Source organism: Zosterops lateralis (genome assembly GCF_965231275.1).
Source record: "Zosterops lateralis genome assembly, chromosome: 1".
NCBI classification, from domain to species: Eukaryota; Metazoa; Chordata; class Aves; order Passeriformes; family Zosteropidae; genus Zosterops; species Zosterops lateralis.
This window is the reverse complement of record NC_139762.1, coordinates 141,697,802-141,841,980: the sequence shown is the minus strand read 5'-3', so window position 1 is coordinate 141,841,980 and position 144,179 is coordinate 141,697,802.

Genomic DNA, 144,179 nt, shown 5'->3' with positions numbered 1-144,179 from the left:
ACTAGCATCTGCTGGCTTAAATGCAAACACAGGCAGATAGTGTTTTACCATCTGAAGACACAGGATGGTATAGGAGGCAGCGCTGTGAATTTTAGAGTTATACTTGATGTGAATGGGTTAGATATGATGTTTCCCTGGGAGAAGGGTGGGTTCTCTCAAATATGTTATTGTAAAATAAGACAGGAATGAAAGAAAACAAAAGGAAAACATCACACAGAAAAGATCTATTGGGGAATGGTTAACTGCAAAAACATCAGATCAAAGGAGGACGTTTTCTGTTAGGAATCAAATTATCCTCTTCCTTTCCAAGTCAAATGGACCTATTTGAGGAACAGATAGGCAAGATAAAGCCTCTCAGCCAGAGTGATTTTATCTCCCTCTCAAGTGTGTGTGCATGTGTGATTCTCAAATAAACAAGCAGCAGAACACAAAGAGTTGTGTGAGCATGACCAATTACTTGACTAGGTGTGTGTTTTCGCAAGAGAAATGAGAAAACAAAGCCAGGTGAGGCTCAAAGTTTCCAAATTAGCAAATAGGAATAAATACATTATTGTTGTAGCAACATTTCCTAGATATTGTCTTCATAAGCAAGACACAGACTAGATACTTAGCTGAGTGGAGTATTCAGCTATGTGAATATTTCAGGTTGGATGAAGCGGATCAGGTCACTTGAAAACCACTGGTCCTTTTAAAAGACTTCACAAGTAGATGCTCAATGAGTTGCCCAAAGAGCTGTCGTTTCACACTGGCAGGAGTGGCTGCATGCAGGGATATCTTATGCAGAGGCTCTGCTGCACAAGAATGAGTCAAGCCACCACAGCCCCCTCATACCCAGAGCCTACCCCTCTTTTCTGTAACTGTTCCTGACAGCTACGTCCCTTCCTGCTGCCAGAGCACGGCCTCATCTGGATCTTGGCAATAGGAAATCTGAGTCAAGTGTGCAGGAATGATCCTGAGACACACAGTGTGTTGCCACTATTTGCCTCCTGGCCTGGCTGTGCCACTTACGTCTTCAGTGATGCATGAAAAGTCTTTTTGCACCACAGTGGCTCTGCTGGTGTCACCTGTGGCACTGCCTGACGTACCAGAGGCGGGGACAGGAGTCAAGCACGCAGGTCTCATGTCTAGAATGTGAAGCCTGGCAGGGCTTTATGCAGTTCTGGTGACAACAGCAAGAGCTGGAAGCAAACCTGCAGCTGTACAATTAAATGAGTAAACACGGCCGGGCTTGTTCAGGAAACAACGCACTCCGACTCCCAAGGGAAGAGTGGCTTTGCCAAACACCTTGGCTTTGGCAAGCACCTCCACCTGCTGCTTCCATTCCAGGGTTAATGCCTTGTCTGAACCTAGAGGATCACAGCATACATGTGGCTCTGACAGCCCTGCCTGCATACATGGCAGGGGGCATGCTACTGCACTGCTCTGAGGTGGATGAAGCACAGGTTAGAGGTGCAGTCTTGGTTGGCTCCAAATGTTGCTTCAGAGGTTGGTAGCAGGCCAGTTCACAATTCTTCCTCCTGGTGTTAGGCAGGACTCTGGGGAACAACCATTTGGTTTGACTCGCACTGCAAAATCTTGGTGACATTATGACGTTTCTGTTTTTTCCAGAAAAAGGGATCAATAACATTCACTCACTTAAGCAAAGCACCTTGAGGTCAGTCCATGTGGGGGAGTGAGGAGTGCCACACATCGCTGGCAGCCCACTGCCTGTGCCATGAAACCTAAAATACCCAATGAAGCATTGCCGTTCTTCCTTCATGTATTGTTTAAAATTACTTTCTGTGCTTGGCCGAGCTTAGACAATGCTGATGTTATTGCAAGCAGGGCCCACAGTATGAACCCAAGCACCTAGAATGTGTTGATGTTTGGTAGGAGATCAGAGTACACCGCCACAGACCCTGATCCATGTACAATAAAGGGACATAAGTCAAAGTGTTAGGCAGATGGCTGACTGTAAGGGCCTGACTTTGATGTTGCAGCTTTTTCTCCCTCTTTATTGCATAGAAAGGCACAGTCTGGCAGTACTAAATGCTAAGCAATGAATCACCTACTTAATGACTGTAATAGGCAGCCATAACACAATCCACAGCCTTTTGGGGTCTGTCCAGCGTCTACTTGCCTGTCTGTAAGCATACATTTAGAAATAATAATTGACCCTTAATTCATAGGGTCAGTACTTTTACATACCTATGTTTTTATGATGAAAAGGAAAAAGTGTTTTCTTCATGGGGTTTAATTTACAAAGAGGAGAGGATTGGACAATTGCTGGTCTGGTATTATGGGAATAAGAAGATTGTAATTCAAAAAAATGAATAATCTTGAAAGGGTTTTGACCTTTCGTTTACTTTTAAATTTTTTTCTTTTTTAACCTTGCTGTTTTAGAGCTGCATAGTCACCTTAAGAAAGTGAATTTGTTGCCAGTGTGAGAGAAGTTTTCATCACTCCCCAAGGCCAGCTGCCACCCAGCTGAATACTGTAACAGAGCAAATAGTTTTTTATTTCCACCATGAATGGAGACTGCCCTGAGTACCCAAGTGCAGCATCTTTTGCAAACTCTCCTCAGTAATTAATAAAGTGCGGAGACCACTACTGTATGTGGTTTATTATCATTCAGGGTGGCTTGAGATCATGTCCACAGAAAACCCAGGATGTCTTTCCTTACCATGTATTAAATCATGGCATCTTCTCTTTGTCCTAATGTACCTGTTGAATTCCTAGATTGAAATCTGGCATCATGACTTTCTCAGAGTTTCTTAAAGTAGCTTTTACCATGATTATCTGAGCTGCACTCTGTGTTCCCTGCCTACAAAATGAAAAATTAGCAGTCACCAAGTCTTGCTCCTTTCTGCCACCTTCCACAGCCATCAGAGATATTACACAGGCTGATGCCTCTTCTTCATCTGTGTTCATGCACTCCTTGATGGGGCTGAAAATGAGTTGGGAGAATCTGTTTGCAACTCCCTTCTGGCCCTTGTGCCCAATTTGCCTTCCACTGATACCATGGAGTGGGGAATAGGGAAGGGAGCTGTATGACTTGGTTTGCTGTCTTCACTCCTGCCTCTTGATGGCCACACTCACTTGACAGTGCTGAACTGGGAGGGTGTTGTTGTGTCCTTTATGCATTCTGACTAATTCCTATCATTCATTACATGCTCTGTCTGTCACAGCCATGACTACTGGCTTTGTACATGCCCCTGGAAGCTAGAAGGCCTTGGGAAGATAACTAGATTTCTCTGGGGAGGGATGTTTTGTGAACTTGGGTTTGTTAGCTCTTGTTGAAAAAATGACTAATCCAAACTGCCCTTTGTGTTCACAAATCTGGTTGTAAAGATGTTGTAGCCTACTAGCCTCCAGAGAAAGTAAGGACTCCCCATTCTCACCCAGCAGCATTGCCACATTCTTTCTGCCTTTTTTTTTTTTTTTTTTTTTCTTTCTCTCTAAATTTTTACCACTTCCACAAAAAGCAATAATTTCACAAAGAACAAGAGGACTGCAGGAGTGTCAGTAAAGCTCCACTGGGCATTTTGAAGCCAATCTTGCCTGCATCAGCTTAAAAAAGATACCCATATCAGCATGAAATGGTATCTGTATCAGTTCAAAAGGATTTGAAACTCCACGTCTGATGTCCCACAGCTCTATCTGCAATGAAAATGGTTAACTGAGGAAGAAACTTGGATTAGTTCTGGAAAGTCTGTGAGGTGAAAGGTGGCCTTGGTCCCTCCACAGACACAAGTAATGGATTTTTTTTTCCTCATGGCTTCTTTGGAAGGTTATATTTTTTTCATTAAAATTATTCACAAACTTTTAAATACTGAGCTTTCATGAACGAGAAAGTTGGTGGCTTTTTTCCAGACGGTGGCATGCTAAGTTTTTCCACAAGAAACAAGTGATAAAAAGAGATGAAAACCCTGAGAAATTTTTGAGGGGAAATTTTACTCTATAAAAAAAAGAAATATTTCTCTTTTTTTACTGAAAAAAGGCCCACAAAAAGTAGAGAACAGCTGGGCTGCAGGCTCCTAGGAAACAAAAAATACCTTTATCCTGCCAAGGTCTTTTGGGGAATCCACCATTTTTCACCAGGCTGAGATTTATGAAGAGCATTAGAGTTAGTAACCAACAAAGAGCACACAGAGGGACTAGCTTTAATGTACCTGCAGAGGCAAGGATTGAACTTCGCTTTTATGATTAATCTAAAAGACTTCTGACTTCTCAGCACTTCTGAGCCCTTCTGACATGGTCTAGCCACATTTGTTTAGATCTGACTCAGATGTGTGACTATCTGCCACGAAATCACTAGCATAAATTTTGCAGCACAAACCTACAGCTTCTATTACTTTTTTTTTTTTTTTTTTTTTTTTTTTAATTGAGCCAGATCCAGACTCAGAGCAGTTTGGCTTCTGGAAAACTAACAGTGTTGGAGCTTAAATCAGTCTGGCTGGAGGGGAAGAAACCTGAGCAAATCTTCTCAAAGTCCAGTCTCTGAGGGAAAGAACCATGGGTACACACTAGATTCACAGTTCTGCCTCTTTGTGCAAAGTAAGCTTAGAATGAGCACAGGCTCAAGAAAAGGATATTTCTCAATGATATAGAAATAATTCCATATATAGACAAGTACTGAGTAAGGCTGTTTCTCTTTCCTCAATAAGACTGTTAATTACTGGTATTTTTCTGAGTCTGAGGTGTGTTAATAGCACGAAGGGGAAATCCCTAATATGTGACAGATTGAGACTGTGATATTCCAGGGGGCGAGTGAAGTTTTAGAGTGGGATGTTCACTCATGGAGATCCCAGCAGAGCTGGTTAATGTTTTTTCACTTATTTAAGTCACCACTGCAAAGGTTTTGCTGTGACAGGAGGACGTAACTCACTCTGATCTCATGTTAATATTTGACTACATCACAGCCTGAGTGACCTATTAATTGATCAGTTGCAAACTGCTGAAATGACAGGTTTGAATGTGTGAGTATAGAGAAAACAGGGAACCATATTCAGGTCAGGTCTTAAGGTTGTGCAAAGATCCACAGTGGTAGATTATCTGCAGACAATGTCTAGGGGAATTCTGTAACGTTGCATGCTGTGATAATTATCAGTCTTAGAAAAATGCCAGTTAATGTCTGAAATTCCTGGAGTCATGTAGTTTTCTGCTGTAATGTACAAAACAATGTGTTCTATTGCAGCTGTGCAATTTGGCCTTGCTAGAAAATGAATACACATTTCTAATGATCCTTATCTAGCTGGTTAAGTCTTAGTTCATTAGAAGACAAATTGGAATTGTGAGGGAGACAAACTAGTGAGACGTTTAACTGTGCTGATGCCATAGAATGAAACTTAATAAGGTGTAGTGTCTTGCAAACAAGCATTATAACAAATTGATTTGCATATGGAAAAATCAAACAAAATGATTATTTAAGCTAAATCGGTTGGATAATAGCCAAGGGAAAGACCTAGAAATAGACACTAAAATGATATGTTAAGGTGAAATATCCAAAAATGTTAAAACGTGGTAAGAAATTATTAACTAATTCACTTAGAAGTGAAAATAAATGAGAAATCTTTAACAGTGTTGAGACCTGGCAGGAGCATGATGCCAGATGAGAAGGTGAGATAGTAAGGGTCTGCCACCTTCAGGGTGACAGATGATGGGGTAAATCTGGGAAGAATTTTTCACCCAAGAATAATAATTTGTAGTTTAGTAGAGAAAACACAACCACATTTGGATATGCATTTGAACTAGTGCCCTCTCTGTATTTTTAGCCATGTACAGAGCAGCAATATCAGTGTACTGAGACTTGAGCAACACATTGCCAGCTTGGTCCTCCTGAAAGCAGCTCCATCTGTGGTGGAGATGATGGATAAATAACATGTCACTAAGGCAGGGCTGTTTTTTGGAAGGTCTCTTCAAGGCTAGTGAGCAGGAAAGATTTTCAGGCAGATCATAGAGGAAAGTCTAGGAAGAACTCCCAGTGGATTGGTAGAAGATACCTTAGAAGAATGAGCTTGCTCTTTAGAGATTGATACTGGCTATGCAGGGATTTGCTCTTGGATCCAACCAGGTCTCCTAAATCAGCAAGTTAAAACTATTTGAACACACAGGAGGAGAGAAGCAAGAACTTGACTGAGGCATTTCAAAGGGAAAGGAAGATCTGTGCCTTGACAAGGTTGTCCTTTCTTTCCTTCATGGGGCCTATTGATATACACTCCTCTCACTTACTATAATAAGTTGTTCTTTTGGAATAAAAGTCTCTTCCATGTAAGGTGTTAGTACAGCTGAGCAAACAAACACTCCATTTAAGAAAAGTGTGTGTGTGTGTGAATATCCTCCGATGTTGAGAATGACTGGATAAGACAACCTGTATACAGATAGAAAATACTTACCCAGGCCTAGTCCTGGTGCCACTGAGGTTGGTGGATTTTTGCTGACTTGGGAGGGCAGAACCAGGTTTTGTGATCATTCTCTGGGGATGGGACAGACAAAGCACAGTGGACTGAGCAGTGTCCTGGTAATGTGTTGCAATATTTTAATCAAGGGACTTGAATCATTCTAGGAAAGGAGATGCCTAGTGAAGGGTGGGGTGCCTCAGATAAATAAGCAACTGAAAGTTGGGATGTTCATCCAGCCCTTATCTGAGCTAGCCAGAGCTCTTTGTTGTGCAAAATGGGGCTGAAAAGCTTTAGAGGATAAGCTTCCTTCTGACATTTGATATTCTCTGCTGCTTCAGCTGCAGGCACGAAATCAGCTTCACAGGAGTGTCCATTTCTCTGCTCTTTGGTTTGGCCTTTTTCTTCACCTCACCTATTACCATGTGCCAACTCCTACAGTAAACAGTCAGCAGCTACAGCTGCTGGTGGAACCAAATCCCTTCATGTCCCAGCACCTTCTCTTATAATTCTGAGTGTGTTCAATGGCTTGTGAGTCAATAACAGAAAATTTAAACAATATTGCTTTTGTGGGTGCATCTAAACACAGAGAGTCTTTAAGACATTGAAGGAAGTAAAGCAGGATGAGTTCAGTTCTGTCCTGGAGCTGCTGCATCACTGTGATCACTGTGACACAACATTTCTGTGTACTTCAGATTTCTAGAAGCATTTTCTTTCTACTAAACTTAGATGTGGCATTACTAGTAGGCAAAGTATACAGTTTAGCATTAGCTAATACAAATTTTTTAGGCTAATTTCAGTTTCATTCTGTCAGTATCAGCTGCAGAACTGGTGTTCTGGGACTGATTTTCTCTTGGTGTGTGTTTCCAGGATATTTAAGAAACAGGTCTGGATCTGCAATCCTGTTCTGAAGTGTAAAAGTTAGGGTTTTCACATGTATAGATGGCTGATTTATGGGATTAAACAGTTCTTAGAGGATTAAATGACATGACCTAAAGCAAGAAATGGAAGTCCAGTTAAGACAGAAATAAAAATATGGCCCTGGAAAATGTCTGGATGAAATTTATTTGAAGAATAAATTTTCAGCATTTGCAGAAGGGTCACTAGTGTCACTTTTTTTGCTGAAAAATCAGCTGAAATATTTTGATCTTCAACAGCTGAAAACTGAGCTTTTTTAGCAAGTGTACTATTGACAAAATTCCTCTGTTAGGATGGAAATTTTTGGTCTGTTAGATTTTGCACTTTCTGATGAAGGGTCATGCTCTTCTGCAGAAGACTGATTCCTTTTATAAAAGTAGGCTGCTTACCTGAAAACGTATTTTTGTTTTAAAAAGGTTTGATGCACCCAAGGTCAAGGTCTGCTATGAGATTTCATCCTTCCTCATGTTTGACTCTTTGCAGCAGTGTGTGCTTCTGGGTTTCCAAAAGGAGCAAAAACTGCAGGGCCACTTTTTATGGGTGTTTGGAGAGGGGTTTACTTAGCTCTCTACACTATCAAATGACTCAAGGAATCACCATATGTCAGATTAGATCAGCTCAAAAATAACAGCCAGGGAACTGCTGATAGCTTTTTTGGAGTTCCATGAAAGTTTACATAATTGTCATTGCATGTCATTTGGTTTAGCAGCTGCAGGAAGATCCTGTTCTCCAATAAACAGAGATAATTGATTAATAAACTGTGTCTACAGCCACCACAGTTTATTCTGTGCACAGAGATCTGTGTACCCAGGTCTGGAGTCCTGCTCCTGAAGATACAATCTACTTTAAGGCCATGTCTTGTCTGAAATATTGTGGTAAATCATTTAAAGACCCAAAATTGATTAGGCCACATGTACATGTTCATAGGATTAACATTTCAGAGTGAGCTCAATTAAATCTGTGGCAAAATTCAGTTTGCCTTTTGGATGCTGTAGGTCTAGAGGGGGTGGGCAGGTCCCTGAGTGCAGTCCCTCTGCTCAAGTCACAAATTTCCACAAGTTACTAGGAAAAATCTCATGGCTCTTGTAATGTTGTCAAAAACTTGATGTTAGAGAACTCTTATTCTCCCTTAAGGGTATTCACAGGCAGCTTGCTTCTTTTATTGAGCCAACAATCATCCCATTGCTTGAGTAATTTTTCCGTGGAGTTTATCATTGTGGGATATTTAGATATGGCAAACACATTTTGGGTCAGCCTCTGTCCAGTGAAGCTAAACAAAACTTGTACATCTTGTCTCTGACTCTCGAGTCACTTCAGTATCTTCCTCTGCACCTATTTCCCTTATGAACTCAGTTTTCTTGCAAAGGCATGGCTACAATCACAGGGGAAAAGTTTTTCCAGGGCTGTGCACTTTCCCATTGCCCTCATCTGAACAAACTCCTTTAAGGACAGGTTGCTAATATGCCTTTTTCCAAGAACTAATTTTGGGGGTTGATGCATCCCAGAGGCAGGCTCTGAATTTTCTTTCTCAGGCAGGGCCTGGGATATTTCAGTGAATGTCTTCATTTTATGGCTTTTTAGAAGTGAGAGGCAGGATCTTGAAGGCCATGACCCTGGGGGGAAGGAGTGCCCTATCTCCTGCCCGTGACTGGCCCAGGGTGGTGGTGTTTGCAAAATCCAGATTTTATGGGGCTTTTGTGACATGATGGGAGACAGGCTGGACGGGTGGAGGGTGCAGGTACAGTCCTGGCTTGTTGTGGTCTCTGTGTACTCAGTGAGAAGTAGGACCCTGAAATAAATCACCTGGGCTCCAGCAAAATCAGTGTGGAAGTTTATACCACCCAATGGTCTGGCCTCTGGGCTTAAGGTTATTCTGCAGAAATAATGTATTTTCCTTTTTTCTCTGGAATTTTAGTGTATTTTGTGCACAAAGTTAGTGGAACTTCAAATGAATATTTCTAACATTTTTTCTTTTTTTCCCTCCTCCTTTCCCCTTGCCTCAGCTCTCTGTATTAGACAGAAATAAGGCAGTCACTGGGCTGTTTGGCTCTGTGCCTTGGTCTGCTGTGTCCAGGCTGGCCCAAGGGCTGGTGGTTGTACACCCACTACAGCCCACCAGTCCCAAATCTCCTTGCTGAAGCTGGTGTGTACTTTGCAGTCCTCCACTCCCAGATTTGGCTGACAATGTGTGAAGGTCACAAAAAAACACTCTCAGTTGAGCCAGGCAATGTAACATGTCTCAGGCTTCCGAATAAAACCTTTTAGGCAGCACAAAAAGAAAAAAAAAGAAAAAAAAAAAAAAAAAAAAAAAAAGAAAAAAAAGAAAAAAAAAAAAGATAAAAAAGAAAAAGAAGGCAAAAGAAAAAGAAAAAAAAAAGGCAAAAAAACCCCCTATGCAGTTAAACTTTCTGATATTCCCTTAATATCCCAACATCTTCTGAATTTTCCAGAGGTATCGATAATAATTAAAAAAAAAATCTTCAAAACTATCTGCTTACAGCAGATTCAGTTTATTTAAGACACGTAGTAAAACATTCATGAGGTGCATGGTTTAGATATATTCTATAAGCCTGTGGGAGTACATATTACATTGGTAATCAAAAGACAGTCTTCTTTCAAGTGCATTTTAAAGGAAACAAAATAATTATTTAAAATCTCATTAAAAATGGACCTGTAAGTGTGTATAATTAAAATTTATTTATATATATATTCCTCATGGGAAGGATTTTGCACTGGCACTGGAGGTAGTTGTTGTGAACTGTGCTCAGAAATCCCTTTTGATAAGATCCTGAATCACTGCAGAGTTAGACAACACATCCAGTTATTTCGTGTGTTTGGGTTGGGCCCATTCTTTTACTTCTATATACTGCTAAGATTTCCAGTTAGGAAAGATGGTCATTAATAAATGTCCATGAGCAATTTTCCTTAATGGAAACAGAAGAAAAATTGGTCAAAATAAAACAGTTTAACATCTTGAGTCAAATTTATGGAATCAAGCAGAATTTCCTTTAAATATTGCAACATATTTTTCTAGGAGTTATCTAGTGCGAACATTTTGACTTTTCAGTTGAATGTGGTATTTCAGTTTGGAAATTAACCCTGAAAAGAACTCTGAAGTGGGGAAGATAATGCTAAAGAAATTCAGTTGAAATAAAGTTTTTTGTGATTAATGCAAAGAAGTTCTTTTCAGAGTGGTTTGGATTTTTTTTCTTTTCCTTTTGTATTGATTAAAATGGGAAACATTGTAACCACTTCTCTGGAAAAGGTTTAAAATACCCAAGTTTGATGACTAATACTTCCTTGAGTAAAAAATCTGAAAGATGAAGCTTCAAAGTTTTCCTAAAGTTAATAGGCATAGTGTACTCTCATGTTACTCCCAAAGCAGTTTAACAGATGTACAAAAATATTTGAGCAGTTCATGTGAAAAATTCAAATTATGAGTGCAATAAGGCATAGATTTTTTATGTTTTACATGTACATTAGTCTATACCTTCACATTGTCGCTGGATATGTGTGGGATGGAGATTAATCTGTGGATGTATTTAATTATATTTTTGCATGGAGAAAAATTTGTGCCTTAGTTTGGACATAATTTCCCCAAATATTTGCAGGTGGAGGGATAGTTTATTTTATTTGATTGTTGCACAATTGTTTCTAATTTTTTATGTGCTCATGGAACAGTAGGCTTTCTTATTCCCTCAGGCTCCTCATGATGGGGTCCTATTCAAAATTCAGGTGGTTTCATCTTTCCTAGTTGTTTCTGCTGTCTGATGGCTTGATGAAATATGTGTAGAAGCCAACTGTTGCCTCAGTGTTTCCTGTCCCTGTGAACATGCTGTGGATAGACACCAAAACCCAGCTCTTCACACTTTGTGGAGGGGGTAACATAATAACGGGTGAGCTATAAAATAGCACCCACTGCCCTGGAAGTTTGTTGGCTTTGATTCCAGAGGGGCCCAGGTTCCTCACCCTGACTCCTTTCAGGGGAACGTGCCTGCACAGAGGTGTTGGTAACAGAGTCTGGTCTGTGTCTGAATGCACAGGGAACACAGGACTCAAAGGTCACTTATGTGTGCATGCAAGGCCCCGCTGTTCTTTCCTTGTCCTGATGTGAACCTCTGATTAGTGTGTCGCAGGCTTTGAAGCTGATTAACTTCTGCAGTCACCCCGTGCCCATGTCCATGCAGGTCTGTGTGTGCCTGCAGTCAGCCTGGCTCGTGCTCTCAGGGACACGTAGGTTTGTGTAACAGCATCTCAGGCTGGCATGGGGGGTGTTGTGTTGTCCCTGCTCACAGAACAGAGGTTGGAACTTGGTGGTCTTTAAAGTCCTTTTAACCCCAAACCATTCTATGATTCTATGGTTCTGTGATTCTATGATTCTATGATACTTAAAGAGCTACTGTAAGGAATCATCTTAGTTGATGGAGTGGAAGGAAAGACCTTCTTATAAGCACCCGAATATTCTTGCTTTGGGAGCTCTCTCATCTCCTAATTCCTCAGTGATAGGAGGAGAGGCAGGTCCTTCACCCAGGACACCTCACTGTCCCACTCCAGGTGGAAGCCAAGGTGGGGACAGGCATGTCCCACACCCAGCCCCTTCCCCTGCCACCAATAACTCCATCCCATTAGGGCTGCCTCAGTCTCCCTTGTAGATCTAAGGACAACCGGGCTTTAGCTTGCAGCCCTGTGAGAATATTGCCTCAGTGTGCAATCCCCAGAGCAAGACAAAGGCAGGCTGTGTCTCAGGAAAGCCTGGCTCCCTGCTGTGCTCCTGCTCTGCCTACATGGGAAAGCTTTAGCCTGATGTTAGCTAAATCTGCCTGCAAACTGCACAGGATGAGCTGTGCCAGCTGCTGCCCCAAAGGAGCCTCCCAAGCCTTCATTCCTCTTTCCACTCACCTTTCCTGTAAAACTTTTGCTTTTGAGATCAGAAACTCAGTGACCTTGGCAGGGAGGGAAGTGGAAAATGGGTTTAGTTGGAAGATATTACTCAAAAACACTGTTCAGGGCTCAGATATCTTCCCCTGGGGATTACAGAATGAGCAATGCTAAAATCAGTGTGTCAAGATGTCACCAAGCATGCACTAGAAGAAACTTTACACGCTGCAATGAGAGTGCTGTAGTCGGGGCTCCAAGCATAAGGAAATGTTCTGATTCAATCAGCGTCCCTTCTGTTATCCTGCTGCCTGCTCCCCCATTCAGCAGGAAGCCTATTTCATTCCTTTTACTGCTGCCATGCTCTTTACTGCTTCCCTCTCCATGAGCATCTATCACAGAGCCATTCCCATCCTCTGGCTCCAATAGCTAACAGGCACCTGTCACCAGACGGGTTCTGATGACACTCCATCGATCACGCAGAAGGAAATGGTTATTGAGTGGGTGGCAATCAACCTTTTACCTCTCCCTGGAGCCAGAGTGCATCAGTGCTTCCCAGCATTAGACAGAAGCCTCCTAGAAAGTATTTTTTGCACACACATTTCCTCACATGTAAGGCTATTGTGCTGGTGCTAAGTCACAGGGCTCAAAGGACGCAGCTGAAATTTCTTGCTAAGTTTCACTTTGAGCTAAGCACCAAAGGAAAGTAGAACAAAGATGGTGCTGGTGATCAACATCTTCTGGCATGTTCCACTTTCCAATTCAAACCTGCTACTGAGATCAGGGGAAAAAGTCACGCTGATGCTCAAGGTTTCTATCACCCCTCTCCACCTTTACAGACATCAAAACTGAGGTATACTGCAGAGACATGTCAGCCAGCATTACTGCCAGCATTATGGGAGGGAAGAAGCCCAAAAGCAGATGTTCAGTGGGAAATAAATAATTAGGATTAAATCTGAGTTCATAATATATATACTGGTATTACCCCAGCATTTGCTGGAAAATAATGAATTTTCAGTCTAGAAGAAAAGAAAGAGCATTTAGAGGAGACAAATCCTCTGGTTTTCTTACTGGAGTAGGGAGCAAACCACAGCCTGTATGTCCTGATTTTTAGTGGCATTTGGGTAGTTATTTCCTTTAATTCCTGTTAGTGTTAGCAGATAATTGCAGTAGAAGAGGTAAACTTCAGCCAAGAGGACTCAGAATGACTCAGGGGGCTGCAGGGCTGGCAAGCACAAGGCATCTGATTCGGATCTGCACACACAAAGCAATTCACATCTGCCCACACATTCATTTCTGAATGGTTTTGCAGACATTTTTTAATGACCTGCCCTGCCTTCATTTGATCCTGTGTGGCATATGGGATGATGCACATCTCACTCTTTAAGGCCACAGACCTGGATATACTGAAGTTTCTCTGAATCAAAGCACTGTGATTTCTAGCTAGTGCTGGCAAACCAGATGACCAGTGAGGCCACAGTGCTCAGCAGCACCATCTCCTTATGGCTGGTCTGCTGCATAGGAGAGGTCCTGAAACAAAGTGTGACATCTCATTTTAAATTGCCATGTTAGAAACTGGTGGTTACATGCTGATTGATAATCAGCTGCAATGTCCCAGCTGTCTGGGCAGTGAGAACAGCTGGCTGTGTCACTTCTGCTGCTGGACAGTGCGGAGCCATTCCCACTTGTCAGTTGGAGTTTGAAGTCCTGAAGCAGAGCAGGACTTGACAGTCAATCTCATCCTATGGCCTAACTTTAGAGAAATCCTCAGCTTCTATGTCTATCACCTTTGCTGTGTGTGACAGTTTATTTTGTCTCAGTTGTGTTTATTTGCACTTTTCCGACTTTGGCTTTGATTTGTGCTGTCTACTGGGCCAGCTGGGAAGTGTGTGGGTGCTGCTTTTGAATTTAATACTGCTACCAGCAAGAGCATAACTCAAATAACTCAAAATGAATGATTTGTTTGATGAAACTCCCCATTTTCTCTTCACAAATGGTTCATGAACATAGTGCAAAATTCCCTGATGTGGCCATTAGCAAATGTAATTTGCAAATTTCTTTTGGCAAGTAACTCTTGATCCACAGGGGATCATTCAAATTATCATTCATGTTAGTATTGCAGACGTGGTTTGTGCAGCAACGTGTGTAACTTACCAAAATACGTAACTAACTTAATGACTCAAAGCATTTGAATTTCAACCAAGTACTATAGCTGATCCCAGAAAAAGCTTTTGGATCTGTGTTGGTCATCTGAATGGTTGCTTGCTCTGAAGAAAGGGACTGTGGCAGAGAAATAATCCTTAAGTGATCCATAACTGGTGTCTTCTCCATCCCTGAGCAAGCACCTGGTGCCCTTGGACTGCTCCCCCTCGAAAAGTGGGGGTTTAGTAGCATTAGCAGCAAGAAGCAGCAGCTTTGTTTTTATACCACACATGGATGGAGATCAGCAGCAGGGTGGAAGGAAGCAGGGATTGGTTAGATGCCTGTGGTTCTTGTTGGAAGGGGAAATAATGTCCTGCTCCGTATTTCTGGAAGAAAAACTCTAATAGCTCACCCTAAACACAACACAGATAGAAATCCTTACTTGTATTCTTCCAGGAATCAGGTGAACAAAAGAATTTTTGTCTTTCAGTGAGAGGAGGGTAAGGTCTGTATCAGCCAAACTGGTGTTTGTGGCCAGGGGCCACGACAGTTTACCTGACTTATCAGACTAAAGTCCACATCACTTCTTCTGAAAATTTTCTCCCCTCTCCCTGAGTTCCTGTGGGAATGTTGCTGGAATTTATGGAGTGCTTTTGCATCCACCCACACCTATAGATAAGCATTCTTTAAATTACTCAAAAGAATTGTTGAAAGTGATAGCAAAATATCAGGATTCAGTATTTCCTCAACTTGCAAATTGTGGCAATTGTTTTTTCCTCTAACAAGGCATAAGTATGGTCACAAAGGTATTCTCTGTCAAAAGGCTTTTCACTCTGCCTTGGCTTTTAGACAGCTTCCGATCCAGATCTACTGTAGATATCTCCTTTTGGCTACTATGGGATGCTCCCTGCAGCGTGCAATAAACATTCACTTCATATCACACATCTCGCCCTGACAAGCAAATCCCTTGCATATCAATGTGGCCCTGTGAAGAGATTTTTGCTTTTTTACATTCCTTCCACTCCCAGCTGTTAATTTGCACTGACTAGATAGCAGGGGGTCCCACTCTGCCCCAGAGACATGCTTGCGACTTTCACCGGCTTTAATAGGATTTGCATGAACATACACGGAGTCAGTTCCTCAGCAGAATTCAGACGAGCTGGCTAGAAATTTCAAAGTCATCAAGGATTTTAAACAGCCACTTTTTCTTACCTTTAATGGGAGTGAAGTGTTCAAAGCTCAGGTGATCGTTAAAAACCATGGAGTTCATAATACGAACTAGGTTTAGTCTTACTGCCTGCATCAATAAAAAAAATAATTGGTCTTTCACTTTTAGAGATTTTATTTGAAGTGAATTGCAAAATGTTCATAGGTTTGGTTACTGCAAGTGTGAATTACTTCTACAAATATTTTGACAGATCTACAGAGGACTGAAAGCACCATTCCTTGCCACCATTGTTTGTAGAAAATGATTTATGTATGCTACTGATAACTCCTATTTCAGATTAAAACTGAACTGCTTTGGATTAAAAATGTAGGAGAATACTAAACTGTGCAGGAAACATGTAAGGATATTATGTATATGTATGGCATTCTGCCTCTGATTTCTTTTATCCACTTGAGGCATAATCAGCAGTTATTAAAGTTATTTTAATACACAGTGGAACTGACAAAGGCATCTAAACAGTTGGATATTCAATTCCCACAACTTTCAGAGAATATATGTGCTAAGAATACACTCAAGGAATGGGCTGGGATTTGAGAGTATTTTAGGCTCCAATTAATTCCAGAAAGAGGAAAGCACTAACATTTTTTTTAAAGTCCATTTTTTCAAAGATAGCATTTTGTATCTCTGGTGCCTCAATTCTGGTTTGTCTGGCCCTCTAGAACAGCATGGTGCTTCTGATGGAGCTGATACAGGCAGTGCAAAAGAACATGATTAACTGTTTGTTTTTTAAATATTAACCAAGTCTTCACTGTTCCAATTAAAATTTATCAAATTAAGCAAATTGCTTGAGGATTGGAAAGAAAAAAAAACCCTTTACTTAATTATTTAGACAATATTTACTGGGTATGAGTATATTATTAACACAGCAAAGGAGGCTATTAATTATTATTCACAGCATTTCTATTAAAAAAGATGGCATCTGCTATTTCTGTAAGAGAAATACTGTCACTAATAATCCATTCTTAGTTGTAAATGTGATATAATAAACTGTTTGTGTCATTTCTCTGTTCTGCACTGACATGTGCTATATGAGGGAGCTGAGCTTTTTTGGGGGCTGTGTCAAAAGGCTTTTTGTTGGTGACCTTTAATCAGCTACTATCCAATTATGCAGAAGTCTAATGGCATATTTGTGTATCTGCAATGTATTTTCCACCAGACAACTCTGCTTTGGTATCACCTTCCTTTTGCTCATATTACCATAAGAGAGGCAGTAAAACTAGAAATTAAAAAATCAACAGGGATGCTATTTGCTTTACTAAAGCAAAAAAATTTAATGTGCCATTTATTGTGTACTTTACATGTGCAATCTATTTATTGAGACAGGGGAAGTGAAAGAAAAGATATTCTCAGATAAATACTATTGAACTGGTGTTGTTAAGGTCAGCTTTCAATTTTCTGCTTGATTTTAGATGCCCCCTGTGAACTTTGGTTAATCATCCGTGACCTGTGTCCCTGAAATCTACAGCGTGTCATGAAGAGAAAAGATGGATAAAAGAAACATTCTGAAACCTTTTAGGCTATCTGTCTATTTGGTGTTAGGATCACCTCTACCTAAACACCTTCTGGCAAATGTCTGTCAAATTAATTTTTTTAATGTTGGATTTCTTGCTACAATTAAAATCCGTGTGCTTCATCCTGGCTTCAGCATATAAGAAGAGCTTATTCCTTTTTTCTTTCAAGCACTTCGTGAATGTTTTCATGCGTCCTCTTAGACTTGTTCTATCCCAAGGGAATCCCAGTTCTCTCCTCCTGGGTCACATTTTTCTCCGTATTGCATTCTTGCTGCCTGGTCAGTCTTTCCTGAAGCTGGATGCAGCCTTGCAGGGCCAAGTAGGCAGGAGGATCTTTCAGAGGACTTACAGGTGACATTTTTACTTGGTCACACCAGTGTCATATTTGTCTTTTCAAAGGCAACGTAACATTGTCTATTTATATTCAGTTTGTGATTCCCTAATCACTTTCTTTATGTCTACAACAGTTCTTTGTCCATGTCTTGGGTTATGTAACCAAAAAAAAAAATGTTTATTTTATTCCATCTGTTGAAACCAGTTGGGGAGGTGTCTTACCAAACCAAGACAGTCCTTTATTTGAACCAATTGTTTTCACCTATGTGAACACATTTCATTCATTCCTGTTTGATTTAACCTCATTTTTCTTTGCCACCTCTCTATTTGCCACAATTTTTCTGCTTCCTGTTCTATCATTCAGTGTGTTTGCAGACTGTCTGCCTGAGCTTGATTTTATCTGTAAATGCAATAAACACATTATTATCCCTTCTTCTTAATCATTCATAAAAATACCGAATTTTACCAGATGTAGGACAGAACTTTGTGATTTCCACCTGGTACAATCCTACCATTTTGACACCAAATCATTGATAAGTTACTCTTAAACTTCATATTTCCATCTATCTTAACATGCTTTTTCTCTGTAGTTTAATCTTGACCAGATTTTCTTAGCTTACTTGTGAGAATATTATGTGAAACGGTGTCAAAAGCCTCACTAAAGTCAAGATGCATGACATTTTATTTTCCTCCTCTACCCATAAGGCTTGTTACTCTGTTGTAGAGTGGAATTAGATGGGTTTGACATGATTTCTTCTTGACAAATACATGTTGGCTGCTACTTCTCTCCTTGTTATTACCTAGGTGCTTAGAAGTATTTGGATTATTTGTTCCAGTACTTTTCCAGGAATCAAGTTAGACTGTCAGTCTGGTAATTCCCTGTCTCCTCCTTTATTCCTTCATACTGATAGGTGGTCTGCTGGCTCCTCTTCACTTTTCTGACCCTACAGGTCTTGCATGAATTCTCTAAGAGATTCGCTAATGTCTGTGAGATTGTTTCTGCCTGTTCTTTAAGTTCTTAAGTTCTTTAAGCATCTTAGCATAAATGTCCTAATACCCCACTGAACTGGCAATTGGAACTCTAAGTATTCTTTAATCTGATCTTCCCCTGTTGCAACCTGGGTTGTTTTTTTTAAAAACCCTTGTTTTTATCAACTATCTAGTCATAGTTGACCTTTCCAGTGAGGGCTGACACAGAAAAGGTGCCAAACATTTAACTTTTCTGGGACTCATCTGGCAGGAATTTGTTCTCTCCTTTGAGCAGTAAACCACCGTTTTCCCCCAGAGTTCTTTTTACTGCAAATGTGCTTACAGAAAGCTTTTGCTTCCTTTGCAGATTTCCTCTCTTTTTGTACCTTTGCCTTTCTGAATTTTTCCCCACATATTTATGTCATTCATTCACATTTGTCTTTACTATTTCAATGTAGTTTCACTTCCTGTACATTTTATTTAGCTCCAGGTCATTGAAGAGCTCATGGTTTAGCCAAATTGTTTTCTGATTACACTTCCTATCCTTCGTTCATGTTGGCATGGCTTCTGATTGTGCTCTCACTGTCATTTCTTTAAAGAATTGCCAACTCTTCTGGACTCTTTTGTCACTTCAACTTGTTTCCGAGGAGATCTCACCCACCAATTTACAGCGTTTATTGAAGTCTGTCCTCTTGAAATACATTGCTTTTAGTTTTCTCTTTTCCCTCCTTCCTTTGCTAAAGATAGTGAATTAGTTTCACGCCAATTATAACTCAAGTTTCCTGATCCATAAATTTGGATACCATCTCTTTGTCTCTATAGATTATAAGCCCTTTAGGGAAGAAAAAAAATATTTTTTCTATTTTTTTAAACTTGTTTTTTTTCAAAATGCAACACAATGCAAGAGTATGCCAGTACCAGCTGATTCCTTTAACTTTGTCTCTGAGAGATAGCATTGATACTTCTCTGCTCTGTCATCCTGCTGTAGTATCTCAGCATCTCCTCTCTTGTCAGCTTCCTAATTGTCTGCTGTTAATCAGGCTGAGGAGCATAGGCAGTGGTTCTGGCAATTACATCCAAATAACAATACAAGTGCTGGTAGTGACAGAAGAAATAGCCATATTGAAATATTTTATATATGTAGTGGGTCTGATGCCCAATTAGAACGAGACACAAGTGCACAGAGATGTGTGTTTATTTCTCCTAAATTTGTGCTCTGGGTATGATGTGAATGAATGTGGCTTGCAGGTCAGAAAGCAGATGTGGTAAAGTCCAGTCAGCTCCTCAATGGGAACATCCAAAGGAAAATGTGGAGCCTACACACACTCCAGAGAGCAGACATAGCATGCTACTCTGCTGTTCAGGGAAGAGCTAATGTTCTATACAGGAACATAAAGCATTTCCAGATACAGATATCTGCTTGAAAACCTTCAATTAACTTCAATTGGAAAGAGCAATAAATGTAGGTCACTTGGTCATCTGCTCTGCATTCATCTATGGATTGTCTGGACGTGGAGAAGACTAAGAATTATCTACAGGATTGTTGTTTTACGATCTTCCTGTGCAAGGCTCTTCCTTTGCTCTACAATATGCTTCACAGGGATGGAAAAAGTAACAGGAGTGTTAGTAGTCAACTCTGGCCGCTTGTATCATGTCTGAGTAGCTGTGCAGTGAGAAAATGGGCTTATGATGGTCAGTCAGACCTGCAATCCTCTACTCATTTACTTGTTTGAGTGCTGTTGGCACCATATCATGAATGGCAGCTGCTGAATCCAGCCACATGTGACTCATTTGCCGCTAACTAGAGTTTACTCGATATTATCTGACAAATTAGGTTTCTACTGGGAAGTGTCTTAATTTCCATTTATTAGGGAAAGCCTCTCAGGTTCATGATAATATTTCAGGAGTTAAAGAAAGGCAAGAGGGAGATATGGACTGAAGGATGATCTTGCCATGAAAAATCATTAGTCCAGTACATGTTCTTTAGGAGTGTAGGTGGTTAGGACTCAGATTTCAAATCCTTGCTGCTCTGAATTTGGTCGTTCTGTCTTTTTACTTAAAATTGTTTCCCTTTATGTAAACCCCCTATTTATTAGATTAAGGATTTTGGCTAGGGTTTTCCTTATTCGTGGTTGTACTAGAGCCCCTGGATTATGGAGACAATCCACTACTAAGTCATGTTATTTCCTTTTCTCCTCTGTGCCAGCTGTTTGTATCCCCTCTGTGCTGGAGAATCCCACTGTTCCATGGGAGGAGATCAATGCAAAGCTAGAAACCTGATTTAATTATTGCAATTGCATTATTGCAATTATTAATTGAATGACTTCTTACACTTTCAACAGAGAAGACTGAACCAAGCTCATCCAGAAGTGTTTTATAATGAGTAAAAATGGTGTTAAAATTCTTGTTTGTGCTCATAGTCACGTTTGAGGGTGGTTCCTTAGTATTTATATATAGTATCCTTAAAAGGTGTTTATTTCATCTGAACTAAAAGTTTGGAGAGAGAAAAAGATAAGGAATTAAAATGACTAGTATTTTTGCAGAAAACTTATTTCCTCCATGATCTACAATAGATATCTTGAGAAATTCACAAAGAAATTTACACTTGTAAACAGAGAAAAATGAAAACCTAGTTTTATCATCTCAGATGCCAGGATTAGGAGATTGCTATTTCAGGAACTGCAGGAGCATTAGTCTGTCGATTATAGCTAAAATACTTGGTGGAATAGTGAGCCAGACACAACATGTATGAATAGCTTTTCACTGCCTTGCTCCGAAGTCTTGAGTATTACAAAAGCCACAATGTGACTCCAATACAAATGTTTCTATTTAGCAGCTGCTCTTGAGGGATCATAAGAAAAAACTCTGCTGTGCTCCCGGCGGTGTCTGATTGAAGTTTATGATGTCATTCATTTAAATGCAGTCTGAGGTATTTTGTGCAACCATTGCATGTCAGAAAGTGAAGTGATCACTTCTCTTGGAAGCATCAAAAAATGCATTTCCCCCCTGCAATTCCTATAAGCAATGGAGCAGCAACATGAGTGGAATTTGGCAACAATAATTCTTAAACATGTAAATTTTACTAATATCTCATACCTATTCTAGTTCTATCATCTGGATGGACTAAGTCATGTACATTCTGAAGCCACACAGCATTGAGGCTTCTGTTATTGTATAGATGTATCAGTGATGACTCTGATGATTTTCACCTTGTAGAGAATTTTTAAGTTTAGCAAACAGGCAAGGTAGCAGCAGTTGTCTTGCTCAACAGTGAAGATGAAAGTGTATGCCATTACCTTCTGCCAAGTGGAACAGATTCTTATATTTGAGTATTGGGAACTGAGATGAGAAAACGGCAGAAATATGTCTGAGATGGTGAGCTCTGGTCACCTTTTGATTTGGAGAACAGAATAAAATCAGCATTGTCTCCAGAAGTAACTCCTGTACAAATTCCAGCCGTATTGAGATGGGTTAAAAAAATAACAAATTAATTTCTTTAGATTTTGGCTTATTAAAAATGTATAATATCAACTATGATACTAAAAAGTATTATTTTCAAGTATCACAGAGCTTGTTTTATTAAAAACTTTTGCCTGTTCTGCAAACTAAACATCAAAAGTTGATGAGATTTCCTGCAGTATTTTATTCATCCTGGAACTAAATTATTTGGCGAAGGTGAAGCTTAAAGTTGATGTAGTGCCATAGGTATACATTCCTCTAACAGTCAAGATTTGTCTGCAACTTGATCTCTGAAGTTGCTGCCCGAATTTTTTTTTTGTTGTTTGTTTGTTTTTATATAGTCTTAGTAAGTTCTAGAATAAGTTTCCTAGTATTTTGCACCCTAAAGTGCATCAGTAAGAAGACAAAATCATTTAAACTACATGATTTTACCTTGGCCACTACACTCCTTTTTTAATGCAATCCTCTTCAGTAGCTGGAAGTTTATGTTGGTAGCATGTAAATGAAAACAAGCGGATATGTGGTAAACTATTTTTGTGAGGATTTAAAGCACTTCTGAAATGTGCTCTGTTGCTGCTCCCAATCGCTTTCTACATTTGCAATGAAAATGCTAAAGGTACTTACAAGCTTTTTATGACTCCTTTCATAACTTCAGTTTTTTGACCAAGTCTATTCTAACTTGACACTTTTGGTTTTGTACTGCTGGTTATTTATTTATTTTCAAAGCAGGTACAAATAAATTTTTAGTGCTCCTTTACTACATATTTTTTTTAAACATATTTTTTCCACTGAAAACTCAAAATCCTCTGAGGAGTGCCCTGATTATGGCAATGCATACATAACATTCCCTCTTTTCCCTCTTGTGAAGCTGATATCACCATAACCACCCTGAGGAGCTGAGGAAAACCTCTGCCTTGTTTAACTACAGCTGTCCCAACATGCAGGTGTATTATATCATTATATTATTAGCTCCACAGGAACCACTGAGAGCACGTAAATCTGCTGCATGAATATCAAATGAGCTTCAGCTGAAACTTATGTTTATGCAGAATAAATGACTTGTATTTACAGATGCGTCTCATGCAATTATGTGTGTATCAGGCTGGTGAAACGTGGCTGATGTTGGAAGTCTTGGTGACATAACCAAGATGAGGTCAGTAAAAATGCATGTGGTTTATATGCAACAAGAGGCCTCCTACACAAGTGCAAACAGGTGGGAGTTATTTTTATTATAGTTTTGATCAGCTTTGGATGGAGTAAACATGCTAGATTTTTAAATAACTTGTTGATCTTAGTGCTATGAGCTCGACTGTGATTATTGCTGGTCATTTCAGTGGAAGAGCTGCATAAATTAAATAAGTAAATACTGTGGGGCAGGATTTGTTGATGTGGGTATATATTTTGAGAAAACAAGCATCTTCAACTGAACAGCTCACCTCAGTCTCTCTTTGTAGCTAGAGGAGAGTCTGAGTCAGACAGTGGAGTACTGCATCTGTTTTAGCCAAAAGACGTAGTTTCCATTCAGTGTGAAGTATTTCTCCTCAAGACCACTGGCTCTGCTGGTTTGGTCTCCGCTGGCTACAGGAGGCACCCAGACAGCTGCCTCAGATACACTATGGGGACCTTGGGAACGATATCCCAGGCCTTGGATGGCTGAATCTAATTTTAGGCCAATTTTATTCGTTGTGTAGATCCTAAGCCAGCTTAAGTAGCTATGGATGAATTTGGCTACTCACTTTGGCTACTCGTGTAATGATTTGAAAACAAAGAAGTTTGAAGGGGTCAGAGGAACCAGGGGTAAGACAGAAAATTTTATTCAGTGAAGAGTGGCCATGGGGTCCATTTCATTGACACAAGCAGGGACAGGTTTTGGTGCTGATAGTTGTAGCATTGTGTAGCTACAGAGGCCAGGGAGGGAGCAGCTGCTGGCACCAAAATGGGTCTTTGTTTATTTAGCTCAAGAATCCATTTATTTACCCCCAGGGTCAGGGAGGGGGTGAAGACAAAGGAGCTCCCAAAGCTAGGGTTGTGGGGTTTTTATAGGGCATTGCAAGGGGTGGAGTTTTAGGGTTTGGGTCAAGGGAGGAGTTAACAACAAGGTGAGATCAAATTCCAGCCTCCTTACAATGAGAGGACTCCACAGATAATAGGCTGGAATGTCACATGGATGTGCCTGTATGGATTGATGACCCTCATTTTACTCTTTTGAAGAAAGTGACCTTCAATTCAACAGCTACAGACAACCAGGAATGACTACTGATACTACCTAATCTCTTGCTACTGTTGATGCCCACAAGGATTTTTTTTTTTTGTCAAAAATGGCAGTTATGATGGAAACTGCTTTTGTGGGTTCTGAGATGCTGAATTATTTCAATAGATACTTAGCTGGCTGTTGTGCTCAGTTGAAACCATGGCAGAGGGAGAGAATTCTATTTTAAGAGCAGAGTCGGCTCCAGATTCTCTTTTTGTTGACTAATCAGTGCCAAACCACAGAGCAGAGTGTGAGATTGAGACCATTCCTTGCCTAACTCACTTCCTAACCATGAGTGAAGGAAAAAAGCTGAATATATTCTTGGTGAGAAAGCTGTAGAAGATTTTGGTGGTTTTCCTATGGATCTGTAATGCAGATGTGATTTTGTGGTGTATATTAGTGAGTTAAGCAGCTCTTGTGAGAGGTGAGGAACCTACTTATTAAGTGCTTATTGTAAAAGGAATGTCAGAGAGGAAAGGAAAACTATGCATGAATAAATGTAATTTCAGCATTGGGTTCAGAGTGCTAAGCCCCTGGTTTATGGAGGCAGACTCATATCAGATTGACCAGGGAAGGTACTCTTGAATGTGACAGAACCAAGGCCTGACTGCTTGTCTTGGAGGCTGGTGAGATGGAAGGGTTGATGCCCATTATTTCTTACAAACTCTCAACCTTCTTCCTCTGGTGCATCATGGGTCAGCTGTATATCAAACTTTAGTTCAGCACTGAGTTCTCCTCTCTCTCTTTCAAAGCATGAGTATGTGTTTCCATCTGACTTCGCCCAGCTGCTTCCCTTGGGACTAAAATGCACAGAACATTCTGGACAGGAGATGTGTGCCTGATTCTGCCACCTCTGCCTGCCCTGCAAGGTGGTTGGGTCAGCCTGCCCAAGAGTTACATTACACTGGGCTTATCACATCACATCAGAGAGGCAGAGGGATTGTTAAGGGCTGCATCTCTTCTCTCTCATATGCTCCTGAGCAGATCTTATTGACATGTTATAGACTAACCCAGGATGAACTGTCAGTGTTGCCATATTTATTACCATAAGGTGGATACTACCTTCCTGTGGGGAAACATCTGTGCACCACTCCAGACTAAGCTGATATTGGTGCAGTTACCTGCTCTGAGCTCCTTTCACTGAAGGAGATTTTCCCTTAGCACAGATGAAGGTGTAATTGAGTCCCCATGACCTTCTCTACAGAAGCTGCCTGTGTTTTGAGCCTCAAGCTATCTCAAACTGCTGCCTAGGCTCTTTAACCCAAACAAGACCCAGATGGGCACTGTGTTCAGCAACCTGATGTGTATTTAAAACTGAAATCTGGGAGTGAAAGGCTTTGTCCCAGCAACATCCAGTGCTTCACTGTTGTTCACATTTACACCAAGGATGAGATGGTGGCTTATTCTTCTGAGAAACAAGCCTGGTGTTTCTCTTCACTCTTATGGATTTTTTTCCCCCTTGTTTTCATAGTTTCCTTGCTTGGAATAATGAACTGAAGTAGATTTCTCAGTGTATGGTTTATCTGGTTATTAATGATGTGAAGCAATTCAGGACCCTTAGGACTTCCATGTTGTTGCTTTAATAAACATATTTCAAGATGATGAGGCCACTGGCACACTTTCCATGCTTTTATGGTACAATGGTCCTAAAGTAGCATGGTGCATTTTATTTATTAGCCAGCCCATTAATCACACAGGTATCAGCTGGCTTCAGGGAAATTTTTAATTAGCGATATTTAAGGTTGAGAGAAAGTGCTTCTGTGACAGACAATGAGAGTAAGCAGAAGCAGGAGGCAGGCTATCTTTGTGACTCTGTGATTAATACAGGATTTAAATAAAATATTCATGAAAGGAAATTGAAGTTATAGCCAAATCCAAATGTTGAACCTCCTTTAAACCTCAAATATATAAATTCCTTGGAGATTCATTCTTTGTATTCATTAGTGGAGAGTGAATCTGATGAACATGAGAGAAAAGGGAATTTGTTCCCTAATGTAATAATTTTACAATATTTTAAAATGTTTTTATTAAATCTTCTTAAAACCACAATTTAATGACATTTTTAAAATCTATATCCTTATTTGAAATGGCTCGCAAGTCACTGAAACAGGTACAAAGGAGATATTAGGGGTGGAGTTTGGGCCATCCCTGATGTGTGTGAGGCAGAAAGGAAAGATTGTGTGGACAGCAACTACATCCTTCTGGCAGTGTTGGTTTAGTGGTTGCTAACACTTAAAGCCTGCATTGTCACATGAAAAATGAATGGTACTGGCTGTGCAAACATCTCCCTTGTTAGATAATTAATCAGGTGTACTTTGTTTTGATATAGCACCTCTCTGGTGTGCTCATAGCCATCTCTTGAAATCGCTCCGTAAAATGGATTGTTAAAGAAGGAAAATAAAAAAGAAGCCAAGCAAACCCTGTAGGAAATATTGCATGCGTCTCTGTCTGCACAATTGGCAAAATGGAACATTAAATTCTTCTGCTTGCACAAAGCAAATTTTTCAGTCTTGGCTGCCCACATTTAGCAATTTAAATGTGTAGGGAAATTAAATTTTCTAAGTTGTTGAGCTCCTTCAGCTCCATTTCTCTGTTGTCCTTACCCTTTTTCTATGCAGCATCTGTTTTCCCTAAACATAGAGCATAGGGAAGTCCTTGGCCTTCAGGTGCTACAAACTTCACAGGTCTTTTGGCCTTGAGCCCTACTCTGGAAAAGAAAGCTGAAAACTGATGCCTTATTAATTGAGCTTGTTGGAAAGGAAGGAACATGAGCAGTGCTGTCAATAACATGAGTCATGCTGCTCCTGACTAGAGGCAGAAAGAGATCAGGAGTCTCCAAGGCTGCCATGAGCAGGTGTGGGACAAGGGGAAGCAACAGCCAAGAAAGCACCATCAGGGTCCTGCCTACAATGGCTCTGGGACCAAGAAAAAGAGTTGGCTCACATCCCTTTTCTGCTGGGGAGCAGGAAAAGCTACTGGTGTTACATTTGTGATCTTGTTGGGAAACTGCAGTCTATATACTTGTCAGCTTTCTCAGATTTGAGAGAACCTGTATAAGATTTCTGTATGAGAAAAAAATCTGGGATTTTTCTATGTTCTCATCAGGAGACATCTAGGCAGGTGGAGGGAGCTCATAGAGGCTTATAAGTCACTTAAACCCCTTCAAATATGAGCCAAATATTTCACACACATGGAATCACACTAAGGCAGCTCAGGGCTCTGGGTAAGTCCACAGCTGGCTCCTTCTTGTTCAAGCTCAAATGTTTCTTATGCACTCTATTTGCCTTGTGTGAAAGTGGGTCTAATTGTCTTCCTTAAGCCAGAGACTTTTTTCCATTCTACTTTGGCTGCAGAGGTAAGGGCTTCCTTTAGTGATAAAATATTTCAGCCTTTACCTTCCCTTTACCTTCTTATGTGCACATATGTAGAAACACAAAGTGCTTTTGGATTTTTGTTGCTCACAAGATCAACAGGTTGCTGAATTAAAAGCAGATGTTTACACCTCCCAGGAGTATAATTTTAGATGCCTTCTGATCTTTGCAGGCATAATTTTTTCAATTACAGTTTCATTAATTTTCTTTGTGACTATAATAGCTACAAATAAATGATGGAGAGATTTTCATTAGGAAAAAAAAAAAAAAATAAAAGGCTGAGATTCTGAATTTATTGCTTGATACCAAGAGTCATGTTTGATGTGTTCTGGCTTTAGTCCAATTGTCTTTGAATAGGATGAGCATGGGGTGTACTGTTGTCCAAGAGCACAGACCTTCTGTATGACCAAAAAATACAGGTAATACTGCATTTCCCCAAAACCTTGTGCACTATTTCTAATTGTCTTAATTCTCTTGGAAAAATAAGACAGGTATGTGGATATTCTTTCAAATCTCTTTACCTATGCCATGGAATAAGCTGTTAAGTTTGGTAAGAAGCACATCTGAAATGTCATGTCTGTTACTGTAGAGTTGTAATTAACAGTAAGGTTTATTAGCTTAAGTTGCCTTAGAATTTGAATAAAGGCAAAGCTATTCATAGGGCTACATAAGGCAACCTATGCCTTGTGTTGCTTTAAAAATGAGTTTTCCAGCCAAACCAGAAGAAAAATCCATCACTCTTCCTGCATCTTTAGCTTTACCCATTCTTGTTATTAAATTATTGTTACCAAGAATTTAGGTTAGGGATTTTTCATCATTCACAGAGTAGGCATTTGGGAAGAAGATACCATTGGAAGAGAAGTAAGACCCAAGCCAGTATCCCAGGGATGAATTAGAGTGTTTGTAAATTGCTGGTAGCTCTTTTGTCCCCTTAAAGAGCAGTCCTTTTTCTGCACTGTCTCTGAAGTTCAGATTATGTGAAATCCAGAATTCACTTTCTCCTCCATTGTAACAAATGCATCACTGCTCTAATTTTTCTCAGGCCATTTGGCAATCCATCTTTCCAGGCCACGCTGTGCAGGTGTATGATTGTATTTGAAATTCCTGCACCCATTAATCACTGCTCTGTGACCTGCTTTACTCTGTTCTTACTAAGATCCCTTCCTCAGTTCTGGGCTGCCAGTGCTGTGTAAACTGTTTACTTTTCTGCTGCAGCATTTGCTCAGCATTTTGGCAAGCTCCAACAAAATGTTCCCAATTGTTCCCAGTTGACTTTTGGCCAACAAAAGCAATAGACTTTTCTTACATGGAATTTGATGCCCACATATGTTTTCTCTTGTTTGCTGTTTCAGGCAGCTCTTTTAATGCTGTTATCACCTGGTCTCACCTTGCCTCTGTTGTGACTGTAGAATGGAAACAACTGTCACACAGGCCTGAACATGGTTTCCAGCCCCTGCCTCTTTGTTGTTGTTTTTTTTTTTTTTTTTTTTTTTTTTTTTTTTTTTTTTTTTTTTTGTTTTGTTTTGGTTTTTTTTTTGGTTTGTTTGTTTGTTTCCTACCATATATCTTTTGGATATATCTTTTGGTTCTCAGGGGGCTCATTTAACTCTTGTGCTGTTTTCAGTCAGAAAGAAGACAAGGTTGCTCTCATGGAACAATGAGAAAAAAAAAAAAAAAAAAAAAAAAAAAAAAAAAAAAAAAGTGCAGATCAGAGATGCAAAACCAGCAAAAAATCCCCATTTTCCACTACTTATTTTTTATTTTTTAAACAATGAAATAGAACCAATGCTTTAAATATTTTCACTACAATAGGCACACAGCCTTGTGCAAGGTTGTGCTACAATACACTGAATAGGAATATCTGGAAATATCTAGATATCTAGAAATGCCTAAAGATCAGCCCATCTGTCTGTTTCATGTTCTGATCTATATTTAGCTCACTGTTGCCCTTTTGTATTTGTGTGTTGTATAATTTTGGCTCTTTTACTTTGAATCTTAGCCAAAATAAGCCTGGGGGAAAAAAAAATCAAAAAACCTTGAAACCGAAGCCCCATTGTGCAAATATTTTAAAGTGTTAAACGAGGCTTATTCCTATTCAGGAGAAAAGGACTTCAAGAGTTTTATTATGGATAGTGTGTTTATTATTGTTATTCTGTGCTGGTTGCTCATCTATCCTGCTGGAGCGTGAAACACACTTTGCACTCTGTGTGCTGGTAGATATCTCAATGCTTCATCTTCAGGCAGAAGAATATATTTGGGTCACTTGGGGACAGAGTGTGGGTGGTGCTTGACAGTTTTTATAAACAAATCAAAATACCTCTGCTCTCCCCAGTGCCTAGTTAGCTGTATGCTTTCCAAGTTCTCAGTGCTGAAAGTGTGGAAAGTTAGATCCTCTCCCAGCAAAAAAAGAGAGGTGAGTGTAAGTTTGATGTATTTCATCTGACTTCTGACTTCCTAATGGTCTAGCTCTTAAAATTCCCTCACCCCTACTCTATTACTGCACAGGGAAGTGCAAAATAAACATGACTTCTATCTTGAGAAGACAGCAGATAATTTGTGAGACCACAGATGACAGAGATGTTTCCAGCCTGCCTCTGCCTACACCCCTTTTTGAAGCCTTGATATTTAAATTGCACCCATTTATGCTGCCTTGTGCAGTGATGGAGTAGGTGTCAGCAGGCCTGCAGGAAATTGACTGGTGATACAAAGGTACAAAGCAGAAGAAGGGAATGTAATTTTCTCCACTTTCACACCAGTTGTGAATTTGACATCTGACAAGTTTGTCAGATGCTCTTGCTAGCTTGTCCCATTGAAAGCCACATAAGGCATCACTCGGAGAGAATTTCTGTCCAGCTGTGTCTGAATGGGAGGATTGCTGTCAACCACCATGTCTTGTATATTTTCTGTATCTCATGGACCTACCTGACTGGCAGATGCCAGTATAGTGGGCATTTACTTCTTTACTTCCTGTCTTTCTACTGTTAGGCAGGATTCTCCATATCTTCTAGTGATACATTTCACTACTGTGATATTTTTTAGTGGTTGCAACTTCTTAACTCACTCAACTACTTCAGCAGCAGTCTTGAAGATGTGTTCATTGCACATTTATAAAATCACATGCCAGCAACTGCAGATATACAATAAAAATTTATAGCTGGTCTCAGTGCTACTAATGAAGAACTTGCCTTATTTGATTGCCGAAGTATTTTAAGTACTTAGTTGAATAACATCTTGTTGCCTATAAAGTTGGATTTAATGATAGAAAATTAAGGCCAAAAGAGGTATTTAGGGAAAATTTTTGTAATTTTTTTTTTGGTGATTTGTAAAGAATGATTTTGAAGGACAAGAAAACAAGAATATTAACACTTAAATCCATTTTCTGTATGTAAGAGCCATCACCATTTTAAAAACTTGTTAGATGTGGCCTCAGGAGTAGTAGCAGGAGCTCCCATGATAATTCTTTTCCCAGAGGCACCATGAGCTTTAGAGTCCAATTTATTCACTGATGTAAGAAATGACCCATGATCATGAGTCAGTCAAGTGAGAGAGCTGTTAAAGCACCACTAGAATTTCCTCCACTTCAGAAACAGCACAGCTGCTCTCAAGCCTCCATTTCCCCCACATAAAAGTCCTACTTTCTTAAGTAAAATGGGAATTTCTTCATATTTTTGGACATTTTTTCTTCCCTGCCTGCCCTTCCTGTAATGAAACCATTTTTCCTCCAGTACAACCCAGTTCACCTTAACAAGTGCACCAGGCATCTGTGGGCTCCTGCAGCTGCAACTGCAGAAGAGTGTGACTGCAGCCATTAAACCAGACAGTTTTTAATCTCTCTGAAGATGAGGGAAATTTTGGTTTCTATTCATGGCAGGAATAGTAAGCTGTCGGAGAGAAGATATGCAAGTATCTGATATCCCTTCTTCCTAGGATGGTTCTTGTTGAGACTATATAGCTGAAGTAACTCAGGACAATTCCCCTAAGATCTTATTCATGTCAGAGAGAACTGCAAGTCCAAACTGCATTTGAGGAGGAGAAAAGTCCTGGGATCTCCCAGTGTCTTGGCAGTTCTCCTGCCTTGAGGAGTTCCTAAGAGCAAATTTACCTTTCTTGTCCTTCAGAGATTTTCCCTCTCAGGAAACTGACTGTGTGTACTGCACTAAAGGAGAGTAATACTCTCCTATTAAAAGCTTTGAAAGCAGAGAAGGAAAAATGTCACTGAGTCTAGGGTTACTGGGAGACAGTGGAGAAAGTTCAGTATTTTTATGTTTGCACAGAAGTTGGAGATAGAACCATTCCCCCCCCACCACTATCTTTTCATACAGACTTCAGTGGCAATTTTTTTTGTTCAAAGCCTTCAGGGTTTGAACCTTGTTTAACACCTCTCTGTTGAGAAATTCTGCTGCTCAACAGTCAATGCCTAGTCAACAAATTGTGCCTGTGATTTTGCAGTAGGATAACATTGTAGATAAGACACACCTACTGGGCACTTTCAAGTTATAATATTGTGTTAGTCATTGCTTTTATGTATGTTTATACACAATATCTGCCTGAAGGTACACATTGATTTCCAACCATCGAGAACACATTTAAAATTGGCTGAGTGCTTAACCTTTGTTCACTGAAAGTGTATTTTAAATTCTTTTTTACTATTAAGAATTATTAGCTCAGAAGAGTTTGATATGGCTATTATCATCATCATGATTATCGACTTAAACTAAAATTCCTTCTAGAGATTTTATTCCTTTTGTAAAGTTGAGTTATACTTGTAATTTGCCTTCTGTTTTTTTAATAGGTGTATTCTATTCACTTGTATTGATTTAAGTGGATTCAACAGTATTTCAGATAAAGATTTTCTGACAACTAAAACCAAAAATCTAATGTGGTGTTACTTTACTTGTAACCAGTAATTTTGTGAATTTTTATATTAAAAAAACCCCAAACCACAAAGGAGGTTACAGACTGAGATTCACATTGCAGGATTAAATGCTTAAATCCAGGAGAAAATTCTGACAGCCTTCTTTCCACTAGGAGCTAACCTCTGAAACACCTAAAATCAATCAATGTTTCCTTTTTTTTTTTTTTTTTTTTTTCCCTCTTAGTTCCCCAGCTGCCAAAACCTAAGTTCACTGGCAGCATCCTGGGCTGAACAGTGAAGTTTCCTATTTCTTCCTGAACTCAGCTGTCAATTCAGAGTTGTGAAGACTGAAACTCAGACTCCTTCCCAATCTCTGGAGATGAGGAACCCACCAGGGTCTCTTCTGACAGCTGTCACCCACCTGCAGCCACAGTGTGAAGCCCAGCTGCTGTTGTGCCCCTTGGAGAAAAGCAGAGGGAATGGAGGGGCAGAGATGCTGTTGTCCTCTGCCCTTTGCCTATTTTCCTCACAGGAAATCCATCCAGGTTGTGGCAGATGGTGTGGGCATGATCCCCTTGCCAGGGCTCAAACTGGTTGACTTGCCAGGGGAGTACCAGAATAAGGCCATTTTGTATCCCTCCTGTTGGAGATCTGCAAAAAAGGATGAGGCCACAGAAGGGGAACCTGTTGGTGGAGGAGTCCTGATCCCTCATTTTCCCAAGCTCATTAATTTGATAAGTAGCATTGGAATTATAGCCCAGGTCATATTACAGTGCCTAGTTGTAAGACTGCCTGAGATACAGGCTCAAATTTTAAATCCTTCCTCTGCTCAGTTTGAACTATCTGAAGTTTCCTGCACCTCTCCTAACCACCAGGATAAATGGACATTTCTTGTTCAGCTTTGGAAGAGAAAGATTCATCAATTTTTCATAAAATTGAGCAGATTCAGTGACTATGGTAGTGAGAAAAATAATCTCAGTAATTGTAGAAACATGAAAGGCAGCATCAAATTTGTATTACTTGACCCAAAAGGACCAATGCCTAGGAATAGTGAAAGCCATACTTCATGATGTTATACAACATCTTAAAGATCATCCAGTTCCATGCCCCCTGCCATGGGCAGGGACACCTTCCACTAGATCAGGTTGGTCAGGGCTCCATCCAACCTGGCCCTGAACACTTCCAGGGATGGGGCAACCACAGCTTCTGTGGCCAACCTGTTATGGGGCAGCACCGACTGCTGAGAGTGATGCCTTAGCTCTTGTCAGGGCAGTTTGTCTACAAATTCCAGGTCTTAGTCTCAAAGGTATTTTAGTTCTTGTTCATTCAGAAATTACCTACCATTTATTTACAACTGCCTATTTGAAGACAGGCCAGAGCCTATTTCACTTGGAATGATCCTATGGAGCTTAACTGGTTTGAATTTTACTGCTTTGGAAGAATATTTTTGTTCAGATAATTCTTGAGATTTATTTAGTAGACAAAAAGACCTCCCTTTAGACTTTTCAGACTACCAGCTGCCTTCAGTGGTGCTGAGATTGTCTTCACCTGAAAATCTCTGACATGCAGGTGGAGCAGACTGTTCCTGTTCTTGTCTCACTAAGCCAAGCTTGCTTTGCAGTCAGGCATGAAGTCACTGGTAGTGGTAAGAGAACGTGTCTTACCTGATTCCTGGTCCTGAGAGTTGTCTTTCCTTTTCCTCTTCATACTCTTATTCTCTACGCCTTTATAACTCTTAAATGCAGATTGTATCAACTTTATTGTGCCACCAGGTGAAAGAAATCTAGAGTATAAAAAGAATTTACAAGGTTTTACAACCGTGATAGAACAAGGCAATCAATTATGTCCTTCTTCAAAACAACTCTGCCTATGTTCAGATATGGATTGTTGATGTGTATCAGGAGCTGTGTGGCAGCATGAAGGAATGCTGTGGTTCATGCCCCATGCCTGCACCCGGGATTGATCCAAATGGCCATTATCATGTTTCAGAATGTGGTGGCAGTAAACACAGGGAGGATGTGCTGTGTCTAAGAGCCTCCCATGTCAAAATACACAACAACTTTGATTGAGATACACTGACTCATGGCCATACTGGAAACATGTGAGATTTGTCAACCAGGATTACAGCGGTAAAATTATTTACACTCCCAAAATGTTCAGAGTGGTAGAGTGTTTATGTGAAGTATCATGTTAATGGAACTACTAGAAAATCAATACCAGGGTTTGGAGCGGATGCTATTTAATTTTTTTTTTCTGGTTATACATCATAGTATATTTGGGTTTTTTTATCCTGCATACTCACACAAGTCCATTTTATGTCAAGTTCATTCCAATAATCACAATGATGCTTGTAACTACAGGCAGCATCATGCATTCACTTGCATTCTTTGTAGGCATATACCCTCATCTCTGATAATTCTGTTCATCTTCAGCATATTTTAATGTACCAGACCAAATTTTGCTAATCTCCTTTTTATAGAAATCAGAATTGGCAAGTAGTTGAGATAATGACTGAAGTGGGCTGAATTTCTTGTCCTACTTCAGAAACCTTTACTATTTGCTAAAAGAGCTAAATAATGATTTTTTTGTTGTGATCTGTCTGTTTCCATTGAAGCTTTTCATATCTCAACTGCTAAGCAGTCTTACACTCTTTTGTCTCTGGCAGCCCAAATCTTTGTGAGGCTGTGAGCTTTAAGATATTTATAAATAATGAACAGACAGCACAGGACTTGGTCCATGGTTAAAACACCATGTCAATCACTTGTGCAAATAAATTCCTGTACCATATCTTTTTATGTCTGAGGTAGGATAATTTGTCCACTAACCTCTATACTCACCAAGGCTGGAGTCCTTATATTTTCCTGGCAAATCTAATTGATTGTTAAGTTCCTACACAAAAGCAATAGTCCTCTATAAATCAGCCTGAATAATAATAACAATTATGGTAATGATTGATACATGAGCATTTATTTGTGTTCCTCTCAGTCACATTAATGGGATTTTGATGCATGAATTTCTTCTCATTGTAACAAGATAATATGGTTCAGAATGCAAAAATCCTTTTTTCATTTAATCTAAAGAAGAAAAGGTCTTCCTTACATGGAACTATGTAATGATATTGATCATGTTATACTAGAGATCTTATGGAAATGCTCAGCATTGATCTGATAAAAAAAATGCTTTGGGGATTATAGATAAATGCTATTATGCATACAAACATTTCCTTGGGAACTGCTGTGATACTGCCTACAAAACCAACATCATGTGTTCATGAAGAAGCTGCACGAGGTAAACAATGTGGGTTTCTTTTCTTCACACAGAGTAAAACACAGACAGCATATAATCAGGGAGAAAAGCTGGGAAAATTTTGCATGTTAATTTAAATGGCAGAAACTAGCAAATCAGCAATTTAACTACAGTCTGTGCTTAATGTATTTGTCACAGATGATATATTTTTGTTTTGTGTCTGCAGGGCAATATGACACCTCAGATGGCTGCTGCCTTTGTTTCTACCATAGTGGTGAAACATGGGTATGGTGTAAACCATAGTAGTGAAGGTGCTGATCCAGCAAACAGTTAATTCCCATGGTTGTCTACTGAATTCAAAGGTAGTAATCATGTAAGTATGCATGCAAACATGTTTGTGTTGGTAAGTTCTTGATTCAAGTGACTGCTGTTTCACTTTTCACTGGAAGCCAGGAAAAACAAACATAGATTTCCTGGTATTTAGTCCAGTGCTTCAGAGGTGAACTCTCTCATGCCAGGTTGATTTTGTCAATCTACCATTTTATATCTAGATCATTCATACCAGAGCCTTTTTCCTTTGGTTTCTAACAGTTCTACATTTTGATGCTGTTTTCAAGCAGCTAAAATATAAACAGAAGCATCAAATTTAAATGAAAGCTGTATTTGTACTGAAGCACACTTCAACTCCAGTAATATATATTGTACTATGAGACTATCATGAAACTCTTAGCAAAGAGCTAGTGATAAGATGTTAGACTGAGCAGAGGAGCTCTGAAGTCCACATAAGTTTCAAGTTGCAACAAGTTTGTGTTTGACCATAGGTGTATACAGACTCTTTCCAGATGATGTACATGGCTTTTGGAAGGAAAATATGAGGCTGCAATGGAGTGTTAACTTTCTATTCCACTCTTCACCCATTGGGACACTCAGTGCACTGCTCCTACTTGCCAAATTAACTCCCAACATATCTGTACTCTATATCCTGCTAAACAGTTACTCAGAAAGCTGCTCATGCATGCCCACACACACTTATTTGAGAAGTCTTAAACCTCACTCTAAGGGAAATCTTCAAAGCAATTGCTCTTGAAATCCTGACTGTTCCCAAAGCTAGGTTAAAGACATTAGGAATTTAATCACCTTTTTTAATTTCCATTTTCAATTAGTGACATGCTTTATGGTGTAAGGAACACAGAACACAAAAAAGGAGGCTTTTTTCACTGTATTGTTTTTCCTGAAGGATGTGTTACTACTAGAAAAAAAATCAGCTAAACTATGAAACAGTTTTTTTTGTATCCCCTATAAGTAAAAACATCACTTACCCTGGTCCTAATATTTTCTATAGTCAACAAATGGCTTTGTTGTGGGCAGGGATACATGGTACACAGCGAGCAGAGCTAAGCTAGTTTTGCCTGTGCTCTAAGTAGAACAACCCAAAAGCTGGATACACACAATTATCTCAGAGCTGGGCCTGAGCTGATTCGTCCTCCTGAAAAGTAGAGGCCCATTAAATAAGGCCCAGAGCCGGGATGACCAGGTTTGAATGGCTTCTGGTTGGCTCAGAGTGTGGGCATACCTTTTGTGTGTCTCTTGACTAATACACTATACAAACATATCCACATATGACATGTTGCATAATTTTTAATCATCAAGTACCATGAATCTGTAAAAATACTTCTAGGGAAGAAATGAAAATCAAATATTTCCTTCTGAACAATATTTTCAAACTCTCTTTCACTGTGACCTGGTTGCACACTATGTTCCTCTCTTGTAGTTAGAGGTTGACTCAGTAGGTTGAGAAGAAGGGAAAACGGACAATAAAAACTGCTTAGAAAAAGCTTCCTGCTTTCAAGTTTTTATTCTAAGATAGGCTGAAGTATTACTTTTTTCTTCCTGGATAAAAGCATTGCATGAAATTGTACTTGTCTGTACCTGTGTACAATGCACATATATGGCACATATACACCCTTAGTGAACTGGCCCTGATCACAGAAGTCATGAGTGCAAATCCAGGCAGTCTGAGCATCTCTGCAGTCTCTTGCTTACAAAACAGTCCTTTGTGCCTTTCCAGACTGCTCATTGCAAGAGGTATGAAAGAAGAATCCTGTCTGCAGAAGATTTATGGCTGGGAGAAATCGCACTCTGTCTCTTCCTGTCCACCCAAGCCTTTTGGGAAGTACCCACATAGAGTAAGTGGAGCTCTTTTCCAGTCATCTATTTAGATTGGAAGGCCTCATGGTTTTCTTGGAAGGCATTCACTTACGAGGTCCCCCTGCAGAATGTTGTTGAGACTTACGCTGTGGAAATTATTGATATAATCACATTCAACCAATTTGTAAAGGCCTAGTGGGGGAAGGCATAAAGAGCCTTAGTCTGACATTTAGAATTAATGCCAGGAAAGACATCTCTCCTCCAGAGATATATGAGAAGCCAGTGTTACACACTTGCAGTCATAGTAAATGTACAGGACCTGAACAGCTGAAAGAATTGTCTAATCAAAAGCTCATTGAATCAAAAGCTGTGGGAAACTTCCTACCAGCTTCAGAGTTGAAATATTGAATTTATTTCTCGTCTAAAACAATGGAAGGAATTAATGACTAGAGAGAAGAGTTTGTAGCCTCTGCACAGAAATGTAATGATGTCTGTCTCCCTGTGACAGTTCTGGTTTCTTTTTCTCTGCCAAGGTCAGGATGAATAACACACAGGAAACGTAGATTTCGAGTTTGGACTTGGATGTTTATTGCTTCTTACCTATTTACAGACTCACGAGGTGTGAGCTCTAACTAGCAAGTTAGAGAAAGGAGGTAAAATGGAGTACCTCTAACTCTTTCCAAGGTTATTCAAGGGATAATCTCCCAATAATGAAATGACACCTATAGTATTTATATTTCTGACCCAATAATGACCACCCAAGGCCTGCAATGTGGACCTTTCTCACCCAATTACAGAAAAACACCCAAACCCATGAAAAAGGTGGAGAAGAAGGACTTGGACAATTCCTTAAATACTCCATCTTGACTCACACACATTACTATATACTAAAATCTTAAATCTAAGTTTTTCACCCTGTGAGATCACACAATACTATCCAAACTATAAACTCCCGTGCCATCACTCAATCTCAGCAGTCTGTTCCAAGCCTCAAGTCAAATGTGGTGCTCACCTGAGGGTCAGCACCCCTCCGCTGAGAAAGCCTGAAATTTTCAGTCTCCAGGGTTCCAACACCTCCCCATCTCTTTTGTTACTCAATTTATACGTTTTTATTTGGGAGATCAATCCTCAGAATGTCTATCCAACTTGAACTTCATCAAGGGAATTCAAAAAAATGCATCTTTTTAAATAAATGTGCCACTTTACGACGGATGACTAAGTTGGACTATCACCAACTTCCATCCCAACCTGATTTCCCTTTCCTGTTCAGTATTGAACATGCACTGACAAACCCAGGAAGACCCAGAGAACTCCTGAAGCTTGGCATGGTTTACCCTCTGCCCATCTGCTTTATGTGGTCCATCCTGTCATGATTGGTAGCAGAATAAGAACTGCTGGCTACTGTTAAATAAGATAGGTCAAGTCAAGTTCTCTGGCCCTAAGGACAAGCAGAACAGAATCCACATGGCTAAACCCCTCTTCCCACCATCCCCAGGTAATGTAACAACTCTTAATCTGTATGAACCACACTGTGCCATGTTTAAGTCCATGGTCTGGATGTACTTGGGTCACTAACATAGCCAGAGCTGCAGAGAAGTGAAGGAACACCAGGGCTGCCATTTCCACTAGAAGTGGATTTGCAATGTGATCTTAGTCCATGAACATGCCCACCACAGGGAACTGACAGCACCATGACAGTGTGTTTGTTTAGAATTATCTTAATTGATGCTGAAGCTATATATTGCTTCCTGTTTATACAACCTCCAATAATGTTGAAAGATCAAATGCAAAAAACTAGTCTGGCAATTTTCAAAAGCTGTCAGAGAATATAACAGAAATTACTTAGATGAATGTGCTTTCAACTTCCATGAAAAATAAATGTATATGCAACACATCACTCCACCATCTATAGAAAGCTGTCCATGGAAGCTTTTAGTTCTATGGAAATGTGACTTCCTCCTAAATTGTCATGAACTCCGAGAGCCTCAAACAGTTACCAAAATATAAACAAAAATATTTGAGTTTATTTCTCTCTCCTGGATCTTTTATTCAAACTTTGAGTTTGGGATATCTTCTCTTAATGTCTGTGGTAGGGGTCTGAAAATTAATTGACCCATTTCAGTGTCATGAAAGGCGCTTAAGATATGTATGTCCCATAAAGTCTTATACAGTTAGTTAATACTGAATTTAATAGGATTAGTATAAATTAACAGAGGTTTTCCCCAGGATTATATTATAATTATTATGTGTTGATTTGTATTTTGGTAGTTATTGTTGACTTAGTGCCTGTGTACTGGATTGTGTGCATTGTGTGGTTTTTAATTTTGAGAACTGGCTTGGTTTTCCAGAGTGGATTAGTTTGGCCCATGGACTCAGCAAAAAACTTTTAGATACCTTTATAGGTGCTGTGGTTTAGGAATGGTGTTCTCCGATTTAGTGTAGCCTCTGAAACCACTCCAAACAGTGCACTGCTTTCTCACTGGTGGGATGGAGAACAGAATTTGATGCACAAAAGTTAAAGATTGCAGGCTGTGATAAGAACAATTTACTGGAAACAGCAATGAGATAAGAAAACAAGCAGTTTTCTCTTAGTAACAACATTAATCTGACAGCAACAATATTAATAACAAATGTGTGCAAGAGAGGTAAGGAATTCATATGCTCACCAATACCTGACTACTACCACTCTACCCTGGCCTGACCTGGAAGGGACCTCTTCCTCCACTCCTGGAAAATGAGGTGAGGTGGTGTAGAATAACCTCCAGGTCCTGGTCATGCTTTCCTGGCTACTGTAAAAAACAACATTTTCCTGAAACAAGATAACATGTAAATGGCAAGGTGTGTTAGTGCATGTTTGAAAGGGCAAGAAACTGCCTCTGCAGATGTAACTGCTGCCTCTACATCAGCTCTATAAACTTTAAAGAGCAGAAAATTGGTGGTGTTTAAATTCCAAAAAATTACTGCAACTTGTAACTGATTATTTTAACAACCATGCTTGGGAGAAAAGAGAAGGGTTTGGCCTTTCAATCAGACATCAATATACCTGCTCAGTATGGGTGAGGTGGGGACTCCAATCTGCTTGTGCTTTTCCCTCTACTTCATTGCAAAGTCATGGAGCTTCTCTAGCCCATGAGCAGTTGGTGTCCATTCATCTTCTAGCAATCAAATTATTTGTGACACGTAATAGTTTCGTTTGTCAACTGTGATAGTTTTCCAGCAAAGAATAATTTCATTCGCAGGTTTAGTGTTAGAATATGAGTGATTATAATCAACATATTGTATCATATTTCTGGCTGTAGACTCTTTCCACAAGGCTAAATGTTACTGTACTGGTGCTGAACCAAGATTCAAATCTCTCTTTTTCAGTGGTCCTGTCTTCTCCAGATAACTTTACTTTTCTCCTTTCATAGTCCCATGCTTTATGTTCTCTTCCTGGAAAATGATGATTCTAAGATTGTAACATGTTCTGAGATTTAAATATGAAAAGGACAGCAGTGACTTCTGCTGAAGAATTTAGATCTACTAGGAGTGATGGGTAGTTTTCTTACAAGCAAACAAAACATGTTAAAGTGGGGAGTGTGTACTGGGATTACTTACCTCTTCACATTACTATCCATCATTTTGCCTTCCATTTAGATTCACTCTAAATGGTCACAGGATAAAGAACAAGCTTTTCTGCCATCTGTGAGCATGATAAAAATTATCCTAAGAAAATATTCAAGCACATTAAAGAGAAAAAACATTTTGATCTCCATACACAAATACCTTTTGATTTTCAGGAGCTCTTGCCTAAATTGAGTGAATGCAAAGAGAACCACAAGAGGTGATGATCTTCATGGCCAAGCCAGGGTTCTGCAAAAACAAAAGTCAGCATGGCATCAATTTATTGTTGGAGACACTCTGCAGCTTTCTGTTTGCATATTGTAGATCTCTGACTTTTAGAAGAGATGATTATATTTAGATAACCTATGGATCATCAAATGAAACATTGTGTAGTCTTGGGGGAGAGGTTAAAAGCTTTCAAGCAATTTTGTGCTCAGACATTGTAAAATAGATTTGTACATGTGTATTTGTGATGATGTAGGTTATTTTCAGCTGCCTAATATATCCCCAATCTTATGTCTTGGGAGGAACTGAAATTTTATTTAGATTTCTGTGTCTCCAGTTGACTGCAAACTGTAATGCTGCCAAATATGTCTCAGATCTACCAGTGCCAGACACTTCCAAGCATGTTGATGTTTTTGGCTTAGAAAAAGGAAATGGGGAGTACCTTCAAGATGTAAAAGAATCAGAGCTTCATTCCAGAGGAGAGAAAACCTGAAGTGTTTATAGCATTCACACTGAAGCTAAGCTAACAAGGGCTGGGGAGAAATACTTGATGTTGTCTTCCTCAGCATCTGAGGCTGACTTATAACAATATACAGCCTTTCTCTCTCAATTAACCCTTTAAAAAACATACCAATACATAAAGGAAACACTTTTCATGTCATCTGTGTGAGGTAAGGTACCCAGGGAGAAAAAGTAATAAATGGGCCACACATAACCTGTTGTCATCCCTTTGCTGTACTGGATACTAAGACACCTTTGGAAAACTACAATTTTGAAAGCAAATGGAAGCTGACAAACTGCTCATGTTTACCTCCCTCCTTTCTCCTCTCCTCATGCATTCAGTGCTGCTACTTTTGATGAATGCCCAAGTTTCTAATTCTGTCCCTTCATTTCTTCCCCTTACAGGATTTCCTCTCTGTTTCTTCACATTCTTGTGTTAACTCCAAGATGCCCCTGATCTCTTTTCCTAATGCATCCCATTGATTTTACTTCTCATTTGCCTCTTTTCTGGCTTGGCCAAGCTCTTTCAAAAGTCAGCTGCTTTTTCCACACCCCAAAGTCTGAGCATGAGAGACTGACTTCAGGAAGCCTGACTGAAACCTTCAGTGGGCTCTAGGCACACGCAGTTGCAGCCCCTTTCAAAATGAGCATCAGGCTTTGAGTTGATGACAATCATTGCTTCTCCATTTTCTTGGGGAGACTGACACCAGTTTACACCATCTGAAGATCTGTTGTTACATCCTGCATTATTCACTGGAAAAAAAATCACCATAAACCCCTCAACATTTGAATGACTTAGAATACAGATTGACTCACTGAAGTGTCACCTTTGGAAATGCATGTGTTTTGCTGCTGTCTTTTACTTTCTGTGTGTGCCCTTCTCTTGTAATCTAGACTTTATGTTATTTAAACATCTGCTCCGGATTTCTTTCATTTTTTCTTCTCATCTGAATTATTTTGGCTACTGTTGCTGCTGGTTGACTTTAGACTATTTTTAGTAGTGACACTGAGGAGGGAGGACCTTGGATAGAGTTTTCAGACACCACTGCAGTACCATGGCTTACTAACATCTCCAGGAACACACATCTCCAGTAAGAAGGAAAAGGAGGAAACAATTTGACTTTAAATGAGAGAGGGAGAAAACTTGCACATTACCATACCTTGTAGGATGCTGGAGACCCAGGAGGAAGGAGGGTAGTAGAGGATGGAGAGGGTCAATGGCACCTTTACTCTTCTTTTCTGAACTATGTGTATGGATGAAACAATTATCTGGGTTGGTGATGAGTACAAGACTAGGTTATTACCTAGTTCTCATCCTCATATCCAGTAACAACACTGTTTCACTTAATAGGGTGAAAATTTGCATCACATCAAGGTGGAACACTTTGGGCTTCCCCCCCACTGACTGTTTCCTCACTGAAGGCATTTCTGCCTGTGTACAAACCACCACTCTATCTTTTAGTGTTAAATTCCTCTTGGGAAAGGGATGGGTCCAGGGTGGCTGGATTTCAAGTACTTGCTCTGGCTTATGTTTTGGGCCTTCCTGGACAACCACAGCATGTTGTTCTCAATGATACTAATTACAAATGAGGTAATAAGTGCTTTCATACAAAACAGCTGCTTCCATCTCTCTATCTGCACAGCAAATAAGCCTTCACTTTTAAATTTTAAATTGTCACTTCTGATGTTGACCTATGTTTAGACCAGCTGTATCCCTTTACATTAATAAAAATAGTGTTTCAATGGTTTGAAATTTCACAGGGTAAAAAAGTACAAAAGAACAGTTGAAGCTGTCATTTTGTGAGTACTAGTTCTGCAAGCAGGGCTTTCCCAAACTCTTAGAGGTCTTTCAGGCCTCTATAGGACTGTTATGAGCTCAGTGTACCACTGTTTTCCTGTCCAAAAAAAAGTTGTAGAGCTACACCTACACATGCATCTGGGCACAAGCATCTCTGAGAAACATCCCTCTTACTTTTAGGGAGAAGAGTCATTGATTAGTCAAGTTTTGAAAGGAAAAGTTTTAAAAATAAAAAATATATTTTTTATAAGAAATATATCTTTGAAATAAAAAATGAAAACATTTCATTCTGGAAATTTGACAGAAGTCTTTGACTATTTTCACTGGTTTTCCATTTTCTTTTTTGGCTGAAAACAATTCAACCTAATTTTGTAATTTTTTTTTACAGCAGCTGCAACTCTATTTTTTTGGATGGAATGAGGCTCTTAAGGAGATATTAAAATGTGGCTTCTGGAAGGAACAGAACTGTCTTAAGCATGTTTGTATCTGGCTTTCAAAGAAGAATTCTGCTTTTGCAGATGGAAGTTGTCATGTTGCAGTAGGGGCTGAGCCCTCCTTGGGGGCTGTGGTACCTGCAGGGGACTGGGGTCCCACAGCCAGGGTCACCCCAATGCCCCTGCCCAGGGAGTAGGGCAGGCAAGGGGGCAGCCCCAGACAAGCCCCAGGCATGGGGCATCTTCAAGGGATTGGAGACAGGCAGAGCTCACAGCAGAGCATTAGCCTGGTGCTGGGGTCAGAATCAGGCACATTGAGGGGAACCAGGCTCAGACACACAGACACACCCCAGGGTGACTGAGCAGGTCCATGGGGAGTGAATTAACAGGGGATCAAAAACCTGTGTTTCTACTGTGAAAAAAGGTCACCAATACTCCCTCTCATGAAACACTAATGTTGCTCTAGTCCTGGTCTAATGAATCATTGACATATTTGAATGTTCTTGGAAGACTCTGATCTAGTTGTTGACCTAAATGGGATTATAGCACTATGCAGCAAGCTTTAATTTCAGTATTGCCTATAGGCAGAAGGGAGTCCAGGAGATTTAAACAAAGGCTGACCACAATTAGAGGTAGTGTTCAACAGAAGAATGTACAAGCACAACTGTGGTTCAGAGGTAAAACTCAGGCAGATAAAATACTACATGACTCTGCTTCTAATTAGTATGAAAAAGATGTGTTCTCGGCAATTTCTCCTTTATGCTCATGTGAAAAAGAAGAGTTAATTTAACTACAGTTAATTTCATGCCCTCTATAATGTACCCAATTATATCGTCCTAATTATTTCAAGCCCTCATATGCCTTGGTTGAGTGCCTTTTTTGGAAGAGGATATTAAATAACGATTATCCTCCTCATTAATACAATGCACGATAAAGAGAAAACAAACAAGACATGGATGAAAGGCATAAATATAATTTATATTTTTTATTCACTTTCCCCCTGATCTTTCCACAACAGCAGTAACATTAGTCATGGAGATATGAGGAGGCTTAGAAATTTTTTTGTCTTGCCTTGTCATTTCACTTTTGTCTGCTTAATGTGTAAGAGTGAGGGTATTTTAGAAGCTTTAAGGGCTTTTCTGAGAGCTCAGCTATTATTAACCTATAGCACTAGGCTACAGCTGCAGAAGTTGAAACTTCAATTAGTTCTAATTCATCCTTGTTTTACTAATTTGGAAAATGAAGCATAAAAAGGTGTAAGTCATAGTAAAGAATAAGGTAGGAGTGTAATATCCATTTCTTCTGCATGAAGACTAATATGAGGCAAAATTACTGCCGTCTCATCCCTATGAGGGTATACAGTACTTGGAGACAGTGTATGAGGCAGACTTCCCACACTTTTCACCCAGTTAAGATGTCAACCTTCAACTATCATGATTAAGCCACATGCCAATGTCCTCCCCATTCAGTGTGAGGTGAGAGTGAGGATGACAAGCACTGCAATCAGAAGAGACACTTTAGTCTGGGCTCTGTTGCACCAATGGCAGAACAGTCCCCAGTGAGATCAGATAAAGGATTAATGTGAAGTATAGCAATCATAGAAACTAGGAATCTAAAAAAAAAAAAAAAAAATATTTGTGTTGGAAGAGATCTTTAAAGATCATCTGGTTCTAATCTCTTGCTATGGACAATGGCACCTTCTGCTATACTAAGTTGCTCAAAGCCCCTTCCAACCTTCCTGGGACAGGACATCCACTTCTTCCTTGGGCAATTTTTTCATGTGTCTAACCACCCTCATTGTAAAATATTTCTTCCTTATATAAAATCTGAATCTACCCTCTCTGTTTAAAACTGTTGCCCCTTGTCCTATCACTACAGGCCCCATCAAATAGTCTGCCACCATCTTTCTTATAAACTGCCTTTAGATACTTGGAGGTGCTCTGAGGTTTCCCCAGAGCCTTCACTTCTCCAGACTGAACCCAAAAATTCTCAGCCTGTCTTCATAGGAGAGATGCTCCAGCTCTTTGATCATCTTCATGGTTCTCCTCTGGACTCTCTCCAGCAGTCCATGTCCTTCTTTCTTCGGGGGACCCAGAGCTGGAAGTGACACTGCAGGTGGGGTTTCACTGCAGCAGAGCAGAGGGGCAGAATCACCTCCCTGGATCTGCTGCCCACACTGCTGAAGAAGCAGCCTGGGATAGAGTTGTCTTTCTGGGCTGCAGGTGCACATTGCTGGCTCATGTCCAATTTTGCATCCATCAATATCCCTGAGTTTCTTCTCCTCAGAGCTGAATTTATATAATGTATAGGTGTAGATAGGATAAAGTACACTGTCAGCTCATATTATTTTCAATTATGCAAATTTGTCAAGTGCAGGAGTATATATGCTGTACATGAAGCAATCACTGAGATGATTTCTTTATTTTGTTGTATCAAGAGAAGAAAATCGTAAAAAAGCTATCCACTGTCTATGTTTAATTCTCAAATGTCAAGCAACTGTATAACAATGTTCTGTTTGGAATATAAATATGTTGCTGGCCTTTAGTAGCCTCCTCATTCCCACCTGTTCTGTATATTCTTTAACTGGGAAGATGAATAATGATTCAGCTGTTTCATGCTCTGAGATTCTTACTCATCAGGGAGTGAAACTGCAAGTCTCATCAAGCATGGAGTTATAAAACTGTGCAGACAGAAATACCCTGAGTCTGTATAAGCTGAGGTTGCTTCTGCCATTTGGCTCATGTAAAGATTCTTCAAATCCTCTTACACTAAAGGGCTATAGGACTGATAAAAATGTGCCTGTCTGTTTTATAACAAGCAGCAAAGCAGCGTTGCTGAGTCACCTTCAGCGTGAGCTCACTCTTTTCATTCCTGAGAGCAGGTGTCACATGCCTTGTCTGATGCAACTGCTGGTAACTGCTCTGCTGTCACCCAATTGTGTCACTTGGCATCACGGGCAGAGTCAGCTGATGATGTGAAGGAGAGAGGGTCATCATCTGATACTAAAGTGCAAACAAAGTCAGATAAACATTACCTCATGGAGGAGAAAGGGGGGAGGGGGGATGGGCATAGCCCAAATAAAAAGGGGAGAGGATACAGAAAAACAAAGGAAGAAAGGAAAATTTCTGCTGCAGGAACATTACTCTGGGCAGAGTTTTCAGTAGGTTTTGCATCAGCCAAGCACATTCTGTACAGCTAAGCAAAGGCACAGACAAAAATAGAGTACCCTACCAGGTGTATATTTGTACAAGCCCTTCTTGGATGAAATGCACCTGAAAAGCATTCTGGGGCTGGGCTCACACCCAAATTAGGCTATGAGTCCATGTGCAGATATTCAGCATGATACACAGGCTCCAGCCACTTTTCAGCAGATCAATGCATTTCTCCTCTGCTGGCTCAGAATTCTGGCAATCAATATGGTCTGGATAAGCCTGGTAGATCAGTATCCACATAAATGCATCTATTCCAGCCTTTTCAGGTGTATGTTCATTCAAATAATTTGGAAAATATGCAGAATCCCCCCGTCTTTTATTTTGGTTAAATGTAATCTAGATGCTCATGGAGAGCATGTTCTTTTTTAGTTCATTGGCTTCAGTGGGAGAATTGCCCTGGTAATGAATAGTAAATGACTGACAAAGCACCAAAAAATTGGGCCAAAGTGATCACTATGTGATTTTATGAGTTTCTTCTTTCTGCAAAGTTGTTCAATCAGAGATCACATCTTTTATTAGGTCAGCATTTTGTGGGAATGCTCTCTTTTACCTAGAGGCATTTGCTGAAGAAGAATTAAAATAAAAAGGTTTTGTCTCATAAAAAGATGCATGTGTGTGTGTGTGTGTGTGTGTGTGTGTAGAGACCAGTGGTTCAAGAGCTGAACCTCTGTGGGACATAGCTCAATTTGCTTTGTCATCAGGCCCGAATTTCAGTAGCCTGGTAAGGTCCAGTGACCACCTTGACTGCCCAGGGTTGTACACAGGGCAAACCCTGCAGCTCAGGACACAGCTCACAGGGAGGTTATGTGCTTACAGTGGGGTTCAAAGCAGGTTGTAGGCTAAGCAGGGAACTGCAGTGTGTAGCTGAGAGAGAGACAGGAGACAGAGAACTGCAGGGCCTGGGTGGGCAGGGGCAAGAGGCATGTCTCGAGTCCTCACTTCCAAACTGAAGCTGAGGCACTACCCCAAATGTAAGTGCTTGCATTCGGTTTTTTGTGTCCCTGACAAGTCCTGTGTGTTTCCTCTGAAATGATGGAACTTTCTTTCTTTCCGCAGCCACACTTTGCATAATAGTCAGTGACTGAAACACTCATCCAGGATGTCAATGGTCCAGGTTCAAAGTCCCTCCTCTGACTGGGGAAATGCTCCTAATTATCTACAATTATCAAGCTGGATTTAGGCTATCCTCCAGAGTTCCTACTGAAGCTGTGCAGCTGTAGCACAGGATTCAAGAATTTCTGGGACAAAAGACAACACCAGCAAAACTGACTATACTCTCCTTGGAAGGGGGAGGTTTGGTTATTTGTCACTGTCAGTTTAATAGATTTTCCTTGACACAGGCACAGGATATAGCACACATACTCTGCTGATGGGGCCAGATAGTAGCTTAGGTAGAGTCTGAATTCTTTGGCTGTCCTTGGAGAAAAAACAAAGCAGACAGGGAACACTTGCTGGGCTACACATTTATTCATATGATTATTTGCATTACATTTTAACCTTAATTTTCTGTTGTGAAAATTAGCTTGCTAAGTCTGAAGAGGAAAAAACTCTTCAACCTCTTCTACAGGCTGTATCAAACCAGCAGTTCTTCACATAAATTGTTTTTGCACGTCTAATTTTCAAAGTACTTCATAACCATTTTTTTTTCTTAGATAAGAGATTTTGAAGGCTAAAAAGGGTTGTGGAATTCCTGTGCCTAACCTAGGCAAATAGATTCTCTGTCTTCTCCAGAAAATCAGGTGTTCCATCACTGCTAGATACCAGAATGTTTATAATCTAGCAGTTCTATGCTTCCCTATCCATTTTTTGCTTCTTCTCAAACTGGCTGTTTGCCTTGAAGGCAGCACACCAAGTCAGGCCAGAACCATAAGGCAGTGCAGATTGCCATGTTATGTGCTATCTACCCTTCATACAGCTCAAGGGATGTTTATCTCTTTCCTCTGCCTGTGTTCATCTTTGCAGGGGTACCAACTCCATCAATCTGCTCCTGAAAGATGGTTTAAAATGCCAGCAGTTTGCAAAAAGCATGAGAATAATATAAACGCTTTGTGACGATACGGCTGGTTTACTGTTGCCTAGAGAGATTCCCTGCCTGTATTACTGTACTTTGAGTTATTCTGAATATCACTGCAGAACTTCTCTTAGCAGCTCTCCTTTCCTGTTATTCTTGCTCACATCTGTTCACTGTAGTAATGGGTATTTTTTGGCTGTAAGCAGTTCTGCAGCATGACACTTGGCGAATGGATGTCTCTGTGTGCAATAGCTACTGGTTTTTGAAGACTCATTTGGCTCTTGTCCCCTCTGGGTGAAACAAACATATAAATATATTGCTATAAACTTCTTGCCAGCCTTTCATTGCAACTGCTACCTTTCTGACTGACACTGCTTATGCTTGAGCTCTCCTCTGAACTGAACTCTTTGGGGAAAATCTAAAGGATTTTATTTTAAGCTTCAAATTTATTGTGCGTATGTTTGCTCAGTGACAAGTTGTGCTTCTGCTACCCAGTCAATGGCATATCTGTTCTTTGTAAGAAACATGCTGTTTATATGTGATATAATTATTTCCACTAACCGTTCAGAACCCAACTGATCACTCTCACAGCCGTAAATGAATCTGTTTGACAACCTGTTCTCTACACAGTAGGTAGTCTTCCACCCGCCAGCTAATTTATCATTGCATCTGCCTGGCTCTGCCAAGGGATATGTTCTAGTGCATTTATTCTTGTCTCTAAAAGCTTGTGACTGGCCATTATCTTGGTAGGAGACATTAGTAGAACAAAAATTTTATGGTGTATATTTCTGCTTTGTGAAACTCTTGTTTGCGATGACTCAAAGAGATTTCCTCCTTTAGTTATTTTCATTCTCTTTTACAGTTGATACTTCCCAGTAATTGCAGAGACCCCCAGCAGCCTGGATGGTTGGCCCTGGCTGGATGAGAATGTTTCTCAGTGATGGTGAGAAGTGCTTAATTGATATTAACATGGATGGAGATGATCTGCTCAGCCATAGGACAGACGTCATTTGGTACTTTCCTTCCCTCTAATGCCATAGTGCTCATGCAACCTGAAAGGACCATCTGTAGATCTCTGAGATTAGTGCAGGCCTGTTTATTATTTGGCTTTTTTTGTTCAAGCTATTTGGCCCTATCTGTCTGGATCTGTTGAGCTAATTGCCTTGATATATGAATGTCCAGGTTGCCTAGGTATCCCAGCAAACAGCAGATTGTCTGAGCTCCCATTTATTCTTAATTCAAAGTAAGTCTAAGAACCTGCTAAACTGAGACATCACCAAAATGGGAGAACCTTTGTCAAGCCTAATCAAGCTTGAATCAAGCTCTTCTGCCACACTGCTAAACAGCATTTTCATCGTCTGAACTCTTCATTACAGTTTGCATTTCTTTCCTCAGGGTTCGGGTTCAATGCCTTCCCTGACATGTCTTCTTCTACCAGTTAAAGCCAAAGCTCTGCCTTTGAATTACACAAAGGCAGCAAAGTTCACAGATTTTGGAAAAAGGTCAAAATATTAGGTGTGACCTGCAAGTTGAAGCTATCTTTTTGATCCCCTATAAAATATGTGTCTTTATTCTTCAGTAGTAGAATCTCTTGTGTTTTAGCCTTGTCTTGTCACATGCAGAGGAGGATTAACACTACCAGAAGGAAAATTGAAGATGTCACTCAGAAGAATGGACAGGGCAGTAACTTATCAATGAGTATCATCCTTTCACCTAACTGACTCCAACACAGAGACATGTCTTGTTTCTATCAATATTTCATAGAACCAGCCGGTACTACTAGATCCAGCCAGTCCCAATGAACTTCATTTTAGCCTTTTTATTATCTTATAAATGTGATAGGTTTGATGGATGCCATTTAATGGAACACTTTCCACTCTGCTCCTCCCTCCCTTCCCACCCTGAAAAATCTGACATTCATAAATGGAGGAGGTCAGTAATTTGCATCCAGCTGAGTGTCTGTCTGGCCTTAATGAGATGATTTGTAATCATAAGCACTGCACTGCAGTGGTGTCTGGTACAGGGGAAGAGGAACACGTATGCATACTCCAGCTGAGATGAGGGAGAGGTGATGGGAGGGAGGGAAAGCACATGGATCAGAAAAAGGAAGCAAGGCTGGAATGACATAAGGAGCTCCATTAAATGTAATACAATAATGCTGGCCTGGTTAGCATAAGAAGAGCCAAAGGCTGGCTGATGCAAGCCAGTGAAACTCATGTTACTTAGGGCAGGCAGGCAGGCAGGCAGGCAGCTTGCAGTATTGCACTTACCCAGAGCTCTTTAGAGTAGCTGAAAATAACGGGTTTGTTTTTGCCAGCTGTAAGCCCTCAGTGCCCTTAATGCCAGCTCTGTCCTTCCTCTCCCACTCTTATATTAAAAAAAAAAAAAAAAAAAAAAAAAAAAAAAAAAAAAAAAAAAAAAAAATCGTCCAGACCAGAAAGAAAATTCAGAGGCTAAAGAGCTAATATGTTGTGGAGATGGCATGTTCCACATCAGATATATTTTCAGCATGTTTTCCTAAACAAGTGGCTCACATTCTGTCTTTGTGTGTATTCTTCCTCAATCTGATGCATTTTTAACCCACTTACTCTTTTCATTTCAGTCACACAAAGCAGTAGCAAATTCCTGCAAGTCTCAGGCAGGCAGGTAAGAGAGAAATGGAGACTATTAATCCATTCACTGGGGGAAAGACTCAGAAGAGAATCCTTCTGGGAGAGAGAGATTTTTAATTCCCTGGCTTTGATAAAAGCTTCGCTTGGCATCTGTTACAGATCAGCCAGCCACGAATCCACCACAGGCAAATCCATAGGAAGCCAGGCTGAGCTGGCTCTCCTGCACACACAACTACTTTCTCTGGCTGACTGTGAGAATTTTACACCTCTCAAAGACTATCTTTCCCTTGTCTCCAGGGTTTCTCTCCTCTGTAGTAGCAATTCTCTGGGATCGTCACACGATACTTTTTCATTAGGCGTCCCAGCTGTGGAAGACTAGTTCCTTTAACCATGTCTCCAGCTGTCTTGAGTTATTCTGCAGCAGGCCAGCTGGACCAGTGTAGTTTTTCTTACAGCTGCAATGGAATAGCTTGGATCAGCTTTAAGGTTGTTATTTTAAAATTCATTAACTACTTTATGCTATTAAAAAAAAAAAAAAAAAAAAAGGTAGCAATTGTGCAAATTGATCAGTTTGGCTACAGTCTGCATCCAAGGAGAAGACACTGACTTGAGGCAGGAGGGCTGCTGGTTTGGTCTTGCTCACAGTGTCTTCCAGTGCAGAATAATGTTGTTCATCGCACAGCCCTTTTAGAGGGGTGGAATCTCTAGGACAGCCTTCAGTCACATCATATCAGGAGACTTTCAGCCCTTATTCATCTCACCTTTCTCAGTCACGACCTTGCATCCCCTTCCTCATCTGCCCCTGGAGCGTGAAGATCTGTCCTTCCAGGAAACAAAGAGCTTTTCTTTCCCTCTTTCCTGAGATCCTTCTGTAAAACATACATGCTTCATGTGCTTCCTTCTCTGCAGATGTTTGTAACTCTGCAACCTAATCCTTCCCCCCTCTTCCCTGGGGAGACATGTTACCCCTATGTTAAGTACAGAGGTTTAAGTTACAGGGATGTGTGGGTGGCCTTCAGAAATCATGCCAGTAAGATGTTTCTCAACTAGATTTTCAGTTCTTATAGGAGAAGAAGAAGCTACACAACTCTACCCAGCATGCATAAAACAATAGTTGACCTTCCTTTGAGGCAGAAAGTGTCTTCAGTGCCCTCAGGGAAAAAACTTCCTCTAGGTACGATGGACCCCTATAGATGATTCTTTTTGAGAAGAGCCCTGTCCTGGAAGCAGGACCCCAACTTCTCTGCACTTTCCAGGCTATTTGATTCCATCAGCAAGTCTGTGAGCTGACTGTATCTCTCACAGTTTTTTCACAGGCACACCAACCGCTTTGCCAGGTCCTTACAAAGTACCAATCTACTGTGCTATGTAAGCAATGCATCATCTGTCAGAAAGGAATTAGTTGTATATAGTCTTAATGCTAAGAACATAAATATACTCTAGATTGAAAAAAAGGGGTCATGAGGAGGGAAATTCATTTTTACTGTCCCTCTAATGTACCATGTCTCCTCTTTGTCTAGGGAGTATCCCACAGATGATCACCCCTCAGCCAGCAGTGCACTTTAGTGCCATCCTTCAAGCTAAGAAAAAACCTTGAAACATTCATTGGGGCTGTTTTATTATTTTCCCAATCATGTTTCCTTGACTTGACTTGTCCTGTCCCTTTGATCAATAGGAGACGTCACCCAGCATGAGACATGTTTTGGATTGATTTAGAGTGCTTGTTAGTACCAACTTCTAAATCACTTTGCTGAGCTTCCTCTCTTTGATGTTGTTGGCAATGGATAAGGTCTTAGGCTGGGATTTTCAAAGGACACAACAACTAAAGAGTCCAGAACACTTAAAGCTCTCTGGCCCCTGTTGAAAATCACAGGCAAAGAGTGCAAGAAACTTACTTGCTTTCAATTATAAGATTTTCAAGCACTTTAAGGTGCACATAGGTGCTGTATGGGGTTTTCAGAGGTGCCTTTCAGAAGTTGTGTGCTTAGGTATATTTGGAAATCCTATTAGAAGCCATTCAGCATCTTTATATGCCTAAATTCCTTTAAAGCCTGACTCAGCATATTGTGATACTCTTCTGTGTCTGTGAGAGCAAGAGCATAAAGAGCAGGCTCTCAGTGAATGACTGATGCTGTATGAATGTGTGGAATACAAGCCAAATCCCAAATGCAGGGGCTCATATGTTACAGTCATATAACCCAGCCACTTGTCTCTTCAGCAGTTGTCACAGCAAAGCTGTCATTTCCTAGTTCAAGAGTGTTTATCACATCCTTATCCTTGATACACACTCCAGGAGGAGGAAGAATTCACGAAGCAAGTGGAAGTGTGATTCAGAAACTTCATCAAAATGAGCAATGAAAATGCTCCCAGCAGTGGCCTCTGTCTGTTTGGGTATGTGGAATGGATAGCTGGAGTTCCTTACATAATTTAGGTTACATTACCATTTTTCAAGAAAAGTCCACAGTCTGGATTCAGTTTGCATAAATAGGAGCTTCAAAACCAAAGCCTAAAACATCTCATTCCATTCTTACCAACTTCCAGCTGAAGGATATTTCTGATCATGAATTGTAATGGTGGAAAATATTGACTGATTCAGTGGGAGCAAGAGTGAGAGAGAGACAGACACATAGACCATTTCCGAGGAGATATATCCTGTTTCCTATGAGCTTTCTTATTAAAATTATCCCAGTATATACATTCTCTATTCAAGCATGAAGTGCTCATTACATGTCTCTACATGAATAATGTACACTTAAAATGATTCCCTGTGCCATAAATATTGACCTTGGTTAATAATTGACTGTGGTTTCTCTCTCTGGTCCTCTGAATCCTACAGATTGAGGATCTGGACTCTTCCTGAGCTGTTTCTTTCCTTTTGTTCCTGTTATTTTCCAAGAAGATATCATACTGATAATATAATGATGACAGAAGTTTGGACTGGAGAATACAGCAATTCCTCTACCCATCCCAGTTCTTGCTTAGTGTCCCATCTGATTTAATTGGAAAGTGTGGGGGGCAAAAAAAAAAAAGAAAAAAAAAAAAAAAAAGAAAAAAAGAAAAAGTGTTTCCTCTGTAATTTAATCCGTGATTTCTCTGTTGGTGTTTGCTGGAGTCCTTGTCCATTTTTGCTTTAACATGTTATTAACATTATTCCAGTATAAAACATCTATCAGTCACTTTGTGAGACTGGTTCATTGAAAGAGTTTTAAAGAGCAGTATATGGACCAAATTTGCTGCTCAACCTGCAGTGGATCCAAGACATTCCTGGTATTTGAAGCTTCCCAGCCTCATGCTTGATAAATCTGTACTGCCTGTACTTAGAATTTTGAAGATTCTACAGATTCATGGAGCAAGAAAAGCTGAGTGATCATAAAATGCTGCCTGGCAGAGTTCAGGTTTATATTGTTAGCTCCAGCCAAGACTGAAGAGCTGTGCATCTGCAGGCCCCCACTCTGCAGCTTTTAGGGTGGGCATGCAGGAAAAATTACTCTTACCTCATACACCAGCACAATTTATACATCTACCTAGAATAAGTTTTCCATAGAGCTTTGCCTGGGATTCATACATTAGATAAAAACTGCAAGCAAAGATGAAATGTGCTGAATATCCTGTCCATGGTATTCAGGTACCAGAGAGAAGTGAGGAAAGGTTTTGATAGCAACACTGTGAAAATATTTCATCAGAGTGATTTATCCTCTGACAGAATTTTCCTCTTTTGGACATTCTGCAAATATGTGTTACTAAAAATGCTGTGGTTGTTCCTATAGTTCCTAACTTTTCCCCTGGTGACAGAGTTATAGCCACTCCATGTGGGAGCTGAGAAAACTGTATCTTTTCTTTCACTCACCCTCTGCAATTCTTATCCCAATGGCTTCTTGCTTTGAGAGAGAGAGATATGGAGGATGCTGTCCAGCAAGCAATATCTATTTATGGAGACAGTGAATACACAATGAGTTGGGAGACGGTGACTAAAATGTGCAGCATTGTTTGTGGGTCCTTGAGGACCAATAAAAATAATAGAACTGCAACTGTAAATAGCTTATTACAAACATCCAATTTCTATGTTTGGAATTCAGGACTCTGTCCAGACCATAAAATTAATCCTCATTGCCTGCTGAACCTTGGAAGCCGGGTTCCTCTGCCAAAGGTCACTCAGTTCTCAGTGGTGGCATCAGTGCTGATTTGTTTCGGCTCTGTGCATAAACATTTGCCCTGCTTGGTTACAGACTGGAATTGCATGAAAGATCATTGGAAAACTGGGTGAAGTGCCACAGCCACTTCATAGCTAAGGATTTCACCTCAAGGAAAGGCACATGAAAGGACCTAGGTGCTAAAATTGATGGGTAATATAAGGAGAATGCCAAAAAGGTTTTGCCTTGGGCTAATACTTGAAATTATTGGTGAAGGAATGATGAGAATTCATAATCATAGCTAAAGTTAGATGTGGTAAAATATGCTTTATGTTCAATGCTGGTTTTAATTTTTATTATGCCAAGAATTATAATGTCTGCAATATATTTTCCAGTATTTAAGATTTTCAATTTTTATGTATTAATTGAGACTATTTAGAAATGCCTAAAGGGGCCAAACTGAATTGCAGGTTTTTTTTGCATAGATTTGCACTGATGTAACATGCACAAATAAAAACCTGCCGTAACTCAGTTTACATCATTTTAACTTTATTTTCAAGTGTGTTCCTTCCTCTGTAGAATGAGTCATACAGCCTATAAACAGCTTTAGTATCTCTGGTGGTGGTATCCTGACCCACAACAGAAATGAACCTGTAATCTCCTCTTACCTGTCTCTTATAGGTTATCATGAAATTGCATAATCAAACTTTTAATTTGAAGTTGTACTGAAAGCAGTGTTTAACAGTTTTCTGGACCTTTTCTGGACCTTTTACATTAGAATACAACATAGTCCTTAAGAAAATAGAAGGGATGTAGATACACCCTCCTGAGTTAAAGTCCTGTGTCACTACCACTGCAATCTATTGATAAGACATTTTGCTTGCCATCATGGTTTTGTCTTAGAAAGTAGGAAAAAAACCCCAAAAACAAAACAAACAAACAAAAAAAACCAAACAAAACAAAACACCAACCAACTGACCAAAAAAACCAACAAAGCAACAAACAAACAAAACCACCAACCAACCAGAACGCAGAATGTCAGGGTTGAGCTACAATGTTCTGCTGTTTCAGCAAAGATGATGATTCTTATCCTGTGTCCCCATCCCCTCCCTTAAAGCACAAAATCAGCCAATGACTCACTCAAAATTCAATGGTAGCCATGAGGTCTTCAGAGATGACACTGAAGGTATGAACATTCCTCCTGGCCAGTGAGTGGGATGCTCTAACACAAGTCCACTCACCAAATGGCACTTATCTCCAGGCTTCTGGGAGATTTCACCTCTGCCTGTGTCCACATTGACTGGTATTGGTACAATGGTCACTTGTCAAAAAAGATAGAAATCCACAGAGGTCTGTTGTGAAGCCTGAGTGTTACCAGCACAGAACATATGTGAAGTTTTCACGTTCCACTTAACCCACTCCATCAACAACGCCAAATGGGACATAGGTGAAAAACTCAAACGTGTTCTCATTAGTTAATTATATGAATTTAATTATATGATCTGTGATTTTACACCAGAAATCAGTGCCCCCTGTTGCTTGACAGGGACTTGGTAGATCATTTCCTGTTGTCCCAGTACAAGGGACCAAGTGCAGCCCATCCTGGTTGGTAAAATCCCAACCACACTGTGAGTGTGCACATCTGCTCATGTGAGTGGACAGACTTCTTCTGACCACTAAGCTCCAAGCCAGCAAAGAAGGCTGCCCATTAGGGCCTCCTTTTGTAACTAGAACCCAAACCATCAATCTGAGATGCAGTTGGTACTTGTGGGAAGTGCTTCCCACTCTGCAGGGCTGTGAGTGAGAAGGCAGAGCTGGGCTCTGCTCCTTCCAAGCTGGGCATGGAGACTAGTCCCTTTCCCTCATCCTCATCCTTTTCCCTCCCTTTCTCATGGTCAGTGAGAAGAGGAAAGCCTGTCTCATCCTGCTTGTATGTGCAGTGCCCTGAAAAATATGGTCCTGATTGCATCTGTGGTTTACAGGCTTTATTATAGGACATAGAAACAATGGGAGTTTTATTACCCTGAATGTATCATTTCTGTTTGAATACTCCCTCAGCGTGGTGTTCTGACTCCAGGCTTGCCCAAAGAGGCTCACACAGTAATTAAAAGATTGCTAATATTGCTAATGCTGTTCAGAGCATAATTCCACATCAAAACTCTGCTTTGATTTTGGGGCCTTTAAAACATCCAAGTTTTATCCCACTTCAATTCAGCTTCTGAGACTCCTCTCCACAGTGGATCAAACCAAGGGCCTGAATCCAACCATACTCTGAATGAAGCTCCAGATTGTATAGCTTCAAGTGATCTTCCTATGTATGCAATTGCATGCTGTACAGCTTTGTAGAACACAAGTCCTTGGTCAAGTGCTTTTGTGCTCTATTATGTGGAAATGCAATAAAACCAACTTTTCCAGTTGGTTTATAATCTATGTTTATTATAGCCCCAAAAATTCTTACTCTGGAGATAAAACTGGTAAGTCTCACTTCCCAACAGAAGTTTATCCCAAGTAGAGCAGAGAAAGACTTTCACACTATAACCCAAAAATATGGTTGTCACCAGAGAACTCCATTACAGTCTACAAATGAAGGTACAACTTTGCTTTTTTCCTTCTTTCAGGGATAGGAAATACAGCCTGTAGGCCTCAAAGTCAAGTTAAAATCATTCTGCCCACCTCTTGCAGTTAAAAAAGAAAACAACCCTGCTAATTACCACAGTGAGGAGCTGATTTTCATAAAAGCTCAGTTCCTATTTTGGCACAGAGCTAATTGGTTAGAAGTCCTAAGACCTGTGTACACTGATTAATGGTCTCTCAAAATATGTCACAGTGGGAGCTGCTAGTCTGTGAACACTTGTGAAAATCTCTCCTCACCTTAGCAATATTATCAAAAAAGTTTTACATCTGGTACTTAACTCTGGTAAGGGTCTGAACATGGTCATTTAATATTAGAAACAGAGGTTTCTCAATGGAAAACTGTGGTTGAACTCTATGGTTTGACTCAGGTGTAGTACAGCCTTTAGAGGTTGTAGTGGGTTGACCCTGTCTAGATGACAGGAACCCACCAAAGCCTCTCTATCACTCCCCTCTGCAACTGGACAGGGGAGAGAAAATATAAAAAAGGGTTCAGGGATTAAGATAAGGACCATGAGAGATCACTAAATACCATCACAGGCAAGCCAGGCTCGAATTGGAGATATTAATTGAATTTTTTAGTAACAAAATCAAAGCAGGATAATGAGAAGTAAAAGAAGGTCCTAACACCACTTTCCCCCATCTCTCTTTCCTTCCCACCCCAACCTCCTGCCCCAGCAGAACAGGGAGATTGGAAGGGGGTTTACAGTCCATCACAGATTGCTCCTGCTGGTGCTTAGGGAGAAGAGCCCTTCTCTTGCTTCAGTGTGGGGTTCCTCCCATGTGAGACAGTTCTCCAAAAACTTCTGCAATGTGGGTTACTCTTCCATGTGGTGCAGTCCTGCAGGAACAGGCTGTTCTACTGTGGGCCCCCACAAGGTCACAAATCCTACCAGGAAACCTGCTCCAGTATAGGCTCCTCTCACCATTTGTCTGCAGGTCCCTGCCATGGGCATCCCATGGAGTCCTCTCAGGCATTCATCTGCTCTGGTGTGGGTCTCCTCCCACATGCATCCCCATGGATCTCCATGGGCTGCAGGGCACAGATGCCTTATAATGATCTTCACCACAGGCTGCAGGAGAATCTCAGCTCTGGTGTCTGGAGCACCTCCTGCCCCTCCCTCTCCACTGACCTGGGTGTCTGCAGGGTTGTTCTCACATATTCTCTCCTCAGTCTTCTCTGGCTGCAATTACGTTCGCACAATACCTTCTTTTTCTTATGTGTGTTACGACTGAGGCGTTTTCATAATTTCTAACTGGCCCAGCCTTCACCAGTTGCATGTCTGTCTTGGAGCTGCCAGGGATTGGCTCTGCCAGACATGGGGGAAGCTTCTGGAAGCTTCTCACAAAAGCCACCCCTGTAGCCTCCCACTACCAAAACATGGCCACACAAACCCAATAACCCATTTTATATCACTACTCCAACAGTAGGATACTGTCTATGTCTTTCTTCTCTGCTCTCTCAACCCATTTTCTTTTTAACATAGGGAAATGTTTTCTTGGCACTCCATCTAATCTTGATCAGCCAAGAAGTGTTGAGTGTGTTGCACTTCCTATGCATTAAATCTGACAACCTAATATGAGGATAAACTCAAATTTACTGGTAAACACACCTAGGGCACACAGAAAGCAGCTCTACCAAGCTACAAACATGTAATTTCTAATGAGTCTTTTGACTATGCCTACTGTGTGTATGCTCTCCATCTCATAAACCAAGAATAAGAGCTGCCTTTTCCACAAGGAAGCTGGCATTGCATTTGTGGGAGCAAGAGTTTTTTTCCAAAGAGTATCATGAAAAGTAGTTTATCTGAGCTGTAGTCAATGTATCATCCTTCTCTCACTTTTTGAGCCATTTTTTTGAGAATGATGAATTGTAGTCATAACTGCATTCAATTAATTTTTCCTCAGCTGGTTCTTATAGTGTGTTTGTACTAAGTGTCCTCTAACAGCTGATAAATCATCCCTGAGTGCCTGCAGAGGCAGCAGCAGTGACATACAGTGGACTGACGACAGGAATGTACCACACCATGTCTCTCATCCCCTTTTTCCAGAAAGAATTTTGTGACCTTTGGTGGCATTTGCAAGAAGCCATTTTATACTGATGTTCCATGGCTCTATTGATCTCTGTGTAATATTAATCTTAAACAAACAGGCCATATAATTTATGTAAACTCCATAGGTAATTAAATTCCTTCCAGCAAAGGTCAGGGCAGAATATTTAAGATTTCATTTGAATAGAAATTACAGTTAGAAATGATGGGGGAAAAAAAAGAAGGGGGAAAGGAAGAAATTTGGAGCTTGTCATATCAATTATTACGGTGTAACTAAGAAGAATCAAGTTACTTCTCCAGGGCTCATCTGCACACATACTTTGGAAATGTTTGCCTAGAATGACTTACAAATAACTTAAATGTTCAAACAGTTCTGATGGGTAGTGAATGAAAACATCACCTTTTTTTTTCACAGAACTGAGACTCTCCTTAAATGAACAAAGCACTACTTTGTAGCTGACGATAACTGCAATATCCATTCTTCCTTCACCATGATCTCAAGGCCGTGGAGAGCATTATTTTTCTGTTACCTTCCAATTTTAAAAAAAAACCTTTGAATTTTAGTGTCCAAGATTTTCTTCTACCAGAATAATATGTGTTCATTGGCCAAATCCAGATGCTCATGCTGCATGCATAGCTTCTGAGAAGGGATGCTGAACAAAAACTGCTTCATGACAAAATTTCATGCTTTGAATATTGTTTTTATTTGCTTGATATGTCCCAAACTACCAGAATGTTGTGCCATGTTTGGGAAAGGCTTGCATAATTTCTACTACTCATCTGATGAAATAATCTCTCCCTGGACTCAAGAGAGGACTGTCACAAGGCTGAGAGGACCTAGGCTGAGCATGGAGACATTCAGCTGGTGAAAGCCTGGGAGCAGTCCAATCTATGGAGAAGGTTTCAGCAAGTGTCACTGTCACTTTCTCCTCCAGCTGAGAAGAGTCTACATTCACAGAGAAGTCTGGGGTATAAAATATTCTCAGTTACAAAATAGCATGAAAGGTACAGGTAGGATTTTTCAGAGTAACTCTGTATTGTCTTTTTTGCCCCACTGAGTGGCCTGTAAATGCTGTTGTGAAGTGGGGTAGTGGCTGATCATCACTGAGAAATGTAATCCTGGTCTCATCTTAGTGCCATACATCACCATGCCCAATAATTTGCAGAAATTATTGTGTAAGAGTAAAAACACTTGTCCCTATTCAGCAAGTGGTGACCACTAGGAATTCAGAAGCAAAGAGCACCCACAGCTGCATCCTAAACAGTGGCTGCCCACTGCTCTGAGGCAGCTGCAGCATCTGCTGAAGGTCCTGCTGCTGCAGGTCTTGCTACAGTCCTACTCCCATTGAAGTAGCATCTGTCTCACCAGCTTTACAGCAGCATCTTCCATCTTGCAGCTGGATGCCTTTGCTCAGTCAGAGGCCCATCTGCCTCCACACTGCCTGTCTCTGTTACTGATATGATTGAAATCACATCTGCTCCTCCACTGACTGCTGCTCTCATTATGGCTGCAATGTCATACACTTGTGCTTTCTGCTGCTGTTACTGCCATAATGTCACAGGCATCTGACTTGGGTTTTGACACAGTTACTTAAAACCTCTGCTCTTGTGCTGACTTGAGGTCGCAAGTGTAGCTGGGCTGATGTGAGCTAAAGATTCATCTAAAGCCATGTTTCTCTACCACTGGCCATCTCTACATGCTAAGGGAGAAGATGAAGACACTCTACAGTAAGTAGATGTGGGAAGATTGATGACGATCTTTCCTTGCTCCTGCAGTTGGTGCAGCAACTATAGAGCTAGTTGGGATTTGGGAGAACTAGGTTCAGATTCTGCTTCATAACCAATTTGTTCTAATACCTAGGCTATTGTGGAGTTTTACACTTTCTGTCACCATTGCCCATTTTCTGGTGGTTGGTTTTCACTATGAAAAGAAACCTAACTGTCTTTGTCCTGAAGTTCCCCATGCAATGGATGAGGAAAATTATAAGAACCTCAGGAATTTTCTCAAAAGTTGCAGCACTGAGAAAAGACTTCCCCACAAGAAATGGAAATGACATGGTCACCTTCTTTCATGCAGGTGAAACTGAACCCTGGAGGGATCTGCCTGTTTCTTTTCAAAATGAAAGAGGACTCAGTCTGTCTTTCTCAAACAACAGCTGACATGCAAGTGCTCACTTTCCCCTCTGGTTGCAAAGCCAGGACTAAAAAAAAGTAACAGACGATTTCAGTGAATTTTGGCTGTCAGTTTGAAACAATGCCTTCCCATCTCCCCTCCACCAGAAGACTGCCTCAAAATCAATGAAGAGGTGGGTGTATGTAGGGAACTTTCTCATCTATAAGCTCTGCATACAATAAAAATTCAACAGGTGACAGGGGAAGAGGATGGACTGCCCTTAGGCACTGAAGAAGAAATCTGAGATGGGATGTTTACCATCTGCTATGGCTCCCACAAGTAGTAATGGTGATAGTTGTGTAAAACAACAGCTTCAGGTTAAAAAACAAACAAACAAACAAACAAACAAACAAACAAACAAACAAAAGGAGAGAGAGAGAGGAAAAGAACTAGCATTGAAGCTCTTCACAGGTAAGAGCATTAGCTGGTGAAGTCTTATTGCTGGTTATTCAATGTGTTCACAGGTTTTCCCAGTAAATCTCTGCCAATGCAGTAAAACTCACCCGGTTACCCACAGAATTACAGAAACAAATTGAACTTTCCCATTTTCTTGTAAGTAATCATACTTCCAGGCCAAAAGTTTGGCTCCTCACACATGTCCCCCTCAGGCCTGTCTTCACTGATGTATGCTGGCACACCCAATATTCTTTATTGCATTTTATTCAACTCAAAAGTCACATAGTCATGTTGACATGCTCTGCTGGAGTAATATGTCACCCCAATTGAGCCAATAAGTCCTGAGAAGGGGCTGGGCTGCTCAGCTCAAACACAGCCCTTATAAATATATTGATTGATTTGTGTTCAGGCTCATGGATTTATGGCTCCTGATGTGTCATTCAGCTTATACAAATCTATACAAGTCTGTCCTGGAATATTTCTAAGACTCCTCTGACTCATTAGTAGAATACCTCAGCATATCATAGTAATGTCTCCTTCCCTCTCCTTCTCTCTCCTTCTGCTCTCCTCTCCTCTTTATAGTTCTAGTCCTTACTCTCTGTTCATGTTTTATTTTTGTGCACTTTTATTAAGGTGCATTCTGTCACACTCACTGCAGTGCATGCTGTGGGAAGCTTGTGGTGGTGCAGTCTGACAATGATGAGTCAGCCCCACATTTGTTGATCTCAGGACACTCCAGTATCCTCCTAGAAGGCAGCAGGCTCTGTCCAGGTGCTTACACTGCAATAATTGTGTAACATTTGCAGAATCAGGAGTCCAATCTGGCATTGAAGTAATCTGCACAAGCAGCTGCTCTCATGCCTGTCTAGTCAAACTAGACCAAAACTCTGGACCTTTTGAGGGTCACTCATCACTAATAATTAATATTTGACTTTGATAAAGCTGACATTTGGTTTATAAAGGCAGACTAATAAGCTGCAAGAAGGCTTAGAAATCCTATTGAGTAAAATGTTACATTACAAATCTTAAAAATTACTTTAAAAATTAACATAATCTACTTCTGGGCACGTTAATATATTAATGTGATTGGAAGCGTGACCTCTTTCTGCTAACTTTCCAAGTGACCCCAGTAAATCTGTGGCATTTCTACTTATGTTAGAGATAACTAGTTTTTCCAGACCTGTAAAAATATAAGATACAGAGAATGTAGATACAAGAAATACTGTATTTTCAGTGTTTTAAAATTTTCTGTAACAGGTTTTCTCTTACATGAAAGTGTTTTGTATTTAGTGAGTAGCCCAAAGTTTATGTGTTTTATGCAACTGGTTCTGTCTGGGCTTTTTTTCTTTGGCTTTTCATTTCTGAGGCAGATGTTATCTTTATGGTTAAAGAGGCTTGGGCCTCCCTCTGTGATATTTAAAGCGACTCAAAGCTTACTAATTTTAATTTCAGTGGCTGCAGCTAGCAAGTAGTGGGAGTTACTGACCTTGAGATGACATGCATGGGAGGACAAAGTGTAATGGGAACTTTGTCACATCTCTCTGTGTCTTTGTTGGACAGTAGCTGTAATGTGCATCCATGTCTTTTAGATGTGTCATTTCCCACCCCTGGGATGGAAATGTGGATGGACATCATCTGGAGGACATGAATGATGCAGTAGAGGATAACATGCTCAATCACTTACACAGGGGGAAGAAAAAGGAAATAAGATGAAATGAAAAGTAAGAAGCAATGTGTTTTCTGATATTTTCATGTTCCTTCACCCTGACTCAGGGTGAAAGGTTTGCTTGCAGTTCTTAATCTATTGGGAGCACAGAGCTAAAGCCAGATGCAGTATTAATGATAAACATTAGCCCTCACAAATTGCTAAAGCTTTTTCCAGCTTTTGATGTTCTCTCTTCAATACAGTGTTGTTTCTTCTTGCTCCTTATCTACTCCTTGCCTTCTGTGAGCATGGGAGCCCATCTTTCTTTGAATTATGGGTCTTCATCAGCATATAGTGATTGCTGTCTTCTTCACCAAATATGCTGGGTGTCTCGGTATGCCTTAAACAGATCAAAGCAAATTTTCTTCATTCTCCATCTTCTGAAATGGCTGTTGACTACTGTACAGTTTGTCCCAGCTCCTTCTGATCAGACAACAATTAACATACCAAGAAACATGGCATACAGACTCCAGAGAATATGTGTGAAATCTGAAAAAAATATGGACTAAGGGGTAGAGAAAGTAGAGGGAGTAATGAAGAATGATAAATTTGCAATAGAATGGAGTTACTAAGCTTCTTGTGAATATAAACTGAATTCATTAGATGATAGTGGGTCCAAATAATTGAAGAAAATTTTTAAAATGTTGACAGTCTCATCTTATGCGTACACACACACAAAACCATTTTGGCAGGAGAAAGTCTGTTCAGCATGAACTGCATTTTTCCCAATGCACTTTCCCCCCAGATGAGCTACTGAAGAGGAAAAAAGAGAAATTTCTTCCTGCAGGTCTAGGCTATTCGAGCTGCAGGGAGTTGAAGGTGTGCATCTCCTTTTTAACATCTTGGATATTCCCCAAATGTACTGGGCTGACTTAGTGGCCATCTGTCTGAATTGGCTGTGCTGTCCCAGGCTCAAATGACCACCCAGCCTGAACTCTGCAAGGGGGGCTGCCTGGCTGCGGTTGGTTTCTTCCCCAAATAGCTCTAAAGTGTGGCTTGGTGTGTGCTTTAAGTAAAATTATGCTACTGTTCAGTTTCTCCACTTGATTAAAATGTATCTTTCAGCATTTAAGGGTGGGCAGTGACTTCCTGGGATTAGAAAGGGAAGTGAGCTGGCTGGAAAGCAGCAGGGAAAGTTGTTTACGAGTAGTGTGAGGGCAGAGTAGCATGTGTTGCTGAAATCTGGGGCTTGGCTGCATTACTCAACTCCAGTTACAGAACTGCTAAATGTGTTCAGAGTCCCGTTTTCTTTCTTAATAGTACACACAAGGACGCTTTTACCAGAAGAGTGATTCATCTGCTGTGGTATTCCAGATAAATTTCTTGAGAGCAGGCTCCCTTGGGCTGACAGTGTATCATTTGCCTCAGGACAAATGCCCTCACAGCCTGTCAAGTTGGCTGAACACAGGCTTCTGAAGAATTGGACTTTTTCAACATGTAAGATTTCACTCAGCATAACAATTTTTCTTCCCATAATAACCGTTTTGAACGGCTTTGGAAATCCGCTCACGGCTGTGGCAGGAGAGGCACCACAATCCACAGGAAGTACAAGAATTGTAAACTCACAAGTGCCATCACTACTTCACAGGTCTGTGTGAAACACGAGTGAGCACATTGGTGTGCCCTTTCACTAATTTATAGAAATGGAAAACTTGGTTATTTTGAAGGCACAAACATTGTAGTGGCTGTCAACTTAATGAAAAAGAATTGTTCTCACTTCCATTTCTGTTTCAAAAAGAAATAAGTTGATAAAACAAACCTAGTGTAAATCTTTTAATGACCAATTTTTAAAACAGTCAAAACATTGGCTTCCTGAGAAAGCCAATAGCTGATTTAAAAAGTTGTTGTTGTTGATTTTTTTTTGTTTTGTTTTTAAGACATATGCATATACTTAGAACATGAAAAGAAAGTATTTTCAACCTCCAGCGTCATTGGAGTGGACTGTAACATTCTCTTACAAGTAGAGGCCAAGATTTTGGAGGTTTGGCCCAGGCTTGATACAGACTTGTTTTCTGCCAGTAGCAATTAATATCATTCCCTTTTCTCTGTCAGATGAGTTGGTTAACATTCTCAGATGCACTGGAATCTAATCAATTTTTCTAAAACATTTAAAGATCCTTGGATGGGAAACAGTATGTGATTCAGATACCAAATCTATAATTTCTGAGGTTTTGTGTCTGTACACCTTTCTGTCTCAATATATTTGCATCTTAGCAGAAATAAAAGCAAGAACACCCTGTCTGAAAAACAAAAACAACCCAAAAGAAAAGAAATTGAGTTTGAGCTTGAGCTAGTTTTCCTTTTGTGTTATTTGATCCTTACTAGTGTTGTGCCACAATTTTTGGATTTTTTTTTTTTTTTTTTTCTGTGAATATTAAGAAAATACCCAGCTTATATTAATGGTCATAAAATGAGAAAATGAAATATTACTTTTTTGGATGTAAATCAGTTGTTTTCTTATGCTGAAGGAGCAGCTTTTTTTTTTTATGGCAATGGCTTCTGTTGTATTTATGTTCTTCCACTGATCTCATCAGGGTGCCAGATGAGCCATCCTTACAGGGCCTGAACCAGCTGGGTCCAATATTAATGAGGAAAGGGACCTGTTAATTGTAGCAAGTGGTTCAGAGACCACTGCTTCAAAGCCAATTCAGCCAGACCAGACTGAGCCTCCCTGTGCATGGTTTTTCACACGATCTTTTATCATCTTTTGAACAAAAATTCTACACAGAGACACAGAATTTTCAATGAAGAAGTTATTTTTGCCATTAGCAACGAGCACTGTGACCTGCCATCTTCCTCTTATGAGTGGGAAAACTGAATGGTTAACCAGGGTTATCCTGTCAAAAGATGGTTTTCTTATTTTACAGCAATAAGGTGAATTGACTCTAGACAAGAGCATGGGAGATTTTCAATTATTTGCTGTGAGCCAGTTGCCTTCAGCTTGGACTTGGTGGTTTTTAATTCTCTAAGGGAAATATGTCTCCGCTAAAAGTCAATTTTGCTCTAAGTTCCAGAGCTTAAACTGACATTCTAGTGGATATTGCAGAGAACTTCTTGGTCTCTTAGGTTTGCTATTCGATACTTCTCATTTTGATTCTTTTATTCTGAGAAGAATATGATGCTCATAGGAACTTTTAGACTTTTGCTCAGGCACAGAGTAGAAACTCATGGTTTTCAGATGTACAAGCCATTTGTCCTCCATTATGGGCTCTGGTAGAGCACTCCCTAGCTGCTGGTTTTAAGGGAAAGATCTTTGGCACCAGTTAGGTCCTAGGAATGACTTTTGGCACAAAGTCTTTTTGAAAGTAATTCAAACCCTAGGAACAGTTGTCAGCAATGCTTGTAGCAGCCCAGCAAAGTGAGGTTTCTGTGAAGAAGGTCTCCCCCATCCTGGGACCCTCCTTTAGCAGTTCCAGCTATAAAGACAACAGGGTGCACATTGCTGATAGGCACAATGGGGGTATGAAAAAGGGAATATCTTCTGAGCAATTTCCAGTCTTTGTTCAAAAGTTAACCAAGGATTTTCTTCACAGACATTCCTTCACAGAGAAGGAAGTAATGGATCAAATATTTCTAAGAGTAGGATGCAAGTGCACTTAAAATCCTTTTGAATCTTTTTCAAATTAATCAGTAATTTGGTTTACTCTCTGGGGTTTATCAAAAATAAGATTGGAAAGGAAATCATAATTCCAAATGTGCTTATTTTGCATGTGTTTTATTTAAATATGTATGTAAATTTGGTCATCCTTTTCACAAATGAAAACAATGTGTGAAGGATATTGTGATCTCAGAAGAGTTTGTAAGATATCATTAGAAGTTATTTGGACAGTTACATTTTCTGAGGTTTTTTGAAATCCACAACTGTGATTATGCTGAGTAAGAGTCTTTTCCTTTCCATTGTAGTCGTGTTCACTATAGTGTTTTTACAGCCTAAGTTTACTGACTGAGTCAATTCACTGGCAGTTTTCTTTGATTTTCCTATATAATGCACACTAAATATTAGTTAAGAATAAAAAACTTCTTTAATGATTTTATAGGTCTTGTTAGGAACTTATGGTTGGAAGCTAATAATATCCTAGTTCACAACTGTAATTTCTATCTCTGTCATCACTTGCTCTGTGGAATTTATATCTGCGTTTTATAAGTCAGTGTTCAGGATCTTTATTTTTATGTAGCCTTTTGCCCATTCTACCCAGGATTATTTGTGTACAAATAAAGATTATTTCACATTTACCCACTTCCACTCATCTTTGGATAGGAGCACTTAGAATATTATCAATATTACATTTCACATCTAATCATCAGCTAGTTGAAACTGGCAGATGAAAATGTTTGTTTCCATTATGTCATTCCATTCTTGCTTCACTGATCAACATGTCATTTATAGCTCTGGTAAAATTAGTTCAAAGCATGAAGAACTTCAGCAACCCATGTTCCGTGGTTATCAAATATTGATAAAGGAATCAAAATGGACAAAGATTTCAGCTGAAAATCTGTCACATTATGGGAACTTGTATTGGTTTCTGAGGTTTTCAACTTTGTGATTCCTGTTGTAGGCAGGTGTTACTTCTGCATTTTTTGCTTTCAAGTGTTTGAGTTTTTGCAGCAGCTTCTCACGCTGCTTTATGTAAACAATATTGTATTTTTAAAATTTATCAGTATGTTTTGCATTCTTGTTCTCTGAAAGAGAACTTGACTGATGGTCATATTGACCAATGAAGTCAGGAGGTTGTAACCTCTTTGGGCCAATCTTGGCCCTCTGTATAAAATGTATACAAGCTTTTAGAGTCAGATAATAAAGAGCCTTCCATGTTTCACCAAGCTGCTGCCTGCCGTCCTCTGTGAAAGTCCACTCCCACGTCACAACGTGTTGCCCCTCTAAAAGCAGGAGTAACAGGCAGGAGCTTGGACTTGCCAAAGCATTTGTGGACAGAGCAACTGCATCAAGGATTCTGCAATCTCTGCATCAGGGCAGCATGCTTTTTCTTTCACATCTGTGATGAAATTTCCATCAGACACTGTGATTAATGACTAGAAATCTGAAAGAGATTCTGTATTACGCCAAACTCCAAGGTTTGGTGTAACTCAGATTCACGGACGAGGTGGCGTGAGAAAGGTGCAATTAAAATAAATGGAATCTTTCTTATGAAGTGGCTTCCCAGCTGTTCCATAGCTTTTGGGATCAACCACATTACACCTTGCGTAGCAGATTTGCATCTGTAAAAGAACGTTTTCTGTCAAGTAACTGTGCTCTTATACAAAGTGGACATTTCAACCTTGTTCCTTCAGTTTGTCTGCTCTGTGATCAATATAACAGTCTAGACCTGGATGACTGCAGAATCTGATTGCAGCTTAATTTCCCACAAGAGTAGCTAGACCTGCTGAAACAGCTTGAATATGCAGCACTGAATAAGCAGGCTGAGTGACAAATGTCCTCACACCATATTGGGAAGCCCAATTAGCAGAGTGCATCTTGCTGCGTTATTTTTCTCCCTATTGCATTTTGGAAGGATTAAGCTCTGGGACAGTCGTTGTTAAGTAAAGGAAAATTACATTGGCATCCATTACTGAATAAATAATACCAAGGAAGCTGTAAAAGTATATGTGTTTATTTTTAAATTCTCCAGTTTATATAAGTGTATATAAGGTTTACCTTAATTCTTGAGGATAAACTGACAGTATATTAAACTCTTAGCATCCACTAAGGACTTTTACCCAAATCTTTGCTAGGTTTAACTGGGGCACTGGAAAACATTACCTTCCCTACCAATCCTTTTCACAGCCACTGTCGGATGACACTGTCCCCACAGTGTGGCTGGAGGTTCATCAGATCTACAAAGTTTAGAGCCTGCAGGCAAAAATCTCTGATGGGAACAGCAAGCTCGTTATTAGGTTTGACTGCATGCACTGGCTAATGAGGATGGGTAACTTCATTTCAGGTGGCATCTGCTTGTCCTAATGCCAGCAGTGTCCCTGTCTGCTTTGCCTGTGAGCTGTCTCCTGCAAGGCTTCACTTTGAGGCTCTTAGGTCAAGCCTCAATCAACACCAGTTGACATTAAAATGCTGGGCTATGATTTGCAGTGCTTTAAAGGTGTTTCATTATTATGTCTGTCCTTGCTGCATAAGTGCTGACTCTGGTTGAGAATCAGAAGGGAAAACTTGGGGCCAGTGATTGCATCTGCTGTCAGAATTTAAGACACTGGTATATGTGAGTCATTGAGAGAGCTCTTGGTCTGGTCTGCCAGATGAAGTGATCTTGTCCCTGCAGAGAGGTTTTGTTGGATGAAGGGGAAGTATCAGAAGCTTCTTTTCCCTGAACAGGCAGCCAGGAAGGGAAGATGAGGAGAGAAGTTTGCCAGGGAATGTTCAAATGATTCACCTTTGTTAGGTAATGCCTTAGCTCCCTTCAGCAGCAAATACAAGCCAAAGTAACATCAGGGTAAGTTTATGCAGAAATTGGGCTGCCACTACGGGCACTCTTGGCTGAACTCATTTCTAGGACTCAGCTTTCAGTTCTTGTGCCAGCTATCACTGTTGAAGATAACAAAGAACCCTCATATTACTTTACTTTTTTGCTGAGACCTAACTAATTCAGCTGTGGAGGTGTCAGTGAAAACAAGAGCAAATAAAAAAAAATGTATGTGGGGAAGGAAGGGAGGTATCAAAGACAAAGGGCTTAGGTACCTCCCAACTGGGGATCAGTCATACAATGGGCCATTAAAATTTAGCTGAGTCGAGTATATTGTTTTTAATTTGTATTCCCATAACATACTCTGTTAAGGAGGGTGTATGCAGCAAATGCATATTAATGATGCTACACATTTGCATATTATAGATCCATACTACCAAGGGTGTAGTAAAAATCTTTATTAAAAGTGGTGACTATGCAGCAGTCAATTTTCTCTGTATCTCAACCATTTTAATGCTTTTCTTTGCATACACACACACACACACACACACACACCCTACAATGGACAGCTATACTACATTAAGAGACTAATGACCTGCAGAATTCCATTTGTAAAAGATGAAGAAATGTTAGATTTATATAGGGAATCATCAAATTATCTCTTCTGGAAGATTTCCAGTTCTTTGTTCCTTTGTTCTAAAATTTTTATACCAATAACCTGACAAATGCAATGTTGTTAAAAAGATATATTTAATCCACTTCAGATTTAGTGCCAGGAAAAGATTATCCTGAATTTAGTTTTCAGGATCGTTTGGATGGCTGAGATACATATTTTTGCAACTCAATGTTTTAACATGAAAAGTAGCCCCATCTGGGCTAGCTGTGGATTTAGTTAGCAGTCCTTAACTAAGGAAAGCTTTAGTGGTTACTTCAGCATGTCTGAGCAGAGGTTTCCCTTTCTAGATTATGCTTTGAACAAAATATGGCAAGTTTGCCTCCCATTGCTACTGTCCATGGATGTTGCTACTGATTCAAGAGAATTTAGAAACCTGGTAAAAAAGGGAGTGTCCTGATCAGTTATACTACAATATGATCAAAAGTCCTGGTTGCCACAGTCTCAGTCTTGGTGAGGGAAGGTTTTTATGTAAGAGATGGAATTGTGGCCCAGATTCATAGAACCACAGAACAGCTTGGGTTGGAAGGGACCTTAAAGATCACTTAGTTCCAAACCCCTGCCATGGGCTGGCTGGGATGCCTTTCACTAGACCAGGTTTCTCAGAGCTTCACTAAAAACCTTTGAAATTCTCTGTAAAGGCTAAAGGCCAGGGACAGGCAAATATTTCCACTCCCTTTTGAATGGGTTTTTGTGCTCTGAGGAATCACTTGTAGCTGTTTCTTGCTAGAACAGAACTACGGCAAAAATGGGGGAAAATGGATTCCAAGCTCAGGGTGCAAGAGGTGGATTTTGTGAGGTCTGGCTCACTGCAAGAGGCTTCTTTCTCAGAGGGCCCCACACATATTCCCATCAGGTTTTTATATGGACATGGGATGAGAATTAAATTATGTCTGGAACAATATTAGACCTGGACATGAAACGTTTAACTCACTCCATCCCATCTTCTCTTTCCTAAAGAAGGTGCCACCTCTGACAGAGCAGAAGGAGCAGGAGATGTGTGATTCCATGATGCCAGTTGATCCTTGTCTCACTGTAGCTCCCTGCCCTTATCTCTTCCACAGTGCAGTAGGTACCTCACAGGTCCACTGCCTTCTGTGCTTTGCTGCAAAGAGAGTAAAAGCCCAAGCTGTCTTCCACTGCTGTTCACAGGTCTTGCCATTAACTAGTGTGTGCTGGAGGAAATGCTAAATCATAGAAACTAAATGATCTTTTGCAAACTTAAAAAGGCTGAAGTAATGTGCTGCTCAATGCCTTTATATATTCAGTGATACTTATCTTTAAGAATGACAAATCAGAAGTTTGAGAAAGTAATTTTTTCATTCTTCAGATATTGTCTGACTTTAGGAGTAAGATTTAAGTTTTCAGTTTATGCACAAATCATCATCCCTTGCTTATTAAAGGATAACAAAAGGGGAACACTGTAGGCTAAAATCAGGTAAGGGTCTAAATTTTAAGTAAATAAATCTTCCCTACTTTGAATTTATTTTTTAAATATCTACAGAAGTGTTACTGTAAATCTTTCAGATTTAATTTTAACATGAAGAACAAAGAAAACAAAGAAAAACAAAGAAAGTTACATTGTCCTTGGTGAGGAAAGATATATCCCCTCTGTCCTGTGTGCCTACTGCAGTTGTCCATGACTTTCCATTCCTTGGGATACGTGCAGGTACAGTCAATGTACTATTGAGATGTCAGAGCAGAATTGTGTCAGTGAATTATGTACATCCATCTGCCCTGCATAAGGTTTATGTGAGGGTTAAGGTTTAAATGTCATGGCACTGACAAAAAAGTCATCCCAGATACATGAAGACTTATAGTTGTGTGATGTGAGGAATGAAATAACAAAATCCACCTTGGTTTAAATTTTATTTTCACCCCAAAAATTCTTCCATTTCTGTAATCCAGATGATTTTTTTGTGAGTGAAAATAATTGGGGCAGAATAGACTTAAATATTATGAGTGGCTAGAAAAGAAATGGGGAAAAGGGATATAGTTTTTCAGAGAAAATAAGAGGATGCTGTAAGTCAGCCTTCCTGACAGTCCGGTTGAGGCACATACTTTACATCCTGACATAGTTTCATTCAGTCCCACAGGGATTCTTTGTGAACAAGAAGTGGAAGCAAAAAGAGAGGAGTCAAGACCTCACTATTTTTTCCTTAGTCACTTGAAGGGCCAGTTGCGCCATCCTCGTCCCTTTAGAGCGAAAGGGAGTTTCACCAGTGACGTTAACGGGAACAGGATCTGGCCGAGTAGCTGGATATTCTGGAATTGCTTCTGTCACCCTCACTGCATTGTTGCCGAGAGTACAGAACATCCTTGCCTTCTGTTGTTCACTCCTTACTATTTCCTTAGAATACTTAGGCAGAGAGTGGCTGTAAATGCTTAACCTTTGTCAATGGCAGGCATTCAACAGAGTTTGGCTGCCTCCCTTTATTTCCTTGTGGACACTGATTTAAGAGTCCATCCAAAACATTTGTTCAGAAGGATATGACTAACATGAGAATCTGTCACTGTGCAAACAGAGTGACCAAAAACTATTTGGCAGAGTTTTGGATCTGCTGGTTAATAACTGGGTATTTACATTTAATTTAACAGCACCAGTTGTGATGATCTAATGTTGCTTAGTTGTGGTTTTTTTTTTTTTTTTTTTTTTTTTTTTTTTTTTTTTTTTTTTTTTTTTGTGGATAGCTCATCAGTTGTTTTTTTTTCATTTTAAAATGATTCAGCATAATAATATGAGAGATAAAGAACATACAGAGAAAAGTACATATTTCAGTAAGTAATATAAAATTTCTGTTAGGACTACATTAGGAATGATGTGCTGAGCTCACACCAGAAGAGCAACGCCTGCATTTACTGGAAATATTGCAGAAAGAGTGAGTGAAGTCATTGAAAACAAATTGCCATTCCCTTCCTAAATAGGCTTGAGCTGGAAAATGGTCCTCTGGGTTGTGACCAGATTTAGCCTTAACAGCCAGTTTCTCCTACAAAAACTGAGTAAATTCCCTTGGGAATCCAATCTGAAAAATATGGATGAGAATTTTTGAAAAGAGGAGTAATACATGAATATAACTCAGTCAAAAATATATCAAAAGTCATAAACAATTTTCCATTGTTAGGGCAGTTTCAGAAGAGGACATTCATCTATTAATGCTTTTATCACTTCAGTAGGTATAACGTTACACTGATCCAACTGTGTCAAAAGTTATGTGAACAACACCTATATCAGTCCCTAACTGAAATACACTATCAGGAAAACTATAAAGACTGTGAAGCCTTAATGATACAGATCCAAGTACATATTGATAAGCTTGAAGGGCATATGATTTGTGTTAACTTTTGTACCTTCTACTAACATTGTTTCCAGAGTGTTGTAAAAGAGTAGGAAAATATTGTGCAATAGTTGGTATGAACAGATTTGCTTTTTTTCTCCTACTACTAAAAAACTCCCCCTACTAAAGAGGTTATGAACACATTTGAGGACAAGATCTTTTCCTATCCACTTAAGCAGTACCCAGTTATTTGTTTGCAAAAAGAAGAAAAATTCTCATTTCCCCCACACACACATACCTCAGGTCACCCCAACAGATCTGAGGAGATAGGGAAAGTCAAATAATGTGGTTTGAGAACCACAGGAATGACAGACTTTTCCATGAGCTTTCCAAATCTAATAATGGCAAAGATAATTCTGTGCACAGAACCATCACCATGGATAGCCCTCCTGGTGTTCAGTACCTTCACTTTTTCACATTTTTAATCCTTGATTTTGTTTGATAGCTGATGAAAAAAGACTTCTGTGAAATACACTTTCAGCTTAGGTTAGATCTCACCCTGGAACTTTCACTTCTGTGCAGTACATTTCTTCTTCTAAATCTTTTGTTTCACACTGACATGCACTTTAGCTAGAAAGCTGTGAGATGCTATGATAGAATCATAAAAATTAGGAGTCATCAAATCCATCCTTGTGCCTTAGGGGAGGAGAAAGCAAAGAGATGACAGAAGACCAGAAGATAGCAATACTATGCTATACAAATATTTATCTTTACCAGCTAAGTAACTGCAGCTGGGAGCAGTATATATGTTTTGTTTGTTGGTTGGTGTGGGTTTTTTTTTTGAGTTTTTTTTGTGGGGTTTTTTGTTTGTTTCTGACAATTCATTCTAAAAATTAAAATCTCTTATATATGTATATATAAATTTTTTTGCTATGATTTATTTAAAAAATATTTTCCTTCAGTCTATAATCCTTGCTTCCTGCCTGGATCACCAAGAGCACAACTGTATCTTCTGGGCTCAGTTGCCACTTAAAATATGTAGACACTTCCATATTCAAGAAATAATGACAGGCCTCTGTGTTGGAGACTTAAATATTTCTAAAATTAACAGGAATGGAGTTTGAGATCTGTGGGGAAATTTGGTAGGGAGAAAGTGAGGAGAGGAATACAACAGACTCATACCCTAATGTGAAGTATATTTTTATTTGAAATCTCTTTCTCTCTTTCTTTCCTTGGTGGAGCTGGTCAAATCATTTAGTGACAATGGGTCGTCTTTGCCAATGCTACCTTTTCATTATTTCTCCACTCTCTGTGATGGCAATAAAAGACTGCTTCAGAGAGAAAAATATTCTCAAGATCTTGCCCTGCAGTGCTCTGGAGATGTGATTAACTTTCCATAGATACAGACAGCTCCAAACTCATTCAAAGCAAGAACCTTGAGACTAGTTGGTAGATTTTGGATGTTTTCCAAGGCAAAAATGAAACAGAAGGATCTGGATATCCTGCATGCACGCTGCAGTGGCAGTGGGCTGCCATTCCCAGAGGCTGGACATACCTTTCATCCTGTCTCCAATAGCCCTTCCCAAAGAGGTGACTTTATCTCTCCCACCTCATCCCTCTTCCCAACCCGAGCAGTTCTTACCCTCCCATCTGGAGGCCTTGCAAACAAACAGGCACAGCACTTCCACTGTGGTAGTTAACCTGGTTAGAGCAAGCTGGGGACTGCCTGTGTGAGTTTCTCCACCAATAAATCAGATGGATAGTAAAGATTTCCAGTTTGGATGCCATGATGAACAGCTGTGGGGAGTAAATGTCTCAGCTGGAACAGCTGGAGCTGAAAGAGGATGCGTGACTACGTCCTGAGACAGCCAGTCAGTCTCAGACAGCTACGTAACAGGAGCAACTGAGCTGTGCTTATACAATTTCCAGGCACTTAAACAAAAGTATTACCCTAAAACCTGCCTCAGTCACCATTAAAATGCTAGAGCATCTTGCCATCTGTTCCCCAATTAGAAAACAAACATGTCTAATTAACATCTTGCTATTTTCTGGTCCCAGATACTCACAAAAAGACTAAAAGAAATATTAGAAGCTGATTGTAGAGAGGAGCTTTAAATATACTCTTGCAAATACAAAATAACTCCCTTAAAAATATATATATAAAGCTTAAAATTTCGCAAGACCTAGTCACAATGCCAAGAAGAACAGCTCTAGTAAATCCTAATGGGCAAGACTAAATCCAGATGAGTTTTTTTTCAGAAAAACCCAAGAAACAAAATCATCAAGAGCCCCATGTATGCAAAAAACTACATTTGTAGAGGCTGAAAGATCCTTATTATACTCTGCTACCAATTTATCTCAAGCTTCAGATGAAAATATCTTGAACAAGGGCAACATCTGATAAACATTTACCTCATTTAATTTATTAATATTTGTGAGTGATTTTTTTTTTTTTTTTTTTTAGATTGCAGGCCATGTGTATGATTTTCAAAAAAAAAGGAATAGGTTACTATGCTTCCAGTTCTATATCGAAGGCTTTCTGAAGTCCAAAAGATTTCTTGAACTCCCTCAATTGCTATAGACAGAGGCTGTAAGCCAGCTGGTAACATCAGTCTGATACATCCCATTAGAGGCCTGCTTTCCAGCTGCCAATAATTTTCTTATCTTTAATAAACTGGTGTTTAAAACTCTGCATTATGTGCCTTTTTCAAATCTTTATTTCTGTGTTTGTTTTTTCCTAAAGAGGAATTAGTTTCATGAATGGATTTGGGGAAAAGAAACAAACCAAACCAAACAAACCAGAGTGGTTTGGTTTGTTTTTGTTGAAGTTAAAGAAGAAGAAAGAAAGAAAAAAGGTAGAGAAGTTGTGTCTTGAAATTCATGGTTCAGAGTAAGGTTTTGACTTTTGGAAACATTTAATGCTTGTTTTGTGGCCAGGCTTTGGCAGTGCCCACAAGAGCAGCCTACATTTTCATTCAATGTATTTTTTTATGTGTCAGTCTGTTATAAAGCAAATCTCTGAAAAATCCTGTGAAAAAGCTTTTGGTTCTCCTTCAGAGCTCTTCATAGAAAGGATGACAATCAGCTACCACTATCAGTTTCTGCTTTAAGCCTAGTGGCAGAGGCAGATCTCAATTTTCCAAACCCCCAATGATTTGTGTGGGTGTCAGCATTTCTTTGTGCAACAGAAAGTCTACAAAGTCAATCTTTTTTCCTCATTTGATAATTTAAAAACTTGGAAAATTGCCTTCTTAGGAGATATGCAAAGGGAATATGGATGCAATTTCAATGCATGTAATAAAAATTCAGATTTAAGGCTGTCTTAGTGATCTTAATTCAACCCTATTACGCATATTGATACAATAATTAAAATAGTAGTTACATCTCATTTTTTTTCATGCCAAAAATCGTGTCATGTTCATTATATAAAATGTGTATGCTCAGGACTATATAGCAAAAAAAGAATCCCTAGAAGAGACACAGGCCAAAGGACTGGGACATGGAATAAGGAGGAGACATACAAAACATGAGCCACCTGATAGGGATAGATGTTTCAAGAAATGGAAAGATATAAATAGAAGGAAAATAAAAATCATGTGCTAAGACACACACCACTGTGCACAGACATATCTCTTTGCTCCTCTTCTTGATTCTCCCTACATGGGAGGTGATTATACAGCAGATGTAATTGCTGTTTCCTGGTGACTCAGGCATTGGCTCTCCCACATCACGTTTGCAGACACCAGCCCTTCAATTCAGCATTCACTTTCTGTTTCTGAAGGCAGTTCAAATGAAGATTTACATTCAGAAGTGTGATGAAACAAATAGGGACAGTTTTCTTTAGCATTATTTGTGTAAAATATTGCCACAGGGACAGCAAAATTACCTTGATCATGAAATAATGTCTGAGATGGATTATATCATGCAGTTCTCTCCCTTTGGCAATGTTTTACTGATGCTCCCTTGAAAACCAGTCAGAATTTACATCCTCTATATGTATTCATATACACATATTATATTCAATTGTCTGTCCTTAACACAAGATATATTTTTTAAACCTGTAAAATTATGGATATAATTTTGCATCTGCACTTAGCTGGTGTAATTTAAGTCCCTGGAACAGGTAGCAAGACTGCACCCTAAATTACTGAGATATAAGATTCATTAGGTGAAAAAATGTTTCACTGATGTCATAGCATGTATTTCTTGTATTATGGAAAGCAGAACTTACTGTCCTGTATCGTTTGATACCAAGGAGAAAAAAAAATACTCTTGGTAATAAAATTTCAGTGATGCAACATTCTCTGTGTCCCAGCCCTACAATGTTACAAAATTGGTACCTCTTGCCTCTTAGGGTTCCTACTAAAAATTAAATCTCTTTATGATGTAAAGCAGGAACTTCCACAATTGTGCTTTGTGTTCCTCTAATGGAAAGGAGATATCAGGAGCAAAAGAAACTTAATTGAAGCACTCTGCTTTCTTGATTGTTCTTGGGCACCAGAGTAGCCCTTTGTGTGTGTGGATAACCAGGCAGAACACTCCTGAGGCTGCTGAAATTTATTCAAGGTGTTGGACTGATATTTGGCTGTCTCCAGACTCCAGGGGAAAATATAAGTGGCTTAAAGCCAGTTTTGCCTGTTCTAGTGATGAGAGCAGCTCCAAAAAATCAGAAAATCTGTCACTTAAGTATACAAATTATAATAATAATATTTTGGGGTAGAGGAATAAATGGATGCCAGGCTGAGGAAATGTGGCTCAGTAGTGATGCACAAACAGAACCCCATCTGCTGGACACTTTGCAAGCATTTAAGGCTTGTACTTTTAGGTTCACAGATTTTAACAAAATACATAGATCATCAGGGCAAGATTAGGGACTGATAACTCAACTGTGACTTGCATTTTGATTTCTTTTTAAAGTCTGGCACTTCCAAATGCTAACAGTAAGGTTTCTGTTTTCCTTCACAAATCTGCTTTACTTTACTGTTTGGATTATAAAATAGGGATGAAAAGGTACTGGTGGGATAGCCCTGTACTCCTCCCTCTATCTTTCTGTGTGCTGACATTTCAGGATAAACTGTCTTTCCAGAAAACTGCAACAAGAAACGTTGCAGTTAGAATATGCTGATTTTTGATGTTCATTAAATGCACAGAAGGTATGTTGTATGGAATTCCTTCCATCTCAAAACCTCTCTTTTTTGGCCATTGACACATGCCACTAACATAACTCACACATATTTTGTGGTTTTGCTCTATGAAGGAAGTATTAAACTTTGAGACACTGTAATAAATTTGTTTGGTTATGATAGAGATTGGCTGCCTGAATGCCACCATTTTTATCAGCTATAAATTGCTCCACAAGCTGTGGGACGAACGACCTTTCGTAGTCAATTTTGACTTTAACCACATAAATCATTTGCAATGATTCCTTCAAGAGATGTCAGTTCTTTCTCTTGTGTAAATTTGTCTGAAAATGCATTTTCTAATGAATTTCATCATTCTCACTCTAGAGAGTGTTCCTGCAAGTGCTTGAAATTTTAGGCAGACTGGTTACCAATTTACGCCTGTGCTGTTTTTTCTGGTCGCTATAGGATGGCCAGATGTAGCAGTAAAAAGCAAGTCTATGTTTTAAATGCAATATTACTGCTACTTTCAGAGCTTTTTGGACCAGCCCATGGATTCTGGTTATCCTGGTTTGTGCTAACAAACCACTCATGAATAGAGACAACACAGTGACAACACTTTGTGATTTCATCTTGGGGCTCATCTACCGTTTTTGGAGACAGAGGGAGCAACACTGGGCTCCTGCCTTCTGGAAATTATGCAGTCACTGAGAAGGCAATGTGAACTCTATTTTTCTGAAAAGGACCCAAACTGCACAATGATTGAGTGGTCAAGACTACAACAAGGTCATGATAAGGGCTGGACTTAATCCTAAATTCTAATCCAGTATTGGAAAACCGTACCCTCCTTTAATTTAAACAAAGGTTATTGGAAACATCCTTTCAATTAATACTGGTGAGACTGAGCCAGCTTTTGCTACCATTCAGTTTTATGCTTCCTAATCTTTCTATTTTCTTCTTTCTGTAGTGTCTGTCATAGACTTTTCCTATCCTGGGGTGAAAATAATTGAGCAGTTAGCAGAAGTATCAATATCAGAGTTAACCTCTTTTCTGTGGTAAAACAGCATTGTGTTAATCTCCCTAAAAGAGAGTCGCCTCTCTCAGAGTGTCTGAGGATGGTGTTTAGTTAGACATATTCTCAGTGACCGTCTGTGGACCTTTGAGGCACACCAGCCATATCACTTAGAGGTGAAACAGAGAAATGTTTTCAGACAGAAAAAAGAGGGAATTTCCCTTATTTAATTCTCTTAATTATTTCTGAAACTGAATGGAGACTAGAAGTATTCCCTGAAATTAAATTCTGAAAAAAATCCATGTTCTAGCCCAGACACTGGTAGTTACCAGGCACCAGCCTGAGAAATACCATTGGTGAGTGGTACCTGCCCTACTGGCAGCTAATCCCAGAGAGCAGTTTTCCTCAGTGTGGAAGAGGCACAGATAAGTCTCTTAAGGTAGATAAAGTAGATAAAATACTTAAATCCAATCTTCCACCTCTCCGTTGTGCTACTGGTAGGTTTAATCTCAATCTCCTGACTCCTGGATCAGTAAAGTTCACCTTTTTGTCTACGGTGAAAGACTCTTCTGATAGACTTCTGGAACTCTGCTGTCCTCACAATTTGTGGAGATGATAAAGACAGATTTTGACAATTCTGCTCTGCCCTGCCCTTCTGCACGTTAGAGTGGCACACATAGTTACTGATCCTGGCCTGCTTCCACAGAACTGACACTGTTGGATTTGGGATTGGGTTTTTTGTGTGACATTAGAATAGAAGCCCCTTGCATTTGCTCTGCTGAGGGGTATAAAAACATCATCATCATTCTTAGAACAAATACTTTTATTTTTCCCTGAGCCTGCTTGGATAACCTTGTACTGAGTAGTTTACTGCAGCTTTTCACACAGATGTCACTCTCACAAAACAAGGGTCGAATAGGAAAACAATTATTTACACACCTATTTACATCAATCTCCCCCCATGAGAAGACAGGACTTTTCCTGCCCAGTATCTCAGTCAGTTCTCAGAAGACTGGCATTATGCTTGCCATTGTTGAGGGGTTAACCTGACCATGAGATTCATCCTTCATGTCACACAGCACTGCTAAATATGTCTGTTATTTGAGCTCATTAGTTTTGCCAAATGTCTAGATGTTTCCTTGACTCCTAGCTCTACAACATGCCTTTGTCCAGATGACTCATTGATTCATGAAGTCTTTTCAGCTACTTCAGTGTTTTTCATTATTTACTGACCATCAGGCTTTTCTCTTTTTTAAATTTTACTCCCTTCCTCCCCCTGCATCATTGTCCTAGAGAAAAAATCCAGTTTTACCCAAAACCAAAAGTACAAAGAGACAAATAAAATAACACAACAGTGACTGGTTGCAGAGTTTTTAAGAAGCAGGGTGCTTTACAGACCCACACAATGGCAGTGTCATAAAGAAAAGCCAAGTGGGTTCCTTTGTGGGTGGTGGGGGTGACTTTTCTACAGAATAAGAAAAACAGCTGTGAGGTTTTTCAAAGTCACTGTCAGAACTATGTTTTCACAAAGAGGAAAGAGAGAGGAAAAGAGACTAACAGAGAAAACATGCAAAGACACCACTTAAAGAACAGGTGTTTCATGACAGGTCAGAACAGAGTAACCCAGCAGAAAAAGAACTGTGACAAGGCATAATAAAATCAGCATAGAAAGTGTTCAGTATTTTTCCAATCACAATCATTCTTCTGCTTAACTGATGCTGGCAAACAACCCTGCTGGAACCTTTTAGGTACAGAGGATCAATGAACAATTAATGGTGCCACTGGATACACTGTGATGCACAAAATAACTTTTATTATATTCCCAGAATGGCTGTAACTCCTGCTTCCCTTAGTGCTGGAATCAGGAGTTCTCTATTCTGCTTATCTCTGTAAAGTAGAATAAAAACTTGGATCAAATCTGGATGTCAGCATTTGAGGTCATTGTGAACTGAAAGAACCAAGGGCACACCCAGTGTTAAAAGAAACATATTGATTTGGTCTCTGAATATTTTTTTTGTCCAGCATGATGCACATGCAAAGCAAATCAGGAATGACTAATGGGGTTAAATGTGATCATCACCATATCAAATATCGGCTCAGTGTCGCCCTTTCTGCACTAATCAGATTTCACAGTATTAGGGGTAGAATTTGTTTTCATTTTGTCTTTATCCCTTGAGATATGTACCTGAGTTAGACATGACAGCTGGAGCCATGAGGTTGAATCCTGTGTCTCACAATCAAAATTTGGTGCTTTAGCCACAGTCTAAGACTAATATGAGGTAGCTGTAAGTACCAGCCACTTACTGTCTATGAATCTATCATTATATCCAGAGAAATGAGAGGCTAAATACTTGCTAATTTCTTGTTGACAAGATTGATCAGTTAAAAAGTAAGTAGCTGCACTGAGCAACATACAGCCAAGAGAGAAACCGACCTGAGCTATAAACCACTTCACAGCTCTGGAATTTGGGCTGACCCAGGAATAGAGTAAAAATTTAAGAAGACAAGCATGCCATAAGAATTACCATTTTCCAGGTATGTGCTATTAGTAGCCCACAGTCAGCAACAGCCTAATGTCTCCCTGCTGGTCTGTACTTAACAGGTTTCCCCATTTCCATCCCAGTCAGCACATATGAGGAGCATAGGATAAGGAAATAGGAGTCAATTCAGGGGACAAGGGTCTATACAAGTATATGCCAGATCTCTAAAGATGCAGGCCATGATGTGTGCTAAGCACGCATTTTCATCCCTGCCTCTCCCTGATCCCAACTGCTGATGCTATTAAGTTGTTCCTTAATGCTGAAAACTAGCTCAGACTCACTGCTGTCTTGACCATGCAGTTTTGAGCACACCTCAGCCCTAACAGCACTCTCCTCTCTGACAAAGAGAGAAGAATACTGTGCTGCTGCAAGTTTGGGAGGGCAATAGTTAATCCTATGGTCACAATTTCTCTAAAATCAGTTGACTTTTGCTATGTCTGAAATGCTATTTTAGTGTTTTAAACTCCAGGCGAACTTCCAGCACAGACACTCCTATATCCCAGAAGGCTGATTTAAGTGCATATATGTTTAAAGCCTGGAGAAATGGCATTTAGTTCACTGTGCCCTGGATCTATTGCATAAAGGATTAGGAATTTTATCCTCAAAACTGCTACTGCTCTTCACCCATAAGCAAACTTTTTTTGACATTGGTGGGTTTATCTTGGTCCAGCAAATTTATTACTTTCTGGAGAAATGACTAAACTGTACAATATTTAGCACAGACTACAGATGTATGAAGTAATACTCAGTCTTCTCTCAGCCCATTCTCAGGATCTCATCCAATTAAAAAAATAACTAGAGTATCTTCAAAAAAGTCTAAGTGACCTTGAGACCTAAATTAAATTAACTCCTAAAAGCCATCTAGGTTCATGGCTGGCTCAGACTTCCGCTGTGATGTAAATTCTTAAATATTTTAATTAAAACTGAGAAGCGGGATCCTAAGTCACTTAGTTTCTTCCGAAAATTTTATCTGGGAACTGATGAACAACATCACAGTTTAATCTAAATTGTCAGTCTGAACACACATCCTTAAGTGGACAGTGTTTCACACTTAAACTACTTTGCTTTCAACAAAAACGAAAAGAATTGACAGATGGATTCAACAAGGGACAAAAAACAACTGCATCTCTTCTGGGTGGTGAATAAAAAACTGGCACCAAGGATCCCTAAGGATTTCCAAATCTGCTGGCATGATACAGAAGGATGAAGTAGCTGGTGCCACAGTCTCTGGAATCCAGCTGCCTTCTGGCAAGATTGGTTTAAAACTCTGGCAAGATTAGTTATTGGGAAATTTTTCTTTGTGATGAATATCTCTTTACTGCTCACTTCCAACCTGGCACTTCAAGCTTAGCTTGATAATACTTGAGGAACTTCTTGTTGTGCATGGGGTAATTCTGTGTTGTGCCTTTATGAGAATGACACAGCACTTGGGTGAATGAAGTTTCTCCCCAGTGTCAGAATCATCAGTCTCTGGGAAAAAGCAGCATGGGGCTGTCAGCTCTCCTGAAAAATATTTTATCATTGGCCAAACTTGATAGCAGAAACAAAAGTACTTTATTCCTTTTAATCTTGATTACAGTATAACATGCATTTCATATCTCTCCCTCTCTGTAGGACTCTTTTACCACAAATCAGCATAAGACTGCTGAAGATAAAGGGATGCAGCTTCCCACTACTCCATATTAATCTCACAGAATAATAAACTAACACATTGGTGTACTACAGTGTTTTTAGAGGTGGAATTCCTATCTACAGGAGCTTGGAAACAAGGTACCTTCTGACAGCTGGGATATAGGAGAAACTTCTGAATTTCTCATTCATTGCATGTTTGTGTTGGGTTGTAATTAACCAAAAGCACTTATGTCATATTTAGAAGGGTTTATGCATCTGTCTCTATAATGTACACTAAAGATGGTTCTTTCCATGATACTCTGGTTTTAAATGCAAATGAAGAAATAGCAGAGCTACGAAAAGACAATGTACAATTTATATTCTAAAGGATCTATGGTGCTTGACATATGGGTAATAAGAGATATTTTCTTATCCTGAAGAGCTATAGGGCCTAACTGGAAAGGGAAACAATTTTCTACATGGTGAAGTGACATACAGAAAATGTGGCTCTTCCAGTATCATCAGCAAAAAATCTGGGATAGAGACAGGCACAGCAACAATCTCAAGGAGAGTCCTTCTCCTTGTGAATTTCTTTGTTCAACCAGTTTTCAGGAGAGATATTTTTGTCTCTGTCACCTCCTTTTTCATCATACATTTCTGGCAAAACTCCATCTTGCTGCCTATTTCTTTAACAAGAGCATAAGGATGGCCACACTGGGACAAGGCTGAGGCTTATCCACAGGGAAGGCTGGTAGAGGGGTGGCTCTTAAACAGTATCAGATGCACTATGCTCTTTTATGAAATATGATGGAGTTCAATGAAGAACCGTTCTGTGCATAGGACACTAACTCTAATCTGCTTAATTTTGGGGAGCTAGATGGAAGAAAGGTAGTGCCTGGATGATCTATGCAGAAATAAATGTCAGCATGGCTAAAAAGAGGAGGGAAGTGAGGAAAGAAGGGAAAAAAAAAAAGTTTGCATTTTTTGAAAGGAGCTATTTTGGGAACTGTTTTGGCACATTTCCCAGTTTCTTGTCCTGGGTCCGTGGCAGTCAGCTTAATTAGTTTTTCTCTGTACAACTTCTGAAACACTGAAATTGTGATTTGTGCCTGGTAGGTCATTAATTTTCTTCCTGCCCATTTTAATGCACAGCCTCCTCAGAGCTAGCAAAAACAAGCTCTGGCACATGATTCATATTGATTGATGGTCGTCTTTCATCTGACGTAACAGGTAAGAAAAAAAAGGACATGGACACAGGAAATGCTGTAGGAATTTCTGAGTGAAAGTCAATTAAAATTATAGTGAAAAGATTATCCTTCAATACTGCATTAACCACCAGCAAAGCCTCATTGTGATGGATGTTCAAAACTACCATATTTTGTCTCAAAAAGAACTTAGCTTCTATCATCATCAGAATTTGGATACCATTTCCACTAAAACCAATTTTCAAAGATCACATCAGTAGGTGTGATGTGTCCTAATGTCTTTGAGAATTTGGGTGATACAGTCTAAAAGATCAAGGCAGGCAAAGGGCTTGCTGGGCATATCTAGGAAGTGAACAGGTTTGTTCCTCGTAGAGGTAAATCGTGGGCTAGAGCAAGAAGCTTTTCAAGTCCTACTACAAAATTACATCTTTTTTTAATTTTTCCTTTGGAGAGAAGGAAATAGATTTACCTTTACTGGACTGTCAGGCCATCCCTGTGGTAAAATTACCTCTCTAAAGTTCCCACCTGATCTGCCTGGCTTGACCTTGCACCAAGACTAAAGGTTCACGCACTGCTAGGACACAAAGTGACAAGCACCAGCACTGTAAAAGGGCACCTCACAAGTTCATGAGACACACCTTTCTTCCTAAATGTCTTAGAAATGAGACATAGTGGTGAAGCTTAAACTCTGACTCAAGATAATAGTTACCATTTCCTACCAGATGAGTCCATCTCTTTTACCAGTTCATCCTTCCTTGGGTCTGAGCAGATGGGGACTTATCAATACCAAGGGGACTATTGCAGGCTGTTATTGCCAATACAATGTCAGCTCTTTCTCAAGTTGCCCTTATTTTCCCTTCTTTCAGCTCATTCCTGTGAGATCTTGCTTATCTAGAGTCATTTACTGCAGGCAGCTATGAGGCATCTAAGTCCTGCTAATGGCAGGCAAAAAGTTGCATTTCTTGGTCATATAAAACCAATGAAAAATGTAAAATAATTAAATTTATCCCTAGATACCAACATATTTATCCTTCTAGCTGAGGCCTGCTTTATCAGAACAGCATGGAAACAAATTCTCATTATGCTGATGGAAGGCAGATTCTGTTTCCCATGTAAACCATGTGGAGCAGCCCCTTGCTTTTGATGCCATATGTTTTCATGATCACAGTGATTTGCTCTGGTTTGCTTTCATTTACCTCCTAGAAATATGAGAGTCAAGGGAAATGGTAGGTGCTGTATTTGCTTCTGCTTTGTTGATAGCTCTGTATATTATTCAAATCCATGTATTTATTCCCAGAGGAGAAATATCATTAAGGTATTGTTAATGTTGACAATATATCACTCCTTTGAGTTAGGTAATTTATTTATTTATTATTATAATATAAGTAGCCAGTCCTTTGGAATAATATGTGCTTGGGAAACTCTTAGTTACCTGTTTAAAATCAAATTTGTCAGTAGGTTAATATAGTTGTGCACGTTTTATCTCTGAAACAGAGACTCCTTTAGCTTTCCCATACAGTTGTCTGCCAAGGACATGGATCACACCAGGATATTCAGTCTTATTGGGATGGTGAAGAGGGAGAAAATCTGACTATTTTCAAGGACAAAAAACCAAAACTTAGCTGGATGGACCATAATTTCTTCCAGGTATAAACTGATATGTATCAGTTCCTCAAACAGAGCTCTTTGTGACTTATTTGAAACAAAATTATAATTGTATACCAATGGGATATAATTATTTAATAACCTAAGCCTGGGCAATAAAAATATCTCAAGTCCATCTCAGCTCATTACTTTAGCGTCTGAGTAATGGGCATTTTGATACCTTTACAACACCCTTGGAGAAAGGAAAAGACTCATTGCACTTTTTACAGGTGAAAAGCTGAGGCAGAAAAAACAACAGGGATCATGTTCATGGTCGCCAACAGGAAAAGATACAGCAGAACACAGAGTGGAAGCCAAATCTGAACTCCACAGCAAGGGTGCTGCCTTACCCATCTGAGAAGCTGACCTTTGGAATATCCTTCAGATGAGAAGTTGCCCATGCTCAGCTGCAAGTCGGTGCCCTGGGTTTCAAGCCAATCTCCAGAACTAAAATTTCCTTGTGCCCAGGTTTTTACTTGAGTTTGCCCATTCCCTGTCCAAACCCTGTCAGTTTCAAGAGAAACCTCTCCACCTAAACTGTTCTCTCCTTGACTTTAAGTGAACACTTTGCCTGCCAGACATTGATCTTTGATCGGTATTTCCTTGCCAGCCCTTCAAAACCGTTGCTGTCACCGTGGCATCTTATTTCCATATTGTGTCTGAGAGCGACAGCAATTATTTCCCACTGGAACTGGCTTCAATGTCACTACAGTGATTAATCAGCAAAGGTTACTATGAGGGAAAGTATCGGTCTTCTTTTTTCCATTGGAGCAGGAAAATGCCAGATCTTTGCAGCGCAGCGCCTTGGGGATGGCTGCATTAGTTTTCCGATGAACGGCTCTGCGCAAGTCAAGCCTCCCATCCCCCATGCTTCCTTCCCACTCCTCTCTTCCTAAAACACACACTGAGGTTTAGTATAAAGTTAATTCTATAACCCAGGGTGCTTTTTTTTTTTTTTTTTTTTTTTTTTTTTTTTTTTTTTTAATGCTACTGACCTTCTATTTCCTTGTCAGTCGACACCAAGCAATTCCCCAGATGGAGAGAAAGATTTCCACTTTGAATATCCCTGAAACACATTTAGAGCCAAAGGCTTTATCATGGGAATAAAAGCACTGAGGTTCTCACAGCTGGGAAGATTTATACAGCTGAGCCTTACCAGCTTAAATGCCTACAGACAGAAACAGCTGAGCTATGTATTATTTCTTTTCCTCCAACTTGCAAGGGAGATGAAAAGCACAGAGGCAGCCGGCAGATAGCTGCGACTGACAAGGGAGGGGCAGAGCTGTCTGCCCAGAGTTGCTGCACTGGCATTTTTATCAAATAATTTCAGCTCCGGAGTTGAGGGGGCTGGGGCTGACACGACTGCCCCAGCCAAGAGGAGCTGCCCTTTCAGTTAGGGCACTCCAGACTGTGCCAGGGAGTCTTAAGCATCAGTCAGGGAGGAAGGGAGCTGATGCCTGCCAATGAGCCCCAGGGGAAAGGTGTTCAGAGAAAGATGCACTGAGCTGAGAGCTCTGCACAGCAGATTTGCTGTTTGCAGTCTGTGTAAAAACAGAAGCCAAGCTGTCTCTGCTCTTCTCACCATAACAGCAGCAGTATTTTGTTCTTCAAAAGTGAGGGCAGACCTTAAAGAGATTAGTCTGACTCCCATGAAACAGTCATTCAAAGGCCATGCTTCCCCCGGAGAACAACAGGAAGGGAGATTCCCAGAGGCTCAGATGGCTGTCCAACCACACATGCTTACCTGACTGCGGTGACCTGCAGACTCCTGTGGCCAGAGGTGGGCAGAGCAGCCCTGAGCTCAGCAGCCACGACAACATGAGCAGGTCTGTGCTCCTGAGCATCCATCCCCTGCCTCTAACATGACCCTGTTGCCCTGCATCTGCCCTGCCTCTGCTGTCAGTTGTCCTTCACGTCACCTAAACCCTGGAGATGTGGGCTCCACTCTGTGGTGTGCATGGCTCCATCACATCTCTCACAGCCCTCAGCCGTGACTCTAATTAAACCACACCCAGGTGCCTCCCTTCCTGCCAGAGAGGGGGAAGAGGCATAAGAACAGGTAGAGCTCAGTCTATATGAGATCCCATGTCCACCCCACAGGGAAGATAAAGCACCTTCCAAGTCCATGTACCCATACTGTGCTCCTCTTTGCTCCTGATTTTCCCAGCTGGACAGCCTGTGGTCCAGCAGTGCATTATGTCCCTCTGAGTTCCCAGGGAGGCTTGACAGCCAGCATCCCTTCAAGAAAATGTTAGTTGTGAGCCTGGGGCCATCTTTTCCTTATTATAAAAATGGAAACTAAATTACTTAGATTTTGTGAGCTGCTTTCAAAATGGTGAGAATGATCCCTATGCTTTTAAATTATTGGAAGAAGAGAGCTGCATTTTCTAAACGCTGCCAGTAAATCAGCATGGGAGGGGGAAAAGAATTCAACAAACCTGGATATTGATTAGAAATGTCTTTTAGCAATAGGGAAGAAAACGGAATATCCTAAAATTAAGGGGTCTGTAAAACAATTTAAAAGATTGTATTGTCAGTAATAATGTATCTAGTGAGTGAAGTGCTCAGAAATAATCAGTGTCTGTGCTTGTCCAGCCTGAGGGACCTGATAGGGGGTCTAATTTACAATACCAGTGAAAAATCTACCCTTTGAACACCAGGTTACTGTGAATACTCAAAAATCACTCATTCTGCAAAACTTATGTCATCACGCCTGCCTGTCAATATCCAATTGTTGTCTTACTCTTAAGTGTAATTTTTCTTGGGATATGGGCTACGAACAAATGTCTAACAGCTGTTACTCATGTTACTTAACACAAGAGCCACCCCTCAGGGTCAAAACAAAAGTCCATTTACCTTAATAATCCATTGCTCACAATGACTGTAAATAAGAAAAGAATGGGGTCATCCGGACTAGACACTAGATTTAAAGGCTTTTCATCAATTCATATATTGTGAATTTATATAGAGCATAGAGATGCTTTATGGTTGCCTGTACCCTTCTGTTACCTCTCTGCTTAAATTTTGACTGCCCTTGAGCACTGGAGGGATGTTTTATTGGGCATTGCACTCAGCATTTTCTAGATCTTTACCATGACTGAGTAAAGCTTAAGTACAATCCTTGGTTGTGCAAACAGGATTTCTATCTATACTGTTTGGCATATGTACTGAATCTGCCATTTTTTCCTTCTCATTCAGTCTTATGAGACTTTCCTAGAACTTCCCAGTTGTTTCTAGGTTTCATTACATTACTTAATCTGCAGTTTTTGTCACATAGCTCTTCACCCTCTTTTTCTACTGCTTTTTATGTGCTTTAAGTGTATGGATCTCTGTGGATAAATTTAACATTTATCTCTAACTTTTCCTTTCCATCTTTTAAGTTGATTCAGGTTGTGATGATGAATTGTTCCTTTGTCTTTTGAAAATTTACTTTTTTTCTAAAACTGCACCAAAGGGCCTCATGAAAAGCTTTTCTAAAATAAACTTCATTATTTTAGCTGAAGCATCTTTTGCACTATAAGCTTGGTGGCTCTCTCCTACCCACACCTACTAATTCAACTCTTCTTCTTGTTTCTACTGAGTTGACTCTTAATCATGACAAAAATTATTCCTGAATCCTTTTTAAAGGTGACTGTAACATTTCCCATCTTTCCTAACTTTAATAACAAAGCTTATTTATGCAAAATGAAACATACTGCAGGTCAGCAATTTCACAACTGAATTCCTGAAAACTCATGAATGAATGAATGAGTGAATGAATGCTGTCAAGACCCAGGTCTCGTCTCTTCTATTTTATTCAATTGTCCTAAAAATTCTTCCAGCAAAGCTTCAATATCAGACTGTCCCTCAGCTTTACATTCAGCAAAATATCTCGTATATGAAAGAACCTTTTCTATGCAGGGCACACAATTATCTGCAATGGACATAGCTTCAAGTGAGCTATTGGTAGCATCCAGATGTTTTTGAGGACAACAGGAATTAAAGTTAGTAAAAAACACAGAATAATCCACATTAACTTTTTGTTGTCATGTGTGTATGATGGCCTAGAGAAGAGTCTTGTTCCTTCCTTTTTCCCCTCAGTCATGACATCTGACTAATGTTTTCATCCACAAACTCTTCTCAGGGCCCTCAGGCTCCGGTGACCTCCATCTTCACTGCAAGGACAAGCCCTATCCTTGACCTTTCCTGCACTCACCAGGAGGCAGATTTTACACCAAGGAGGCACAGCCAGAGTGCAGATAATAGCTGGTTATCCATCAATCCCAGTTTTGGAAACTGGCACACTTCAAATTGTGACAGTCAGGAAAATGAGAGCAACTGTCCTTTCCCTCCAATGTTTTAATATGTTCTAATAGAATCAAGGTACATCCGAGGAGGACCACAGGAGAGAATGTTTAGGGATGGGGAAGAAGCACAGTCCTCTCTCAGTGCAGCGACCTGGGCAGGGCAAAGTGATGACTCACTTTAGGCTTGAGACTGGAAAGAGCCATCAGTGCATTGGAAGAGGGAAGGAAGGGAAAGGGAAAGCTACAGACCTATAATCCCTCCTTTAGGTGAAGAATTGGAAAATTCAACTGTGCTGTATGTTGTTCTGCATTTTTTTATGTGTTGGGAGTGACTGAACCTCCCAGTGCAACACATGTGGCCTCACTCCTGAAGGTGTTTCCCTCTGTCTTCAGAAATTCCAGCCCCAGACACACAAGATATATTCCCGTGAAGAAAACCATCATGTAGGTGCCAGGTGTATTTTTGTACTCTCTTTGGAGAGTTTTGCTGCCTTGCAAGCTCCAGCTGCATATCCTTGGCTAGTCAAGCTTTGCTGACTTGCACTGGCCCAGAGTCTAGCCTGAGACTCAAAAATACTCTGTGCTGATCCTGTGTGACCTCCAGTGGTGTCTTTGGCTTTGTGGATGTCTTCCCCTGCCTCTGCAGACACTAAATAAAAAGGCAGAAAAATGGCAAAACTAAACTAAGAAGTTTGACTGAAAAGCCTATGCCTGTGAAAAAAATAAAATTCAGAAACGTGCTGTCTCAGCTCTAGACTTCAAAGGATAATGACATTTTTAGTGATCATAAAACCTGATTACTATTAAGCATTTGAAAAGTTGTAAAAATGACTGAATTAAGTTCTAGAAGCACTGAAAATTATAAGGCATCTCAGTTAATATTCACAGTATTTGGGAAATGTAGTTTTGTTTATGAATAACGAACAATATCTATCATTATGTGGTGTTCATAAATGATGCAGGTGCAAGGGAAAAACTTTAAGGTCCTGAGTCTTAGCCCCTGAATAAAATTAACTTAACTTAAAAGATCCTTTCCTTATAGTTGAGAATTTGCTCAGGAAAAATGCACAGCTCTAGAACACTCTGGCACTTTGTGTCTATGGATCCAGCAGTAACTATATATACACACTCTATTGTTGTTTCTGTGTGATACTTCATCTATGGGTTTGCTTTAATTGTAGATATAATAGGGATCCTCATTCAGGCTTTCTGCCTGCCTCCTATTTCTCAAAGAGAGAATTCTCTTCAGAGTTAAAACTCTTAGGGAGTTGAGGATGGGTGGGTGGAAGAAGGAAGTAATGACTTCAGGATACCTGTAACTCCAAGAGTGTTACTCCTTCACTTTGCAGTAAGGATACAGTAATCAAAAGTCCTCAAAAGTAATCAAATGGGTCTTTCATTACCTTGACAAAGGTTCAGCAGGGTCAGAAGCCAAACTTTGGGTCCATTAGCAGAGTCCACTGCCATAGAGAACTAGCAGGGCCAGAATGGAGGTCAGCAGTAGTGACTGCTCTTTTGGGAGGGCACTGCAGGGTGACCACTCAGCTCCAAAGCTGGGTGCACTGGCTCTACCATAAGGGTGCATTATGTACCATATTCTGCCCATTCTGACTATGGGCAGGCCTCATGGACATCCAGAGATCAGCTGAGATTGATCAGATTTATTGCCTGTACTGGTGATGTTAGTATGAGAACCTTAAGCGTCACTCCTTAACATCACAGAGCTAATGCAGATCACCCTGTGGAAGCTGAAAATTTCAGCAATAATAAGATTGCAGATAGAACAAGGAGTGGGAAAACATGCAGAAATGTTTTCTCAGACTGGGAATATAGGAAATAAGTGCTTGTGAATTTTTTTAATCTGGAGTTGTTGGCAGCTGCACATTTTGATTTTACTTAGTGCTGCAAAGAGATTTCATCTGAATCCCTTCTAGGTCTGAAGCTTAATGTTAAAGTATCTTGACTCTAGGACATAAGACAAAGAATGTCATTGTTTATTCTTTGATGTTCTAAAGCATCTTATTCTTCAGGGATCTCAACATGCTCTACACACATTAATTAAAGTCCATAGTACTCCTAAATCAGTTGCTATTATTCCCAGTTGATTGATGGAGAAGCTGAGATGAAGAGAGATTATACAGTGCATTTTCTAATGTGGGAGTATGTGAAATTAGACCCATGAAATTCATGGTTCAGTAATTAAAGGGAAGCAATATGATATTTTTCACATATACTGAAAAACCTCTATGTTCCACTGAAACAACACTAAAACTTTGGTTTTCGAGACCTTGGTGTTACAATGCTTAGAAAAACTGCAAGGACTTTTTGAGGTGCTGGAAAGCTCATCTGTGTGGCCATCTTCAGCAGGAGTGCCTGTGGTATCAAGTTCGGCTCTAAATGCAAATATGCCCCCGATTCATAGTTACTTAGATTCATTTTTTTTCAGTTGAAGATATTTAAGAAGAAAAGCAAAACCCAAAGCAATAAAGACAAAGCTGAACCTGTGAAGCCAGCAGGTACTATCAGGCAAAGCAGGAATCCAAAACAGCTGCTACAAGAAGAACCAAAAATTACACTGGTGAGCATGGTAAACTGAGTTGCAAATCTTCATATTTTATAGTGAAAGAAATTAACAGGATAAGTTTTGGTCTCACTCCATCTGTAATACCTAAGAAGTATTTTTAAAATCTTCATGAAGATTGATGACCAGTTTTTGTCCATTTATTTTTACACAGGGTCAATTTTCTTAAATAGGTAAGACACAACCTTCTCAAAGGCAGATTTAATCCTATTCTCTGCAGAACTCCAGGCTTTAGGAACTCCATCTTCCTCTCCATCAGATGTATTCACAGATGCAACTTCCTCCTTTTTCTCTGGTTCCCTTCTCAAATGAGAGACATACCTGGCTGATGGATCACAGTGTAACTCAGACCATCTTAAATCAAAGTAAAGTTTGAAATCAACTATATTTGAGCTAATTGCTATTTTGTATTTTGCTTTCTTATTGGCCTCTAGCATTCCTGCCTTGCAGCATCCCAGACTTGGGCCACTCAGAATGCTCCTGGAGCCCTGGCTCAATCTAGGGCTTTGCAAGGGAGTTGGATCAACACAGACTGGAGCTGCTCTAACTCCCAGTCCAAAGTTTCACAGATTTTCCCAAATAGTTTGGGAAGATGCAACAGCCCCATCTCCCAAAGCAAGCTTATGCTACAGACCATGGAGCCAATGGATCTCTACATTCAACCAGGGAATTTTGATGTCTCAGAGGCATGGAATGGGAATTCTTACTAGCTGCTTTCTGATAGTAAAAACAGAGCTCCCACTATAAGTGGGAATATTTAGAATAAGCTGATAATTTAGAATAAGCTGGCACAGAGAAAAAGGATCTGAAAAGAAACCTGACTCATATTTACAATTGCTATTGCAGTCAGCTGAACAAATAAAAAAATCTGTTTAAGCTTAATAAACAGGATGTAACTTGTTAAGCCTTATAAAAATACCTAAGCAAGCCAGTTTTTTGAATTCTATTTCTGTCTTAGCTACTGTCTTGCTCTGTGACCTTGGCATGCAATTTCCCTCCCTTGTCTCTCTGTTCTGCCTCCCACCACTCTTCTGTCTTGCCTATTTATGTTTTTTTTTTTTTTGCTCTCAATATTCAAGTTTATTTGTTCTGTCAATTGAATCCATTCTATTATTCAGGGAAGAGTGTACTGTAAAGCATTTTGTCATCCAAAACATTCCCTAGAATATCAAAATTGAAAGTAATGGAAAGTAAATAAACATTCACAAGCCATTATTTCCACATGGAGCTAGAACCTTATTATACCTGGCTGCCTGACAAGTCTGTCAGTCAGTAACACTTATTTCTCCTCACGGTTGGCTGTGCCACAATGCTCCTCTGAGTTCATTTTTCCAAAGCCTAAACGGATGTATATCCTCTGCAGTGCCTTGTACTCACATTAAAGTTTCACCTTTAAAATGACCAGAAGGTCCTCAGATGGTCCCAGTCTGCATCCTTTGTGCAGCAATCTGGGATATTTGTGTTTGTAAATCCAGAAATCCCAGCACAGGGCAGGGGGGAACCTAAATTAGTTGTTCCTATAGGACACATTTGAGAGGAGAGTCTGAAATGTTACCTCTGCAGCTCAAACTTTCCACCTCTAATATTTTATGATTCACAGTCCAAAGCTGTTTCCTAAACATGCAGTATTAAGTGATCAGGCTGAGTACCAAGGAAATGAATCACTTTTCCCTTTCGAAAAGCAGCTGCCCTGTGAGGGGAAGAAGAGGTCATGGCTGTCTTCTACATTGTTCAGTGCTCAGACACAGGAGATCTGCATTCAGATCACTCCAGCCTGACATTTTTTGGGTCAGGTCCTGAGCACCAGGATATTCCTACTCACCATCCTTGTGAGAGTAGTGCTGTGCAGAAAAAAAGGGCAAGATTCAAAGGGCCAGAAGCAAAGAGAGGATGACAGAGGAGCCCTGTGACTTAGAGCTGAGTGGTTTTGTTGGGCAAAAAGGGTGCATTCTGGTCTGTGTTGCTAAAACATCTCAAGTGCTGTTTAGAAAGAGATATTAGATACAACTGATAAACTTACCTGAATTTTCTCCCTTTCCTTAAAGGGTTTTTAACTGCTAAAGCCTAAAATATACTTTCTAGGGTGTTCTTTGTTTGGTTTTTTGTTTGTTTTTGTTTTTGTTTTTGTTTGTTTGTTTTTGTTTTTGTTTTGTTTTGTTTTGGTTTTGGTTTGGTTTTTTTTGTTTGGTTTTTTTGTTTTTTTTTTTTGTTTTTTTTTTTTTTTTTTTTTTTTTTTTTTTTTTTTGTTTTTTGTTTTTTGTTTGTTTTTTGTTTTGTTTTGTTTTGTTTTTGTGGGGTCGGAGGCTGTTTTAGGTTTTTTTAAACAAGTAGTTCCAAAATCAAAGCTCATATTTTGGTCTCAATAGCAGGTTCTCGATATGTGTGAGCAGCCCTGCCTCATCAGTGACCTTTAGCTCTGAGTTCCTGAATACAAGCAAAACTTACACTTGCAAGAGAGCACCCAGCCAGAGCAAGACAGAAGAATCTGAGGGTGTATTAAGCGTTTCACTGACAAAAACATGCTTCCATGATGCCTCGGGAAAAGAAGTGATCAGCCAGGGGTTTATGGTGTCAGCACCATCATTCTATTTAAAATGTACTTTAGGTTCCTTATTCTTTTTTTCAGTGTCTGATAATCTAGTACATTCAGCTTTGCTTCTGCAAGTGGCCATGGCAGATCAGGATAGTGAGTTCTGGCAAGACACAGAATGCAGTCAATCAGGCACATGAGATGAAAGGCTGTAGATAGGCCCAAAAATTCTCATTCCAATGGGAATTCTTTGGAATTCAAGGATTTTAGATCCCTGATGAGGTATGGTCAGCATGAGAGGACGCAGACCAGCTTTCTTATGCTCTGATATCAGACTTGGCTTGTTTCAAGCTAACCTAGATGCAAAGCACACCAAGTAGCCTGGTTGCAATTCAATTTAGAATAAAGTAAATAAATTAGCTATAGCTTATCTCTGATTTAAGACTGATCCTTTTTTTTTTTTTTTTTTTTTTTTTTTTTTTTTTTTTTTTTTAAAGGTTTAAAAGTTAAGGCTTTTACTGTTGGGAGTTTGTGATACAGGGAGAGGCAGAGCTACCACTGATGGATGAAAAATATCCATCAGCTTGGGAAGGATACTGGGAAAAATATTCAGAGTACAGTGCTCCTGCAGTCAGGTTCCCCAAACCACTCTCTGCTTTCGTGAAATTTCCTGACGCTTTTCCATTAAGCTGAGATGGGTTTCTGTCAAGTGGACAGAGCAAAAATGAAGGACTTTTATTTCAGGGAGATTTCTTTGAGATTTCTACTCCAGAGGTTTTCAAGTTGTTGTGGACTGGACCTCTATGATAGAAGGAATATCCACAAGTACCTATGAAAGTAGATATTTGTATCCACAAGTACCAATGAAAAATTCATCCACCAAAAATGAATTAATTATTTAGTTACTCTAGTTTTGCCCATAGCTCCATCAGAAGATCTGGTAATCAAGCTCACTACCCTTGTCTGTTAACACAGAGGGACAGCAGAAATCCATGCATCTAGTGTAAGCTGCTACTCTACTATCTTAGCTTATTTTATCAAATATTTTCCCATGCAAAGGAATGAAGTCTGCAATATTTTGTACAATGGAGCAGTTCTTTACAAGAAGGATTTAGGTTTGACAGATAGGACACCTCTAGCTCTGTGACATGATCTGCATTAATCCGTCATGACACAGGTGTAAATCTTCAGAGTTACAATGCTAATAGTGAGGACTAAATCCTCTGCAACAAAACTGGAGAGAAGTAGAGAATCAATATCAAGAACAGAGTCTGAAAAAAAGGCTTGGGGGACACCATATTGCTTTCTCCAACTACCTGAAGGAGATAGCCAGGAGATAGCCAGGTGGGGGTTCATCTTTTTCCCCAAGGAAGGAGTGATAGGACAAAAGGAAATGGCCTCAAGTTGCCCCAGGAGTGGTTTATATCAGAGAAAATTTCCTCATGGAAAGGGTTTTTAAGAATTGGAACAGGCTGCCCAGGGATGTGGTGGAGACACCATCCCTGCAGGTGTATAAAAGATGTGTAAATGTGGCACTCGGGGATCGGTTTAGTGTTGGTTTAATGGTTTGCCTCAATGACATTAAGAGTCTTTCCCAGCCTAAATGATTCTGTAGTTCTGTGATTCTGTGATTTTAGCCATGTCAAATTATGCCAGCTGTGGATGCATCTCTGTATTACTTTCTTGTACCTTGTAATCTGCATTCCTGAAAATCCTTGCCCATGTACTGGTTGGGCTGGTGGGATGGATGTGGCTGATAACTGTTAACTCCTGCATATGGATCACAACTTGAGGTTCTACAACTTCCTAATGACCTGTCGTAGCAACAGTCTGCCTGAAAAGATGAAGAAATGGGATCTCCCTGTATTTCCCTGCTAAGCTTTGTGTTGGCAAACACTTATTAACATATGTCACCAGCTTTGAAAAGACATGGTTTATTTATATGTTAATTACTGCAACACTTTGGGGAAAAATATTTGTTGATACAAGAGCTGTGTAAATAGTTAAGTGATGAGAGGCATTGCCATTCAAAACCTAATGATTTATAGCCAATAAGAATCAAGAAAAGTCTACAATATGAAGGACCTCTCCTTGCTTATGGCTCAGTCCAGGCTCACAGAGATCTCCAGTGATTTCACAGAATCACAGAATTGATAGTGTTGGAAGGGACCTCTGGGGATCAGCCAGTGCAATCCCTCTGCCCAGACAGGGTCACCTAGAGCAGGTGACACAGGAATGCATCCAGACAGAATTTGAATGTATCCAGAGAGGGACACTCCATGTCCTCTGGGAGCAGCCTGTCCCGGGGCTCTGCTACCCTCAATGTAAAGAAGATTTTTCTCATATTGGGATGGATCTTCTTCCGTTTTATGGTTATTGCTTCTCATCCTGTCTGTGAGCACAACTAAAAAAAGTGCCACCACCCTCTTGGCACCTGCCTTTGAGATATTTATGTGTATTAAGGAGACTCCCTCTCAGTCTTCAGACTAAACAGTACCAGCTCCTGCTCCCAGTCCCAGCTCTCTCCTTGTAAGAGAGAAGCTCCAGTACTTTAATCATCTTTGTGGCCTCCACTGGACCCTCTCCAGTAGGTTCTTGTCTTTCTTGTGCTGAAGAACCCCCAGTTGGACACAGCACTCCAGATGTGCCTCGCTAGGGCTGAGTAGAGGGGCAGGATCTCCTCCCTTGACCTGCTGGTCACACTCTTCCCAATGCACCCCAGGACAGCATTGGCCCTGCAGGCTGCAAGGGCACACTGCTGGCTTGACACACACCGAGGCTCTCGTGCCTTTCTTTGCAGAGCTGCTCTCTATTGAGTCAGCCTCCAGCCTGCACTGGTACTTGGGGTTATTCCTCCCTGGGTGCAGGACCCAGCATAGATCCTTGGAGAATGCCACTGGCCACCAACTGGATCCTACTCTGAGCTCTGCCATTCAGCCAGATCTTCATCCACCTCACTGTCCATTCATCATCTAACCCACATTTCCTGATCTTCTCTACAAGGATGTTGTTGGAGACAGTGCCAAAAGCTGTGCCAAAGTCGAGGTAGACAACACTGCTGACAATGTTTCAAGAGAATTTCTGTGAGTTGTGAGTCAGCCTTTAACTGTTTATCATGCAAACTTCCACAGAATCACACACTGGTGCCCTGCTTTGAGACACTGCACTACATTTGAACTCAGGAGACAGAAGTCACTTCTGGGTGACAGCAGGCAGTGGAGGGTGTGCAAGTGTTGCTGGAAGCAATGTCAGTAGTAAAGCACATCTCATCCTTCTTCAGATCCAGGGCCTCATCTGGACATGGAGAGGGGCTGGTTTGAAGGTGTCATGCCTTCTGTGAAACAGGAGCCTGAGGCCTTCACAGCTATGATCATTTATAGTACCTCAACACTGTTTGCAAGAAAAGTCTGGCATTTCTGCTGTCTGAAAAAGGTCTCTGGGCAACTTGTGAAACTTGCTGCTCTGAATTCTCCTTATTAGCTGTCGATAGAAACTTTTCCCTTCAGACCAGCCACATCCCACACTCCTTGTAGAAACCTGGGTAATGACATATCAGACTCTCCACAGCCAAATTTCTAGGTCGTAAAGTACTTCACAGGGAAAATTGTTCTGTCAATGTATTGAATTTTTGTAGCATTGCCATTAGCAATACTATTTACCTTGAGGGCAAACAACAAAAGAAACAATTCTCTGGGATCCACTTGGCTGTAACAAACACCAGGTTGTTTGTAAAGTAGTTTACAGAACTCTGGTTTTGTGTGTGAGTAGTATTACAGAGTTGTGATGATCAAAAATGACACATGCATTTTTTTCTGCATTGATGGCCCAGAAGCTGCTGAGCACCACACCCTTTCTGTGGGCAGAAGGTTGCTTCTTATGCAATCAACTTTGTTATTCAGTTCTTCAAAACTACAAAATATTGAGACCTGAGATTCCCAGCTACCAAAAATACACATTTTGCTATGTGTCCTATTCACTCTAGGGATTAGAGTAAAATGTGGGCAAGATAAGAAATAACAATACCATCTTTAGTAAGTATCTCCTGTGCACATGAAGAAATGGAGATTATTAACTAACATGAATGGGAAAAATATCACAGGATACCATCTGATAAATGTTTCAGGTATAAATTATGCTCATTTTATCTTCTAGAGAATATATAGAAGGAGGTGGGTGACATGAAGGGCCAAAGGATAAATTTTCACAACCCTTTTAGCCACTTGTCTCTCCGTTCTCAAAAAAGCAATATAAAGGTTGCTATTGAGTATTCCTTTCAGGTCAGAGACACAATGGCTCAGATGTTCTAGAAGAGATGTCATTGCTTCTCTGAGCTCAAATTAAGGGCAGAAAAGTAGACAGTTCAAGGCTGATGTGTTTGGCTTCATTCCCTGCTGTAGAGTATCAAAAGCTCAGTGGCTTGTGTTTTTATGGCAGTGATTGCTGCACAACGGTCAAATAATTTTAAACCAAAACCACTATTAAACTAAAATAATAAACTTTGTCATTCAGAGACTGGTCCTTCCTGGTAACAATGGACGATCCTGTGAATATAAATATTGTCATGGATTTTCATTTACATTACTATTACAGTCTTGTTAGAGATTTTGCAGTGCCTGAATTGTGGGAAGGAGGAGGAAGATTATGTTTAATACACAATTCACAGTGAAAAGTTTTGAAGCCCTAACTGTATAAGAAAAGGTGGCTAGATTTGGGAATATATCCAACCCTCAGATCAGCACCACTGTCAAGAAAAATAAGCTGCTCATTTCTAGAAAGAGCAGCAGGAGAAGGACTCTGCCTTGATGTAATTTAACCCCGATTGTTATCTGTGCAGTTTAAACCGGGGACAATCCTATGCTCATAAACAAAACTATCCTATGACTTGTACACTCTTCTCTGTAGTCACAGAAAAGCAAAATCTTCAGGAAACCACACAAGTTTAATAGACAAGTCACTTAAGTGTTAATATTCTTAGCTCCACCCAAAAAATAAGCTTTTTCTGGTGATATTTGTAGCTTACCCCACATCCTGTTTTAAGACAGAACACCTGTGCAAAATAGGTAGTTTTATTTTTAAACCAGCTAGCTCTGATTAACCTATTAATGCTATTATTTCTGCCACCTGCAGTGCTTTGGTTGTTGCTTAAAAAAGCATCTAGAAATGAGCAAAGCCTCAGGTGTCTGTGTGTCAGGTGCTTCAAATGTGTTGGGTTTCTGGGTTTGGTACTGCCCTTGGTGCTGCACAAACAGCTGTTGCTTGATGTGCTCCTGTGTTCAGGAGCAGCCCTTTCTGTGTCCCCTGTTCAGCAATGGACATCCACAGGCATTAAGTCCCAGTACAGTGACAAATTTTCCTTCTAGGAGAGTTGAGGGAAATAAAAGTTTAGTAGTTCTAGGTGCAACTTCATAATATGCCACCTTCCTTATAGCAGCTGTTGATGATTGAAAGCTGAGGAGACACTGTAGAAGATGAAAACTACAACTGCTGGATACATTTTCCATACACATTCTATTGCCCCAAGAAAAAAATGGGGTTTTTTTTTGACTGGTCACAAAACTCTCAGGGGTCCCACAGTCAAAAAATGCCTAGAAGTTTTCATTGGACAATTCAATTCAAATTTTCAACAGATTAAATGGCCAGGCTCTACAGGGTCCCACATACCAAATTCATTTGTCAAGAGTTGGCTTTATCAATTCCACGTGAGGGATTTCTTGTCTTTTCTTTACATTAGCAAGCAAGTAACATCTTCCTCCAATCTGCCTCTCCTGTTCTTGAGTTGAGACTGACAAAACAAAGCTTTGCACCAGCAATACATGATATTTTCTCTCTTTCTTTTACCTGTTGATATTGTTTCCAACAATCCTTGAGAAGAAATAACTGGGGGGGAAAAAAAAATCATACTTCAGCCTTCTTACATTCCAGGAAGACTTTGGTAAATCATCACCATCACGGACTCCATCAAGATTTGTGTATCTGGAGCTGAACTTCTTCTTTTGACATATTCAAAGCAAATGGGTTGAGAAGAAGTTGAGAAGTTGAAGAAAGGTCAGCATAGCATCTGTGGGAGTGCTGGCATCCCCTGTGCTGTGGTGATTGGACTGGATAAAAAAGCTCAAGGAGCAAGGACAGAGGATGCTGCAGCCTTTTATTTTCTTACCCACTGTATTAATACTTTTTCCTGGCTTGCTTTACAAGGCTCTTTACAAGGCTCCCTCAAAATTCCCAGAGAGCATGTACTTCATGTTTGCCCACATTTGGTGTTTCAGGAGTAATGAGAAGGCAACACCTGCTGCCATAGTTGGCACACATGCAGAAACAGATTTTTTGCAGCATTTGGTTCACAAGGAAGGTGGGCTTGGTCATCAAATGGATCAGTTTGAACAACACCAAAGTGATACTGATGGTCAATTATGAAAATGCAACAGAGAGTGAGAGAAGAGCAACGGGATGTGAAAAACTGAACTTCACTTATGGTAACTTGAGATTTTTCAGCTGATTGGGATGTTAAACCAAGTTACTTCCTCAGTCAAAATGAGGACACACCCAGGCTGAGAAGAAAACAAACTTGTTTTGATTACTGCTCTCTTCCTTTCACTTTTCAGACACTCCAGCCTGCCCTCATTGTCCTAGTTAGGTTTATATCCTTGCCTTGCCACGACTTTTTTTTGGCAGTTGTTTCTACTCTCTGGCTGGCTTCATAAAGGAGCAAAGATGCTATCAGTGAACTGCAATAAGATCTCTGCATCAGTTCCCTCATGTTATAAGGTGGCAGTGTACAGAGTTCTTCTCAGTTTTCTTTTTTTAATTGGCAGACCTATTACTCATATGAAACCAACTTTTTTAAGCTTGCTCAGTGCAAGGCACAGGAACAAATACCAGACGATGCCCTATGATGACCTTTCTAGTTGCTATTGTATAACTATGTCCTGAAAATATTTCTCTGGAAAATGTCTTTGTCTCTCTTCAGATAATTTAGAAGCAGATTGTGCTCACACACATGTTGGAGAAAATATTTTTCAAGCAGCTTTTCCTCCTTCATGACCTTGGGCACAGTCTGGAATAATCTCACACCTGAAGACAGGTGAATTACCTAGAGAATGTGAATTCTCAAATCTAGCTCATGTGTTAGATACTTTTGAAAATGTCACCAGAATCTGCACTGCCTGAGCCATGGTTCCCATCATGACATGCAAGGTGCCCTGCAGACATTGTAGTGCACACCTGGGAGAAAATAATTTTAAAGTCCAATGACGCCATAGAGCAGGGATGAATGAATGAAGGCCTCCCTCTGTGTCTGACCCTTACAAATATTTCTGTGGAATATTCTGGAAGATTTTGGAACATTTTGAAAATCTATTATGTCGATATTCTACATATGTATATTAACAGTTCTGTCTATATATATATATATACATACATATTAAAAAGGGATAATACTTTAAAATGTCCAACTTCTAGAATTGACTTGATCAGCATTCTGTATGAAGTCTGAAGGCCCTCCAGATAGATGCCATCCATTCTGACTTTCAGAAGCTGGCAAAGCTTGGCAAAATTTCTACCATCATCTTCTAGAACACGGAAGATTGATTCTCTGTTTACACTCAGAAAAAAAAAGAAGAGGCAGCTTGGATAATTTAAACAAAGTATATCAGGTATTCTGTAGGCCTAGTTGGGTTTTTCCTTTGACTTGAATTATTCTCCCCACTGTGTGGACTGGGAGCATAAGATTTGTGCAGAACCTGTGATTTGTGTATACATTCTTATTGCCTTGAGTTTTCTGTTGCTGCTTCCCCTTACTCTCTTAACACAATGATTTTTAAAGAGTTTCACTGTAGGAGTACAACTGAAACCAGTGTTAGAAGGATGAACTAAACCAAGTTCTTTGTGGCACATTGAAGAATTATTCCCTAATGGAAAGCAGATGAGTTTCTTTTTTTCCCAACAATAAAAAATTCCCACTTTTCTCCCTGTGGGATACAAGCTACTGGCTTTTAATAGCATTACTCATCTGTCTAGTGTAAGTGCTTGAAGAACAAGATGCCTATAGGATTGCACTCCTAATTAAATTCTTACCACTCTCTCAAATTGTCTTTTCTCTTGTGAACCTTGCATGCAGGCAGGACACAAGGCTTTGAATTGCTGCAGGTTTTCTTGAGACCTGTGTGGTTTCTACTGGCACTTACAAATGGCAAAGTCCTGAGGGACATCTCATGCCTTGTTCTTGCATTCAACACTTGTGAATCCTAAGCTTAATCCAAATTGAAAATCGTATAGGCTGGATTCCTGGCTGTATAATATTGATATGTCTTTATTGACTCCTGCAGAGAAGTGCTGATTTCCATCAGCTGAGGCTGTGTGGAGGTTGGAGGGTGCCCATCTGTTCAGCAGCCAGCACGGGCTGTTCTCATCAGCCATCCCTGCCTACAGTGTTTGAATCCTGACCCATCCATCAGTGTCCCCAGGGTGATAAGTCTGACAGGGGATAGAACCAGTGGCTGCAGACTGTTTGTTTTAATATAGTTTTGTTTTCTTTGCTTGGCTCTTTTTGAGACAATTAGAGTTTAAATTACCTCTCATCTTCCCGGTCAGCCATGAGCGATAGAAGTATTCCAGTAAAGCAAAGGGGACAAGATTACATGCTGGCTTCCTTCTCCAGGCTTGTATGGGGAAGAAATTTAAGGTTTTAATTTCCAGACCTGCTTACAGGATGCTCATAATTTTTGCAAACCACAAGTTTTGACTATCTTTCTAGTTTCCCCTTCTACCCAGAAAAAAAGATGAACATTAAAGCAAAACTGAAGAATGTAATCAAAATGGGATTTATGTCCTGAGATGTCTTTAAACGTCTGTGTAGTATTTAAATAAAGTTGAAATTATCTTCGTTATTTGTGCCAAGCTGTATCATTTCTTTGGCATATCCTGTCCTATGAAATGGGAAGTGGTTTTACAGACTTCCTTATATAGGGCCTCTCTTTAAAATAGTTTGGGGTATTTTTTTCTCCTTTAGCTGTGATAAGAGAATCTAGACTCTGTTTACATTCTTCAGCTCTCTGCCTTTTTATCTTCAAGTGAAGCTCTGTTTTTCTTTGAGAGGTAAAAATGTCATCCTTAGATGAGAATAGCATTGTGCTAAAACATCTGATCAGACAATATTTTACTGCCAGTAAATCAAGCAAAAGTAGGAACTCTGCATTTGGCAAAAAAGGATTCATAGCTCATATGCTGCAGCTGAAGAAAAACTTACCATGGCACAGAAGGATCAATTAAAACACAAACAAAGATTCTGATTGAAGATCAGGATGCTGCACAATAAGCAGTGGATCCTGTATCTCAGGACTAGATGCAAAGCAAAATGGTCAAAGCAGGAGAGGTGTGAGGAAGTGGGGTAAGCACCTTCAGGGAAGGAGAAGTAGGACATGGTATTTCCTTGTGTGCAGCATAAAGCATTTTTATCAGCATAGCCTAATTATTTCTGATTTGGGAAATGAACAGGAATAGAATAATTATAAGAGCAGATTCTCACCTGGAGCTGCTACTTTAGGAGGTAAAACTGCCAATTGATTGCAAGACCCACATGGAGAATCTCCTCACTGGAGGAGTTTTATAAAGCTAGCAGAGTTGTGACATCAACAGCAAACTAGCTAACCTGCTTCCAGTCCTCAGCAGGAATAACTTCCTTACAGCAAGTAGGCTATAGCAGCTGCCTAAGCCACATCTGGAGCTTTGGATTCTATAAGCAAAGCCACCATTGACTCTCCTGCATCTCAGGGATGAGCTTGGCCTGAAGGCCTCAGCAGGAAGAGTGAACAGTGGCTCATCCAGCTACAAGAATAGGAGTTGCTCAGGCAGGGACAACTCCTACTTACTTATCTTATTAAGAAACACGTAGGCTGAAATGAAAGCACCTCATTCCTATCACATTGTTACCTCCAGAAAATGTTTGAGATGAGGAGAAAGAAACAGAAGAGTAACCATGATGAAAAATTTGCACAGACAAAGATTAGCGGAAATAATGCAGAGGACAGGCTGTGGAGAAGTATGAAGAAATGCTTAGCTATGGATCAGAGGCAGCACTGTGAGCAAGTCTGCATGTGTGTGTGGTAATTAACTGAAACGAGAGTATCAATCTTCTGCACAAGGACCCCTGCAGAAAGGAATGACAAGTGAAGAATGTAAGGGAAATAAGAATGGCAAAGTATCCAAGGAAGAAAAACTGAAAGGCCTAAGCCCTCATAGCAATGGGAATTGGAAATGTAAGAAGAATGGAAAAAGTGACTTGGAAAAAGAAAAGTACTAAATAAATAAGACAGAGGTGTATGACCAACAGATTATGGCTTCATTCATGCACATTATTTCTCAGCACATGGTTCCTTGCTATCAGCTGTCCCATATCACAGAGAATTTTAGATCACCAATGTGGGGAAAATATATGGAAGATGATGACACAAAGGTAAAGCAGATCAGATTTGAGTGAAGCTGCCTAAGTCACTGTTGCCACTTCATAAAAGCACTGAAAAAAACTAAACATGTAGAGAAGGTAACCAAGTCAGCAACACTTGAAATATTTGTAAAATTCAGCATGGTATCACATTTTTCAAGCTTGTATGTCACAAACTCAAGATAATTCTGATACTAGGATTAATTTTAAGCCCCAAAGCAGTGAACAATTGAATGGAAAAGTGTGTAGGAAAAAGAGTGGAAGATATGTTATGTTACTTTCAGGATTAATATTTCTATGTTCTTTGGGCACGAGGGAGAAAAGAAAACTGCAGCAGGCTCACAGTGAGGGAAATAGAAGGTTTTACTCTCTTTTTCTATTCTTTCAGAAGCATAATGGCTGCTAGAAAATCCCAAGATGAGCTGTTCCTCTGAAGAATGAGATGGAAGATAAAAGCAATTTCTCTTTTTCTTCCGTTCAGCTGGGTCCATGCTTTTTGGACCCAGCTGAAGGGATTTCACATCTGGAAACATGAAGGAGAGCCATGAAGTCTCTGGTGCTGAGACACACTTTGCCTTATACTAAGCACTTTTGCTGCACACCAACATAATTTTACTCCAAATTCAACACTGAGGCATCAAATAAGTTTCATCAGTCATCCACATTTGACCTGGGTTCAAGGTGCAGGGAAAAATTCAGGTACTATGATATAACTTGGACCCTATGCATCTTGAACTAAAAGCACCAGTTTGATTCCTCTGTGACTACTTTATCTCAATTAAAAGGAGATAATATCAATAATCAAAATATTAAAATATAAAAAAATTCCTCTGTATTTAGTAGCAAAGATAAGGTTGCAATTAGTTATTTGCACCTACCTGATGCAGTGGATTTTTGAGAAAGAGTTCCAACTTGCTTAATTCCCTTTCCAGTTTGACCCTGAACCAGCAGATTGTCAGATTTGCCATGCAGAGGTCCTGAGGAAGTTTATGAGTATATAAAAAGCAGGATATTTATTAACTTCTGACTCATAAACAAACAAAGCTTAGTCTGAAACTGTAAAAGTGTAAATATGGAAGTGGTAGTGCATTATCTTTTTTTTTTTTTTTTTTTTTTTTAACAGATGAATAAGAAAAAAGAGGCAGTTTTTCTGCTTACAGAGGTTCTGGACAAAATGCTTTGTAAGAGTTGATGACTTGAGATGCATCCTGTGGGAAAAAGTCAGAGTCATGAAGTGGTGTGGATTAGTCTCCTACTGCAGATATTTTCACTGTGGAGGTGAAATCCAACTTTTACCTGGTTTTAGGGCAGCAAAACACAGAGGTGGAACACTTTTATTATTTCTATGTAACCTGGCAGATGGGTCTGCTGAAATACTAACTAGAAATTGCAAATTCCAGGTCAGGTATTTCTTTGGTTTCATGACATATATTAAAATATATTAAAAGAAGGATTTTTTTTTTCCTCCTCACTAGAATTGAGTTCAATTGTAGACAAACTAAACTGTGAGTTCAGTAATTTCTTTTCATTGGCCTCGTATCTGTGTCAAAACCATCTCTCTTCTGGTTTACTGTCAGGCATATGTTGAATGCCAGCTTGCGGGCATTTTTTTTCCTGTATAAATGTGTGGTTCTGTGTTATAATCAGTTTTCACCAAAAATCCCAACAGAAACAAAACCAGAAAATATTTCTGGAGCAGAGGAAGAGGCAGGCCCTGAACTAAAACACGGCATTTCAAAATCATCTTCATGAACTGCAAGAGAAACAGCAGATAAGGCAGCAGCAAAACTGGTGAAGCACACGAGGCTGACTTTAACTAGCCCAGTGCTGTGACTCTTTTGTTGATCACTGGAGAATATTTTAGGAAAGGATGTAAGGAATTTGGTTACTAGGCAAGGTGACCCTTCCCTGACAGTCAGCATCTTGGGATCTGTCTCCCAATAATCATCTTTAATGACCCACACTGGGCCTCCCTTTCATGTATCTGCCAAATCCCTTTTCAACCCATTCAGTGCATTGTTACATTTGCTGCCTGATCAACTTAAGAGGTGCCATCTAGTTATGAAAAGGTATTTCTTCCATTAGAAAAAACACAATTACAGTGCTCCATTTCAGCTAGATAAGAAGCTACAATGCAGGCTGGCATGGTTTCAGAGGTGTGCATTACTTGGTAGTTCACTGATGTGAATGCCAAAGACACGGATTCACTATAAATTATTATCCATTTGCTTCTTACACTCATTTACCTTTCTGAGAGGAATCAGTTGTTTCCTTGCAGTAGTTTCAATCCCTGAAAGAAGCTGTCAGACCATAGACTGAAAAATACAAACCCTTTTGAGTTATATGTGATGGACTTTTTTCTTACTTTGTTTTTCCTCTTACAGTTAAAATATAGTAACTTTATCTATTCTCCTTCTAGATATATTTATTTTATCTGTAATAGGAGGTTAAGCAAAACTTGGTTTGTCAAGACTACGACTGCTTTGAAGACTCAATGGCAGCAGAACAGAAAATCCTTATCTTGTTTGCCTTTGCCAGTAAAGGGTTTGTTTAGTCATGCTAGCTAGGGCTTTTATGCAAGTCTTGGGACCATTTACAGAGCAGTCAGAAAACACATCTCTTTCCAAACAGTTTCTCAATGCAGTGATGTATCCTAGCCATTATTTGTGTTCCTGTCAGGATTCTTTTAGGTTAGACCAGATGCTACACTTGCTTTCAGTAATCCAGTGCTTATGATCAGAGTAATCATCCCTTAACCTGTCCTATCTTGTATCCTGTTTGTCTTCCTGTTGCCCTTTCTGTAAAATTATCTTCAGGCATGGCTAAGACTAATCATACCTGTAGTACCAGTGCCATGCTTAATACATCCTGGCACCTGACCTTAGCTGTGCACAAATACATACCTCTTACCATCTGCCCATCAAAAGACCATCACCATAAGATGGAGTTTCATGACCCAAACATGTGTTTACACATGTTATTTGGTGCTTTAGACCTGATCTCTAAACTACAACATAGAGAATTACAGAATGGCTGGAGCTGGATGGGATCTCTGGAGATCATCTGGTCTACCTCCCCTGCTAAAGCAGGTTCACCTGAGCAAGTTCAGTAGGATCTCACTCAGGTATTTTTTGAATATCCTTGGAGAAGGAGACTGTAACCTCTCTGGGCAGTGTGTTCCAGTGCTCCGTTCCCTTCATAGTAAGGTTTTTTCCTCATAATCAGATTGAGTTTCCTGTGTTTCAGTTAAACCTGTTTCCCTGCCACTGGGCATCACTGAAGAGAGTCTGGCCCCATCCTCCTGACACCTAGCCCTAAGATATTTGTATACATGGATGAGGTTTCCTTTCAGTTATCCCTCTACCAGCTAAACAGTCCCAGCTCTCTCAGCCTTTCTTTCTCATGACACAGATGCCCCACTCCAGTAATTGTGCTGCAGTTCTCTACTTGTCTTTGTAGTCCTCCACTGAACTCCCTTCAGTAGTTCCTTGTCTTATCTTGGACTGTGGAGTCCAGAACTGGACACAGCATTTGAGGCCTCACCAAGGCTGAGCAGAGGGACAGGATCACCTCCCTGACCTGCTGGCAATGCTCCTCCTAACACACGCCAGGATCCCACAAGGACACTGCTGGCTCATTGACAGCTTGTTGTCCACCAGGACCCCCAGGTCCTTCTCCACAGAGCTGCTTCTGGTGCCTGGGGTTATCTGTCCCCAGGTGCAGGATCCTGCACTTGCCTTGTTGGCCTTCCCCATGCTCCTCTCTGCCCAGCTATTCTTCTATTGTCAGCAAAGCAGATTTTCTGACAGTCCACTTTTCCCTTTGCCCAGCCACAGATGAGATGAATGAGATTGGACTCAGTTCTGACCCCTGGAGACACCTCCATCTAGAGGCTTCCAACTAGACTCTGCACCACTGATCCCAACCCTCTGAGCTCTGCCATTCTGCCAGTTCTCCACCTAGATCACTGTCCACTCCCCCAAGACACACTTGCCAGGCTTACCTATGACACTTTCTTTGAAAGTAAGTAAAATAACTTACGACCCTTCATCACCATATAGCAGCCTGATGTATACAATTGCTTTCATCTTTAAGGAAAAACGGGATGCAAGAATTTGAGTTTTAGTCTCTGAATTGGTGGAAACAATACCATAAGTATAAGCAGGCTACAGTCTTGGAAAGGAATTTAGAATATATAGAAAGGCAAGTGCCATTTAAGCAGTTTCTATTCTTAAAAACACAAAACATAACCATCGCGTTGGCCATGAAATAAAACAAAGCCCACTATTAACCTGGCTGTGAGGTGATCTGATAGTCGGTGTTCTTCAAAGTGTGAAAGAAAAAGTTTTCTTTGAACTAAAAATCAATGGAGATAACATTTCTCCTTTCCCCTGCTACAGCCTGGACCTCTGATCCCAGGACTGGAACCTGGGTTCTGGTAGTGGAAAGTCCTTGACTGGTGGCAGCAAAGAGAAAATCATCACCTGTTCAGCCATGAAGAACACACATGCCTGGAGCACTGTTTGTTAAATAAGATCAGTTAATAGTTGCACAGCGGAGCTTCAAAGCTTCACAGCACTGTTAATGAAGGCTTTGTAGACGCTGTGTACCCACCCAAGCATTGGATTTTGGGTTTGGTATTTAATGCAAGAAACCTAACTCTGCTTGGACTTACCCAGTTTTCATAAACAGGAATAGAATTGCTAGGAAATGAGCACCAGTTTAAACCTCCACATCTGACCTAAGCTTTGTTTACACCATTTAAAATTACTTTAAACTAAAAGTGGAGGCAGGTTTAGATTGGAGGTTAGGAAGAAATTCTTTACTGTGCGAGTGATGAGACCCTGCACAGCCTGCCCAGAGAAGTTGTGGATGCCCCATCCCTGGCAGTGTTCAAGCCCTGGTGTAGTGCAAGTTGTCCCTGCCCATGGCAGGGGGCTTGGAACTAGATGATCTTCAAGGTTCCTTCCAACCCAAACCATTCTGCCATTCTAATGTGCTATGACTTCATTAGATCAGTAGAGCAGATATCCTGTGTTTTAGCCATAAGAGCTAACCTTGGGTTGGAGACAAGGTTGAGACTAAGTTTGATTTTGAATGGAATTATGCCTCTGTGTTGGAATCATATGGGTTTTTCACCCCTAAATGTGTTGTTTCCTCCAGAACCAAGTTGATACCTCACCCATCCACATCCCAGGCTGTATTGAAGAGAAGGTTTGTTTTACAAAATATTTCTGACAACTCTTCTCAAAGGATGCAGCACAGCAAGTTTATAAAAAAAAAACCCACTCTTTTTTTTTCAGTAACATTGCAAAATTTTAGCTTACAGATTGAAATATGTAAGATTAAAAGGAAAATTTTGTGTATTTCAACTAAGGGGTTCTAGCTCAGAAGCTATTTTCCAGAAGTAAAAAAAAAAAAACACCAAAAAAGCACAAAACATTTTAAAGCTTAGTTCACACTATTAAACCTTCTTTTCTGCTAGCATTTTCTTAACAATAGAGTATATAGTCTTAATTTTCCTGCACAGACATATGTATGTTGGTATAACTACATATGAGCACCAAAAATCTAATTTCCTTCTCTTTCGGTCTTTCATTTTTGTAAGGGTGAGCTGAAGTATCTTCCTATAATTCCAGTTTAATCAAATGGTGCTGACACTATGAGACTTATGAATGACATTGACTTATGAATGCCCCCCTCAACAATCTTCATCTGGTCCCTGTCTTCTTTTTGCTGGGCATGTGGTCCCACTGCCAGCAATGACACATGCATTGGGTACCCAAAAAGGTACATCCATGACACATCTATGCAAGGCAGATACCCACATCACCTCTGGATGGGATATCAGAAGGCAGCTGAGATAGCCAGAAAAGTGAGGATATGAGCACTGCTGAACCTGCTTTTGAGATTTTATCACCCCTCAGTTCTGTGCTGAAGGGGGTTTGTGCAGAGTGATCAGGCATGAATGACAGCAGCTGATCTGGAGGCACCTTGTTGCCTTCCAGATCTGCACAGGCTCCTCAGCCTTCAGCAGAGGGGTAACAAAGAGCAGCTGAGCAGGGAGTAACATTTTAGGATGCTGCAGCAATTTCTTTGTTTGCAAGACTCAGGGATACCCAGGCTCTCTTGCCTTTTCAGATCCAGCTTGAACTCTGACCAGCATTGCATGTTGTCTCTCACAGCAATATTAGTGACATCCAGCAGAGAATACTATTCATGTGTGTTCTCATCAAGTCCACCTAATTTAAGCCTGTATCCTTTTCCCGCTGTTGAAACCCGGAGCCATCATTCCTCTTCAGGATACTGGAATTTCTTGTACCAGAAGGTTATCTGATGGTGCCCTTCAGAAAGGCTCTTCAAAATTGCATCCTTTATCCTGAGTCCTCCTGCAGTGCCAGAATTTTTTCAGCATAGTAAAAATATTTCATTCATCAGGAGCTTAGTCATCTGATTCTTGGTGCTGATGCTGCCTTTTGGAACAATGGCTGGCTGCCACTCTGTCTGCTGCTGTAGGAGAGCTGTGCTCAGTAATCTTTGTGTTTCTTTCTCTCTCTCTTTTTAATATCCTTGGCTTTATCATGGGAATTGATTTTTCTAAATGTCCACCTGGTGTAGTTTCTCTTCATTAGAAATGGATACGAGGTGTTAATTTGGGCCAATGTCACTGACTTCAGATGATAATGAGTTCAGAAACGATGGGAAATCAAAGTGCATTCCACCATGCCTAGAGGAGCAAAACTGTGTGGGGAAAATATATGTCTGGGCAAGGTAGCTGGAGGGCACACTACCCCTTCCTAGCTGTGCCTTTATGTATCTGCTTTTATTCTCCTTTGAAATGATTGGCATGACCAAAGGACCCTGAGGGAAAAGATGGGGAGAACAAGGAGAGTCCCACAAAGCTGCATCATGCATTAGCTGTGAATGAAACAAAGTCAGGGAGCACAGCTCTGATTAGCTTTACTCCATCCTCCTTGTCCCTTTGGAGAAGCCTCAGATCACACATGTCAGCTACCAGGGACACAGCAAGAGGTAAGATGAGCTGCCTGTGCATGTGGAGAGTGACAGACACAAATGTAGAGTACACTGCAAAGATCAAATCCTTGCATGATGGGAATATATGGTGTGGAGCATCCCTGGGTCTGCATTTCTCTCACACAGCTCCAATGATATAATCCTCATTCCACTTTCATGTGCATAGGGGAAAAATAGCCCAAAGAGCTTTTGCATTACTTTATTTCTCCCTGGATCTTCTTATGCTTGGAAGGAAAAACATAAATATTATGGTCATGAGAACAATAGAAATTTTGGGTAGGAAAGGATTTCATGAAGGCTTCTCAATCAGGACATTAACACCAGCATTGTTGCTACACCACAGAATCACAGAAATATTTAGATTGAAAAAGATCATTGGCCAACATTTGACCAAACACTGCCTTGTCAACTGGACCACGGCACTAAATTGATCCTTGAACACCCCTAGGGATGGTGACTCCACCACCTCCCTGGGCAGCCCGTTCCATTGCCTTACAACTCCTCCCATGAAGGAATTCCTTCTGCTGTCCAACCTGAACCTCCCTCGGTGCAGATCGAGTCTTTGTCCTCTTGTCTTGGGACCAGAGCAGCACAGATTGCATTTTCTGCCCTTAGCCTTGCACAGATTGCATTTATTTCACAGAAAATCTGTTTCTTTTTTTTTCCCCTCTTGGAAGGTGAGCCTTAGAAACACTCGTACACCTTGGGTACAGGGCAGCATGGCACACAGATAACATGGCAAACTTTCAGCAAATGATCATCAAAGCCATTAAATGCCGATCAACTGAGCTGAAATTATACTAGGTCAGCTTAGTGGCCTGTTGACAACGTCTCTCATTACTGAACTGATACTGCAATAGTTCCTGGGAAAAATGAACTGTCATTGGTTTTTCCTGATTTATTTTTTTTCTCTGCTAAAACTAATAAAGGCCAGAACTTGCAGAGCTGAAACCCAAATATGTGCTCTCATGTCTGTGGTTTGGTTCCCCAGATTGGCCTGATTTTCAAAGACATTGAAACATTTCTGTTCAACAAAGAGTAACAAATCCCACTGAAGCTGATTAATATTTTGAATATTTTGTCTAGATTTTTTGGGGTTAAATGATTAGCAGAGATATGTAAATCACTGATGATCCAAGATAACTGCTTTATTTCTGCTGACACTTCAGACAAGAGATACCACTGTGGAAAGGAAATGAGTCACATGTATCTAAAAGGCCAAGAGAAATTAATTTCTCAACAATGTGAGTACATTCCTGGCAAGACCATTCAAGGAAAATTAAACAGAGTAGCAGATCAAACACGCAGGCAGATGAACTGTAGTAGCAAAATCCATGGCACAAAGAGGGTTTTTCCCTCTGTTGTGGTGACCTGTGTGGTTCCCACAAAAACCTTTACAACAGAGTGAATGGCTTCCTGAGGGTCTCTCAGAGAAAAGTAAAGGGAATAATACTGAGATTTCATCCTTTTATGGTGTTCGTATTTGCTCACTTTTAATACAGAAACTGATTTGTGACACTTCCCTTGTGTGACAGAAAAAAATCTACCTGAATGTGGTAAAGCTATTACTCCTCCAAACTCCATCAGGTTGCTATTTGCTTATGGACCCTTAAAGAAGAACCTTAAGAACTTTTAGAAACTGTCATTACCAGGTTGGATGACGTAATGAAAAATTAAGTTTGTCACAAACTGTGATCAGCAAAGATAGGACAGAAGGCTTTCATGCCCTGAAGTCTGTGGGAAACCTGGCACTGAAATTAGAGACACCAATAATTCAACACTGATTTTCCCTTCAAAAATGCTGTCTACAGGTTACCTTGCCCAACATTTCTCTGTGTGTCTCCTATACATATTTAAATCATTGTGGCCACTGTTTTCTATGCCAGGATCATGTCTGAGCACTTGCTTATGTACTCATTTAGATGTCACCTACATTAAACTATCTTCCAGCTTTTTTTCCCAGAACTTTATATTTTTCATTTTTTTTATATTTTATCCAAAATTGCTCTTTATGTTGGCTTTTGATTTAATCTTTTGATTTAATCTCTCCAGCTAGGATGCTTTTAGGTGATGACATGACTATGGGTCACATTTGAATTCAGTGGTCCTAGAGTAAATCTGAAAAGAGGGAGAGGTGTTTGGTCTATGCCCTGAGTTACTTATACAAGACCCCAAAGCCAGTGGAGTTGAAGAAACAGAAGTAAATATCCCCCTCTGGTTTAGTGACATTACCTGGGATTTATGTCAGTAGAACTGAGAGCAGACACTCATTAAGCTGAATATTGCCAAGAGGAAAGATCATGGTGAGCTGCTAATATTTGCTGGAAACAATCCAGGAATGATAAAGAAGCCATATTTTTACAAAGCTTTGAAACCATCCTCTAGGCACACTATGTGGGTCAAGGTACTAGGAAATAATGAAAGTCAAATGGGTCCTACCTAGACCTTTCTAATCCTGTCTGATCCAATGATCCTTCGATTTTGGTCATTTCACTTGAGTTTCTTAATCAATTTCAGGCCAGCAATGAAAGCAGGTATAAGAATGCTTTAAAATTCAGCTAGGCTCCAGCTTAAATAAAAAATAATACAAATATAGTCACTTTTTCTGCTTTTTGTCAGAATTTCACACAGAAACTCAACTGTTAACAACTCAGTCTGGGAAGGTGCTGAATGCAGGAGGTGAAAGCCATCAGCTGCCAAGGTGCAGTAACACGATGGCTCTGACTGTAAAGCTGTCCCATAGCCTGCTCTGAGAGACTCTTCTGTCACAAACTGGTTTTACTGAGGAAACAGCTTGTGGGCTGAGAAATCAGCACAGAAAGGAAGTCAGCTTTCTTGCACTCAGATCATATACAGGCTCATGCAATTTTATAACCCACAGGCTTTTATTAGCAGCATGGAATTTAAGACTAATCCATCCCCAAAAACTGTTTCCTGGTTTCCTTTCACTCCCAAGAGCAGATCTTCCCTCTAGTGCAGACAATCAGAAAATATTATGAACCTTCACAGCAACTTGGAAATAGCTGATGATGCTTTCATATGATGGCTCAGATGCTCACTCTCAGTCTAAACAAAATATCTTCTGGGGGAAAAACATATGTAAGAGTGGATGTATATGTATATGAATGCTTATGAATGTGAATTTTCTTTCTGCTTCTCCAGTGAAAGAAGAACACCTAATTATTGTGGGTTTTTTTGTTTTGCTTTGTTTTGTTTTGTTTTGTTTTTTTGTTTTTTTTTTTTTTTTTTTTTTTTTTTACATATTAAGATCTGGTAAACTGTGAGTAAATTTTGTTATTATTTGGTTAAATTAATGTAACAAGTTTCAGGGGAATTATCCAAATTTTTTTCAGGTTATGGATGGATATATGTTTTTAATTTCATGACGATTTATGTTTTTGCCAGTAATAGCAAGTGAGTATTATTTCAGACTGACCTGCTGATTGTTTAGCAGTCACAAAACCACAGTTCACATCCCAAGGAAGACACTGCAGTAACATTGTGCATTCTGCATGTTCACCTCTTTGAGAAGCCAGTGAAATTTAGATGCCTGATCTGATAAACAATACCAAAGTAAAGCCCTTAAATTCCGATTCCAGAACCTAGTTCAAGTTAATTACTAACAAATATTCCCCTTGATGTGTGTGGTTATGAATTTGTCAGATGAAGCCTCAGACATTGACCCCTTTGTCAAGGTGAACCTAATTAACCCAGATAATTTTTTGTTTATCTGATGGAATGCAAGAATGAAGCTCTAATGACAATCTTCTCTAATTCCAACTGCTGCGTAAATATCATAAAAATATACATTAAAAATATGACCTCGTTCCAGGCATGAAATTATTGCCCTTTGTGATTAATCAGATGAAGAGAAGGGAATGATTATAGTGTCAATGCTAAGAAAAAGAAAAATCAACCAGCAACAGTTTATACTGATGTTTAGTTTCAGTAGTGCCTGTATCATTTTAGTAGAGTTAACATGCTCTGGAAGCCTTTAGGATCTTGCAGACAGGTCTCTATCTATGACTTGGATTGCTGTGCCTTTCATCCCATGTCTTAGAAATATTCCCCTGACATAAGATTTTCCTCTTAGAACACAGCCTTGTCAAAGAAGGGGTGGTTAAACAGAAGGCAACCCAAATAAGAGAATAAATTCAACAGCAGATGACAATTAAGATATTTGCTTCTTATCTAAATATTTCTTTTGCTTTGACTCATTCCTTCATCTTTTTTTTGCCATCTTTTTCCCAATAAAAGTTTCTGACAGTGCACACTGGAGATGACATGAAATCCTCTGTGGAAATTACCTTATCTATCTTTTGATATGCACACTATAAGTTTGTGTCTAAGATAGTTATCTTATTGTAGTCACAGCCAGTAGAGACAACAGAGTTGAGAATGTGATAGATCTGATCAAAAGCTTCTGCCTTCTCTAGGATAAGGCGTGCTATACCTTAAAGTTTTCTGAGTTTACAGACATTTTCTCTATTGATTATAAAGAAAGCTCATGGCCAGAAGTTTAGATTTAGAAATCCACACTCCAGTGAGATGTATCTCCTCGCTCCTGACCTTAATGGAATGTCAATCAATCCCTTAATATACACATATACCGGGGTTCCTGATCTTCCATTCCTTTTTTTAAGACAATGAACAAGAACTTAGAATCCTCTGGTAATATAATTGTTGTTCTGCATCCACAGATGTACCACAGTGAGTTACTAACCTTGCATCATCATTCAGACAACAAACAACACTGGACAAGACTTAAAATTTTCCTGTAGATCTGTTGTGAATGTGAAAAAAATTACTCATATGAGTTTTTTGAGTCTCTTTTTTTCAGTCTATTTGTCTGAGGAGACAGATTCCTTCAGTTCACCTTTCACACGATACAGATGCCTCACCTAGAAAAACAAGAATCTTATGTTCACTTGTCTTCTCTTGATAATGTCTGCAAGTAGCTTAAAGCTTTCCCTGGTTGCTTTTTATCTCTTGTTTTGGACTATTTTTAAAGACATTCCAAGGTCTTGCTGGACAGCTCCTTTCCCAAAGGGTAGCAGTAGCAGAGGCAACAGGAAACCAAAGAACTTCCTGCTTGGTCTGAAGAGCCTTTTGTTAAAAGGACAGCTGGGATTTTAGTGTGGTCTACCATGATTTGAAGAAGACCAGAGAAGTACACTATGTCAATCATCTGCTGGTTAGTGCTACCTTTTCCCTCCACTTTCTGTATTCTTTTGCCTTCATGAGTTTAACCTAGTTACTTTGGGAGAAGATTGTCAGCACTTTTACCAGACTGAGATGAGTATCTGTTTCTTGAGATTGAATTCAGTTATTATTTACATGAAGTCCTACTCATTTGTGAATTCCTATGAGATAACTTTAACCTCAGCACTGAGGTTTGACTTTATATATGTAAATAACAATATTTTACTGGTTGGAACAGGAAGAGCTGTGTAGATAATGCTACCTTTGTTACAGTGGAAAGATTGTCAGTCTAGTTGTGAGATAATATTTGAACTTTGAGGAATGGGACATAATGTAGACAAGTATTCTCAGCCATGAATATAGCTGTGTCACATGTTTTCAGTTTGAAACATGACCACAGGTTGTAAGTGTAAACGAGATCAGGGAAAGCCAAAACTGCCTCCTTCTGAGAACTTCAAAATGACATTTTGGGAAAAGATGGTTCTGTTCCTCTATGAAGTGGGTTCTGGATATTCAAAACGACAATGTTAAAAAAAATAATCCAAAATGAATAGCTTAACTGACCTAATTACATATATTTTTAATGGTACATAAAGCAGAGATGAAACTCTGCCTCTGACTTGAGCACATCATTCACAGTAGGCCAGATCTGGTGGAAAGATCTGGAGGCCAAATCAGAATGTGTCTGTAGTTGTTATTATTATGCACCTACTCTGTGAGTGTTGCTGCTGTTAACTTTCCCAGCTCATCTATTCCCCCTCGTCTCACAGTGTCTGTATGCACTGGTGGACAGCACCAAGGCAAGGGTTCAAACAGCAGGAAGTTTGTGGCCACCCAAAATAGGCTCTGAGAAATCAGGGTGATAAAACAGAAGTACTGCTTTCAACATGGGCTGCACCTTTGTATCTGTAGGAGATATTAAGTATATAAGGTGTGGAAAAAAAAAGATTACTCGGGTAGATCTGCTGATGCAAGCATGGTGTGACAAAAGAGGAATGTACCTTCTGTTTCTCTAGGAAAGCCTATCAGTGCAATACAAGAGCCATATTGACTAATAAATTATGATCTTGGTTAATAGTTATTGAAACGGTTAATCTTTTGTTGCCTCCCTTATCTACAACATTTTTCCAAAGTGATTTGATAATATCCATTTTGCGTATTTAGGGAAGCCTTGCACAAATCATTCCTTGAGGAAGTTGATAGACTGCTGGTGAGAACGCTTAACAAATTAATTTTAGAAATTAGTGAATGTTTTATGTCTTCTGTGAGAAGATGTCGAATGTATATACATTTTAGTTTATGTGGCTACTTAAAACACTGCCTAGAAAACAAAAAAAAAGTTTTAAAAAGGACCAGCTGATCATTACTATTTGATTTCTTATTTTTAATAATGTTTCAGCTGAATGTTATTCTTCTAACCAGTCACTAAGAGAGCTTCATTGTGATAACAAAACCATTTTTAATATTTGGTAAAACTAAGTTTTACAGACAATTAAATACCAAAAAAATACAGAAGAATAATTTAAAATACGATTCTGAAAGAAATCCACAAAAACTTTAAGAACACAGCATTCCTGATGCTTTTTGATATGAAATATCTAGCAACCTCATTTTTACGTGCTGCTCAGGTGACTGAGGTAGTAAAAAGTTAACCAGACTCATACATGGTTTCTATCTGCATTTTTATGGTTTTGGAAGACAAACAGGCACCTCTCATTCAGACATGACAGCCATTAAAAAAAAATAAATCTAAATCTGTCCTCTTTTCTCAAGTTTTTCTTTATAGCAGCATTTTAGCTCTTAGCAATGCCTGCTGATGGATACATTTCATCCAGAAAATTCAATTGCCTACTCCTGTTGCTGCTGCCATGTTTACAGACAATGACATAACTTCTTGTTCTCTTGGTAGAGACAATGATAAGGGTTGTCATGATGGGTCAAAGCAAAAAGTTGCAAAGTTAAAAAGACTTCTCTGAATGCCAGGCTCTGTGATGGTTGAGTAGCACTTGAAGCAAAATCCTGTGTCTTTTCTCTAGGAGTTGAAGAAAGAGTAAAGTTTTCTTTTTCCCTTCTCTGGCATTTTTAAAATTGCAGGTGTCACACTAAAACATGACTATATGTATACATTTTTTTTCTAATTATTATCCCAGAATGAAGAACACAACAATATTAGGAGGCACAGGTGAAACCAGGTTTAGAGGAAGATTATATCCAGCCCCACCCAAAGGCTTCCAGCAGATTAAAACCCAGAGATTTGTTTTTCTCAAAGCTGTGCTTGTTAAATCCTTCTCCTTTGCTTATGTCCATCAGAGTTCATTGACTCCCTGGGAATGCCTCTGTCACCCTACAAAAACCTGTGCTTTCAGCAAGGTCAGATGATTTACCTATATGCAATTTTGGAATGGTCCTGTCACTTATACTTTAGTAGTTTATTTAGGGTTTTCCAGGAAGCTCTCTTGCAAATCTCCACCACAGTAACGTTCCTGTCCAACCCTTTGTGTTGATAGGTGATGCAGGAGAAAAAGACAGGGAAAATATAAGTGTTTTTAGAGGGCTACTGCTTTTGTAACATCTACTTCTTTTGTAATACCTCGTGTAATTCTCAGGGTTTTTCTGTCCCTTGCAGAGCCTGACAGTAGGAAGGATACAGCCTGGGTATAGTGTTCCTCAAGCCTTCATTTCCAGCAGCTCTCTAGCAGTTTTGCCAAGCCACAGGGAGCAAAACCTCCTGGGCCAGAATGTTCTCTTATTTAAAATGGCATACATTTGAAGATCAAGCCAGCAGAGCCAACACAGTTTCACAACAACGAAAGTGATATGAGATCAGAGTTTGATGAGGTGCTTTTGGTTGTCTTTCAAGGAATTCTGAGGAATTCAAATACACTTCAGCCTACCCATTTGTTTAGTATTTCTGCATGTTCATGTTAACCATGAAGATTTTCTCATCCTGTTCTCTGACACTGCCCCCCCCTGCTCAGGTGCTTCACTGTATAGGCTGCATCAGTGCCAAAACATTAGCTTTTAATGAGATAATGGAAAGATGTAGAATTAGTAATTAAATTCAACACTGCTAACTGCATCTATATTATTGTTGTTAATATTCTCACAATATTTTGTGATGCTTTTCCATTCATATTGTGAGGAATGGTTTATTTTAACTGGTTCCTGGAGTTGACAAGAGTTCCCTTTTCATGGCATACTGCTGAGGGGATGCATTTTATGCCCTGGGGTGCTTCATAAGAGCAGGAATGAACATGCAGAGTTTTTTGGGACAGCTTGGAGTACAGTACAGAGAAGAAAAAGCTACACTGTTCAATGCCATTCCAGCAGAGTCCCTCCTGCAAACTGTCTGGACCCACAGGCACACCCAGGCTTTGTTCTGAAGGAAATTCATTTCTTCACAGCTAAATAAATTTCAAGAATAAATAACATTTATGAAAATTATGGAACAGGAAGGGATAGTCAGAGAACCAAGATACACAACTGATATTCAGGTTATCTAAGACCATGAGCATAACTGGATTAAGGTTTCACTTATTCTATTTGCCAGTGTGTTGTACTGAAAAAAGATCTGGACAACTTGCAAAGGGTTAGAGTCAACAATAGGAGCCTGCATGGGGTCACATAGCTGGCTTCACTCTCCATTTGGTTCCATGCACCAGCATTTGGTTAAAACTAAGGCTCCTTTTTTCCATTGTCCTGCATGGTGCTGGCAATGAATAGGCTCCTGGGGTTGTGGCTTGAGGGGATTATTAGGCAAAAGAAAAACATGCCTCATAAAAAAAATCCAGCACTAAAATTTATGGAAGTTTCAAAGACTGATGAGGAGAAGGTGTTGAGCTTTAATTATGGGCTTTCTAAATGTACAAGGCAGAAGAAGGAGACCAAATTCAGGTGGAAGTTTCAGCTCCCTCAAAACAAACTTAGCAAGGTCAGACCAATGCTGGTTTTAATTGCTTGAACCAGAAGAGAAAGAAGACAACAAGAAAGGGCCCTTATATGGGAGCACATTGTGTCCTGTTCCTGTTTTCTCTCAAATCCACATGTTCCTGTGTCTGTGGTAAAAATGGTGTTTGAGTGGATAGTATGATTTAATTGCATACACAGCTTTGCCAAACATGCTAATTTTTACATAGACTCTTTTTGCCCATTACAGAGTCAATTCTTTGCATGATCTTGTGGCATCAGAAACAGAAGGATTTGGGTTTTCATGACATTATTCGCTTCTCTGTGGGACCATATTATTGTAAAGTCTGCAAATAAGCTTGCCTGGGGACAAAGGTTTTTCTATTAAGATTTTTCTATGAGGCTCCACAATCTTCAGCATTACTGAGGCTTCTGTCATGTGTTGACTCATACAGAGAAGTCAGGATGAGATTATTTGCTTTCTCCAATATTAATTATTCCTCTTTTTCAGACCACTGCTCTGCTAGGTCATGGATGACAGCATAAGTTTCAACACCTTTTGGGAGAAAGAACAGGAACAGCAGCACTGAATGTAGCTTCCTGCATATACAATCTTATACATACAGCTCATGACCCTGGCCAAGTGAAAATGGAAATGTAAGGAAAGCCTGATAAGTTGCTCTTTATTTCTCCCTCTCTTTTCCAGTAAAAAAGCATTCTGTCTATGATGATGATTGAACATCTAAAATGGTCTGCTCCCTTCCTGTCTTTATAATTAGTTTCTTATTTAATGTCTATGTACTTTAATTTCTCTTTTAATGTTTGTACACACTTGTCATTGTAAGAGTGAGAAAGATTTGCAGTAGATATTAAGATCCTATTAGCACTTTGCTTGAGTAACAAAGAATTGAGACACCTAAACATAATTTCTGGAAATATTTACTCAGTTATCCATTTTTGGGGGTGCAGTTGTTTATTTCATAACAGTAGCCTGAAAAGACACCACAGATAAATTGTCATCTTTGACTGAGTTTCAGCTGGAAACTTCAGCTTTTCAAGTGGAACTAAATGAATGTGAACTACTGCATCTTCAAATCAAGATCATATTCATATTAATTTCTTGGAAAGTAAATTGTTTGATAGTATGTTATACATTTTCTAGCCTCTGAGTTGGAGAACAAGATTTTATCCTTTCTGCATTTGCGTGTTTAGTGCAGGTTATTTACTACAAGGCTTATTTCTAACTCAGAATCATTAATACCTTCACTCTTCCTCAGCTTTTGAAGTCATTGCTGTGTTGGGTTGACCCAGGAATCAAATGCCCACCAAAGCTGGATGGGGAAGAGAAAATATAAAAGAAAGCTCATGGGTTGAACAGGGAAAGATTATTTATCAGCTACTGCCATGGGCAAAAGAAACACAAATTTATCACCAATCTAATCAGAGTAGGATAATGAGAAATTAAAACAAGTCTTAAAACACCTTCCCACCCCCATCTCTCTCATCTTCCTGGGCTCAACTTGATCCCCCATTTTCTCTCCCTCCTCCCTCTAGTAGTGCAGAGGGGTGGGTTCTAGGGGCTGTGGCCTGTTCATCACATGTGTCCTCTGCCACTCCTTCCTCCTCAGGGTAGGGCTTCTCACACCTGCTCCAGCATGGGATCCTTCCCATGTGAGACAGTCCATCACAAACTTCTCCAACATGGGTCTCCTTCCCATGGGCTACAGTTCCTCATGAACTGCTCCAGCCAGGGTCTCCCATGGGTCCTGCCAGCAAACCTGCTCCAATGTGGGCTCCTCTTTCATGGGGGGACAGGTCCTGCAAGGAGCCTGCTCCAGCATGGTTTCCCATGGGGTCACAGCCTCCTTTGGGCCCCCACCTGCTCAGCACTGGTTCTGTGAAATGTAGGGAAAGCTTCTGCCAGGTCCTGCAGCCAGTCTCTACCACAGCCATGCCAGACAAACTCCATGGAAAAACTCCTGGTCTAGCAGAAGAGATTTATTCAGGAACCATATGAATTTCTTAATGTGATCTCAACTTTGCTGTGCAACTATCCAGGAAACTGGTGAGCAACAGTATCATGTACTCTATTAGTAGATTTTGTACATCTATAAGGAAAAATATCCAAAGATGTTTTTAAAAATTAATTTCTGCATGCCATATATGTCCTTATGAGTACTTCAAAGTAATAGCACAGGAACTGTGATTTGTTTTGTGCTCAATGTGACCAATTTTGTGCTAACAAGTAATTGTGCCTGTAGCTGCCTGTTTGGCGTGTGCAATAATGTATTTGCACTTCTGCATGTGTATTTGGGAGAATACAAACCAGGACCTCACACTTCACAAGAGAAGAAATGAAGCATGGCAGCTGGTCACAGAGAAGACTAGATTTGCATGCAAAATCCTTGAATCAGTAGAAGTGCTGGTTTTTAGGACAAAAAGCATCTTGTTTAATCAGAGGATTAATTCTTTAAAAATTATTTTAAAACTTGCTTATTAGCTGTAATTTGTCTTCTGTAAGCTTGGTAAAGGTGTTTTTAGCCCTTAAGACCTTTAAGACCTACAGAGGAGCAAGTTTTCTTTTTATTTACATTTTTAAGTGCTCAGTTGTCACAGCTAGCCATTATGCAGAACTGATTCCAGTAACTAATTTGACTTGACATTTTGATGCCTGTTTCTTTCAGAGTTCCATGTTATTTGGCTGATCTTGACCTGTACCATGTCATTCAGCAACACATGCTTCTATTTTTTAACTACTCTACTAAAGAATTATATTCAACCTGTCTGTCTATTTTCTTATATGTATCTACCCATAGCTCTCCTGGCTTTTTCTTTATGTCAGCAAGGTCAAACTCATTCCTCTACTAATTATACACAGTACCTATTCAAACCTTTGCTATTTGAGCATGTCAGCTGTTGAAGTAATTACATTAGTGTGAATGTCAAAGAAAACTGAAAGAAATGGAGGGAATACAAATAATTTAAAGCTTTAAGAGGAAAAGAAATTTATTCTCACTGTCACTTAATGTACTAAGTCCACTCAGACAATATAGTTTCAGGTGCTAAACAGTCTGGGGACTTGGCTTGAATTTAGGTTTGAAAGGCTTGTATTCTTCACTATTCTTTCTTATTAATGTTTAGATGAAAGCCATAAGCTTTTAACTAAATTCATTGCTTTCAGGGGATGATCTGGATGTCGGAAGAAGAAGAAATATTTGGCCTTGCTAACTGAAGTAATTGTCTTTAAGATGCTTAGAACCACCCAGAAAAGAAACAGTGCACTAACTTGAATGAAGTGAACAGTTGCCAGACCCAGCTGATGAAAATGTAGTGGAATCCAATAAATTCTCCATTTGTATTTTATCTCTTCATTCTGGAAAAATGTATTCAGAAATTTGTCATGATTCTCAGTTCAAGTCAAAATCCCTACCTACTCTTTGCTTTTTGAGCAAACACCTCTGTGTTCTATATTTTATGGTACAGGTCTTTACTGGTAGAAATCCTCTCATTTAGAAGCAGAAAAAGCCTAGACATCCTGATTCTCTTATGTGTACATGGTATAGCATCCTTTTCTTCTGGTGAGTGTAGTTCCATCCTCTTCCTTGCAAGGCACAAGGAGGGAAGGCTTGTGCACACAAGGGAACATTTTATTTTAGTGATATTTTGACAGATATTTTTTCACATATCTTCTGACTTGGGTTTACTTTGGGTAGAGATAGTCAGTGTAGTATTTGACACTTAAAAGATTACACAATTAATCTCCCAGATGTTAGTCTGCAGCTTTCCCAGGGATGACCACTTTCTGCTGCTACCCTACCCAAGTACCCCAGTTGTTGTCTAATCTCTGCAGGGAGATCTGGAGGCCAACTGAGCTTTCTCACCTGATTTTGATCACCTCAGGAGCAGAGGAAAAGACCCATATTTTTCTGCCCAAAGCAGAGTTAAATGTTCAGTGTGTATTCAATCAGTTTTGACAGTGGTATATTCTGCAGTTGTTGTCGTATGTGGGGGTCACAGCAAGAGAGCATCACTGTTAAACACAATGTTTTAGTACTTTGATTTTTGCAGTCAGTTACACTTCACAGAAATTGAGTAACAATGGAGCCATTATTTTTGCTGTAGGTCAGTGAAACAAAAATCTATGTATCAACAATCTGATGATAAGTTCCTTCCTTCAGTTGAAATAGAATGGACTGGATGACTAGATTCTACTAATTCTGTAATATTACATGCAAATCTCTTCTGCATCATAAAGGTAAGATTTTGATTTTATCGATAATTACATTACACTTAAGGGTTCTTTTGAAACTGGCTAATTTATTCCTGTTCAACTTTCAAAGCCATCCATGTATCAGACTGAACTTTTTCAGTTATGTATTTGTTTGTGGAGGAATACCAATCAGGTACAAGACTTACAAATTGCTTCTGAACTCATCATTTCCAATTGAAGGAAAAAAAAAAAAAAGCTAAATAAAGCAAAATCTTTCTCACTTTTAAGAAAAAACTGATTTTTATTGTAAAACTCTTCATATAAACTGATCTATTTTAACAACAAAACTCTCATTGGCTGTATATTTCAGGTTTAAAAATATGTTGCTCTCTTTTAACTTAAAATTCTTTAGAAATGGGATTGTTTTGTCTGGGCAAAAAACACTCCAAAACAATTTTTTTTCAGTTCTTTCCAAATTTTTTTCTTTGAGGCTTTTTTTTTTTTTTCAGTGTTTTTTCTTTTTCCAAGTTTCTCCAGCTTCTCATGAAAAAAACTTTTAAGTTTCCTTTCTTCCTTTCTAAATTTCCTTTTCAAATCAATCTGATTTAAAAATTTTCCTTTCTTTATGAAACCACATGAAACAAAGTGATGCAACCTGGGGCTTTATTCACACAAACTGGAATAAGAAGGGCAAAAAGAGAGGTAAACTGAACTAGAAGAAAAGTCACAGTGGACATATGCATAAAATCTGCATTGATTTGAAAGAAACAAAGTCTTGAAAAAGATTTAAGACAAATCTTTTCAAATTGGACCGATCTTCATTATAGACACAAATAACTCATTTAATGTTTGGGGAAGTTGGGATTGATACTTTGCAACAGGTTCCAATGCCATGCTTGGGCAATTTTTTGATTTGTTGCAATTTGGAGGACTGTGAATTAGACAGGGCTGTTGAGTCGAGCATAAACAGCTTCAGAGCTATCAAATGTGGAAATTCCTTTTCAACAGAAACCATCCAAAGTTCAGGAACATCACTATTACATTGAAATTGGGTCAGTCTGTCATGAGAGAGCTCTAAGAGAGATTATATCATTTCCTGACATTAAAAACACATATTTGAGTTCTTTTATGATAACCAAGCTGATTGTTTTCAGAGTGTTTCAGCATTTTGGCATGCCTGTAACATGAGGATAGATCATCAACACTGTAATAAAAGAACCAGGCTTGATGAAATTTGACCTTCCAGAAACTCCGATTGAGAAGCAAAGCATTCACATCTCAGAAATTGCCTTTTTATCTAGCAAGAGTCTGGATTGTTCATACCAGGAACAGAATTCATCTTCTTCATTAAAAAAAAAAAAATAATTAAAACAAAAAATCAGGTGTGTAAGTGAAGGCTTAACTGCTTAACTTTTGTGTTTTAAAGTTGTGTCTGCAGAGAAGATAAACTGCAATTCTTCAAATCTAAAAAAAAATTATCAAACACAGAGTTACAGATGTAAGACTTGAAAAAAGTCCATAACATCTGAATGCTGAATCTTTCTGATTTGTTTTGGATATGTGTCTGCAATTTTTACTCTATTGCTGTTTTTTCTATATCGATGCCTTTAAGTACAAGTCTTTTAATATTCAAAATAAAACAAAATAATAGTTACTATATTAGAATGCAGCAATTTTTACCTCTAGTTATAAGAGATAGTGGTTGAGTGCATGATCTACAGCCTGCCTTCAATTTTCAATTAGTTTATTAATCTAAACTATTTTCATTCTCAAACATATTAATTTTACAATAATTCACAACATGAATTCAAATCAATTAGAAAAACTAGTTCCAAATAGATTCAATTACATAAATGAAAAATATGCCCATACTTTTGCTTGTTTTTGTTTATATAATATCTCAATTAGAACTCTTCACATCTGCAGGCATGTAGTTATAAAATTCCATATTCTAGATATCTATGTCTATTAATGTTTGTGCAAAACAATACGTACCCTTTCTTACAGAAATGATCCATAATGGTGCCATAAATTTTTAGTATGCAATTTTTTTCCCAAACAATTAATCCCAATGGGATAAAAAATATTAACCTTAATTTATTTCCTTATGCCTGACATATTTCACTATATAATCAGATTGTTTTTCTTTAAATTAATGTTGTCTCCACACTGGTTTTCTCTATTTGAAGGTATTAATGAATAAATTTAAACTCTGAATCACAGGTGTTTAAATTGGCTGAGGGAATAAATGTATAACTACATTCATAAATACATATCAAAGCAGTCAAAGGCTTAGCTATATATTATGCCTTGATGTGTGTGCAAAATTTCCATTACTGTTATTGGGAGATAATGTGGGTGTTGTGAGGCAGAATATATTCCAGGCAGTATCCTGTGACATGGGTTTTTTTTCCTACTAGTCCCATTTTCCCTTCTTTGTATGCTGTTTGCTACAGTAACATAGCATTTGAATTAGGATTTTAGGAACTTTGATGTAAGATATAGCAGAATTTATACCTTTATCACAACAAAAAGATTCTGCAAGTTTCCCATTTGTACTGAAAAATCAAAGACACAGACCAAAGTATGTTTAGTCAGATATTGATACCTAAATTTCAAATATCCATGTTAAGCAAATGAAGCCCTCCTGAGTTTCTGTTTTATGATTAGGACCACATACAATGATAACAGTAAAATGAAAGTCATGGTTACTAATAGTGGTGGTGGTAGCACAGGGACATTGCCACCATGATGCTGGTGCAGGAAGATGTTCATGTGGCAGAGAAAAGCAGTTGTCCTATAGGCACCCGGCAAACCTGACAGTTGATAGCAAAAAATAGATCATGTTGAAAATGTTTTCTCAGGATGTCTAACACTCATTATTAAAAGTTAAATAAAAGTTCTTCTATGCTGCTGATCTAGTCACAATTTTTGATACTACTCTAAAAATCCCCATTTTTTCCTGCCTGCACCCCAAATGGCAGCTCTCTGTGTCTTTATCCCAACTAGTGCCAGGAGTCATTAAAGCATTTACAAGTCCAGAATCTTCATCTGTATAAGAATCAGAGCCAAAGCAATTCCTTTATTTTGCTAGTATCTAGTGCTTTCCATACTTTTAATGTCATTTGGTTGTGCCTTCAGTTCTCTTGAAAGAGGAGGAGTAAGAATGCATAAAACTGAGAAAGATGTTCCCCTCACAGTGAAAAAGTCACTGCAAAGCATCCCACAGCCCAATTTCAAGAAGCAAGTTGTGTTCCCATTCCTGCTGGAATGTGTGTATAGCACAGTGACTAAGGAAATGCTAAGTAGCTTTGCTTAGCCAAGGAAAGGGGCATTTTTATTCTTCCCTGTGAAATGGGTCAGAGGAAAATTATTTAGAAGAAACATCTGAACAAAACAAAACAAAGCAAAACAAAACACACACACACACAAAAACAACAACAATGACAACAACAACAACAACAAAAATCCAAGTACCTCACAAGCCAGTAAGAACTTCTCTAATACTAGACGTGTATCACTGATGGGTACACTCACTATTCCCTTAATGTGTGTCCCAGTTATTAGTAGCAGGCAAGAGGATATACACTTGGAGAAGGTGGATCTAGGTGCCAGGCAGCCACCATCTGCAGACTGTAAAATTTTGGGTGACCTAAGTGCATATTTTATCCATTGACTTCTAATCAGCCTCAGATGACACACACATCTATTTAATTATTTTTCAAGGTGAAAAATTTTCCCATCAATTGATGATTAACAATCACTAATTGGAAAAGGAAAAAAATGTAAGTGGAGTCAAACACACCCTTTAACACCAGAATCTCTAATATTGAAATACTGAAGCATTTGATCTACAAACTACATAAAGCAAAATGCAAATACATGAACCAAAGTCACATTGGTTCTAATGATGCTTAAGGCTGTGGTTAAAAACTTGCTGCTATGAGGTAATACTGAGTAGTTTTATTTGTTAAAAGCACAATACAAGTATTACTGAACTTATTTAGGACTGATCTCTGCGGATCTATTAGATATGGACAAAGAATTAGAAGTACAGAGAAAAAAATAAATGCAATGGTAAAAATATTTCAGCATTGTTTTGCATGCTGTAACAAGCTGTAATGTGTGCAAGCAACAGTGGGATAGATCCTGGTATAATAGAATAATATAATTTATTTGGAAAATCTGCCAAGGGAAGGTGGCATCCTCATAGAAAAGTGTAGATTTGGAGGAACCAATTAGAGTTTTAAACCAGAAGAAAAAATGCCCATACAATTTCTTGTATCTGTGTCTTGATTTGCCAGTTTGTTGTGCTCCTGGGGAATTAAGTGTATTTTGCTTATAACAGATACACCTTCTGGGAGTTTTTAGCCTATGTTTCCTTATGAGATCTTCATCTACTGACTGTGGCATCAGTCTCTAGGGCAACACATGCAAACAAGTTACAGTAGTCTCTTGTCTACAGTACTGTCATATTTCATTTTGAAAACCATATGAAAATATTTCCTACAGAAAAACAGTCCTTGCATTTCCCTATTTGTGAATTGCATGCCAGAATGCTCCCATTAGACGTCAAGTGAAGAACATGTCCAAGAGATAATGTATTTATTTATACCAAATATCTCAACATTGTTCAGCTTGAAGTATCACAAATTCTCAGTATGTTCTAGGCTGGAGACAGATGTTATTTGCAGTTTGTTGTGTCTACTTGGACCAGATCACCTTCAACATGTTGAAAGGATTATTCAAGACTTTTATTTATGCAAATAACAAATTTTTGGGTTGCTGCGTCCACTCTCCAAAGCATAGGGAAATAAATAACTTCAGTAGAGGATGTCATGCCTTTTACTGGATTATGGTGTATAATGTCTGGAAAAATATTGTTTTCATGAAAATAAATGATTTCAAAGTCTTCAAGTCTGAACAAACCAACACTGATTCCATTGAGGCAATATTTCCTTTCTCTTCTTTAGAAAGGCTGTTTCTTGCATGAGCCCTAGGACAATTTTCTCAGCAAGAGCTAATTTCCAAGGATTTATTTGCAAGGTATTATCATGCACCCCAACCCTCACACCTACTTCTTTGAGTTGGTTCATCTTAATGTCTTGTGTCATAGTTTAAATGGTGTTTATTTTTCAGAACCAACCCCCTGATAATCCATCCTATGGTCCTGAAGAAGGGAAATAATTACTGAAGCACTCTTATGCCTCCAGCAAAGGCTCCAGCAAAGTATGATACAATAGTTTAAAAAAAAATTTAGTAAAACCGTGATAATGACTAAAACACATTCCATATTTACTGGTGTGGATTTTCTTGGCCAAGCTATGGGGAGGAAGATCACCAAAATAAATAAAGTCAAATGTGTTGAAATTGGTACCATACAACAACAAAAAATCCCCACTGCTAGGCTCTACGTGAGATTCTGTTGGATGCTTTTAGCCAAACAATGGCAAAATACAATTATTCTCTCTTGCAAATCTGTCCAAAGTTTGGAGTCACTTTGTAAGAAGGTAGGATTTTCAATGTAAGCATGTCTACATGATTTAAGAAAATTGTTTTGCCAAACTTCGGTGTTAAGCAGGACATGGAAAAGGAAGAGCCTAAATGCATTCAAAATAAACTTAAAAGAGACTTAGTTAAGACTAACTTGTCCATTGTATATGTGCACATACCTTGCAACATGTTTATTTTGAAGCAAAGTAGTTAAAATTTTACATGAAAACCCTTGTTTTATGATATGCACTTAACTGCACTACATTTCTCACTTGCTATTTTCTGAGTTTTGAGTGCATGACTTTGAAATGTCAGGGTTCTTTTGAAAGGGTGTCTATGCATGAAGGAGAAAGAGGCTAATTTCCTTGGTTTTTAACAAAGGAAAAAGAAAAAGACATAAATTGCATCAGGTAGTAACTGAGTGGCATGCACAGGTACCCTTTCAGGCACAGCAACGTTTACATCCACTGCAGAGACCTCTTGTCCCTTGAGTTAGTTTTGTGACTCCTAGGTGATGGTCTCACACTTTCTGTTGAGAGGCACTAGCAGATACCAAAATGCACATTTTCCCAGTGGAGTTGCACAAAACATTTGCTGAGGGTTTTAGGAACTGTGAAGCTTCAGTTACATCTGTTCCATTTTCTCTAAGTGCTACCTGTCCTAGTATATGATGCCACACATGACTTCCAAACTCTTGCTGAGCAGAATTTTCTCCTGTACACATTAGGCTGTATCCTCCTTCAGAGAACCTGGGCTTAGCAATCAGGAGGGGAAACACTAAGTTCACACAAAGAGTGAGAAAGAAAGAAAGAAAGAGACACTTCCTGGCCTTGAGAGCTGCCAGCAGGCAGGAAAGCACAACCAGTGTGGAAGGAATTTCTAAGCACACCCCTGCCAACTACCTCAGCTCTTGTCTGAGCATGGACAAACTCAGGGGCCTTTTAAAAGGCTACAACTGAGAGACAGGAATGGCATGCAGTGTATCCTTAGTCTAGATTTCACTTTCTACCTGTAACATTTTGCATCTCTACCACACAAAATGACATATTTAGTGTTACTCAAAAAAAACCAGTTGTTTTATTTTATTTGTCTGAAATGGGAGATCACTGAGTGCTACCTGAGTGTCTTTCTGAGAAATCAGTGAGGTATTTTGAGCGACAGTGTCTTTAAAAATTCCTTCTAAGACAGATAACAAGTCTGGAAAATTTTAGCCTGAATAAATTTTACAGAATTTTAAGCCACTGAAAATAAAAATTTATTAGGAGTGTCGAAAAACTTCAAATTTAGGCAGCGTTGCCATTTCTATTAGCAATATATGTGAAAATTCAACAGCTAACTACAAAAAATGAGACCCATGTATTAGAGTGTTGGTCTATTAATATGCATATGGAGAAAGAGAGAAAATAAAATGCTTCTTTCCCTATTTTTTTAATGAGACAGAATCATATGTTAGAAAGAAAAACAGGCATACTTAAGAAATTAAATTGAACAGAAATAGGAACAACTCTGGGTTTATACATTCCCTTGACAAATCTCTCAAGTTTTTATGACTGTATAATCCAGTTCCTGTCACAGTTTTCTGCCATGGCATCTTTCAGATGATTGGTTTTGTGCATAGTTATTAGTCTGATGCTGCTAATCTCTCATTTCTGAAGAAATAAACTCAAGTGCTTCTAGCTGAATGCTTATACTTTCTCTTAAAAGGGTGTAATTCAGGTGGCTTAATGGGAAAGTGGATGATCCAGATTTAAAGACAATGTTTGATCTTTTCTACATGCCAGGTGGTCTAGAAACTGGGCAGTATGTGGGCAGTATTTTCCAGTTGTATATGGAAGATGACTAATAATATTCAACTGTAGTGAATTAAGAAAAAAAATTGGTGGGATTTCCTTCAGCTGTATTGGTAAGGTTAAAAGTAATTCATGTATGCCAGCCCAATTTCCCCATCTGTGGAGAGGGTGTCTTGTCCCCACAGGGGATAAGTTTGTGTCATGGACAAATTAACCCCCCTTGTGGAATTGCTTATTTTTTCCTTTTAATGTGTAGAGAGTATGATCCAAACAATTTGTGTACACCAGGAATATGGGTACACCTAATGGAGATGAGACTCACTTGGGTTGTAACTGTCCCCCTCCCTGCAGGGGTGAAGCTTACATAGACATGAATGATTTGATGTCTTCTTAGTGATCTCATCAACAATTGTCAGCTCAGGTTTATTTTATCCTGACTTAAGACCAAATTCTGAACAGATGCACAAATAGTAAACTTAGTCTCCAGCTATGCAGGATACAGGTGAACCCTAGTTCTGAGTCTTCTCTTTAGCATTTTGTGCTTTTTATCACAGGACGTTCCTCACTTACCTATTAACATTAGCATAGCTCTACAAAATAGTCAAATCTTGCTTGTAGACTTTATCCGGGGCTTCAGCCAGAAAAAGAAAATTATGTGAAGAAGACATGTGAGTAAAAAGTGTGCCTTTTAGAGTAAAACATTATTTTTAAGTGTGTTCTTAACATTCATCTGAAGCAACAAAAACATAGTAAATATGTGAGTATTCATACTCATTCTGGTCTATGACCTTTCTTTTTGCTTTACCAGACTTTGGAAACTAATTCTACTCATTAATTCCTGTCAACAGCAAAGAATCGTAAGTATTTTTGCTTTTACCACACAAGAAGCTCTACAGTTTATCTTCTTTTCAAACTCTTTCTGTAACTTATTCTGATTTTTAGATATCAAAAGATTAAACATTGTTCCCTTGTTGATACCAGTCTTATATCCCAGGAGTCACATTTTTTTTCCATTGTCACTTTTAGATTTTCTCCCAGTATTGAATAGCAGAGGAGCTTCTACCATCAGAAAGTCATGACTCCTAGCTGGAAGCTCTAGATTTAGCTGTAGTTTGAAGGATTATGGCACCTTTAGATGGAAAATGGAACTACCTCTAGAGCCTTGGTGATTCAGTCTCCAAATTTCCTACAGTCTATGTCCCATCTTTCATTCTCCAGAGCACAAGAGATCTGTGACTGCCTTCCTCACATCTCAATTAAGCAAACTCCAAGTCCAGAGGCTGATGAACAGATGTTGTCTCTTCTTACCTCTCACCATGTGACTTCTGAAACCCACCCTGACAAATATCTTTTTGTTCCTCAAGAGAAAGCCATTCTCCCTGCTTGTCCTGGGCTGTTCAAAATATGCCAGCAAAGAGGGAAGGGTTTCTTCTCCCTTTTTTCCTTGGAGTTATGCAAAGGCCAGAAGCATTTATGGTCACAGTTTCCCACCGATCCTTCCCACCTTACCCCCGGAGATCTCTTTGTCCACTACTTGTCTTGTCATATGTAAAATGAGTAAGAAGGGCTGTCTGTGCCTGATTCATTATTTGCAGTATCTGCCACAGCAGTATAATAAATAACTGTAAACTTTGTGTCCTTAAGATGAGAAATCAATCCACAAAGGCAACTTTTAGATATTTCTAGAAAAAGAATACAAGGAGGAGGAAGATTAAGTGGAGAAGTGAAGAACTTGGCTGTCACCTTGCCTCATGTTTGTTAATTGAACACAACTGTAAGAAGAGGCAGCATTCAGCTTCAGGGTTCTTTCTGTGTGGAAAGCCAAGGTGAATTCCCTGATTCACTACAAAAGCTCTCTTCTTTCAGTTGGATTATTGATTTCTTTGAAAATTTTAAGCATCTCTTTCTAGCATCTGCTTTTTTCCTTTCCAGACTCTGCCTGCCCTCCTCTGGTCTTTTCATACCTTCACAGGCAAAGAATTGAAATCCTGAAATATCTGAAAAAATTATAAGAAGAAAGAAAGAAGGTGTGAATAAAAGGAAACTGGTTAAGGTAGTTACACTGAATATGATGCCTGCCTTTATCTTAGTATAAGAAATGTGAGAGGTTTCTACTAAATTTGTGATCACTGGCCTTAGTCCAGGCAGACTTTTTTCTCACACCTTGTTCAGGCACCTCAAAAGTCTCATGATGAATGACTGTGTCTGTGTGGGCAAAATGCTTCTTTCAGGAAAGAACAGTGAAGTGACCCACACTTCTTGGGTTACAGTAAAGTATCTACTGAAGTACATGTTGTCCTGTCTTTTTAGATTAGCTATTTCAATTTTAAGATTCGTGTGAAAATTTAGGATTCAGAAGTTTGTAGAAAAATAAAAATCAAACAAGATTGTTAGCATGAAATGAGAGAGACTTGTACATTAGTTGTGGTGTTTTCTCCTTCTCCCCCAACTTACAGATAATTTCAAAAATTCTGGTGGCAGAACACAAGGAAAATACCTTCTCAAGTTTGTCAATACATTTCTTAGTTTCTTGTTCCTGCTCTTCCTGACCACGTCATGTAGCTGGGCAGGGATAGAGCAAGACAGAAAGAATGAAGATATCCCCAAAAATGGGGCAGTGCTGGAAAGTTCCTGTCTGACGTGTGATGACAAATGATGCTTCAAAGTAATCAGTGCCTGGAATGGACTGATACATACAAGAAAGGGACAATATATCTTAGCTATTTCTCTTAGTCTTAAATTTTAAAAACATTGACTTAACTTATTCTTTGCATGCTATTCTAAAATATTCACAAGGATCAGTGATGTTCAGGGAGTTCACACTGAACAGCTGGAAATCTTTCGTGACTGATCTAATCTGACTCACCATGTCCTCTTCGTAAGTGCAATGTTTGCCATTCCCCAGAGATTCCCCCTTTTACAGGGAAAAGTGTAAAAGCAGCATTTTGAAAACATTATGCAGGAAGACTTTGCAATGCAGTTAAGTACAGTGCAATGTGGCTGAAAACACAGCCCCCCTGATGCCACTAGAAACCTATCATGGGACTGGAGTGGTTTGTGTTGCAAGGCATCTTAAAAACCAGCTCATTCCAACTATGAGCAGGAGCACCTTCCAGTAGACAAGGTTGCTCAGAGACCCATCCAATCTGGCCATAAACTTCTCTGGGCAACCTGTTCCAGTGCCTTGCCACTGTCACAGTAAAGAATTTCTTCCTAATATCTGATCTAACTTTACCTTCCATGCTATTTCAATTTAAAACTCTTACCCCTGGTTCTACTACCACACTTCCTGATAAAAATTCCCTTCCCACCTTTCCTGTAGCCTCATTCGAGTACTGGATGGCCACTATAAGATCTCTGGAACCTTCACTTCTCTAGTCTGAATGAGCCCATCTCTCTCAGCCTGTGCTCAAAGAGGTGTTCCAGCACTCTCATCAACTTTCTGGTCCTCCTCTGCATTCACTTAAGCAGGTTCATGATCTCCTTGAAATGGCACAGCACCCCAAAGTGGTACCTAGAAGTCCAAATTGATATTTAACTATAGAACTGTGTGAAGAAAATAAATAAAATCCTAAGTCTTCAACAGCTGTAATAAATTTCATCCCTAGCTGGCAAGCAGACACCTCAGTTCAAGGTATTTTCTCCGAGTCCTTCTCTGAAGGGCAAGTTTGATAAAATTATATCATGTTGCAGCAAAAGTTCCAGCTTTTCCAGTATCTGAAGTTAATAGTTTCTTAAAATGCCCTTTAGAAAATTTCCAGACCAAAATAATTTGTCTTAAACCCTTCAACATATTACTCAGTTTCTCTCATTTAAAGTACTGTGAACTTCCTAACGAAGGAAATTTCTTTGCTTTTAGGTTTCACATTTATAATTTCACAGTGACATGGTCATAAATTAAACATCTACCAGTATTTCCAATGTTTTCTGATTAAACTTTGTTATTTTTAGCTGCATATAAAGGTCTTAAACCAGCTTAAGCCCTCTTCTACATGCCATAAAAACTACAATGAATGCCAGTCTCTAGTTAGATAGTTTTTAATTTGAGGCATATTCTGTTGGCGATAAGCATGAGTAAATTTCCCATTAGTTTGTGTGAATCACTAATTTATACTGTAACATCTTAATTCCACATCAATTAATTGTGATTATTGGTTTAAGATATTCATGTGGCAAAAGGTTTTGAGAAAGATGAGTAATCAAACTGTTTTGAAAAGCAGCTGTTTTTTCACAGTTGACAGGAAGTCCTGCCTTTTATGTGAAAGAGATTACAAAAATGTCTGTGATCATACAGGAAGGAAAAAAATCCCCAGTATTTTTAATTCATATCTATTGAACTGAGTGCTATATCAGTGAGATTCTGCAGTCTTTCTTCTCAATTCATTCACTAAAAATAATTTTTAAAAAGAAAAAGGATAGACATTGAGGAGGAGGGGGAAAATACAGAGGAAATTAGAAATAGTGGATTTTCTTGTGACAGTTAGTTATCAAAGACCTTCATTGCTGAAATAAATGGCTACTTAGCAATTGTATCTTCTCTCTTTCAGCAAATAAGTGAGAAGGAAGAGTACAGTGTGCAGCTGATCAAACAGGGAAATATTTTATAGGTGAAAACTTACCTAAAACTTGCTTATAAAGGTAACTGAGTCTTATTCCCTGGGTGCTCATGCCTGGTACTGAAGACACTGAAAGTTACTTATGCATGACACTGTGAGAACTAGGCTATAGGATCATGGAATCATGGAATGGTTTGGGTTGGAAGGGACCTTAAAAATCATCTTGTTCCAACCCCCTGTCATTGGCAGGGCACTTTGCACTAGAAAAATCAGGAAACGTTTCTTACTGTGATGGACATGGATATTCACCTCAGTTTGGAGGCAGATTTCAAAGTGCTTCCATTAGCTTATGTTTAACAGTCATTTTTTTCTTATCTCTCTAAGTATTCCCCTCTATGAGACTAGAAACTGCTCTGAGAATGAAACCAGCCCCTTTTTGATGTCTCAAGCGCCCAGCTAGAGCAGACAGGTAACATCTGGATCATCTGCTTTACTAGTTGTGTGTACTCCACTTTCACCCTATTTTCCTTCTACCTAAAATTCACTCTGTCTTTTCATTTGATCTTCCTACTTATTTCCTCCCTGAAGGCTCAGATTTGCATCCAGTGAAGCCAGTATGAATGTTAAATGGGAATGTTTAAGCCTTTAGACTGTGATTTAACAAGGTACTTAAGCACATGCCTGGCTTAGCACACAAGAACCTTCTCATTGAAAGAAGCAGGAAGATTGCTACTGGCCTAATTGGGAACAAGAGAGATCTATGAACCATTCAGCAGCTGCTGAATTCCACTGCAGCAGTGGCTATATTTCAATGATAGGCTGGGTGTGAGCTCTGTGAACAGTTTATGATGTGCCTGGGATCCTTAAGAATGAAAGCACCTCTATGCCAACTGCACCCAGCCATGGAATTTACCAGTCTAGACAATGTATCTGTGAGTGCACAGCCACCAAGAAGCTTGTAAAAAGTAAAAAGGTATTTTGCAGAACGAATTGAAAACTATATCTGCCCAAACTTGTGGGTAATCAGTGAAAAATATTTCTCAAGACTCTCCAGAAGAAATGGAAATTATTTTATACGTCTCCCTGTCAAATGCCAGAATAGGATTTTAAAGCATTTCTTGGTACACAGATATCCAGGCATGCACACATGTTTATATATAGGATATTACACATACATCTCTTTAATCTAGCAGGGCAAGACTAGGAATAATATTTCTGAGTTTGCTCTGATCTCTGTCTTCCAGAAAGGAAACAATAACCATGAGTTAACAATAAATACTTAGAAAAAAATGCAAATTATTTGTTTTATAAACGGCAGAATATTAGCAAAGACTGATGAATTCATCCACAGACACTGTCCTATCTTGTTACTCAGATGTAGTATTTGATACTCCTGTAGGAGGTGTTTGATATGTAGGTGAGTGTAATATAGTCATAGATACATTGTGCAGTCTGTACGGAAATGGCTATGACTTATGTGAGAGACAAAAATGTGATGATAAATAGGAAAAGATAATGCTTGCTTTTGTAGGTTGGTGTGATCCTCTCACTGCCCTTTATACTTAGGCCAATTTATGGCCCATTTAAAGCTGTGAGATCCACACTCCTCCATTTCCTTGATCTTCTACCCACTGTAAAGCATCATCATCCATAGGATGCCAGGGAAAATATCTATGCCCTAGTTCATAGTTCAATGAAGAACTCTGTTGTGTTTGCACTGCCTTTTACTTACAGGAAACTGTGAACCTGTGACAGTGCCACTTTGTGCATCCTGGTCCTCTTGCAGCTCAGGCTGTTGGAAGAGACAGGCTGAAACTCATATCATATCTCCCAAGCAGAGGCAATGTCAGTCTTACTCCAGCTGTACATACCCCATGCCCAGGGTACTCAACAGAAGGATGGTTTTTGGGATCCATTTAAAATGGCTTTGGTGTAAATACAGTATGGGCTAATGGCCATTTAAATCCCACTCTGTGCCTTCTTGCAGTAGGCTCTGGGTTAAGTGACTTGGAAATGCTGTTGTAGTGTTATTGCTACTGCTTACCCATAAACACCTAAAAAGTTGTAGCCTAAACCAGTCATTCAACAGCCTCTGCCTTACTCATTGAAGACTGTTCATGCAATGCACACAAAAAATGGTGTTAAAACTCTGAGAAAGATAGGCAGCTGTATGTTTAGGGGATCACACAGGACAGTGTGTCCATAAATAGGCTATTTTTCTTAGAAATTTAGCACTCTGTGGGTTTTTATCTAAGATCTGTGCATCATATCTGGAAAGCAAAGTTTCTTCTTTTAAAGTTGTATTTGAGGTCTGCATGTCATTTTTTTTAAATCAACACAGGAAAACAGCTAAAAGAATTTCTAATTTAGGCTTTTCAGTCTAAACTTCTAAAAGAATACTTTCAGCCATGCTTGGCTACATAATTTGGCACCTGTGAATACCTCTTGCCACAATCTCTTTAAGATACCTTCCTGTTTGAGCCTATGGTTACAATACTTCCCATGACAACTGTGTAAGCAGCCTGAAGAGTTACTTTTCTTGAAGGGTTTCATAAGTGGTGAAACTTTCAACAGTGCTAAAAGGCACGCAGAAACAGAAATTTCAGAAACATCACATAAGTGCTCAGACAGACTTATTAGAAAGAAGAGATCTGTGTTATCTTGAAATGTAATGAAACTCTCCTTTTAAGGGTTACACTTTGACACCGATAGACAGAAACTGCTCATTCGTCCCAGAGTTTGTATGTGGAAAGTACTAAAGTGCTGCTTCCAGTTTGAAAATGAGAGCTGGAGAGGAGCAGAAAGATCACTGCCCTCAAAGGAGTGCATCACTTCTGCAGAATGGTTAGACCAAGGAAAACCATCTGCAACCACTGAATGTTTTGTTGTTGGGAACAGCAGCAGTCATCATCTGGGGGAGGCCATGGCCTTAACTTTATAGCAGAGCACTGTCTCATATGGTCCTTGAGTTAAAGCTGCACATAAAATAAATATCATGTGCGTAAGAGTTTAGAAAGTGTTCAAGGATATTTGCCAAAAATTTGGACAGAAAGACATTGTCTTACTGCTTGTTGACTTTAAAGGACACACCTAATATTTGCTTACTGAGTAAAGAAAAGGCTAATATTTTAAGGTTCATTGACTTTACAACTTTATAATTTAGAATGGATAAGTGTTAAAGAAACTATATTTTCATGCGAGGATTGGAAGGCAAGGGGCTATAAATTCAGAACAAGCCCAGGTGTCTAGGCAAAGCACGAGCAAAATCTTAGAGTGATGCTGATGAAAATAGCTGAGCAGCTGAATCCCTCTGCTGTTTCAGGAACACCAGGAGAAATAATAGAGCATCCTCCTACATCCTCCCAGTCACCTAAACTGCTTTGAGAAATGCATTTGCTCATTTCCCCATTTTCCCAATGTACCACCTAGTTAATTCTCCCTATGGCCTCTTCAGCCAGCCTTGTGTATTTCCAAAGGGTCCCAATTGAGAGCTGTTG